This window comes from Pavona decussata, unplaced genomic scaffold (genome assembly GCF_977016875.1).
Source record: "Pavona decussata unplaced genomic scaffold, jaPavDecu1.1 SCAFFOLD_25, whole genome shotgun sequence".
In the NCBI taxonomy this organism is placed as follows: Eukaryota; Metazoa; Cnidaria; class Anthozoa; order Scleractinia; family Agariciidae; genus Pavona; species Pavona decussata.
The window spans coordinates 2,961,810-3,071,731 of NW_028145448.1; the positions used below are offsets into that span (position 1 = coordinate 2,961,810).

Here is a 109,922-nt window from a genome sequence, read left to right on the forward strand (position 1 = left end):
TATGGGACCAGTGTCAGAGCAGCACAGCACATGAGCAACATTACTAAACTGATGGCGACAAAGAACAGACAATATTAAGTAAACAGTCTGTAGAATTAATTGATGTTTAATCCAATTGTGTTTTTATCAAATATTTTAAATCATTGCTAAATCAACCCCAGATGATCAATCCTTGAGAGTACAAGGAGCAGGGAAAGTCTTAACATATATTTTATAGCAGAGAACTTTATCTTGGGAGGACAAGGCTTTTCAGTATCTTTTTATTCTTGGAGAAATAATTTGACATGATCTTTTATCTTGTGTTATTGAAGTTGCCATGACAACCAAATTTTGATCATCAGATCCGATCAAATGACCAAATTTTTTGCACAAACCTTTTCATTGGTATTTTTTACTTTTCTAGTCTATAATTTTTTTAATAAGCGATCATTTACAATGCAATTTCAATTAAGTTTGGTTAAATAAATAATTATTGCTTGTTCCAGAAAATAAAAAAAAATCCAAGATGGAGGATCCAATATGGTAGCTAACAGAAAGGAATTTCATTAAATGACTGGCATTCAAATTAGCAAACTGAGATACATAGAGGCAGCTGTGGGCAACAGAATATATAACCATTATGAGGCAAAAACTGGCAGGGCACATCCATGCAAGATTTGAAGAAAGTTTTTTATTTCGCACATTGGAACATGTAGTGTCAGAGTGCCGCTCGGTTTTCCCAACCCTGATCTGACCCTGTATTTTCTGACACCCTTTTTAAGACCTGGCCTCAAAAATTTGTATTCCATTTTCAAACCTGGTTTCTGGAATCCATACCCATTTCTGTAAAATCCATTTCCAATTTCAGACTTTCTGGCCAAAAATGGTTAAAATCTATACCCCATTTCAGACCAAAATTACTCAAAAACCATACCCTTTGGAGTTGCACATACCTAATGTAGGCAAGTACCCTCCCCCAGGCAGAGTACATTCAAAGAGAACCAACAAAAGTTGAGCAGGGGTTGCATTGTAGTGACCAGGGCCCGATTGTTCGAAAGCTGATTGACGCTAATCCCCGATTAACATTTGATTGAGGTCTTCATCTTGCTCCTCAAAAATGCCTTTTTAAGCTAATGGTATTGGAAAGCCCAAGTGAAAACTGAGAGACAAAAATCTTTTGGAAGCATTCTTACTGATTAGCAATTAAACTCCAATCAAAGTTCACGTTAACCCAGCTTAATCGGGCTTTGAACAACCCAGCCCAGAGGAGCAAATTAGAAAGGGGTAATGACATAGTACTACAAGACAAATAATGCTGTTTTCTAACAGAACTGAAGGCATTTATACTTACATAGACCACATTGAAGAAGTCGTTGTCTCCAAAAGTGTCAATGAGATTCTGTGCAGATAATTTTGCTATCCTCATGGGCACACCATGCATGCTTCCACTTGCATCAATAAGGATAATGATGTTCTTCGGGGAAGTTGCTCCTTGAATATACCACGGTCTTCTTCTTGCATCAAATAAATCTACTTGACTTGGGTTATCATCCCAGCGTTTAGCTGAGAAGGAAATAAATCTAGGTTACAATAATTGCATTTAACCTTATAATGTTAAGAACCCACCTACGGCTTTAGAAGTAATTCAAATCTGCCAAATCTCCACTGTGCATCTCCTGGTCTCCCATACAGGTCTTCAAATCTTCCAGATAAAAGTGACTTTTGATCTTTTACTTGACTAAAATCAACTAACTGATTTTTAGCACTAAATTTTCCCAAAATCCAACAAAAATTAATGTATTTATTCATTTTTTCCTTGGTGTGTTTCCAGGCATCTTAAACCACCCCATCTGTAACAACATTTACAGAAACCACAAGGAAGGGGTCAATTTTGCTGGAAAGTTTGGGGGGATGCAATTTCTCTTTGGGGGGTAAGAGTAAATAGGTTTGGACAGTTTGAGAGTTGATTTTCATTTTAAACCAAATGCAAGGGAGAAGTTAGTTGGTCGGGGGAGGGGGGGGGAGGTACAAAAGGTAAATCATCTCAAGAGGTTGGCATCTCTGGGCAACCAAACGCAAATGAAGGAACCGGTCATAACAAGTGTGTTCAAAAAGGACCCTGACCTTGTCCCCACTTTGCACAGGCATATAAATGGGTACCGGCAACAAACATTTGATTCAAGTAACCCTGCAATGGACTAGCAATCCCATCCATGGAGAGTTGTAGCAATTATTGATACTCCTGGTTGTTTCACGCTACAGAAACTGGGTTAGGTTTGGCCTGTGAGCCTTGTTGTGGTTTCATTTATACCCTTACCTTAGTGCTGGAGAGCAGTGAACAGATTGTAGCTGTACAGAAACAGTGGCAAAACAATCAAGTAATTAATCATTCCATACCAGGATATGTTCTCATGAATCCTTTATCTGAACCAAAATACTGCCAGGACAAAGAGGGGTCATCATGCCTGTTCTTGTCAAATATATCATCTAGCGCTGAAGTCCAACTGATTCCATTTACAATCTCTGCAGCTATAGATGAAATTTAAACTCCTTTCAGTTGTAAACATTAATCTTGGGCAAGTACTGATTTAATTGATGTAATATTATTGAGACCAATACTGCCGTTACTAACAACTAACTATAAGTGACCATTGACTGCCATTACGATCGATATCTCGGTCGTTGTATCCACTGTGTATCGGTCGATTGTCAGTCGAGTAGCGGGCGAGCATCGGTCGAGCATCGACTGCTATATAGGCGACATATCGACCAATCATTGGATCACCTTCGGTCGAGAGATCGACCAGCAGTCGGTCGCGATAGCATCGGCAGTATGTTGGCAATATATCGGTGAACCATTGGTCAAGTATCGGTAAAGTATTGGTCGATGCATCGGCTGATACTCGGTTGACATGAAAAAGGAACGAGGATTTTGCTTTGTTCCAAACCGGTTAAACCAGGACACTACAGTGTATTTACGCTGGCATATTTTTGTGCGTTCTGTTGACCTAATATGGTTAAATGATGCAATAGTGGAAGAATAAAATGAGATAACGACAGACTGTCGACCGACTATCGGTCGTTATTATATTGGCCATCAACTGATCTGATGACCGATATAGCGGTGCGCTATGTACACGAATGTCGATCGAGATAAGAACGAAGTGTCGAAAAAACATATCAATAGAATATTGACCGATATATCGGCCGATACTATCAGCCGGTAAGCGGTGAAATATCGATTAAGTATCGGTGTATTGCTATCTATATCGGCCGACAGCGACCTCGGTCGATACAATGACCGCCATAGCGGTACAACATTGACCGAGTGTCAACCGAGTAGCGCCAAAGGCTTGACTGAGATATTGACCGTTAGCCGACCATGAGTCGGCCAACATATCGACTGTTACCATCGATCGAGGCCCCCTATAAGACACAAGATCCAAAAAATTTAGGTGCCCAGAGCATTTTTGCTGTTGCCACCTTGATACAATAGGCAATTATCACAAATAGATTGATCAAAGATTAAAGAAGAAATTGGTACAATGTATGCTAAGGCATTAAGTAGCAAGGAATGACAGATAATTTCTTTCTCTTCATGTGACTCTATACAAAACTGCATGCATGACACTGTGCTTAATAATAAGATCAGGGACAAAGCTTAGGAAGATTTAACAGTTGAATAAATCAGCTATCATAACATTTGTACCATGTACCCTTCCCAGGTTGTCTGTGGACAAAAGAGTATGATTTATGATATACATATTAAACTTTAATACCTCCATCATACACATCAGTTGGGACATGTATCACACTCCTATTAAAGCTGATTTCACTTTGAAAGGTGGAATTGTATTTCAGTGACAGGCCAGTCTTGTTTAAATACTCATCCAAATGTTTTGCATTTGGATAGTCTATGTCACTGAGCTGCAATTTAAAAATAGAATAGGTTAAAAGGTTTTTATGGTGCTGCACTAATCTGCCAGCAGCTGATGATCAAAGAAACATGTAGTAATGTATTTAGTATTATAGTTAACATTGAAAGGAAAAAGGCCAGTGAAGAATTCCAAGGGGATCTCTCCTAATCTTCTTAAGTTCACCATTTATTTTGTTTGGTCAGGAAGCCAGCTTTGTCAGCCTTTTACCTGAGACCCCTCCCTTATCTGGAACACTGAGTACTACAAGACTTAGCACCCCTCCCCCCATGAAAGGAATATTAAATACAATAAAATCTGCAATTCCACAGCGACAAACCGATGAGTGGTGCCAGACCACTTGTTGACCTGGATCAGGAAATAATTTCAAAGACAAAATACTGACGGCAGACTGATCCCAACACCGTAGGTGACGAGCTAGATAGAATAAACGACAAAGGCTAGAATAACTTATTAAATAAATTTGTTTTTTTAAAACAAATATATTTCAGTTATTCTAGCCTTTGTCGTTTATTCTATCAAGCTTGTCACCTATGGCGTTTGAATCAGTCTGCTGTCAGTATTTTGTAAAGGAATATTAGGCTGTCTTAGAGCTACCCCACCCTTTTCCCCCGTCCCTTTTTGTTTGGTCAGAAAGCCAGCTTTGTCAGGCTTTTGACCTGAGACCCCTCCCTTATGTGAAACACTGAGTTAACTGCAAGACTTAGTACCCCTCTCCTCTCATTAAAGGAATATTAAGCTGTTTTAGAGCTCCCCCACCCCTTTCCTGGTATTTTGTCTCACTTAACAGATACCCAGTATATTTTCTTCAAGTGGGTGGCAAGATTTATCAATGCAAAAGCTTAGAATCTCTTCAGTTACATGATCAATCACCACCACCCTGAAATTGGAATTGCAGTCAGGGAGGAAAGAAGAGGACAAAGAGAAAAACCCTTGAAACAAGGATGAAAACAATGATCTTCACCCACTTAAATTAGTGTGAGATGATCTCTAGCCCAGATACACACATTGGCTTGAGCCAACTTAAGGACGGTGCCAGACTTTTGCTACTGCGCTAAACCTCTGCACATCTCGCGATGGTCTGAGAAAGTCGGGTTTCTTAACTGTGGGGCCTGATATTTTTGCGGGGTTGATAACTTTGCAGGAAAAGCAGATCTTGGCAAGGGTTATTGAAATCCGAAAAGAAAATTAAGGGTAACCATGCATTTTTCAGAGATAATTTAAAGCTTCAATTTGGGAAAAAATTCCACACATTGTTTTGTATTTTGGCGCTTTTAGAATTATTGTTGCTTAATAATCTCTAAAAAGTGCATGGTTACATCTAAATTTTCTTTTTGGATTCCAATAGCCCTTGCTAAGATCTCCTTTTCCTGCGTAGTCATAAACCGAGCAAAAATACTTCAGTATTAGTAGGCACCGTCCTTAATTGCTCACATAAGGACTGTTAGCTAGGTAGTTTTAGCATAATTTTGTATCCAGGGATCATGCTGAAATACATACAAAGATAGGTTGAAAATTACTGGCTTCAGAAACCCCGTTTTGCAAGTTTGCAAACTATCCTGTTTACCATTATACAATCTTACCTTTAAATTTTTGTTATACTTGTACTTGCAGTAGGCATCCTCTGCCTGATCCACTAATTTCTACAAAAAAATGGAGACAGCTTCATGAAAACATTGCGACTGTGAGACAATTCAAAAGCTTCTTAAAACAAGATCACAAGACCTGTGAAATTTTGCTCAAACCGATTTTTTTGTAACTGACTATTGGCTTTCCCTGTATCTGTATTTAATGTACCTATCAACCTTACGTTGGCCTGGGCAAGGAGGCCATGACAGTGATCATCTGCCCATAAGAAGGACTCTTGACTGTGTAGGTGGACTTTCTAACAAATTTTCAAAGAAGTTTTAAGTATCTTTTCCGACCATTCCCAAATGCTTTGCAGCAGGGCATTTGATAAAAAATCTCAGCTCAGTTCAACTTCATCTCCCCCGCTCCCCCACCCCCCACTGAAAGGTACTGAAGGGATCTAGGTACTAATGGTGTAAGCCTGACAATAATATTGTGTCACAAGCTAATTTCAGCAAAACCTACTCAGTGCAGAGTAAAAAAACATTAAAAAATTATTAGTGTCTTTCACATCAGACTAATTGGTTAACGACATTGAAAAATAATCTAATCATTTTATTGTGGTGAATGGCATACCACATCAAAACTTAAATCACTTTTTTCTTCTTTTTTTTGGCAAAATTAAAATTTTGTTTGAAATTTGATAATATAAATCTTCTGGATTACAGATCATTGACAAAATAATGCAAGATAAAAACATGGCAGCCTTGACACCTTTATTACTTCGGGAAAATTTCATTTTTGGCCATTAAACACTTACTAGTTCCATTACACGTAAGCTACTCCCACTGAAAACAACATTAAAATGAATAATATTTTGGAATAATATAGATATCATTCAATATTTTTTCCGTTCTGTAATATAGGAAGGTTATTTTTAAAAATGTCTGCCTAAAGGTTAGATTGAAACCGAAAAAGGAAAATTAAAAAAATAATGACAACAAAATAAACGAAAATCAAGTGAACACCGGAAGAGAAAGAGGGAAAAATTCCGTTTCCACTTAAACTGCTTCGTGGAAAGAACTTTTAAAATCTACGAAATTTTAAGATAAAATCATTTTTAATTCCTCGCATTAATTAAAGTATTATAAGTTGGATAGTTCTGAATGCAACCTATTTGAAGATGAAACTGTGATAAAAAAGGATCGACTGTATTTTGCTTCCAAAATCATCACGGCCGGGCCGACTCAAAAACATTTCAGCTGTCGTGAATAATTAACTCCGCGGAACCTTCATACGGTTTCTCCAGGAAAATAGAAACTAAAATTTATGGCTTATAAATATTGCACAAAGAAGGAATCACAGCGTAAGTTATGGAAATTAAAAGCGTTTACAAATGACAGAAAAAAATTGTCAAAACCTACGCGTACTTTTCAACCAACGAGCACGAAAAATCCACGAAGCATAATTTTCTGAATTGACGGCCTCAGGCTGCTGTCAACCAAGTTGTAAGCATTATACGCCGGATTTGATTCCAAATGGCTCTTTCCTAATTTTTCGTATGAGCTATTTCAAGATTTCACCTTCCATACCTTTAGTGACGACGCCTTGCTGCTGAAGAAAACCTTCATTTCTGTCGTCATTCTCTTGAGAACTTCACTCCAGTCGACGTCCTCTGTCGAAAACGTCAAATTTTCCGGATTTTCGTACGCCTGCAAGTTCAATAAACTTTGTGAATAATACTAATAGCCCATCATCTAGGAAAACAGGGAAATATAAAACGATAAAAGACAAATTTATCCCATACCTGCGTTAATTCTTTGGTGCCAGTTAAATTTTCTGTCAATTCAGAGGCCTCTGTTCCGATGCGATCTGCCCACTGTCGTACCCTAGCATGTCAAAGTTTGAAGAAATTATTTGCCGCAAGTTGAGGTGTACTAAACCACAGGAGTGCAACAAAAAAAAAATACGAACCCGAAAAGAAAGATAATTGACTTACATCTCACTGGTAATATTTATTCCGCTAATGCTACTGCTGGAGAGAAGGATAAGACCACAAACGGAACAAAAATTGACGACAAATTTGACCGCCATCTTTCGCTTCCCTTTGACCGCTAAAATGTCAACACCGAAGGCTCAACTTCGAGCCCAAGGCAATATTTTCTCGGTAATTAGATGTAGTGCCGAATATGTTTAGCCAAATATGATTTTTTTTTTCTTCCTATAGCATTCAGTTTTTGTTAATCGTTTTCACTTTCAACCTATTTTATATCCAAAGAAAGCAATGAATAATGTTTTCAATCGATTCTGACCAGCCGACCCAGTTAAATCTAACAGTGGTACGAGCAGGAAAACATTGTTTTGACAGACAAAAGGTTTTGTTCCTGCTAACAATGCTTAACCTCAAGGGTGTCAAGAAATGAATTCAGTTGATCAAAAACAATCGTCGTAGCTTTTAGGATAACCCGAAAATGCCTAATTTTGCTTTGTCGACGGTATTTTCAAAAGTAAACAACAGTGAAAAAATGCCCCCACTAGGCTAATATCTCTAACGATTGTTTTTCCGATGATTCCAACCAGCAAATTATTTAAAATTCAGCTGAGCGGTCCAGTAAGGGGTTCAAAGGCCTAAACAAAACAGACAGCTACCACTGATTTATTCATTCAAGAACCAAATTTCAGCTGAACAACAGTGTGAGCGCAGCTTCAGAAAGCAGTAGGCATAATTTCCTCCTTTTTACAGTCAACCTTCAATTTTTCTGACAGCGCGAGATCCCATCAGTGACAAGTTATGCAGTAGTCTAGTCATGCATAATTGATATCTGTTATCCAAATATCGGCGGACACGAAACATTATTTATGTTCTTTTCTAACAAATGATACCAGCAGAGCCAAAATAACAAGCCTATTCAAATTTGAGCTGCAGGGTGCATTTTTCAAAGAATAAATTATCAGTGATCAACGGACTCCTGCAACGCGTGTTAAAATTCTCGTTTTTATCTCACTCCGCAACCAAAAGACCCCTCATCTGGAATCACCTGGTGTTACACACAATCATAACTGAAAATTTTAAATGCTAATTCAATTTCAAAGATAGAGAAATTACCAGCTGAGCAAATATGTCACATAACTCTGTAGTCGCACTTTCATTAAACTTGTTTAAATGCATGCCCGTTTACGTGCCAAATTTTGTTTGATTCAGCGTTGATTAATATTGGTAATTGAACTGAGTGGAGTGCAATTTGGTCTGAAATCATACGCGTGATTTCAAAATCAAACGAGCGCGCAGCGCGAGTTTGATTTGAAATCACAAGTATGATTTCAGACCAAAATTGCACGACACGAAGTTCAATTACCACTTAATTACATCCATTTTGAAATCACAGAGTATCATTGTCAATATTAATATTCTATTTGTGTTACTTCATTTCCATTTTGATGGGCTAAAGAAAGGATGCGATTTAGAGCAAAAAATGGTGCAATTTGGGAATAAATTGCACCATTTTGGACCAATCAGATTCCAAGGATCACCAGTGATTTCAAAATGGATGTAATTATGCCCAAAACAGAAGACCTGACCCAAACATTCGAGATTTTGACTATACTCCAAGGCGAAGAAATAAACAGATAATACTACAGTTATCGTCTTAAAAAAAAACATGTGCGACTTGATCAACGAAGGCAACCTGCGATCAGCCGGGAGTCCAGCATATGAAAAAAAAAAAAAAAAAAAAGAACTCCTGATCGCAGTTTACACTGACTCACGCCAGGAGACCAAAAGAGCTGCTTTTCAAAAGCAAATGGGATAATTTCACGGGACATAGTGAAAATATGAGGATAGTGAAGGAGTCAATGGACTTTCTCAGTGCTGCCTGTAGTAAAACGTCGAGCAGAATTTTATTTCAGTAGCTTACCTTAATTTTTTCAACGACACTACTCAACAGGGAACGACACCGAACGAGATTTACTTAAGGAAAGTGGAGTGTTTCAGATGTCGCTTTCTTTTGTGTACACTAGCACTGTTTGATCCATGTTTGGATTCTTAACCCGGTACGAGGAGGGGAGGGGGGGGGGGAAATCTCAAATGAAAGGGGCGGGGATGCTCGTCGTCTCACTCAGGGGTGTAAATTTCCGATTTTGGTCTCACTTAGGGTGTTCTGGGTAAAACGCCATCATCTATGGCCGTGAAGGAGTCGTTTAGGGCTGCACGCAAAGAAGATAAAAAATATATATTTGTCTGTGTTTTATAATGGTCTCTTTTAGGGGTCAAAATAGCTTTGACCACGCCCAGATTGGTCTCCCTTAGGGGTTTAATTCTAAATTTCCGACGAGCATCCCCACCCCTTTCATATGAGAGTCCGCCCCCTACCCCCCCCCCCCCCCTCGGGGATTCTGGCTTAACTGAATTTTTAAGCCGAAGAACGTCTTTGGGAACAGAACCTCATCCCACGTTAAGTTGAAAATAGCGTCAGTGCTTCAATTGTTCCCACGAAATGACATGAATTCATTCAGCTTCCGTGTTACGAAAGTTCTAGATGACACTACATCAAAGAAAATGCTGTTTTTTTTTCTCTCATAATTCAACCCGAGTCAGGCCATGTAGACCCTCCGAAAAGTTTGTTACCCATCGAAGTGAATCAACATGCCCAGTGTGAAGAGAAAATGAGCCAATATACATATGCTTTCTTTCCAACTTACCCTAATCCACCTTTTATTGTTTTCGTCTTCATTTTACTATTTTACTAAGGCCCGAAGGGGGGGGGGGGGGAAGGGAACTACAGTGGAACCTCTCTAAAACGGACACCTCTATAATTCGGTCACCTCTCTATTATGGACAGTTCACTTGGTCCCTGAGAGACCGAAATCCATATAAAGCCTACCTCTCTAAAACGGACACCTCTATAATTTGGTCACTTATTCCTGTCCCCTTGGCGTCCGTAATAAAGAGGTTCGATTGTATACTATACGGGGGGAGGGGGGAGGGAGGGTACTCCGCCCAAAACGGGTACCTTTTTCAGGATAGAGGTATATAAAAGGGAAGGATTTCAAGAGCCGAAGAATAGAAAGGAGTAGGGAAAACTGTCATTTGGGTATTCTGAAAACAGCCTTTCAAAATATCTCGAACAGACCCAACAAAAAAAGAAGATAGAATGTTTCTACTGTAGGTCAGTGTGAAAGGGGTACCATTTCCTGTAAAAGGTATATGAAAGGGTTACCTTTCCTGTCAAAAATGGTTTATAGAAGGGAAAGGGTTTGAACTTCAAGGCAGAGCCTCCCCGTGAAAACCTTTCTTGAATTAAACACGGTAGCGGGAAAAACGCCCGTATAAAAGCACATTCGTATACACCATCCTTTTCGTTAATCAATGGAGTCGTTTCTTTTGAGTTCACTTGTCGCCTTTTTTTTTTCATTCGTTTCTTTCAATCAACCCTAATCATACCTGTCATTCCATAAGTTTCCTTTGTAAAGGTTGGCGAATTATTACTAATCATTAGACAAACTTTGTTCACACTAATTGTTCCACGTAACAGTGTCAAAAAAAGGCAAATATTTTGCCTTATATATTGCACTGCATGGCGTGTCGGAATGCACTAAACATGAAGTTTTTAGCATATTACAAATTAAAATTTAGCAGTATTCGAGTTTGAAAAGTTATTCATTCAGATTGACGGTTAACTCAGATCTTAGTTTATTAACGAAAGTGAGTGCTGTTCGATTCGCAAAGTTGAAAGTCACCAGTGAATCCAGCGCGTTCACCGGCCTTCCGTGATTCAATGTATCAAAGAAAGTTAAGTATTTGTTGTTGCTGTTGTTGTTATCCAGCTTTACAGGTTTAATCTTGAGTATGTTTCAACGTACATTGCAGGCTGACGGTCTTGGTTTTCTTGAATTTCGCTTGGTGTCACTTGCAAGCCGTCCTTATTCTTGACCAGGCAGGCACTTCGGTAGACGTAAATGACACTCTGCGTCAAAAGATTTAAACCGCAGAATCTGTGGTGGAATTACATGATTCGCGTCCTACGTTAACAGCCAACTCTGCGGGAGTCAGTAGCGATATCGGGAGTCAGTTGTGATGTTTGCTGCGAACTCGATAGACTGCAAGCAGTCCCTTTCTGGATAGTCGAGAGGTCGCGCGAAATAGCCAAGCGCGACAAAACTGGAGCTGCGCTGTGAGCGCATCATCTCGACTGACCAGAAAGGGACTGCTTGCAGTCTACGAACTCGATCAACGCAGCACAAGACATGGTTTTCGGCTGGATGATCAGTTCCAAAGAGAAGAACGATTCTCTAAATAATAAAACGTACTGGAAACGTGCAGCCCGTGGGCTGCATCAGGTCTCTTCGTTTGTCTACAGGAATCGCCAGCACTTCTCATGTGACTGAGCCTCGAGCGTGATGCACAACAGCAGGTTTTCCCTTAAGAGTTTCTATAAAATAAAAAAAGTGTGTTTTTGTTCCATCTTGCATGTGCTGATTCAGGTGCAAGGCCAAATTTTTGTTGATAGTTTGAATTGGATGTTCTTTGCTCGTGTGAACAGTGACTAAGTTTTCCTTGTGGCATCCAAAAACGACAACAAAACAGACAAAACAATATAACAGAGCTAAAACATGCTGTTGTGCATCACGTTGAAAAGAACGAATATACTATGGAGTCGTACAGAAAAGAATGGCAAACTAGCGTGTGCTTTCCATTTGTCCGAACTGGCTGGCTAAAGAATGGTTATTCCACTGAATAAAAGCACCATTTTCATGAACTGGCTCTGGTGCTAGACCTTCAAGCTCCTTCAAAACGGGGGCAAACCATTTCCTGATTCTGAATTATGAAGAATCTTTAGAGCTAACTCTTCAAAATTTCTCGTTCTATTTTCAAACTGATTGGCCAAGCTGGTCAGTTCTGGCAAATGGAAAGCACTCTAGTATACAAGGAAAAATCAGCGCTTTAATAACAATAAAAAATATTGGGAAGAAAGAGTACTCGGAGATATTAGTGACGGGGAGCCGCGAAGACCTTCATGGGAGTTTGAAATTGGCGATAAGGAATTAACTATTTTGGTGTTAGAAATTTTCTGGCGAACTATTTTTTGGAAAAAACATTTTGGTAGGGACCTCTATCTAGGGCTTTTTGGAGAAAATTATGAACCCTTTTCCGTTAAGTACTGGGAAGTTCGACGTTTTGGGGATTCACTTTTAGTACGTTTGCAACAAGCCACCCGTCACTAGTATACCTGAGTACCTACTCAAGAGCAGCCAAAATTGCTCCATGGTGATCCATACTGGTAATTGTCGACCCTACAATATGGGTACCCATGGACTAATATTGGCCACCATAAAAAAGCTTGAACCAATATTGGCATATATGGGTACGCATGGACCAATATTGGCCAATAAGGGTACGCATGAACTAGTATTGGTCAATATAGGCACCCATGCAAAAGTATTGGCCAATATGAGTAGCCATACAGCAATATTGGCCAATATGGGTAGCCAAGCACCAACAATGGCCAATATAGGTACCCAAGGACCACTATTGGCCAATGTAGGTAGTCATACACCAATATTGGCCAATATAGGTACCCAAAGACCCATATAGGCCAATGTAGGTACCCAGGGATCGATATTGGCCAATATTGGTACTCATAGTCCAATATTGGCCAATATTGGTACCCAGCGACCGATAATGGCCAATATTGGTACCCATGGTCCAATATTGGTCAATATAGGTACCTAGCGACACATATTGGCCAATGTGGGTCCCTGGCTACCCATATTGGCCAATATAAGTACCCATGAACCAATATTGGTCGCTGTGTACCTCTCTTGGCCAATATTGGTCCCTGGGTACCTATATTAGCCAATATGGGTCGCCAGGGACCCCCATTACCCAACATTGGTCTCTGGGTACCCATATAGGCCAATATGGGTCGCTGGGTACCCATATTGGCCACTATTGATCCTAATCTATATGGGTACCTGTATGGGTAGCCAAAGACCCACATTAGACAATATGGGTCGCTGGGTACCTATATTGGCCAATATTGGGCCATGGGTACCCATATAGGTGCCCAGCGACCCATATTGACCAATATGGGTACCCAGGGACAAATATTGATCAATATAGGTACCCTGCGAGCCATATTGACCAATACGGGTACCCAGGGACCAATATTGGCCAAGAGAGGTACACAGCGACCTATATTGGTCTCTGGGTACCTATATTGGCCAATATTGGTAGCCAGGAACCAACATTGGCTAATATGGGTACCCATGGACCAATATTGACCAATAGAGGTGGCCAAAAGCAAATATTGGCCAAAACGGGTTCCAAGGGACCAATATTGGCCAATATAGCTACCCATGGACCATTATTGGCCAACATAGGTAGCCTGGTACTCATATTGGCCAATGTGGGTTCCTGGCTACCAATATTGGCCACTATAGGTACCCAGGGACCAATATTGGTCGTTGTGTACCTCTCTTGGCCAATATTGGTCCCTGGGTACCTACATTAGCCAATAAAGGTCGTCAGGGACCCCCATTGCCCAATGTTGGTCTCTGGGTACCCATATTGGCCAATATGGGTCGCTGGGTACCCATATTGGCCACTATTGATCCCTGGGTACCCATATGGCCCAGTATGGGTCCCTGCGTACCTATATCGGCCAATATGGTTGCCCAGAAACCAATATTGGCCAATGGGGTTCCCTGGCTACCCATATTGGCTAATCTAGGTACACAGCGACCAATATTGGTCCTTGAGTACCTATATGGGCACCAATATGGGTAGCCAAAGATCCACATTGGACAATATGGGTCGCTGGGTACCTTTATTGGCCAATATGGGTACCCAGCGACCCATATTGACCAATACGGGTACCCAGGGACACATATTGGTCAATATAGATACCCAGCGACCCATATTGACCAATATGGGTACCCAGGGACCAATATTGGCCAAGAGAGGTACACAGCGACCAATATTGGTCCCTGGGTAGCTATATTGGCCAATACTGGTAGCCAGGAACCCACATTGGCCAATATGGGTTCCAGGGTACCTATGTTGGCCAATATGGGTTCCAGGGTACCTATATTGGCCAATATTTGTCCCTGTGTACCCCTTATTAGCCAATATTGGTCCCTTGGTACCCGTATTGGCCAATATTGGTCTTTGGGTACCTCTATTGGCCAATATTGGTCCATGGGTACCCGTATTGGCCAATATTGGTCGCTGGGTAGCAATATTCGCCAACATCGGTCCCTGGGTACCCATATTGTTCTCTATGGGTCTTTGGGTACCTATATTGGCCAATATTGGTGTATGGTACTTATATTGGGCTATATTTTCCCTGGGTACTTATATTGGCCAATATTGGTGCTTGGCTACCGATATTGGCCAATATTGCCTTATATTGGCCTATACTTTTCTATGGGTGCCTATATTATAGTTCATGTGTACCATATTGGCTAATATTGGTCTATGCATACCCATATATGCCAATATTGGTCCAAACATGCCTATGTTGGCCAATATTGGTCCATGGCGGCTACCCATATTGTAGGGTCGACAATTACCAGTATGGATCACCATGGAGCAATTTTGGCTGCTCTTGAGTAGGTACTCAGGTATATTAGTGACGGGTGGCTTGTTGCAAACGTACTAAAAGTGAATCCCCAAAACGTCGAACTTCCCAGTACTTAACGGAAAAGGGTTCATAATTTTCTCCAAAAAGCCCTAGATAGAGGTCCCTACCAAAATGTTTTTTCCAAAAAATAGTTCGCCAGAAAATTTCTAACACCAAAATAGTTAATTCCTTATCGCCAATTTCAAACTCCCATGAAGGTCTTCGCGGCTCCCCGTCACTAATATCTCCGAGTACTCTTTCTTCCCAATATTTTTTATTGTTATTAAAGCGCTGATTTTTCCTTGTATACTAGAGTGCTTTCCATTTGCCAGAACTGACCAGCTTGGCCAATCAGTTTGAAAATAGAACGAGAAATTTTGAAGAGTTAGCTCTAAAGATTCTTCATAATTCAGAATCAGGAAATGGTTTGCCCCCGTTTTGAAGGAGCTTGAAGGTCTAGCACCGGAGCCAGTTCGTGAAAATGGTGCTTTTATTCAGTGGAATAACCATTCTTTAGCCAGCCAGTTCGGACAAATGGAAAGCACACGCTAGTTTGCCATTCTTTCCTGTACGTACTCCATAGTATATTCGTTCTTTTCAACGTGATGCACAACAGCATGTTTTAGCTCTGTTTTATTGTTTTGTCTGTTTTGTTGTCGTTTTTGGATGCCACAAGGAAAACTTAGTCACTGTTCACACGAGCAAAGAACATCCAATTCAAACTATCAACAAAAATTTGGCCTTGCACCTGAATCAGCACATGCAAGATGGAACAAAAACACACTTTTTTTATTTTATAGAAACTCTTAAGGGAAAACCTGCTGTTGTGCATCACGCTCGAGGCTCAGTCACACGAGAAGTGCTGGCGATTCCTGTAGACAAACAAAGAGACCTGAGGCAGCCCACGCGGGCTGCACGTTTCCAGTACGTTTTATTATTTAGAGAATCGTTCTTCTCTTTGGAACTGATGATCCAACCGAAAACCACGTCATGTGCTGCGTTGATCGAGTTCGCAGCAAACATCACAACTGACTCCCGACATCGCAACTGACTCCCGCAGAGTTGGCTGTTAACGTAGGACGCGAATCATGTAATTCCACCACAGATTCCGCGGTTTAAATCTTTTGACGCAGAGTGTCATTTACGTCTACCGAAGTGCCTGCCTGGTCAAGAATAAGGACGGCTTGCAAGTGACACCAAGCGAAATTCAAGAAAACCAAGACCGTCAGTCTACAATGTACGTTGAAACATACTCAAGATTAAACCTGTAAAGCTGGATAACAACAACAGCAACAACAAATACTTAACTTTCTTTGATACATTGAATCACGGAAGGCCGGTGAACGCGCTGGATTCACTGGTGACTTTCAACTTTGCGAATCGAACAGCACTCACTTTCGTTAATAAACTAAGATCTGAGTTAACCGTCAATCTGAATGAATAACTTTTCAAACTCGAATACTGCTAAATTTTAATTTGTAATATGCTAAAAACTTCATGTTTAGTGCATTCCGACACGCCATGCAGTGCAATATATAAGGCAAAATATTTGCCTTTTTTTGACACTGTTACGTGGAACAATTAGTGTGAACAAAGTTTGTCTAATGATTAGTAATAATGCGCTAACCTTTACAAAGGAAACGTATGGAATGACAGGTATGATTAGGGTTGATTGAAAGAAACGAATAAAAACAAAAGGCGACAAGTGAACACAAAAGAAACGACTCCATTGATAACGAAAAGGATGGAGTAATACGAATTTGCTATTATAATGCGGGCTTTTTCCCGCCACTCGTTTTTAAAGTGGCGCTCAATCGTTTCGAGAGCTCTTTCCTGGCTCTGTCTTGTGAGCGATTTTGTGTGATGAGATTCCCTGACATAAGATTTTTTACTGGCACTGTAATATGCGAATCGTACAGCATTCACTTTCGTTCAAATCAACACGGTTCACATCGGTTCATTTCCACTGTATGGTAGAGAGCGTTATTTTTGTTGGTAGATTTAATATAACGCGCGTTCGTGACAGAATCTTTCAATATTCCCAAACAGCGTCTGCAGATTGAGAAATAAAACGTTCTCAGTAAAATTGGTCGTTCATCGAGGATTTCAGAAGGTTTCATTTCATGATTTCAGGGTTTTTTTCCGTTTTCGGCTACCCTGGGTCCAGAGACTTTTCATGCTTGGTTTCCGGTTTCGGTCAAGTCTTTGCTTCGCCGCTCGTGGGTTCGACCTTCGGCCGAAAAAGCGTTCTCGCTGCGCGCGAGAAAGAACCTCTGATACCCAGGGTAGCTTTGGGCGCGAAAACGCTTTAATTTAAGGACGGTGCTTACTAATACCAAAGTATTTTTGTGCGGTTTATGACTATGCGGGAAAAGCAGATCTTTGCAAGGGCTATTGGAATCCAAAAAGGAAATTGGGGGTAACCACGCATTTTTCAGAGATAATTAAACATTAATATCTCAAAATATAAAGCAATGTATGGGATTTTTTTCCTAAATTGAAGCTTAATTATCCCTAAAAAATTCATGGCTACCCCCAATTTTCTTTTGAGATACCAAAAGCATTTGCTAAGTTCTGCTTTCTCCGTATAGTTTTAAACCGCGCAAAAATATTCCTGTATTAGTAGGCACCACCCATAGGAAACCCGAGTATCTCGAGATGCGCAGAACGCATGCACAGTAACAAAAGTAGGCACCGTCCTTAATTATCCGGACCAATGTGGACGGTGGGGCGCGGGGCCTTCATTTACAGAGCTGATTTTTTCCATTAGACCGTCGCCGCTCGTCGTTGCTCTTAAGTTCCCTACAAGTAAAAGGAGAGCGGTGTTGTTGCATGGGGGTGGGAGTGAGGGAGTATTCGAGAAACTAGACTGTTCACAGTCCCCCTATTTTTCCGTGGGATTCTCGAGACCGGTATGCTTCGATGGAGCTGCCGCCATCTTGGTTTGTAAAAGCGAACGCGATCTGGGGAGAGTGTCTAAACTACCGAGTCTGCAGCCTAGCCTGTCATGCAGGCTAGGCTAAAGTGAAGGTCGGTTTACCACAGGCGGCCCAAGCTCAAGCTTGTGGTGATCATCTTGCGTAATAACCGTCACGGCGCAAATTTAAGAGTTTGTATGGGAATATTTACGATCGGGTTTAGGAGGTAAAAATTCCGAAAATTTCTCAATAAAAATGACATACCTTGTGTATATGGTGTACTGTTTGTTGTTTCTCTGTCTCCTTTTGCTGATTTGAGGTCATTTTAGCGAGTTATCGTTTCCCGGGTTTCACACTCCTTTTGTTTCCTCGTGGCTAATTAGAAAAATCTTGGAAAGTAAAATCTAGTAAAGTGCTTCGAATAATTTTGAAGAAGCGATTGAGGTTGGAGGCTAAGTTAACCATCCGATTTTCTAGTTGGCCTCCATATTACGTAATAATGTTTTGAAATTAATGACAGGCGAGGAACTGAAAATGAAGAAACTTAAAATAAAAAGGAACTGAGGGAATGAGTTACAAGAACCTGATACACAGTGTAAAAGAAAAATATTTTATTTGTTGTTACGAGTGTAGGATAAAGGTCAGCTATTTTGTGAATTGCTCGGACAAGTTGACTCGTAAGGTTATACAAAATCTTACAGAGGAACGAAGTCTAACGCCGTATAGTTACAAATACGATAAATTTAGGCATTGCTCCGACGGTAGATAACGTTAAGGGAAGTGGCCAAAACTACTATATTTGAACAGGACCCACCAAACCACACAATAGATGGTGGCCTCTGCCTACACCCCCTTCCTCAACCTCAAAAGATGGTGTCTTTATTACATAGCCATCCCTCTATCCAGCAGTAAAAAAAAGTCAGTAAGATTCAAACCTTACTTTTCTTGTTTCTCTAGCCATGTTGATTTTTGCTAGCTGAATATTTCTGTGTCAACTCAAATTTTAAAGCCAATAAAATTTTGTCGGTAGTGTTCTTGAGACAGGTGGTGTCTTCGATAACCCAGCTAGCCCACCCCAGACAAGGTGGGACTTGTTATGACCAGTTCTCTAATGGGCAGATACTCTCAAAGAAACCGCCGGCCGACAAATCGTGGAATGTACTGAAACCGGGTTTGAGCCAATTCTAAAAGATACCAGAAATGGTAATAACTCATGACACTTTAAACGCTGAAAACTACCCCCGTTCGCGTCAGGGCAAAATATGGGAGACCTCCTTCCCGAACAGAATTGATTCAACAACACGCTGCAGAAGCCCAAACAAAATGATTCAATGGCTAAATAGTAAGCACTGAAATTTATTGAAGGTCGTTCTTCCTTATCAAGTTACAGAGACTGCTCTTTCAAGCATTTTAAATATTTTATTAGCATGCACCAAACTAGTGGATAGTGTTTCTCGGTGGTATTTGCTAAACGGCACCTCCCGGCATTGTCCTGGATTTCGCTTGCAAATTATTTCGCCAGTTTATCAGAAATAATGCGACTAATTTGGGATGGCTATCCGCTGGTTAGGTACTACTCTTTTTGTAAGAACGTCTAATTTTCGGGCTGAACGTTCTTTTTTGCTTGGCAATTTGCGGAGCCTTTAATTTTCTTAAATCACCTGATACAGTGGTCAGTATTTCTATGCGGATGTGACCAAGTTACCTATCAAAGAGCGATATGTACCGTAATGTGGTGTCAAGTTTGACGGTATAGATTGAAGTTTTACATCTATTATTTTAAGATGAAAATGTTCTTAAGTGACAGTTAATCTCAGCCTCGACGTTCTTATAAAAAAAGGTTCTTATAAAAAAAAACAAACAACAACAACAACAACAACAAAAAAAGTGTAAAACAATACACTGTAACTGTACACCAGTGTCGATGACTAGTGGCAGATATTTACTTCACTGCTTTGTGACTCGGTAAACTACCATTATCCACCTCGACTTCGGTGAATAATATTGTAATTTCTCCATGCCACTCCATACCATCTGAACACTTGGAACAGGGTAGAAGATGCTTCAAAAATTATACTTATTGGAGAGGATGTGCACAGAGAAATGTCAGGTAACTGAATATTGGCGACTTTGGTATGATGACAGTCAGTGAAATGAACTTTAAACATATTTGTCCTTGGTGATGACATCAATATCTGCAGGTGAAAACTCTTCCATCATTTCATGCTCAACATTCTCTAATGACCAGTCGTGTGTTACAATCTCCAGGGCCTCCCACTCCGCCTACAAACAAGGTACATGATGGCTTAATAACTTTGATCCGTAAGGCAGGTGCTTAAAAGGGAGAGGGCAGATGGGAATCGGATGTGTGTGTGTGTGTGTGTGTGAAGTGAGGGGAGCGTGGAGGAGAGGAAAAGGCACTATCCTTCTCCCTTCGGTGCTTTGGCATCTGTGCTTATTTACTAACAAACATTTAACAATTATCCCACAAGCGCGCATTGGATATGAGATGATAGGTAGTGTACCTCATTGGCTATAATCATCTCGTATCCAACAAGCGTGAGTGGGAGTGGAATAATTGTTTTATCAAAAACACTCAAGGAATATAGCTAGATCTTGCTGATTTTGCTTTGCAAGAACAACCAGAAGACAATTTAGTGGTCTCTATTTCTCGGCCATGGTATAATGGCTCACGATATACAATGGCCGCTAAGCCAGTCAAATCCCTGGAATTGCATTATACAACAAAATAAAATAAAATATACACCTTTTACGCCTTGCTAGGATTTTAACAGAATCTACAGTATTGCTACCTCTCTAAGCCACAAATGATGCTATAAACTGTCAACAAGAATTGATCACTTCACTGTGGAATTAGTTGTGTTTGTCATTATCATCATCATCATCATCATCATCATCATCATCATCATCATCATTGTTAACAGAATAAAATGTTCACATACCTTGAAAGCCTTGCTAGGATCTTGAGGCATCTGCATCTGCATTTGCATCTGTTCCTGCATAACACGAGTCTGATCCGCCGCTAACAATAAGATAAAAATAAATAATTACAAGGAATATTCTTAAATGGGAGCCACTGTAAGGTGGACACTTGTCTAAAATGACCAATAGGTTGGGTGGCTCTGGCTGAATGGAACTGTCTCTAACTTGTAAACGTTCTTAATGGCAGACATCTCTAAGGCGGCCAGAAAGAGCCAGCCCAGAGGGTACCTTCTCTAGAGAACGTGGATGATAGAGCCCTAAAGTGTGACATCACAAATATTTGAATTTTTGAAATTATGGGATTTATTAATATAAGATGTTTGAAAATAGCATCATGGAAAAGCCTACTTGCCAAAATTCAGCATCATTTTGCAATTTGGGGGGTGAAATATTAGCACTGTCATGCTCTGATGACTCCATACAAATCCTTCTAATTTTGTCTCAGTTCCAAACATTTGGAACTGAGACAAAATTAGAAGGATTTGTATGGAGTCATCAGAGCATGACAGTGCTAATATTTCACCCCCAAATTGCTGTAAGATGCTGAATTTTTGGCAGATATGTTGTTCATAATGCTCTTTCAGAATATCTCTGAGTAAATAAATCCCATAATTTCATAAATTTAGTTTTTGTGACATCAGTTAAAAATGTAATGAATCAGTGAAGTATCACAATGCTGGTCTATCTAGTTTGGGTTGAAACTGAGATTTGAGAACAAAAGTCAACAATGACAACTCACAACACTCCTTACTGTTTGAGAGATTTCAATCATGATACAGCCTTTTTTCCTACAAAGGCGCGACACCAAACAGACTACCAAAATTACCCCTACACTGTGTCATTATAATCGTAACCTCGTGAGGGCAACATGAAGGAACGAAGGAAGAAAGGAAGGCCAAATTTACAGACGCTAACACTCAATAATAAACATGTAAGTACAAAATTTGTTGCTGGATTCGACGAAGTGTTTTTTAATGGTTAGGTAAATAATTTTATGATCATCCAGGTGAGTGTATAGTCCTGACAAGGACTGCATGTTGTGACAATGACTGAAATTTCGACAAACCGAGTGGAACTCATTATCACACGGTTATTTGACTAACAAGATAGATTGCAACATACCAATCACTTTTTACAGCCAATAACATTGTGGCTTAACTGGAAGATGACCAATAACATTGTGACTTCATTGACCAATGAGGTTAATAACCAGAGACATTTATAGTACCTACAAATGTTCCACAATTTACTTGACTGTGATGAGATCCGCTTAGGTTGTCAAAATGTCAGTCATTGTCACCACAAACAGTCCCTCTCAAGATATACTCACCAGGATGATCATATTTTTTTTTATGGTATGACCACTGGCTTTAAGCTATTTATTTGTACTGTCTTATTAAGGTATTTTTTTGTCTTGAACAAGAAAGCACAAACTAAAAAGAAAAATCTCTTTAAAACCAGAAATAACACTTTTATAATATTGTTATGAAAATCTCCTGGCAACCAATTAGATAGGGCTGTAAAGGTTAACAAAATGGGATAGGCAAAATATTTAACACAAACCATTGTCTTGACCCAATACAAGTGCATACATGCTCCTGAGGCCAAATACGTTGATGAAATACCATGACACGGAACTAACCCTGAAACAAAAACCACAGCTATAACAACTGGAATTTATTATATTTTTAAGTCTTATCCACCTACATGTGTAATCAGTCAAGGGAACAAAGATTCCAAAACCAGATAACCCTTTAAGCCCCAAGGGTAATGCCAATTTTTTCTAAATCAGTAACTATGAACCAGGAGACCATGTGTAATATACCATTTGAAAGAGTTTTTTTGGGGTATGCTAGAAATCATACCAAAAGAAATGGAGGAGGTCACAGATTGAATTGACAAGTGCCCAAAATGAAAAAATAAAAACGTTTAAAATTTTCCAGTTCCTTGTACAGATTGGGTATGTCCCTAAACTATAGCTTAATTTGCAGCTCTCAGTGCATTGGTTGTTGTGAGATATTTACTTAGCGTAAAAAGTTCAAAGATAAAAAGTTCCAAAAGTTGCAGGGGTGGTAAATCAAGTCTTGTATAGGAGGGGGGCATGATATTATGCCTTCCATGTGCAGATCTTTCCAAGATCTTTTAGTTGTGCAAATTCCAAGCAAATTGACTGAATATTGAACATGTAATTGCATCTTGTGCCATATGGCACTATCGGGGCTTAAAGGGATAAACAACTATAAGCCCCAAATAGAGGATTCTGAGTAAACATAGACCCTATCAGTATGCACAAACTGGCTGCATTAAATTTTATTTGCATTAAGTTAGCCCTACTAACCTTGTCCTTGAGTTCAAAAATCAAAGGAATATTTTACCTCGAACAAGGCCAGTAGGACTACTTTGAATGCAGGCAATAGAATATTAAAATGTCTGCCGATTTTGCGATAAGGTCTACACAGTGATGTCTTCCATCTAGTGTTGACATGTTACGTAAAACTTTAGTTACGTAGAATTCAAGGACTTTCCAAAGCTCCTGCACTGCATCAATTTAAAGGCCTTTAGGATTGTGTGGTGACCATACTGTCTGCTTGTCTGTGTGGGGACTGGGTAGTACAAGAAAAATAGTTTTTTTTTTCATCAACATGATCAGAAACCATTGTTACATATTGAGTACGTCGAAAAGTTTTCTGTCAGCTGAAGCAAATAGAAGATTCTGAATGCAGGCTGTAAAGAGCTGACGAGACAATAATTATTTATTGGGTTTTTTTTTTGGAATGCATGGATCAATTTTCTGATTGGAAAAGAGTCACTGTTTCATTATATTGATATTAAAGCGGATGAATCAGAAGATTGGAAGTGTTACCTAAGTCAACATAAAGAATGTACATGCACAGAGTATATGAAAGTTTTTGAGCTTTGATAACAAATAAAATGATTTTGTATGTAACATACCATGAAGCATCTAAAGTCGTGAGATCAATTCCACGCTGTAGCATAGCTTTGAACCGCAAAGTTAATGGGAATGGAACTTTAGCTGAAAATTGAAAGAAAGAATCAAGGGTTAATTCAAAATGGTTTTAATTAAACAACAAATGACAAGCAACTTTTATTAATTTTGTTAAACACTAATGTTACCAATGAAACACTTCTGAAACACTGTCAGCAAAGTGATGATACTCAACAGGTAGATGATCACTGGCCAAGCATTAGTTGCTGAATGTTTTATTAGGGCCTGGGCAAAGAACTGTAGCTGTTTCTGTGAAAACTTTAACCCCTAATATCAACGAAAAAATTCTCCTATCTTATCCCCATACTTTTCTTATAAAAGAACTGGGGAGAAGTTATGAAAATATCTAGAAAATTCACCTTGGGTGATCATAGCATTAATTCTCATGACCTCAGGGGTTGAAGAAGCATTGATATTACAAGGAAAAATTTGATGCTGATCACCATCAGGGCTTAAAGGGTTAACTGTGACATGTTGCAATACATACAAGTTTTACAAGCTTATTTGCACTGTCAGGTTTTATGGATTACTTTTTGCCCATCGAAAAGAAGGGTATCTTTATGTAGGATTGAGTGAACTTTTTGTGTACCTGCTATGAGAACTTACATTAGCTACAATATTACTATTTTTACTTATTTTCCAAGTGCTTTGGGATTTTTTACAGAATGATTTAACAGTGAATTTCTCACATTTTTTTGTGTGTTTTTACTCCTTTGCTCCATAATTTACTTAGTTCATTTATGGATCATTTGTTCCAGCCTTTGTTTTAATAGCCACAATTACCGCATAATAAGCTATTATACGTATTTTTGTATATCAATGCAAAACAATTTGACATTTTTAATGGGAATTTTTGCAAGCATTTTTGTACAAACTAATAAAGGCAGTGATAGATATTTTACTTGTGATAAAGCCAGAGTAATGCCAGTTGATCCAACCACCAATCAGAATCATTGGCAAAACATTCGTGATGTTTCCTTTGGCCATGTCAACCATCATTGTTGGATCTACAAAAAAAACAATTAAAAAAGAAAGAATGAATCAAAACTTACAGTGAAAAATACCTATTACCTCTCTTGTTACTTGTGACTAGATCTTCTAACTGTCTATAAAACTTTTCCTTTTTACCTTAGAGGAGGAGCAGTTTGGGGTTCTGGGTTACAATATCTTTTTTACATCAGTTTTTCAGGTTGTTTTCACTCAAAATTTGCAATGTTTCGCTGCTAGCATTGATTGTGATTTTCAGGGTTTTTTTCTTTTCAAATTTTTTGGTTCTTTCTTTTAGAAAAAAGAAAAGCAGTTCTTGGATCTGTTTATTTGTGCTTCTGAATTTCGTTTTGTTTCCCAGGCATTTTACTCAGTTTCACTCTTTTGCTGTTTCGGGATTTATTTACCTCCTCATAACTTCTTACATGCCCACAAATTTCCTCTTAGAGTCAAACCACATTAAGTTTTTGATCCCTGTACAAAATCCTGAAGTGATTGACATGTAAATAGAAGCTAAGAACAGCTGAATAGATTTTTAATTTGTTTTTAATTGGCATCTTTGAGAGTTATTTGGATTTGATGGTACTGAACCTAACCAAAGAAATAATATTACTTCAAGGCTTTACTTTCAAACCTGATATAGGATTCTTGACTGGTCCCTTTCGATCCTGTGTTTTAAAATATCCCTCTTCTTCATCATTGAAGAAATGCCTCCGTGCCTCAAAAGACTGGATTGGAAAACAAAGTAAACTTGTCAAAATCAGTTAGATTTATTTTTTTATTTATTTATAAACTTCGCCAGAGGAGAAAAAAAACAAAATGAAAAATCTCTGACAGGAGAGAACTCACAGAACGATATGTTCCAATAACGAGACCCCTTGTATAAAGGGTTATTGAGATCACAACTCCTGGCTGGAGATTTCTCTATTCAGTATTGTATTAACCTCTCTCCTATTGTTAATAAATATTGACAACATGATAATCACGAGGAAGTAAATTGCTGAAGTGGTTTGACAATGGGGCTAAAATGGCAAATATCCTGAATGAAATGACAGGCCAAATGTATTGGTATAGTCTGGATTTTACCAAACCCCTTTAAATTGGACACACAAAAAAAAAAATGCATAAAGCATTTGCCAGCAGATTATTTCCAATGAGTAACTAAGAAATTCCAACTGATTCCCACTAATGTCAGCATGCACAATGGGGCTTAAAATTATTTCAAGACAGGATACAGGGTACATGATGCAAACGTATGTGTATGACTTATAAGGGGGAAATATTGGATAAATGTAATTTCTGGCGATTGAGTTGCTTTGAATTAGCCTGAAATTAAATATTTTTGCGGCACGGGAGCAGCAGGCCGGGGGCCTGGGTCCTTTTAGTGTAGTTGCATCATGGGTTATGGTGTGTGAGTATTTAAGCTTGGGATTGCACTTGGGCAATCATTCAGGCCGACACCACTCACTATAATTTCATTTTTTGTTAATCGCCTCGTAGGATGGGCTGCAGAGCTTGGATCTGGTTCCTACCCAGATTTCCTGTAATATTATTTTTCCCTACAGGTTTTTTTTCGGCAGCTTTTTTCTGGCCCCTGTCTAACCACTGTGTCTTGTTAGTGGTTGCCCAGCTCTCGTTATTTTCCTAGCTGTTATTGGAGGGATTTAGTGTTAGTTTTCCATGGTCTTTTGTATTAGATTACTTATTGTACTCTGGTGCTCGGCCAAAACACGCAAAATAAACCTATTGGTTCATTACATGCTCTGTCTGTTGCGTAGTGCAGCTGAAATCAATAAGGGCTGAGTGTTAAACCATCTTATGTTCAATTTTTGGTTGATTTTTCTTTTTGCTGAAAACTGCCTATGGCCTTCAATTCAGTCAGAGAACATTGCTGGTTTTTCCACTGGTTTAGTCGCTTAGTTTTCGAGAAAGCAAGGCCAAACTATTGAGTTATTGAAAGAAAAGCAAAGAAAAAAGCGGAAAACATGCTTTGGAGTGAAAACAATGCGATGCGCTTTGTACCCTGATAAAAAAAAAATCAGGCAAGGGCAAAACTAAGGCCTAGGGCAAACGTTGAATCTAAGTCGCGTCGAATTTATTAAAAATAGGTTCGACAAAGAGTCGACTTAATTCCAGTGTGGTAGCAAACGTCGAACCTGCGTCGACCCTAATTCTCAAGTTGCACTTCGTGAAACACGGGAATAAGCACGTGTCCCCGTGCTATTAGGGACCTTACGAAAACACGCCACAACACAAAAAGATTAATGAGCAAAAACAATCGCTCTGCACGTGCGTTTTAAATTTTGGTACATTTCTTTGTCGTCCTCTGCAAAACAACATGGGAAATGACCACATTCGAGGTTTTATAGAGAACGTGAACCCACGGGAGTGAATTTTTCATTCTCTTCCTTAACTTGAACGGTACTCCTACCAATTTGGTTCCTGGCTAGTTTGTCGTTTGTGTATACAAGTTGAATGAGTTAAAACAATCGCGAAGTAGCACAAATGAAATAAAGTTATACTTTCAAATGACGTTTGCGTTGGTGTCACCGTCTTGCATTCGTAAGGTCCCTATTCACTCGATGTGCGGCTAGTTATTGCTAGGACTTGCTAGCGAAATGCCGAAATACAGTGCTCGTCGGGCTCTTCTTTGGCAAATAATTGCGAAAAATAGAAAGAAAACACTCAAACACTGAGCATTTATTGCACATAGGCAATTCGCATTTCAATCATTTATATTTAGTGTTCATGAAACACGAAAAACACATTTCCATCCGCTGTGCGATGTCAGCAATGACTCTCGATAGCTCGCCATTTCTGGTCGCGAAATTGTCTTTGACAGCGCATGCTCGTCAGGGGGGGGAAATAGCGTTTGGCAGATGGGGGAGTCGGTATTTTTGTGACTTTTGCGCAGTCCATCACATTTGAATCAATTATTTTGTAATTTGCATGATTTATGAATTGAGTTCAGCGCGTGTTTAGAACGGCGTTTGCTGTAACGCCGAACCACTGTCGCATTATCCGACTTGGCAAGTCAAACTTATGCTGGAGTCGAACCAATTAATTTGAGTCGAACTTAATTGCGGCAAACGTCGCACCATTCATGCGCCTATTTCAAAATTAATAGGTTCGACGAATTAAGTTCGACTAAGATTCGACGTTTGCCCTAGGCCTAAAACACAATTGCAAATTAAAGTGAATCAGTAACATGGAACTTTTGGAACTTCAATACACTGTAATTTAACTTTTTATGATCACTATAAACAGTCTAATCACCTCATTGGGGATATATTTTCCATTTTCTCTTAGATTTCTGCTTCTCATTAAAGCTTGACTGGAAGTGAAAGAAAAAAAAATAGAATTTATTAATACTTTAATTTAGTCCTGCTTCTTTTCAAATTTCGCATAAAAGCTTACCTATCCGACACCTGCAAAAGATCCAATTCCTTCTTTGACTGTAGAAGCATAGAGAGATAATGCCTGATAATTCCAACGAGAAATGTGATGATTACAATGGGCAGAATAACCCACAAACGGATAGCTGGATCAAGCAAAAGCTCCGCCATGTTGGTAAAAACCCGTCCTTCTGGGGCTTCTGGGTAGTAGCTGTATACTTCGTGTACTACCACCTGCACTGTCCTGGGCTACTTAGTCAAGTTTTCCCCTCGAAAAATTCCCAGCGAACGGAATAACGCTGAAGTCCTTGAACGGAAGCTGTACTGTGAAGGAACGTTATAATTTAAGACGTTGTGACGGGAATGAACATTCCTATTTTCATTAAAAGAGCAATCTTATTGATCATTGGACGGACGAGCAGCACTTGTGCGATATTTGATAGTGAAAGACGCGCGCGCTAATCTGATAGTCATCCAAAGTCTAGAAGCCTAAGGACGTCGACAATCTGCGTTTGTTGGATTGTATTTCCTTAGTTTCCCATGGAAGCCATATCCACAGGAGAGGTAGGTTTTGTTTGATGTTTTTAAATCAAGAAACAAGCTTTTTAAAGCTTATATTATTTGTTTGTCAGCATGAAATTAAAGAAGCGGTTATTAGTTGTACAGTAAGTTATTATAAATGAGCTTATAAAGCTTGCAGATTATAAAGTTTCGATGAAGATTCCTCAGGTTCCTCAAGGACAAGGAATCTCCGACTCGACGTCTGTCTTAAATTTTCCCAATTTAATTCTCATTGTGTAGGTGTAAAAAAATATGTGAAACAAACAAAATATGCTTAAATCTGTTACAGTGTATATCACTGATGATGTCTATTGAATAGTTATCAACTAAGGTCTTGCATATGGGTCAAGTTTACTTTTTCTTCCTGTGGTAAGCTAACATTTGAATGGGCGCAGTTTCAATTCATCTGCATTGTTTCGTGACCATGAAACCAAATCGGCAGTACACATGTATAAATTGAAGGATTTTATACAAGACTATTAGTATTGTTGAGACTTTTTTCCCTTGAAATCAAAATTGCTCCGGTCCAGATGAGCTCTTTTTTGTTTTGGTACAGAAACTGGTTATCGTGTAAGAAATTTATTTGCGTATTTTCTTTTGAGCAAATGCAAAAATTATGAATAAGAATTAGCTTTTATTAGTTATTACCCCCTACTGTTCTTTATGTGCACGATAGAGTAACCGATGCTTGACTGATTTCTTTTGTGTATTAAACTGAAATCACTCAAGCAAAGCATTCTTGGTCATAAAGTAAAACAAAAGAAATCTTGGAATGATGTATTATTCAGCAGAGACACAGGCAAACTCAGGAAAGAAATTCTGAGTGCTAGTTTGGATGCTATACCACTGAGCTACAGGAGACTCGTGGGAGCTTAGGCTATTATTAACTAGGTTCATGGGACAAACATCCTGCATACTGCTAGGATTGGAATGTCAATGAGTGGCACATTCGCAATGAAAGGAAATGTGATGGAATATCTGATTTCATTGCAACAAAAATTCACATGCGATAGTCTATCTATTACATGATTAGAAACTATCCTCCTTTAACATCCATATTAATGCCTGTACTTTTTGAGACAAATTATTATTTATTAATCAGACCATTATTTAATAGTTAATTAATTTTATAATTTTCTTTATTGTATATAGATTATTATTATAATATTATTCTTGTTTATGTGCGGTTTTGGGGCCTTTAATTTGCAATAAATAAAATGATGTATGTATTTCATATCTCTTTGAAGACCCTGCAGCTCAATGGCTATGACAAGTTATATCTCTTGATGTCAAAATGGAAGCTCCTTCGACTGTTCAACCCTTTGTGCTATGCTGGTAATGTGACAAGTATCGAAGATCTGGAGAGCCGTGTAAACACAAACTTGGAGGATTTGAGGAGAAAATTACCAGGCTGGACAATCTCATCAGCATTCAATGATGATGTAAAAATCATAGAAAAGATGATTGAGGATTCTAAGACAGTGAAATTTGAGGACTTGCCATTTCTCCTTGTAAGTAAATTGCATATTATGGTTGAGTTGTGGACAGTGCCTACTTTTGTTACTGTGCGTACATTCTGCGCATCTCGGGATACGCGGGTTTCCTATGGGTGGTGCCTACCAATACAGGGATGTTTTGCACGGTTTAAAACTTTGCGGAGAAAGCAGAACTTACATGTAGCAAGTGCTCTTGGTATGCAAAAAGAAAATTAAAGTAACTGGGTGCATTTTTCAGAGATAATAAAGGTTCAATTTGGAAAAAAACTGCCATACATTGCTTTGCCTTTACTGCTTTTTAGAATAATATTGTTGCTTAATTATCTCTAAAAAAATGTGCGCCACGCTACCCCAGTTTTCTTTCTGGGTTCCAGTAGCCCACACTATTAAACTGTGTAAAAATACTTCTGTATTAGTAGACACCATCCTTAACTGGCATGATTCATGTGTGCAAAATTGAAGCAAGCTGTTAAGCTAACAGCATTGCCTTTTTTTTAAATACTGATTTTTATGGGTTAACGCCTATGTCGCAAATGGAGGTTGGGTGCCCAAGAGCCAGGGGCTGGTACCGCCAACCCAAACCCAGGTAAAAGAAAAGCCCATGAAAACGCGCCACGCCACGAAAAACGCTGAGTAGAGTAAATTTCCGAGCACGTGTAAAGGAGGACCCCTAAACTGCAAGAGAAAACCGCTGGCCACGCAACTGCCTGCAGTTCTGAACCAGGCCCCAACAGTAATGTAACAACAAACGCCCAAACGCTAATGTGCCACCCGTGCTCAAACTATACGCCAATAAACGCTTACGCCTCGCTACGCCACGCCACCAAGAAGCAAACTCGCTCCAAGTCGTTAACTAAGTTAAATTACATTTAACCCTATTTAAAAAATTGCTACTCTTCAGGATATCCAGAAAAATAACTACAAAGAACAGTTGGAAGCTGCTAAAGTAAAGATTATACCAAAGGATCATGTTTCATTGCAAAATAAAATTGCTCTTGGTCGTCCCTATTCTGGTGATGTGTATAATGCCCAGTGGAGTCAACAGAACAATAAGGTAGCTAGTTAAACAAAATTTAATTTATACATGTTGTATAACTGTACTATTTTTAAATCTAGTTTATTATTTTCATAGTCACCAGTTTTTCTTACCTTATTACACCCATTTTGAAATCACTGGTGATCCTTGCAATCTGATGGTTCTGAACAGTGCGATTTATTCACAAGTCGCACCATTTTTCCCTCTAAATCGCATCCTTTTTTTAGCCCTTGAAAATGAACGTGAAATAATAACAACCAATCAAATTTCATGGCTTACCTGCTATAGCTAATCAGATTGCAGAAAATAAAGGGCAAAAGAAGTCATTTGGGGGGAGATTTTGCAATTTCTGTTCCCCAAATTTCCCCTTTTCAAAAAATTTATTAATATTGACCAAAAAAAACCAGTATGATTTCAAAATGGGTGTAATAAATTGGTAATTGAACTTTGTGTCATGCAATTTTGGTCTGAAATCATACTTGTGATTTCAAATTGAACGAGCGCGCAGAAATCACGCGTATGATTTCAGACCAAATTGCACTCCACTCAGTTCGATTACCATTATTAGCTGTTTAGTGATGAGAATATATTTTCTCCTTACAATGCCACCAATTGATCAAACATGTAAGTCATGAGAATAAAGCACATGATCACCAAGATGAAATGCACTGATGTTTAAACAAATTCTCCCAACTAGTACAAAGGAATTAGGAGAGCAGTGAGGAGAGAATATGCATGTTGATACATGGGCTTATAAATAAAGGGTTCATTAGTTAGAGTATCTGACCGCCTAGTGGACAGTCCAGGTTGGTTTCACTTCTGTGAGAAATTTAGGGGTGCTTACCATTTACATGGAAAACCCGGAAATTCCAGTTGGGAAATCAAATGGTACGCATCATTCCATTTGGAGTACTTCTGAAATTATGGGCTTCTGGTCAATGTGATTCATTTTAATTACTCTTTTTGGGATTTACAGCTAATAATACATTTTGCATGTTATCCATCTTCGGTTAAGACAAGCTAAATCATTTCGTATTTATGGCGAAAATTTCCATCCGGTTGGTTTGCGTAAATGGTAAGCAACCCAGGTTTTCTTTCCTTGTAGTCTCATGTTATGGCATACATTACTTACAAAAAATTTCAGATGATTTTAATTTCGGACAAAAATAGTGTCCGAAAATAAAACCGTCCGAAACTTTTAAGTCTCCGAAATTTCAAGCGTCCGAAATTTTTACAGTATAGTATAAAACTTTAAAAGTAGTTTCTGGGCGACGGCATCACATATTCAAAGCCAATATACATGATATGGCTAGAATTCGGATTAGGCGGCTTTGCTCAGTCATTCTGTTTATCTCTGGAAAGGAAAATATTTGTTTCTTTTATGAAAGACAAAAACATAGATAAATTCCATTATTTTCTCGTTGGTGTATCTGGCTGTAAAACCTTGAAGGTACAGTAAAACTATCATTTTCACAGATTTTATTTCATTCTAATTCATTTTTTTAGTCGTAAATTTACTTTAGGCGCGTTTCAGCGCAGTGTCCGAAATTTTTGTCCGAAAATTGTCTGAAATGAGGGGAAAAGTGTCCGAAAATTAAACGTCCGAAATAAAACGTCTGAAATTTTAACGTACAAAATTTTTTGCAAGTAATGTACTCAATACTCAGTTTACCTTACTGCGGCACTGGGATTTTATTTATGGTATTGTTCAAGCAGGAAACTATGCAATTATTAAGGCCTGTTGAACCTGTTGAAGTTTGGATTGGCTAACAGATGCCCTTGGTTTGAAAAGAGTCAGCGGATTCTGGATAGTAATGATATTGTATTAGGCCCTATGCAAAAATATTCTTTTGTTTGCATTCAAATTAGCCCTACTAACCTTGTTCTTGTGTTCAAAAATCAAAAGAATATTATTTTTACCTTGAACAAAGCTAGTAAATTAAGGCTAATTTGAATACAGACAAAAGAATATTAAAATGTCAGCCATTTTTGCATAAGGCCGATTACCCTTTCTTTGTTTGAGCTAAACTATTAATAGTAGTTAAGTACTGTATTAGAACTCAGCATACATGTGCTTTACATGTAAGTTGTAACTCATCTCTTTATTATAATTTGCTTATGTTTCTTCAGACTGATGTAGTTGTACGATATGACTTTGGCCCAGATCAGCGAGACTTGTTTATAAGAGAAGCCAAGATAATGCAAGGTCTCCGTCATGAATACATAATGAAGTTTTATGGAGCAGTCATACTTGGTCCCTATGCACATTCTGTAGCACTGGTATGTGACTTGTTTGCTCTTAGATTGAAATCAATCCATATACACTAAAACAAATCACTGTGAGGGACAACCTACAGCTGTCTTAATGATGATGCCTCCTTTTAGTACTGCGCATACATTGTGTGCATCGTGGAATGGTCCAAGAAACTCTAATTTCTTGAGGAAAGGTGCCTACGTATGTACTAATTCAAAGTAGTTTGCGTCGCTTATTGCTATGTGGGAAAAGAAGACCTTAGTAAGGGCTATTGATAATCACACATTGTTTACCCCCAATTTTCTGCATAGTCATAAGTTGTTCAAAAAAATTTAGCGTTAGGAGACTGAATTTCATTTTAGTCAAATGAAAGTATTTCAGACCTCTTGCGAGCAGCCACGTTTGCTATACATGTGACCAATGACAATTTTTCCTCAGCTGGTAGTTTTTGGGTGGCCATACAAGAGAGGTTGGACATTTCATAGTGTCTGCAAAATTAAGGTTTTTAGTGTTGAAATTATCATAATTATTATTTAGCAAATAAAAATAGGAGGCTGCATCTCTTTATAAAAGTTGATTTAACACCACATCTTCAAACTTAAAGAATTGAAGCATGACTCAATTTTCATGATAATCTTAATTACCAATTGTAAAATGCTAAAATCACACACTAAGTTAATTAAGGAACCAACAATGCTAAGTTAAGAAGAGTAGTTGACTTATTAAACAGATAATAATTCAGCTAGTAAGCTAGTTATTCAGTCAGTGAGTCACCGAGACAGAGAGAGTCACCCAGTCAATCAGTCCACTCCATCAGGTGTTCAGATAGTCACTGATATTAAGGCAGTTAGTTTCTAAAAAAAAACCTGTGGTGCTGCATTGGTGGGGAATTGAAACTGAATGCCTGTTGATAACACCAAACATTTGTTCAGATAGTCAGTCAGTTAGTTTGATTCAGATTCAGTAAATTTGTACAGCATTAATTAAGGTAGTCAGTCAGTCAATCAAAGTCCACAGTCAGGCACATTCATTCAGTCATTCAGTAAGAGTGTCAGAGTTGAAGTCAGTCAGTTAGTCCATCGCTCAGACTAAGTCAGGCAATCAGCCAATCGAACCGTCAAAATGAATGTTGTGCTACAGTGCTAACTCTAATGATAGTAGAGACAAATGCTGGATCAGAGAATTAACTCTGCAGTGTATATTAAAGTGCTTAAAGTGAACCCATGAATTTCATAGTGAGTGTTAGCCCTAGTAAGGAAATAGGAGAACACACAAGGCAAAGAAAAACAATTTTTGACCTGGAGGGAATCAATCCCAGGACCTCTGGATTTGATCAACTGTTGCTCCTCTGACTAAGCTACAATATGAGGCAAGACGGAGCAAGTCATAGGTGATAATCTGTGGTCATGGTAATTATTGCCATAGCAGTTAATTCTCTGATCCATCATTTGAATCAAAGAGTCATTCAGGGCTACTTGGCTGCATAGTCAATCAGTATAATGCAGTGAGAGTTGTCCAATCAGTCATCACTAGTCAGAGTTAGTCAAACAGTTAGTCAGCTTATCCTTGTCTCTGCTACTAATTCTCTGTCAGGTGGTTGAAGTGTTCAGCAAGGGAAACCTAGAGGAGTTCCAAGTCCCATCACTGTTTCATGCCTGGCTTTATGCATCACAACTCTCCTCGGCACTGGAATACCTAGAAGCAAAGAACCTTGTACATACCTCAGTGGTGGAGCCCTTTGTATACATTTCTTCCCTTGAAAAGGTTTGTGAAGTTGGCAGTAAACCATGTACTGTAACATGTCATTGTACATACTTGCATGATTGTAAAATTTTAGCTGCCAGTATCACAGAATTATTCTCTAACTGGCGGAATTGCTTACAGTCAGCTTTTCATGGTACTTGGCTGCTAAGTCGTGACTTAGCATAAAATTATTCATGTTCATTATTATTTTTTTAAATTTATTTAAAACATATTTAAATAGCTAGTTTACCCTTAAAATTTCCTTGAGAGCTCCATGAGCTCATCTGGGGGGCTTACGCATTGGGGCTTGCATGTTTGTTCTTGGAACAATTTATTTTATTTATTTATTTATTTATTATTTGTAGATCTGCCTTGGTGGATTTATGTGTTGTTATGATAAGGAAGAAACTGACAAAGCAAAAGAGTAAGTCAGATTCACCGAGGGCAATATTTTATTTGTTGTGATTGTGTGGTAATTTTATATTCTCCACTTCAGAAGCTCTTGGGAGACTGGTTTAAGTGACAGTTTTAGGGATTGTTTAACAAGGTGTAGGACAAGGGCCCGGTTGTTCGAAAGCTGATTAATACTAATCCATGATTAAAAGTTAACCAAGGTTTTCAGCTTGCTTGTTAAAAATGTTTTTAAAATCTAATTTTAAGCCAATGGTAAGGAAAAGTCATCTTTTTGAAAAATCTTTATTGTTTAGGAATTAAACTTGAATCAAAATTCTCGTTAATCCAGGATATGCTTAATCAGGTTTTGAGCAACTGGGCCCTGGTTGTTTGAAAGCCGATCCATGATTTTGTTTAAAAGTTAACCAAGGTTTTCATCCCACTCGTTAAAAATGTTTATAAGGCTAATTGTTATTGATTTATTTAGTAATTAAACTGGAATCAAAATTCATGTTAACCCAGGATTATGTCTTTTAATAGGACAAAAGTCAAAGACAAGCATTTTAGTTTTTTCAATGCTATTTTTTGCGAATGTTCTGCCAGAATTGTAGACAAGTCACCTGGGAAAAAATTCATACAAAAGCAGTTTTCGTTTGAACATTGCTTTGAAAGTGCTATGTACTACACGATATTTGATGTGAAATCAATATCATTAACAGTCATGAACCAACGAGGAAGCTCCTTTTCATGGCAGACAAGCTTAGTCACATTGGTTTCAATTTTCTTGATAGATCAGGATATCACAGGGACTTACTGCTGTCGGCCATAACAGGACATCAAGGGCGTCGTTTGGATGATCTGTCAGGCAGGGGAGTGGTGGCCATGTTTGCTCGCCTGGTTATTTCAATGTTCAGATATCTGGATTCTCACCGTTCCAGGGAACTGTTGGAACTCTTTCCAGTAAGTGAACACTTTCTGTTACTGCATCAAGGAAAAAAAAAAAAAAAGTCGGAACATGTTGCTTCAATGCTACATATCTTTTTTATATTTTTATTAGCATAATGTAACACTACTAATACAACACTAAACACTGCTAACACTGATTTACACTAATAGCGATAATTATTACAGTACTGACTGTACTTAAGCATACTATACTATACTATGGTACTAACAAAAACACTATTTACAATAATAACACTGTATCTTCACTACCAACTTTTTTTTTAGACAATATTATAACTGACATTATTTACATTACAGTGCAAAAGCCACTTACATTGCACTACTAAAAAGGTATCTAGATAACAACCCGCAATGTTACATATTATGATACTTTTGACAGTTTAAAATGAGAAATTTGTAATAATTGGGATTTCTTGAAACATTATTAAATTTTTTATGTGCCTGTGAGTAAAATTCACTTAAGTTCTTGATCCTACAATATTGTGTCTTTAGTTGTAACTGGTATGGCAAGTTGTATGGACTGATCCATCATTCAAATAGAGGCATAACAGGCTGTAGTGCAAATAATTTATTATTTTGGTTATGAGCTAAATCAAATGTCAAATTAATATATGGAGTTTTTTTATGAAATTATTTCTATTAAACTCTATTTACTGTGTTCACTTGTCTGTAACTTTGAATAATTATTATTCTTCTCTTTAGGGTGACAAGAAGTGGCCTTTGGTTTGTCCTAGTGAGATTGCTTCTCTTATGGAGCGATGCTTGGATGCAGCTGTTCAAAACAGACCCGCGTTCCGAGAAATTGTTGAAATTCTTGCCAAGGTATATACATGTATGATCATAATGATTTAATGACACATTTTAAGTGGCTGTATATGTCGTGAGATGCAAGTTGCTCAGCTAGAAGAGTATCTGGACATTTTCAAAGACCGTATTTGAATAAATTATTGGAAAAGTCAACCATGATTATTTTACAATTTTTATGGGAGAAGGTACTTACAAACTGTGTAGGATTACGATTGTCATTTGAAGGGCTTGGTGGGGAAAAAGGCATGCATATCAATAAAGCCGATTCCTCAAAATAAAAGTTGACATGGAATACATTTTTTCAAACTTTCACTGATTGTTGACTAGCAAAAAGTATACCCTGCACAAGAGTGATACTAACAGTTCACTTACTTTTAAAGTTACTCCATAATATCAAATTTCAAATCAATATGGGTCTGTTTGATAACATTTCTTTCTATCAATCACATGGATAAAACAGAACTTCAGATAATGTAAGATACATACATGTTGTGAGATGCACAAGCACAAGAAACAATGAAATAAATGATAAAATTAATTTCCATATATCTCATGTTTTCTTATCTTTTTCCAGGAAAAGCCAGTAAAATTTTGTTTCACCACAAGTAATTCTTCTTCTGAAGCCTGTGAGCTTTCTTTCCAAAAGGGAGAGAAGGTCTGGGTTATATCCCAAGATACATCAAGGTATGTTAACTTTATTTTTCAGTGTTTCATCCCACACCAGGTAACGCAATTGAACTTTTAAGTTTGAAGTGCTGAAACTTGCTGTTTCTTTGCTATGCTCTTTTACTAGGTATCACGGCATGTGGTTTGGGCAGAAAGAGAGTGGAATCACTGGATTTTTTGAAAGTGGAAAAGCTGTGAAAATTGATGATGATGATCAAGGTAGGTGGTCCAACAGGAAGCAGAATGATTGTCTGTTTCTTACAGTCAGTGTAGAGTAACAAATGTCTGGTTTGTGAACTGATCTAGAGTTGATCACTTAAGGTAAATTGGCCACCATCAAGAGATTCGAGTGCCGACATTTTGAGCATTAGCCTGACGAAGGGTTAATGCTTGCATTACGTCAGCACTCAAATCTCTTGACGGTCACCAATTTGCCTTTAGTTATCAAAGTCTCTATTGATAAACAAAACATTTGTTTCAGACTCAGCACCACCCTCTTATCCATAGAGTGTTTTAGTACTGTTGGGCTGTATTATGTAAAAGAAAATGCGATGTCACATCACATACCAGTAGTCCACACATCGACAGTCAAATAAGTGCAGTATGCAGAATGTTTGTCACATGAACCTAGTTCAATGGCCTTAGCTCTCACGAGTCTCAGTGGTGTAGCTCAGTGGTAGAGCATCTGAACTAGTAATCAGAAGGTCTTAGGTTTGACTTCTGTTAGAATAACTTGGATCTTCTTTTTCTGAATATTCCTGTGTCATTGACTGAAGAAAATACATCTATCACCGGTGATAAGTTTTATGTTGGTCACTGTGGGGAGTTAAAGAAGTTAACCTAGTCCCACATAGCCTTCTTTGATCTGATGTTCTAGTGTTTGATGGTGTTCCAGCCTGTATTACTGAGCATTCTTAATTTACACCAATATAAACCTATTGTCCAGTGACTGGTTGCAGTGTGAGTGTTAATTAATTTTTTTTATCTTGTCTTTCTCTTATAGTTCCTCTTGAAATCAGAGCACGTGGTATTGAAGCAGAATTGGCTTACAAAGAAGCTCTGTTGGAAGGGAAGGTGAAAGTATGCCGTGCCAGACTGCTGATCATTGGCCAGGACAGAGCGGGAAAGACAAGCCTCAAGAAATCATTGATTGGTCTTCCCTTCAACCCTAATGAACCCAGCACAGAGGTTGTGGAGGTGAACCCATCTAAATTTGAAGTCACTGTCGAGCAAGTCGTGGAGTGGAAAGCTGTTAATGATGACGATGATGAGCAGGTCAGACCAGAGAATCGCAGCGTTGCTAGACTGGTGGCTGAGCACATGCTGAAAAAGACGAAGAAGACTGAGGAAAGCCAAATGTCACCAGAAGAAGAGAAAAAGATAAATGAGGAGGAAGCACCTCCTGAATTAGCACAAGTATGTTGTCTTTGTTAGGAGCGCCATGCTGGAAATTCCAAAATGGGGTGGGGGGAGGGGGATGATGTGGTCTCAAAAACAAAGTTTTTCGAGGACAGTGCCTCCTTTGCTACTGCGCATACATTCTGCCCATTTTGGAATGGTTGGACAAACTCTGATTTTTCTTAACTATGGTCAGCCTACTAAATCAAAGAGTGTTTTTGCACGGTTTATTACTATGCTGGAAAAGAAGATCTTGTCAAAGCCCATAGAAATCCAAAATGACAATATTGGGGGAACCACACATTTTTCAGAGATAACTACACTTTGATTTGGAAAAACAGTCCACACATTGTTATGTACTATAAAGCTTTTTAGATTTATAGTCCCAATGGATGAGACTCTGTTGATTTCCATCACTGCCATATATCTAAGAAATATTAATTTATTATATATTTATTAAATATTTATTTTATTATATACTTATTAAATATTAATTTAATATATAAATCTATCGTTTATCTTATTTAACAACTGATGACATTAAATTATAAATACAATTTACAAGACAATACACCTGGCACTACTAGTAAAATAACCAGTGTTGTTTTTTTTTTCTCTTTTAAGCTGAACGGAACATCCCAGCCTCTCATTCACAGTTTGTCGTCATCCACCTCAACTCAAGACTCCAGTCCTGTCCCTGGAGACTTGGTTGATGGTTTTCAAGAACTCCCTGCCCAGAAACCTAATGTTATGATGCCAAAGGAGCTAACCCCACTTGTTACAGAGTGCCTTAGAAACCCAGGTATTCCAAGTGATGAGAACAGTGTCAATGAAACAGTTCTTGACATCTGGGACTTTGCTGGTCAACACCTGTACTATGCTACTCATCCAATATTCTTCTCACACAGAGCAGTGTATCTGCTAGTTCACAACATGAGCAAAAACCTGCATGATCTTGCAGAGCCATTGTTTCAGCATGGAGAACATGCAGTGCCACTGAAGAACGTTAAAGATGAGACAAACCTGGATATGCTGCTATCCTGGTTGGTGTCTGTTCATAGCATCCGCCAGTGCCCAGTGAATCAAACGTTTGTGGATGTTTGTAAGTCAAACCTGCGTTGCCTTCCCCCTCCTGTACTTGTAGTCGGGACACATGCTGACAAGGTTTCATCATGCAAAATGGAAGAGATTGAGTCTGAAATCATATCAAACTTGAAAGGCAAAACTTACCAAGAACATGTGTTGGACTTTTATAAGGTGGACAACACACAGTCATCAGACTCATCTGACGTCAAAGCCATACAAACAAAAGTGCAAGAGATCCTATCATCAGGCTTAAACTCATGTACAGACCTGCCTGTTAAATGGTTTAACTTTGAAAACGCCATTAAGATTTCAGCAGCTGAAAAGTTTTACTTGTCGTTGGATGAAGTCCGTAATGTGGCACAACAGGAGTGCTTCATTGAAGATGACAAGCAGCTTGATGCCATGTTGAATTATTATCATGATTTAGGTGTTATTGTAAGATTCAAAGATACAGTTGTCATTGATACTCAGTGGCTGATCAATCTCTTCAAGAAGCTGATCACAGTCTGCCCTTATCTAGACCAGGTTTGTTATTAAAAAAACAATACTAAATGACTTTATTTAAGTGTCTAAGCGTGGCCCTAGATTTGAAAATGGGGCTACCATGAAACAAATCTAGGTGGTCCGGGTCAGAGCGGGACTTGAATCCGGGACCTCCAGATGACAAGTCCATCGCCCTAACCACTAGGCCACGCCACCTCCGCATCCCCACCTCGTCCCTTTAAATGAATACGACTTCAAGGCATGTATAAAATAGTTTGTTATTTTTTCTTGAGCAAAATTAAAAGCTTCCTAGAAAAATTGTGGCTATTTTCGACGCTTAAGTGAGAGAACAAGAGCTAAAACTTGAGCCAAGAAGATGTGATGTAATTTGCAACCACTCTCATGGAATGAATAATTAGCACCTGGAAACAAAGCATTGTCGATTTCTTTGTGTACGCAAGCAAAAACGCAGTTTTTTGCATACTTTATTTCTCGCATACGAAACACAAATCGGCGAAAAAAAATACTGGACAATGTTTTTCAAAAATTCGGACAAATCTGAGCAAAATCGAAAAATGGCCTAAAATTTGACATAGGTCGGTTATGCTCTCAGCCCTGTAATAGATTGGTTTTCAACATTATTGAGTGATGTAGTGTTGTGTTTTAGTGCTTCACCGGTTTTGCCTTTATTTACTAAATCATCTCATTTAAATTTTAAAGTTGCTCCACTATTGCAGTCAAATATAAGAAGTAAAACCCAAACTACATGTAATGTGACTTGATTGCAGTTGTTTTTCCATGCTTGATACTGTTTGCTTGTATTTGCTTCAAGATTTGATTGATTCAAATGTTGCACAGTGCATTGTGTCAATCTGTTAGGGAGGGGTTTAGCTTTTAACATTAAACTTCGCTATTAACTGAACAGGTGTGTTTTGGATCACAATATTGATTGTTACACACCATAACGTCCTTTCTTGGCATTCAGTACCCACAAACAGTGGGAGGATGAGAGACCAACAATCCAGTGAACTAAAATTGCTTTGAATTATGAATTATGAAGCAAAGTGTAAAAATGTAAGTTTGCTAAAATTTGAAGCTACATAGGATGCAAAGGCCAATGTGGCTATTATTGGGCTATTGCAGGGGAGCGCAAACTTTTGAGACTCTCCATAGAGAGGCAAGGTAAGCATTGCTGTAAGAAGCATACAGCTGCTCAGGGTTCAGCCGACCAAAGGTTCCTTTGTCCAACTTGCAGTAGAATGTGATTGAAAATGCTAGCTGGCCTATTTCATATTTGCCCCTTCTTATTAAATGAAAGGGATTACTTTCCTGCTGCAGTTACAAAATTTTGAGAGGATAAAATTGTACATGTGCTGAAGAAACTGCAGATTTTCTTTGTGGCTAAATCCAAATTCTAAGGTGAATAAGGCCATCCAAACAGACATCTCCAAAATGAGCAATGGGTGGCCCTGTGCCCTGTTTAAATTTAGTTTTCGTTACATAAAAAAAAGAAACAGAAACAGTAATCAGAGGGTTAAAATAAGATGGGAGCAAAGGGGTTGAAAGGTCATAGTTCACTTGAAACATCTACATATGAATTATTTTCTTCTTTTTTTTTTGCAGGATCCTGTTGATAGGAAGCATTGGGAGGAGCTAGAAACCACTGGTATTCTGCACACACAGCTAATTAACAAAGTTTTTGAAAATAATTTACATGGGGATGGAAGCAAGTCATTGCAGCAAAATGTTCTGGACATGATGGAGACGTATGGCTTTCTAGCAAGGTTTGGCCCCCACAAAGAATCCGATGCACGATCCAATGATACCTGCAACAGCAACTTCAAATACTTTGTTCCAGCACAACTGAACATTGCAGTGGGAGACCTGTGGGCTCTCAAACCACAGGAGTACAACCCATGTCCTTTGGTGTTCACATTCTGTGATGGGTTTGTTCCCCATGGCTTGTTTTCACAGCTTGTTTCCCGTCTGATTGCTCGAGCTCATGAGCTGGAGTGCGTCAAAGTTCCCAAATTGTACTGCAATGGTGTCCACATCTTTGTGGGAAAGAAGAGTGAATTTGATCTTATCCTGCTTTGTAGCAAGCGTGGCATTAAGCTGGCATTGATGTGCTATGAACCTGTTTTACCCAACACCCAACAAGCTGCTGAAAACTCTCTCCCCATCAAAGTGAGAACTTTAATTGAAGAAGAACTAGAGAACTTGTGCAGCCAGTGGCACTGGCTTGGTAATGTGCGGTATGAAGTTTGCGTTGCTTGCTCGGCATGTGAACGTTCCAGTGTTGAATGTCAGCGTCACAAGTCAGCCTCCTGTTGTGATCAGGACTGTCAGCACTTGTTACCTGTCCCCTGTGACATTGAACCCAACACACTGATGGCATGCACCAAACAGATTGGGGATCATTCCAGATTCACGCTGACTGGCTTGCACAAGTGGTATTCCAGCACACCACCCGAGGTAACTTTTCATCTCTAGTGACTATTTACCAATGTTCTAGTGAATAGGTAATTCTGATTCAATACCTGCATGTTCCTTTAGTTTGCAACTTTGGGGAGATGGGTGGCTAACAGCTGACAGCTAGGACAGTGCACTTAGAAATTGTGTTTTGTAAACCAGCATTGCCACACGTTTGATCGCCCGAGAAGAGACTGACCAGCTTTATGCAAATTTTCTTTGACTATTTGTCTCAGAATATTTTTGGAGGATAGGAGATCTTTGCACATTTCAAGTTGCTCATATACTTTTATCATCTTAGAGTGCATCTACCAGTCTAGTTCTTTGTTGAGTATTATGAATCATATTTGGGATCATTCTGAGCATGTAATGGTACTTTTCTTTTGCTCAAAATGTCACAGTGGATTATGACAATTACATGACTGTAGGTTATACATGTTCGCTAATCTTCTTCGCAGCCGTCGTCGCTTACACTGACACTCAACTTTATATTGGCGCAAAACTCTCGCGAGAAAGTCAAGCCTTAGTAAATGTACTTACATTTTTTTCACCCTCTCGCGAGACGAGACTCGAGACGAGAATTGCGTCTCGCGAGAGGGTGGTAACTTACTTTTGAGCAGTACTGTACAAATTTTATTTTTAAAATCCTTGCTGCCAAAATAATTTTTAAATTGCCTACTACCAGTGATGGAGCCTAAAAAATATATTAATTAAAAGTTTCATTCTGCAGCCATTTTTACATAATGCTACTGTGAGCCTCATGTAGCAATTGCACATGCTTCATTTTGAATGCTGACAGCGGGAAATACACTGTAAATGATCAAAGGTCATAACTGTGCCCCTTAGAGGCTGGGGCTAACATTGGATTAGTGTTGTGTTACTTTGTTTTAAAACACCAACTCCTGTATTTCCTTTACAACCAGGAAAAAGCTCCAGAAACTGACCGCACACTTGCAAGGATATCAGACATTGATTTTGTAAATTTAGCAGATGAGATAACATGCCCCAAATGGAAGGTGATTGGACGGCTCTTGGGCCTTAAAGACACCCTTCTGGATCAAATCGAAATGAACAACTCACACAATGTGTATGAACAATGCTATGAGATGCTGAGTGCGTGGAAGAGGAGGCAAGAGCCAGATGCAACTTGTGAAAAGTTAAGAAAGGCTTTGAGTCACAAACTTATCATGAAGAATGATCTGGTTCAGAGTTATTGTTATTTGGAGAAGTAATAGTTAATTACTGATTCATTATTACAATAGATAATTAGTCAATGCGACCAGCCCTGGTAAAAAGCTATACAGTAAATGCCCACATTTAAGAACCTACTTTTTTCAAGTTCAGCCTGAACAAGTCTTTGTATAGGTATTTATTGTAAGCATCTTATATAACAGGTGGCTAAAATGATGAATTTCGGCCTGGAGGTTCTTAATCCACTTGTTCTTTTGTGCCGGTGTTTACTGTAGTGCACAGTCTGCATGTCAATTCTCTCTATGAACATAAATGGCAGTAATCCTATATACGGTCTTACTCACAAGCCTATAGAGTGATTTCATTCACATGACTACTGGCCATATTGGTTTACTGACACAAGAAAGTATTTGCATAAAAATAGAGTTCAATTCCCAAGAGTTTGGGACACCAACATGGCCGCTATTTCTTTGTTTTGGGACACCAACATGGCCGTTGTGATGTCATGTGAAAATACTCTATAACTTCCAGGATTTTTCTAGAGTCCCGCAAAGTCTATGAGCACTTGGGGTATTCAAAATAATTAAACTCGTCAACAATAGATGAGCTTGGGAGTTGGTGCCTTAAAGGTTGGTGGAGCTGGGCAGCAATCAGGCATAGGGGAGGAGGTATCCATGGCAACCCTGCGAGCAGCCACCACCAACGGCACCGTCACACTGAACCCAAGCTGTGGAGTACTTACTAGACCCAGCACTTACCAAAGGGAGGACAGAGAGGGAAAAAAAGGCTTGAAAATAAAGCAAGCAAAATGACCTTTGTCACAGGCCAGCAAGCAAGCAAATGCAAAGCTAACCATGAGGTGCCCCCCACAGAGAGCTCAAGGGGGTCGCCCCAGAGCTGTAACAGGAGGTTGCCGCTGACTGACACTGTGTTGACTTTAACCTTGCCTAAATTACATTTAGCCACATATTTAGCAAAATTTTAACCCAAAACGGTATAATCCCCATGACACTGACCTGCAAGCTTGGTTGTACCTTTGAAACAAGGTTGTTAATGGAAGTTTAAAGGTACTGTATAGTTAAGCAGGCAACTATTTACAGCATTTCATCAGTAATTGAACGGTTTTGTGCAAGTGGTGTGCATCACTTTTTTTAGCCAAAGTCGGAAAATATGCTCCAAACTTAATTTTTTTTTGCTCTTTTTTAGGCTGTACTGTGGAATTTTTATGCTAAACCCTAAAAGTTATTATATTTGTAGTGCACTGGCTAATAATTAATTAATTATGAGAGGCAAACTTCCTAGTTAATTATTAACTAGGAAGTTTGCCTCTCATAATTTAATGTAGTGACAGTTTCATTTGACCAAATCCTTCAAAATTCAACCTTTTGGCAAAAAGCAAAAAATTATTGTGGATCCACATTTAAAACAAAATCTCAAGTGCATACTAAAACAGGGCAAGTTTTGAGCATTATTGATTTTTTTTTTTTTGACTGAAAAAGTGAAATATGCCCCCTTTGCACAAAACCATTCAATAAATTAAAATAATTATTGATAGGAACAAACTATTACAGTTGAACCTCTGCTAACAGACACCTCCCATAGGCAGACACCTCTCATAAGCAGACATTTGAGTCATGCTCTCAGCTACATACAAACACTACATTTTTAACCTCCTATAAGTAGACACCTCTCTTAAGCAGGCACTTTTTCTGGTTCCAAGGGTGTCCACTTACGGAAGGTTTGACTGTACACACTGTTAGTTATGTGTGGGTGTCTTAAGTTATTGTAAGTATTGAATAGATATATGTGTTGGTTGCTTAGTAATAATGTATTCAATAAGTAGATATCATTTATTATTATTTGAACATGAGCATAGTAAAGAAGTAAGATCATAGGAAGAGGTCCAATAATTCTTCAGTTCCTTGTTATTTGTGTAGAAATGTACATGTATTCAGGGTGATTACTATATTTCATAAATAAAATATATATTTGAATGTGAATAATAAACAAGACAATATTTTTTTAAGTGTGGTATCTTTAAAGTATGTTTGTTTAAAAATGAGATGAATAAAATATTATCCTTTACACCATACAAGCTGAATCATAGGCTCGGCTGCATTTTATGTAGGTTAGTACGTTGATCTTTGGGGTGGGTTTCCAAATCGCTTGGCATACTGGTGCATGATCATTGGTGTAAAGCAGTGTACATGTAAGATGGAAGTAACATCTGGCTTTAGATTACCTCATTGGGCATAATGGCGAAAAATGACTTACGATTCTGAAAACTTCCACTGTTCAAACAAACTGTTTTTGTCCAAAAATAAGCAGAATTCTCTCCCAGTTTAGGAATTAGAGTCAATGTGTGGTCTGCATAACATTTTCCTGGCATATGCGCTTCGGTGGCTGCTTGGTGTGGAACTTCACAAAATCTTGGTGTATCTTTTGCGCAGGATAAACACGGAATGCACCCTGGATCATAGGTGGTTTCAGGTTACAAAGCTCAGTACTGTTTCCTTTTGGTTTCATTTTCTTTGGTCAGCCACAATTATTTTTATGGCATGATGTCCTTACCCAAACTAGTGCATGTTCGGTAACACAGACACTGCTATTGATGCCTAAAAAAGCTAGACAATGCCCCCTAGCCGTTATCATGGATAAGTGGTCACCTTGCAGCAGGTGGTTACACAACTAGGTTCAACCGCATTTATTTATGTGGCAGACATTCTGTAAACTGCTCCCTAGCTCCTTGACAGAGCATCACCTCGCATGCAGAATGAGGGACTCTAAAAGATGGTAAATCAGAAATGCAGTAACTCTGAAATGGCGTATTGCTGTAGTATGCAACATGGCAGTATTAGGCAGCCACATGCGACAATGATCAAAATCCAAGTGCCTAACGAGTATCAAACATGACTTTTGCATGTTGGTTAGATGCATTGAGCTACAAGGGACTTGCGGCAAGCTATGTCCTTTACTATGTTCATACTGCATACTACTAGGATCAGCTTTGCCAAAAGCAACTAAACTTGCCATAGGTCACCTGTAGCCAAGTGGTTGGAGCAGCTGAGAAGTGTGCAGAGGTTGAGGGTCTGATTCCCATCTGGTGCGCTGACATTTGCTTTGTCCCACAGCGGTGACATGTTTCCTTACTAGCACTGTTTTTCTATATTGACTTTAATGCCTTTCTCAGCATTGCACAAAGGAGGCCTAAATTTTTCTTCTTTAGCACATAACTCAGACTTGCCCCATGCACCAATTCTCATTCAAACACATGTAATAATATTTTAAGTAGCCACAAAAATATTAACTTCGAATTTCCAGATTGAAACCATTGATGGGTTGGCCGCGGAATCTTACCCAATATAGTGAACGGCGTAAGTCTCATTTTCCATACAACTTGAATTTATTGTTACTTGAGTGTTGTCTGACTAAAGTTTGTGTTGTGTTCAGAATGCGATCATGTTACAGCCAAAATTATCTGTCAAGTGGTCACTTACAAGAGGTTGAAAAAAGGAAAGATAATTCCAAACTTTCTGCTCTAAAAGTGGTTGCTTACGAGAGGTTCCAGCTATAGTGATATGACTTGGTCCAAACTTTTGGTATTTAGGAAAACTGGTCGCCTTGAGACAGGTGGTTGCAAAGGGAGGTTCGACTGTGTTTAAATCTACTCCGAGCAAATAAATTTGAACAGATTTATTATGAACACACATTGGCTTACTGAAATTTATTTAGTCAGATCCATTACAAGAGACATTAATTTTGATCTCTGTACAGCATTTCAAACTACATGCAGCGACTCACAGTGACTGTTGGTAAACACAAACCAAAACATTTTGCAAAAGAGCTCAAAATTGACATGTTCTCTAGCACGTTCATGTCCCGTCTGTGTAAATCATGAAAACATCAGTCACTTAGTAATTCAGCAGCTACAAACACATCAGTCCACAAATTTATTCATCCTTGAATCTGAAGCTAATATACAGCTCCTTGAACTTGTCAAATCCAGCGAGCACACCAGCACCAGCCATACCACGGAGAATGTTAGCTCCAGCTCCCTTCATCAGCGACATGAAGCCTTCATTCTTGACGATCTGGAGAGTACAGTCGATGGAGCCCTTGTACTTGACCGCTTCTCCAGATGTCATCATCATACGTCGACGGATGGTGTCGATTGGGTAGGAGGCCAAACCTGCCGAGACTGTTACACCATAGCCCAGGATGAATGAGATGATCAGGCCAGCATCTTCACCCAACAGGAGAGGTTTGAGGGTATCGTAAAGACCAAAGTAGAAGCCTCGGTACACAATGATACCAACACAAGAGATGACAAAACCTCTGTAGAGACCCTGAATGCCATCTGACTTGATGGTTTTGCGGTAAACATCAACGATACCATTGAACTGCCTCTCTCCACCTTTGGAGCCAGCCTTTGCATCGTTGGCCAACCGTGTTCGGCAGTAATCCAAAGAATACACAAACATCAGGGACATGGCTCCCGCAGCACCACCAGATGCGATATTCTTGCTAAACTTCAATCCATAGCTGTCAGTTTTCTTGGGTTTGAAAATTGCCTTGATCTGATCCTTGAAAGCAAAGTTCAAGGCCTGTGTTGGGAAGTACCGGATGCAGTTTGCAAGGTTACCTGAAAGACAGTGACAAAACATGCAATTAAAGCGTGAGTACACAAAGGGAATAAAAATGAGAGTGAAACCTGGTTTACTTTATGCCCTAATGCATTTGGAGATCCATATCACCAGTCAAGATAATGCCCTGCCCCCCCCCCCCCCCCCCACCCCGCAACCAAAAGAAAAGCACTATAAGATGCAACTGCTTTGGTTGCCATGACAAGCAAAAAAACAATGATGGCAACTGGCAATGCCAATTTAGCAAGTGTTCTAGCATTGATCTGGTGTAGTGAAAAGCTTTCAAAATATTCAAATTATAGATCCAAACAAAATGCAAAAGCTTGAAAATACACCAACAAAAATTACTATCATGGAAAATGAAGGACTGCCTCAGTATATCATTTTTTCAGTTCAAAATTCTGTCTTAGTTTACTTTATTAAATACTCACAATGTGAAACAATAGTAATAATAAGAAATATTTTTTCCAATATTGGCAACCAAGACAGGACTTTGAAAAATGTAAGTTTGAATCTCTGTACGGTAAAATTAATTACCACAGCTGAAATATGGCCTTCCCTACTCACCTCTCCAGAAAGCCAAAAAGCCTTCTGCTCTGTACGTCCTCATCGTACAGTCAACAACCCCCTTATATGGAGTATCCAGACGTCCTGTCTTCAACATCTCATCTTGATTCTGAACAAGAAGCTTCACTCGCTCAATTGGCGCTGCAGCAGTTTTTGAGATGATAGCGGCTGCACCGCTAAGGGCAAAATTTTCGACAAAATGGAGCTTTTTCTCGCTGGTAGCTACCTTTGCCATCTGAAAGAGAACCAGATAAGTTTGATTCAATTTCTCAAAATAATTGATCTTGAAATCACACTATATTCTCCCCCACATGTTAGCACCTTAAATTGGGATATTCCAAAAATTTAACGACCCCCTCCCCCTATGGAGGGTGGTATCTGTCATAGGGGCTGTTGGAATATTTTCTAGATGTCAACAAAATTTTGGCCCCCTCAGATGCAATCTTTAAAGATGACGACAGCAAAAAATCTCACATTCCACGGTGAAACTATTGGGAGAAAATTGACGCTGTTCACTGTTACAACTCACCGCTACAGCTCTAACAAAACCCAAAACTCGAAGACTTGAAAGAAAGATTGAGATCAGTTCCAAAAAAATAAAAATTCCAAGGTCGTTTGCATCAAACCACATATACAGTATGCAGGAAGCAAAGATCCAATGTGATGTTTGGAAGCATGCCATTTCATAAAGCCTCTACTAAATTAAGTTCTGTGTTCAAATACTTGTTACACATTAGTTAACTTTAGTTGCATGGATAATTGAGAGTAGTGGGTTGAATTTGTTGATGGTTCTCATCCTTATTCCAAGAGATTTTTCTCCAGATACTCCGGTTTTCCCCTCTCCTCAATTTTTTACCAGAAAATGGGAAGATATTAAATCTTATGGAACAGACTAGATCAATTTCAGCAAGAGTTCAATGTTATGTTTGTTTGACCTGGGACATGTCACGTCATGACTATAATTTTAAACAAAACATTTTCTTTCAAGTTGCTTTAATGGCCAGTTCCACACGTAATAATTTGTTTAGATCATGAAGACAATATCCAGTTGGGGATTTTGTATTTTCTGTCACTGACAAGATGCATGGTAAAGTTGCAATATTGTACAGAAACATTTTATGATGGTTCACTCCAAAAAAGAAACTTTCTCTTTCCTTTCTTGTAAGTAATTGGCAAGTTTTTTTAGTTCCTGGAGCGAGTGCAAACCAAATTACAGGCCTAAACTCGTATCTTTGCAAGCTTAGGAGAAGCAGAATGCAATTAATGATATGGAAATCCCGCTAGTGGCGGCGTCTGAAGTTCTAGAGTATGAAATTAACAATATACTCTAAGCGATGAAAATGGCATCCAAACGAGAAACCACTTTCAAAATGGCGGTTACTAAGACATCTCAGAAGAAAGTACATAGCACAGTCTAACAGTAGTTAACAGGAACCAAAGATATTCAAGCCATCAACCGAGGCACGTTACAACCAAACTCAAGCTAAAATATATATCAAGCCACGTGACCATTCACGTTTTACGTTTTAGCCGGTCGAAGACAGTAATCCAACGGAAACATTTAAAAACTTGCGATCGACTAAATAATTAAATGTTGTTCTAAAGTGAAATGTCTTCGACATACACCGTGGATCACTTACAAAAGAAATTGCGGGGGACGCCGCGCAAATCGACTTCAAATTCTAATATCGAAGTAACCTTACAGAAAACTCCATTTTTATCATTGTTACTTGTCCCATCGCTAAATAAACATTGATCAGAAAGTATGAAAGAGATCAAAAAGTGATACTGCTACTTACTTTGAATATCCTAAGTAAACGATTCAACCAAAAGTGAAAAACACACAGCTATAACACTGGACCCGACCGGCGAAATCCTTGAAGCTTGTGAAAGAACGATCAGAGGTCGAAGAACGCATGCTAGCCACGCACATCTGACCTGATTGGTCAGATTTAGTCACGTGGTCTCGAGTCCGGGGAATCGACGGATGGAACGCCTGACTGATATTGAACAGAAGAGTGTTGCGGAAAAAGGATTTTTCTCTGTCTGCTGGGGATTGTTGTGGAAATCAAACGAAGTCTCAGCTGAGATGTAAGGTAAGCAACCAAGATTAAAGTCGTATTACACTGGGAAAGGTTTGGATTTTTCTAAAAAAACGTCAAGTATATCGTTGATTAATTTTAAAAATATCGGCTTTCTGTCCTTTTGCTTGCGTGTACTACAAGTACCTCAGCTTATAGTGAATTGGGTTTTTAGATATACTGCTCCTGTGTGTTTGGCTACGTAGTTGAAAATTTGGCGAAGCAATATAAAAGATCGCAGTAAAGGTTGTCTATTGGATGCTGTAAATATTTTAACTGCAAACTGGACATTTTACTCTACAACTCCGCTATTTCCAGAATAAACAAGCCCCACCCCCGATATAAGGGGCAGCCTGAAGGCTTTCTGTAATCCACAGATTAGATTAAAAAAAATAGAGAGTAATGTCGAAGCTCTCCTTGAACACAAAAGCTCAGCAGCATGTAGTGTAAAATGGGCATGTGTTGTGTGTAGTTCAATGAATTCAAATGTACAGGGTTTTCATGGCATGTATTGGAGCATACTCTAACTCTATTAACTATGATTGGAGGTACAAAACAGTAAAATGATTTTCCTTTGGAAAATAATTATATTCTATACAGATATTTTTCATTGTCCTGTATCTCCAACATGGGTGTCTTAAAAACCCTCTATAGGAGCATGTGGTGAATGGTAAATGCGAGTCTTTGCAAGACGGTGAGACAAGCCAATTTTTTTTGTAAGCATATCACCCAAATTTATGAGCAACTGTTGGCCTTAAGGTTTTCTCAGCCTTGCAAAAGATGAAACCATGAGATGGCTTCTTGCAAATAAATGGAGATAGCAAGACCCATGAAATCTGTTGAAAATCTAGGGACTGAGATGCATAGTTTTTATAATTATGTGCTGAAACAGTTGCATACTGTTCGAAAGCTTACAGCCATGACAACTTCACGTCGATTTAAGTGTATCCCACGTTTCGGGGGTCTTTAAGTATTCATATATTCGTGCTATTGTTTAGACTCATTGCTGATGCATCAGCGTTCATGGATGTCACTCGGGAATGTAAAACCGCTATAGAAATCGGAAGGCCGTTTGAGGAAATGTGTGACAAGTTCCTTTTGTTTATCATCTAAGAACAAACAAAAGCTTTAATTTGGAAAGCACATTAATGTAAAGTTGGTTCACGGTTGCCGTTCTCAGCTCGCTTGTTGTATAGTCCCACAATAATTTTAACCATGCATCTCAGTTTCCTCTATTTAAAATAATTATGCTGAAATGTGAGTACAATATTAAGGCTTGTTATCTGTAATCTACTAATATGCTAGACAAATAATCTTATTGTAAAATGAAAATAGAGCTGCTCTCTAAATTAATAATGAAGGCTCAGATGTGTTTTTAATTTGAAATACCTCAAACATTGAGTGTTTTTTCTTTTAATTGCAAAATCACATTACTTACTGACATTACTTATAGTACGGGCTAAATATATCACTAGACAATACTGTATTCTACTTGTAATACAATGCTTACTGGTTACTTACACTAATGAACAATACAGGAGTGTTTTAAAAACAATGCACGCAAGACCCCGAGTGCACGCTTGCTCTGACCAGGGCATAGAATGACTGCATGTGCCAATCGCATCGGACAGCACCCACCTCACACCATCTTAATTATTGCAATTGTTCCCAAAGGCATATACTTGTAATGCATCTCAGGTTGATTCATAAAGTGTTTTCAAAGCTAAAATTTCATTTTAGCATATGATCATGCACGCGCTTATTGGGATGATCTCGAATTTCTTTCGTAAACACAGGTGTCAACAAAAACAGTATTTCTTCTAGCTTATCTAATTTTCTTCGATTTAACGGAAACAAACAGTGACAATATTTAAAATGATATTAATGAAAAGATGAGATTTTTCATATAACTTTCAATATTGAAACCATTTATTTCCATTTTTACTTAGCTATTTGCAGTCCCCGAAGAAGGTTAGTTTTGTATAACTGAAATATTGGGCAATAAAATTACGGAATAACCCTTTTTAGCTGTCTGATCAGCCTTGCATTTGGTTTTACTATAAAGTATGATTAATTGGATAATGTATAAATATAAGCTAAAAGTAGGTGACTGCTTTTTAGCTTGAAATTTTTCTAACTATTACATTCAATATACAGGCTTCTGAGGATTAGAGATTTTACAGTCAAATTATGATGAATTTTTTCAAGCAAATTCCTTTACCCAAGCTATCCAAGTCAGGACATAATCCAGACAGAAGTGTAAGTATTGATCAATATATACTTAGTTAGCTATTAACAGACTGAAGAAACACAAGGCATTCATTGCAGATACATTCCTGATATGAACACACTTGCACCCTTAGTTAGCTTTCCTGTGGATTGCTGAATACAGATCAGAATGTATATTTTGCCAACCCCATGTAGAATCATTGCTAAGCTTATATAAACCTTTGTAACATAGTTGAGCCTAATTTCTGCAAAATAACCCTCCCAGTCATTTGTCAATGTCAATTTATAATCACGATATGCCAGCCCAACAGAATCCAAGCGCAAAATAGACTGATCTTTGATAAAATGTTCTCATGCAGGCTGGTTCGTATCTTCAAGTGGATGATCTGACTGAGCTGGACAAGATCTATCTTCTTCTAGCAGAGAATAATCTCAAGGACGCTTTCAATGTGCTGTGTTATGACTTGCAAGTGCGCACAATTGCTGATTGGCTTGAACTTGATGATAAAGCATTGAAAAGATTCAGACTTTTGCCAAACTTTGCAAAAGAGCAACTGAAGCTTCTCCCACAAAAGGCAGAACAAACTGATTTTGTAAATTTGGCACTGGTAGGTCTATTTTTGTAACCCTTTAAAATATTTAAATTTTAAACATTGCACCCCTGTTGTATACAGTCTCTACCAGGTGGCAAAAGTGATCCCTTTTGAACAGTGCCTTCCTGTATGGCGCACCTTATGAAGAACCCCCCTCCCCCTCCCCACCTCCACCTTCTACAACTTGTCCGATCTGACGCTGGTCATTAATACAGAGTGTAACAGTTAATAGTGCTGGAGAGATAAGTAAGGCTTTATGGTCATGCTATGGGAGTCGTCTGTCATGCCGATCGTGGAGCGGATCATACTTTCCCAGCAACCAAGGAGAAAATAATTATGCCATTTGAGGAGTGACCAACTATATGTATATCTGTTGTAGGTTAAAATGATTTCAACCTAGGTTGATTTGTATCTACCTTTGTTAAGGTTGGGTAATTTACATCTGAAACAAAGGAAAATACAAATCAACCTAGGCTGAAATCATTTTAACCTACAACAGATCCCTGTTCTTCCCCCCTCCCCCCTTTTCCCATTTTTCCAGCCCACTGCCCCACTCCACCATTAGAGGAAGTGCTGTAGATTTGCCAAAATGAAATTTTCAATGTTTAAATACTGTTTTACAGAAACATGGGAAACTCCCTTACAAAGCCCAATTAGAATCCAGTCGAGTGCCATTTATATCTGTGGATAATATTCAAGTTCTGAAAAAAACAGCAAGTGGTCCAATCTCAGGATCTGTTTATGAAGCAATTTGGACAAAACCTGATGGAGAAGAGGTAGGATGTGTAATTTGCACCGTCAAAGAATTGTACTTTTGAAGGGGAAGTATCATGAAAATTTTATGTCATTTCAAAACCCAAAAATGTTTGTCTGACAACAGAAACAAAAAATAATTGTCTAGTTCTGTTATAAATTATCGCCCCATTGTAATAAAACTGTCGATTAGTGCCCCTGGCCAGAGAAAGAGTAGGTCGGAATGGATTAAAACTTGAAAAATATTAGGCTAATGTTTTTCAAGTTTTCGCATTTTTGTTTCAAAACTGCGCTAAAACAGAGTACGAGTTGTTTCTGTCAAGAATTGGGTTGATTTCTCTACTCTCGTTGTTCTAGAACTATTTTGTAGCAAAGTGAAGGTCTTACTTCACCTTTTTGAACAAAAGAGGTCAAAAACCTCATGATACTTCCCCTTTAAGTTGTACCTCATTGGTAATTTAATTTTGCGGGTACGTAATTTCGTGATTTTGGCGAGACAGTATCTTGCGTGGTTTTATTTTCGCAATTTCAATAGGTACCCATGAAAAAGGGCATTAAATTTCTCAATTCAAGTGTTCTCAACTTCATTTTATTTTTCAAAAAGTCTGCACTTTTTTTTTAAAATTTCAGTGTCTACCGGTATACTCCATGTGTGAAATCTTTGCAAATTAACATTATTTCACAACAGAAGATACAAAATGGAACTTACCAATAAAACCAGTTACTAATTGCGTATTTGTTGATACGTATCCTGTATATGTTGTTGTTATTACATGTTAATCATTTTTTTCTGTGATTTGAATTTTCTATATAGATATTAAATTTCGTGAGTATTTTTATTAGCAGGTCTTTAATTTCGCCATTTCTTAAAGACCCGCAAAATTAGTACTAATACGGTAATAAAAATATTTAAATACTAGGATTCTAGAAAATAACATGGAGATATTTTCCTGAATGTAATAAAACAAGAATTGAAATGGTACATGGTGATTTATTGTTATTATTAGCCCAATAGTAAATGAGGCCTGTGGAGAGGAATTACTTGCTGTTTTTTCACTCCAAGTTTTCACAAATGTTTAACTTAGTTATTGTTCGGTAATAAATAGTCAGATTCGTGTTACAGAAAAAAATTATAATCAAGACAGGATTGGAAAGTATGGATAATCAAGGTTTCAATAGACGAGTATATATATTGGAATTTCACACCTTGGAGGAGATCTTATTCCTTGGAGTTGTTGGTGTTGGTGTACGCACTGGTTCTCCAAACCCTGACCCTATCTCAGACATAAACTATGACATAAACCGCCCCTCTCCCCTGATTCAACTCTCGCCTTGTGGACACCTGGCTGTTATGGACAGCAGCTAAATCCCCAGTAAAAATAGATTACAGACATTTGACTGAAATAAATTCCTGCGATAATGGACTCTTGCTATTATGGACACTAACTTGCTGTCCCCAGGGTGTCTGCAATAAGGGGAGTTGACTGTAATTATTTAAAAACTCAAAAGTGCCCTTTGTCTAAGAAAATAATTTTCTAATGTTTACTCATCTTCTTCTTTAACGTACTTTTTGTCCCAGGTCCGAGTGTGTTTAAGATATGACAGATCCCTGAGTCAGAGGAAGCACTTCCTTCATGAAGCTGAGATATCAGCACCTTTGAATCACGAAAATATCCTTCCTCTTCATGGTGTCGTTTTACCAGGACTGTACGCTGATTCTGTGGCTTTGGTGAGTAAGTTTCCTGGGTCTTTTAGAAAACTATGAACCATTAAACAGCCAACAAGAAATAACTCTGGCTTCACCCTGCCCAAATGAAACCATGGAAAGAAACAGTCTGAAATATACTAAGGGGGGGATTTCAACTAAATTTGAATGAAATTTGAAGAGGTTTTAAGAAGTGATAGAAGAACGAAAATGATTTTGGAACACCAACAGACAGTTGATACCTATGCAAAAGCACCCCAGGTTGCTAGTGGACTAACTTGGTGTCCGTCTATTAATTATTAACTACAAAATAATTCTAATTTTAAAACTTCACTAAATCTTCAATATTCTTTATTTCTCTTAATTTTACCAATCTTTCTAGAAAAACTACTCCTCCCAAATATACCCAAAAATCACCCAAAAATTCACAAAATACCCCACAGCACAGATTCCGGGATGGTGGTAGGGTTTTTGGATTGTTTGAAACATGAACGAGATATTTCCATTAAAGCCATGTCAAGTGGCGGGAAAATGGTGTTTAGGTGAAGCCCCCCCTTAAGCCTCCCTCTCTAATTATATTTATTAAGCCCCTTATTTGGATGTCAATTTTTTTATTAAAGCCAGAAAATAAATAAGGACCCCAGGGGCCTACTACTAATAGGTCAGCACACTCACGCATTTGTGTATCAAATGGCTCACCCAGTCCCCAGACAGAAGGTGTTGATGTTTGGTTCAAATTTTTTTTTGGTGTAAATATTTTCAAACCAGTTTTAATTAATTTTGTCTCAGATTATGGTAATGAATACTACACAAAGGAAAATAAAAATTGAACTGGTTTGAAAAATTTTAAACCACCCAAAAACTTAAACCACAACATTGATACATTAAGCTGCATTGGTTGCTCACCACACCTACCAGCACTATCTTTTCAAGGAAGGAATGATATATAGACTCCCCTGAGGTATCTTTTGGGAAACTTGCATTTTACAGTTAGCTCAAACGCTGAATGTGTTTTTTAAAAAAACATACTGTAGTGGTGTTATATATGCCATGTGCGTAAAAATACAGCTATTACAATCACAAATCCCTGATGTTACTTTCGTAATATTTCATTGAACAAGCACTTTATTGAAATACTCAAAGAAAAAGTTCATTTCTCTTACTAATTCTTTGTGGTTGTAGTTTCTCCTTATTTCTGGTGAACTTCTATGAATTGGCCACCTAATGTTTAAGTGTCCAGTTTGTGTCCATTCCACAGGGAGGCTGCTTTGTGGAGGTTTAAATGTAGAGACATGTCTTTCAACCAATTGACAGAGTTCTTGTTTACCAAAAGGTTGTTTTTAAAGCATATGCAACTTTGTTGTGTGGTATAAATTATCGTAATGGCTTTCCACAGGTGCTAGATTATGCCGAGTGTGGGAATATTCATGAGTCTATGTCACAGCAGTCAGTGTTCAGCTTAATTCAGATGCTCACTCAGCTTGCCTCTGCCATGGAATATCTGGAACGTAAAAATCTCATTCACTTGAGGATTGCTGCTGCATCCATATTTGTGGTGAAACCAGGCAAGGTATAAGTCAACTGTCTTATTTTGATGAATTGATTATGAATTTATTGGTCTTTAATTTCTAGTGCAAGAGTTCTTTCTTGTATTTTCAGTGAACATTATCAATCAGCTGTTAAATTTTATAAGGAAGACTTTTAGTTAGTTTAAGTGCATTACACAGTCATGTATGTTGGAATATTATCCATGGCAGAAGCATGCCAATATTATTGGCCAAAATTGATTAATGGTCTGTTAATCTGTTCTTTTTTAATTATGGTCAGCACCATTCAATTCATATTCCATGCACAACTTGCTCTGTTACTATATCTCAGTTTTGGTCATGCTATTTCATTTTATGGCAAGTTATGTCATAGAACTTCTTAAAAAATACATGTAGTATTTTAATTTGCAACTTCTATTAGTTTGTTTAGTATCACTTGTCACATTCACATGTATGTTGCATACCAATTTGCTAAAATTCTAATATCTAGATAGAATGTTCTTTTTTTTTTAAATTTTAAATTAACCCACTTCTTCCACTACCACTATGCTGTTTCATGACAGACTAAATATCTAAACCTTAGTGGCTTTTACTCGAGTAATCACTGAGTAACGTAATTTCCTCCATTACTTTAAATGGTTGCTGACCTCAGGATCCTAACTTTGCAATTTGACAAGTTAGTAAATCACAGCAGCTGTAAAATAATAGATGATACTCGTATTCTTGGAATTGAACTGATCAAGCTTGCAATGTGAAAGGATTTCCCTGCTTAAGCCTCCTGTGCAAGCTAGTTCCAGTTCAATGTATACTGTGAATACAAATTAATACTGTCTTTTAAGGCTGATTTAGATGGTACAACTTTTGCTTACCACTGTTGTATGTGATTTCTAGAGCGCACGCTTCTCGCGTCATGCAAACAGTTGCACACAACTCTTGTCATTCAACATTGCCTATACCTACGATTGTCGTAGGATTTGGAACATGTTTTAAAATCCTACAACATTTTTTGTGACGTACACGACAGGCATAAGCAAGTTGTAGGTTTGATTTACACAAAACAATTTGTGTCGTAGGCCTGTCGTAAGCTTGTCGCATGCGACAAAGTCATACCATGTAAATCGCCCTTTAGAAATAGTTTGACCCTCATTGAAACTAAATTTTTAACTTGACTTGCAGCTCAAACTGGGAGGATTTTGGGGATGTTATCATAAAGACGAGATGAAAGACAATACAGGGACGTAAGTTACCTTAGTTTCTTTCTTGCACAAGGCCCTTCAATATTGATTTTTTAGGTTATCTTTATCCCAGTGAGCAGAAATGAGAAGTTACACTACAGACTGAGATACCAACTCTTTCGGATTGTCTGTTATTCAAGATGCAGATATTACAGGACTATGAAATTAAAAGAAGAAGGTATCTTGAAAAGGAAGATACAGACTGTACTTGAGGTTAACCCTATGATCGTTGGTCAAACATTTGCTGGTACAATTTCAGCTTAGATTTAGAGGTTTAGAGTCTCATCTGGGGTGAGTTGCATAAAATTTAACGTCAGGCGTAACTGCTAATGCCAGACCTTCATCCCAGTCACATTCAATTTTTTAATGTCTGACGATAGCATTTAGGTCCGCTGTTAAGTTGTATGCAACTCGTCCTTCGTCTCATGAACAGGTCACCAAATCACCTGCGGTGGATAAAAGCCACTTTTGATCTTTTCTCGCTCAACAACAATTTTAACGCTCAATACCAGAAAGCGCTGTTCTCTAATGCGTTTACAAGTGTCCTACAAGTAACGACATTCTTCAAACTATTTTACTGTGTACTAACGGACAAACAGAAGCAGCTAAAATAATGCCACTAGTTACCAACCAAAATTTGTTAATATCTTGTAATAAAATGTTTTGCACTTAAATACATGTAGGGGTCAACCATTGCCTAACACCACAAGTGAAATGGTTTTCTGGTTTGGGCAAATTGCCAAAGAGCTGTTTCGTCTCCTGGAATATAGTCAGAAGAATTTTGCTTTCTCCACACATGAGAAGGTATTAAGTTAAACGAAGGAATCACTGAGTTATCCTGTAGAATACTTTTATTCCCTTAACAAGGATAACTGAGGTGCAAAACTTAATTGGAGTTATATTATTTATTAGTATAAATCTACTAGCGTTCTATTACGAATGCCGTTCTCTGATTGGCTACGCTAGTACCCGCTATCTATTCTGTGATAGATAGTGAGTAGCAGTTGTCAACAAAATTCAGCCCGCCTCTTCGCATTTTCGAAGTGTCTGTGAGGAGGATTTGGATAATTTACTTGTTAAGTTTTGAACGACTAGTAGATTTATACTAAAACAATTAGATTATTCGCTCTCGATTTCTATCGCGTGATAGCTTATTCGGGCTGTGCCCTCATCAGCTATCACGCGATAGAAATCTCAAGCTCGTAATCTAATTGTTAAATATTGTGAAACGTATTTATAATCACTAATTTTAACACAAAAAGTCGTGTTTATGTATACGTAGCTGATGTTAATAGTAACCAATAATGTGCACACATAATTAATTTAATTTTTTTTATTTACATTTACCTCTAGGTCTCACCTTTTTTACTATAACTGTAGTTTTGAATTAATAATTAGTCATTTAATAATAATCATTGCCTTTCTGTTGTATGTAATTTACCTAATTTAATTGAGTTCCATAGGCTTGTCAGCCTTATGGCTTTCCCTGAGTAAAACATGCGTATACAGTTGAACCTGTATTAAGCGGCCCTGTATTTAGCGGTCACCCTCTATTAAGTGGTCAGTTGTCAAAGTCCCGAAAATTTCTTCCCTTAATTACTGTAATTTTGACCTCTATTAAGCGGTCGCGGTCACCCTTTGCTAAGTCCCGAAGAGCTGTTTCTATTGTCTTGACCTGTATTAAACGGCCACTTTGGAAAAGAAAACCATTCAAATACTACAGTAGTTCAAACAAGTACAAATAGCACACCAGGTAATTGATTTCCTTGTTTATTTTCACAAATCATTAAACGCCGAATACATTACTCGAACATTACTGTTTCTGCCTTGAGGTCAAAGTCTTGCCATCATTGCGGATCAAAATCTTCTTTCATTAATTTCTGTTTGAGCCAAGTGCACGAGAAGTCATCCCCTTGAAAATGATATTCACATGGCACTTCTAGACCATAGCCACCTCATCTGTTTACGCGCTTACCTTTAATGATGGCCTTTCCTGAATTCGATGGTCTCTTTCTGTTTTGTTACATTACTCCCTTTCTATGTTCTATTTTTCTCAAACCATGTTATTGTTGCAGTTACTTTTAACCGAGTAAGTGATTTTTTTGGAGCGCTTTTATGCATAAGCTGTACACTAGCTATGTCATTAACTGTAATATAAAATAGCATTTTTGCCGTGTTCTGACCTGTATTTTGTACAACCTGTATTAAGCGGTCAACCTGCATTAAGCGATCACTTAGCCATTCCCCGAGGGTGACCGCTTAATACAGGTTTGACTGTAGTTTCTTTTATTATTATTTAGTTCATTCTTTATTGATTTAATTTTTGTTTGTTATTCTTTTAAAAGCTTGTGAAAAATGTTCTGTGCCCTGAGTCCCTGAAGGAGGTATTTGATCAATGCTGTGCAAAGGTGCAAAAGAAGAGACCCAAATTGTCTCATCTTACTAAAACTCTTTCGGTGAGTATGAAACTTGTATGATGACAGAGACTACTAAGAGGGTGTTTACATGTTAAAACTCGCCCTAGTGCGAGTTTGATACAGGTATGACATTGTGATTTCATACCGTGTTTACATGAATGGACACTTCATTTTGACCAATGTGATTGTGACGCCAAGGTGACACCGTGTTGAATTGGATGTCAAAGACTGTGCATGCACTACCCATTCTAGACTCCCAGGAGAGTGATTTCATGCTGGGGCGAACAGCTGTACCGCATTTACATGACATTGGAAAGAGTTTTGATTCGTACCAGAATGAAAATCTTGTCCTGGTACAGTTACCGGGGTGAACTCGCGCACCGGTATGACTCGCTCCAGCATGAGATTTTGTGCTGACACGAATACAGAGCCACAAGAGGGAACTGGAGTGAACTCGTACCAGAATGAAAGTCGCGCCGGTATCATGTAAACACCCCCTTAGTTTCCAATTAATAATTGTGTGTTTTGTTATTCAATGAAACCTTCATCCATGGAACATTGAACAAGAATCTTAAAATTGATGTATACTGTGTAATCTGTATTATTTTATACTTGTGATTTTTCTCATGATGTTCAGAAGGAATTTATATCATTATTCAACAGAAAAATCTTTCAGTCAAGTGCTTGTGTGTGATAGGAATACATGAAAGTGAAGGTTCTAGCCTGAAAACTGAAAATAAAGCACTACTTATTTCTGTGCATTGGAAATGTTTGTGTTGTTTTCAGGATAGAATATTGTTGATCTTATTATTATTATTATTTGAAAAATAGAGGATATTACATGGCCGCGCGGAGATACGAAATTTCTCTTCGAGTGTTGCGCTCACTTGTGAAATATTTTTCAACACGAGAAGAGAAATTTCGTATCTCCAAGCGGCCATGTAATATTCTATTTATTATATAAACACCAATGAAATACCAAACCATTTCAATTTCGCTGCGAAAGGCGCGATTTATTATGTAACCATAGTAACGGTGTTATTTTCACGTGTGAAAATAACGTGTTATCTTCACGTGTGAAGATATCAAGTTTTTGCATGAAAGCTCACCTGGTATTTCACTGTTTTTTATATAATAAATATCATTTATCCTTTTATTACACCCATTTTGAAATCACTGGTGATCCTTGCAATCTGATTGGCTCTCAACAGTGCGATTTATTCTCAAATTGCACCATTTTTTCCTTTAAATGGCATCCTTTCTTCAGCCCTTAAAAATGGAAATGAAGTAACAAAAATTTAATATTAATATTGACAATGATACTCTGTGATTTCAAAGGAGGTGTAATAAAGTGGTAATTTGTGTTGTACAATTTTGGTCTGAAATCATACTTGTGATTTCAAATCAAACTCGCGCTGCGCGCTCGTTCGATTTTGAAATCACGCGTATTATTTCAGACCAAATTGCACTCCACTCAGTTCAATTACCATTATTAACCAATGGCCAAATTTCTATGGATTCTCCCACAGCAAACAGCCAATGGTGTGATAAGTGCAAAATTATAATGATTACCTGGCACATGCACAAACTGTACAGAATACAAGTTTTTTTGTCTCGACAGGCATTTTCCCTTCCCAAACTTGTTGTTACTTCAGAGTTCAAAGGTCAAGCATCGCATGAACTTACATGTAAAGAGGGCGAAGTCATCTTGTTGATCTCCAAGACAATTCCAGGGTAAGTATTAATGTGGCTTTTATTTCATTATTTATTTTATTTCAGTTTTGGTGAATCAGTCTGAACTTTATTTATTTCATCATTAATTGTACATTCGATGAAAAACGATTTAGAGAAACATTTCAACAAGAAAATTAACGATAGTAAAACAGCATGACGTTTATAAATACATTAAATTTATAGATACAGAGAAACGCAACTTCTTTAACTAAATACACTGGACCGCGGGTAGCGAAAGCTAATCGAATCGGGCAGAGTAAGACAAGAAGAAGATATACAATATATTAAAGGGACACTAAAAGAAATAAGGGAGTAGAATATACTAAGAGAATGACATGATTACTTTATGAAATACATACATACATACATTTATTAAAAACTGGATCATTGTATAATGCAATTCTAGGGATTTGATTGGCTTAGCGGCCATGGTATATGAGCCATTATACCATGGCCGAGAAATAGCAACCATTAAATTGTCTGCTGGTTGCTCTTGCAAAGCAAAATCAGTAAGATCTAGCAACATTTCTCGATTGTTTTTTATAAAACAATTATTCCACTCACGCTTGTTGGATATGAGATGGTTATAGCCAACTCGGCGCTACGCGCCTCGTTGGCTATCTATCATCTCACATCCAACACGCGCTCGTGGAGTAATTGTTAAATATATCTATATGATATAGACTGGCGCTTTATTTTCTTAAAGTTATGTTTGGATACTTTCCGAATATCAGTTTATAAGAGAAATTACATTTACCTTCAGGGATTATTGTTACCCGGCCCATACCCAACCCACTAACATGCCCGAGAAATAGCGGCCATCAAATTGTTTTCCAGTTGTTCTTGCAGAACAATCAGCAAGATCATGCAATATTTCTTGTTTGTTTTTAATAAAACAATTATTTCACTCACGCTTGTTGGATATGAGATGATTATAGCCAACTCGTTGGCTATCTATCATCTCATATCCAACGCCTGCTCGTGGAATAATAATTATTGTTAAATATAATACTTATATAGATCAATTTCCATGTAAATTTTCAATAAATTGTACTTCACAGATGTTCAAAAAATGATATCAAATTATTTATAATATAGAATTATTATATAAAATTTAGTGGTATACCGAGTGGTAGCAAATCGATAAAAACGCTATCCCGCCAGTGACGATATCATTTTTATCCACACATGTGTGATATCATTTTTGACCAATCAGCTCACAGTATTTTCGCGCGCTGTCAAGCACTTGTGGTTTTCCGAAGGGTTTTCCGCCGCTTGGCTGTCGTTTGGTCTTTTGGGAGTTTTTGAGTTGGTCTTTCCGCGAGTCGAAGTCAAGTTTATTCTAAAATGGAGACAAGTTCAAGCAGATTTGTCGAGATCACAGATAAGAAACTGATCGAATTCGTAGAAGGACAAGAAAATCCGAATACAAAGAGGAAAACTGCGTACGACGTCGAGTTGTGTGAGGGTAGTTGAAAGCAGCGATGTAAGCTAGGACGGTATTTTCGGATTTACTTGTTACTGTAAGCCAAATTTCTAACCATATGCCATTGGTTTATACCAGGGACCTACCTGTTTATCCGTTTTCTATTTATATAGATTTTATTTGTGGCCTTTTCGCTTAGTCTTACTTTGTATTGACATAACTCGGCCTGGTTTACGACTGATACAAATAAACAACTGACTGTAAGCTTATGTACTCAATTTCAAACCTTAGTTTTTGAAATAAAGAACAAAGCATATTTTGCTGTATTGTGAGGATTTTATATAATAAAAAGAAAATTACATGGTCGCTTGGAGATACGAAATTTCTCTTCTCATGTTGAAAAATATTTCACTCGTTCGCTGCGCTCACTCGTGAAATATTTTTCAACACTCGAAGAGAAATTTCGTATCTCCGCGCGGCCATGTAATATCCTCTATTTATTGTTAAAACATGGCATAGATCTGTGAAAGATCTATTGTCCAGCGATAGGGTGATCCACACCCTTGGGAGTAAGGGGCACCATAAAAGCGACACCACTGAGGGTCTTGAAGGATTTGACAGTAGAGGAGCAAAGTACAGTAGGAGTTGTGAGAAGACTATTTCGCGCCCTACAGTGTAAGCCCGTTTGAGAGTTAATTAATCTCTCAAGACAAAATATATATTTAAAAGGAGAAACCCACACGGTTTACAAAACCATGTGGTCTGCAAAACCAAGTGAAAGAAGAAGTCAAGAAGTTCATGAACTCAGTCGATGGAAAGGATAAACTAAAACGGACCTTTACGCTAATTATTGCATTTTCCCTTGTTTGACTTTTGTAGAACTTTCAAAGAAAATTTGATTTCATTTATTTTTATTTGATTTATTTATTATTATTTCCAACAAATACAACGACAATTTACACAACCCGCGCATAGCCTTAGCTAATCTTGGTGGGTATAGACAAATATTAATTTATTAATATTATACAAATATTAACTATTAATTATACAAATATTAATATTAAGTAGACAAATATTAAGACTACAATATTGGCACTACAATGTTAGACTGTGATATGCAGTTGTAAACGGAACACATAGCTATAAGGTACAATAATTAGCAATAAACCACAGAAAAAGTTGGGAACAAGAATTAAAATCCTCAGATTTCCGATGAGTTGGGTGCTTTGTGGTGAACCTCGTACAAGTCCAAAACAAAGACCATAACAAGGAGGTTACTTTGCAGATCAATGTGGGAAAACTACGTATATTTAGTGGGGTCCTCATTACAAGCTCTGCTTCCTTTGGACTCCAGTCACTTCTCACCCTTTAAAAGTTAGGAATCTGTTAAAAATGAAAATTAAAAATTGATTGATTGATGTCCAATGTCTGTTTAATCATAAGATGTTTTTGTACTGGAAAGTCAATCATACTGAATTCTGTTTCTCAGAGAGTTAAAAGGGAGCAATAGATCTTGGCTGGGTGAAAAGAAAAATGGTACCATTGGTATTTTTGATCCCTCCAACACAAAAACATTTGATGGTAAGTGATTGTAATCTGCTTGATTGTAATACTTGTAAGCACACTGAAATTCAGGTCTTGAAAATAAAAAGCTCTTACAAGGACACTCATGCACGTCCTATAAGAGAAAACTTCCTGCCTAAGAGGACTCGTTCTTTGGAGGGACATGGCTTGTATGGGGACACTTTCAGTTGAGGATTCTTTAGGAATATATCTTTCCCAAGAACAACAACCCTATAAGGCGTTGGAATACCTGTTTAAGCCTGTTGGCAGACAGTCGGCCAACAGTCGGGCAACTGTCGAGCAACTGTCGGCCAACAGTCGGGCAACTATCGGCCGGATGTCGGCTGACTGTTGGTCGTGGTGAGCTCTTCACGTTTACCACCAATTCTTCTGCCACTCAGTCTGGTTGCTTACTGTTTGTAGCTTATTGGACTTGTGTTTGCCCTTTAAGGTGCTGAAGATGTCGCTTGGGATGCACCCAGCAGAGAAAGCGAAGAAAAATCAGCTTGTACACCTGCAGTGGCAGAACAAGAGAAGGATTCGTCAGGTGGGATTTGAGTTAAATGCCATGTTTTTGTTAAACTTATTATCTCTGAGAAAGTGAGCACTCCAAAAATGCAATAGGCCCTTCTCCAAAATGGCGGCAAAGATTTGAATGAGTTAAAATTGAACTGAATGAAAAACTGATACCAGCACTGGAAAGAGCACCTTCACTTTAGTAACCCTGCAAAGTTTTAGCATATTAGGTGTTATATCAGCTTTGGAAATGAAATATGAAATTTGACAAATTTACAGACGTTTGTATGACTGGGGGTATACGTCATACCCCCAGTACAAAAGTCTGAAAATTTTTCATTTTTCAACTTACATTTTCTCAGCTGATATAACACCTGATATGCTGAAACTTTACAGGGTTGCTAAAGTAAAAGTGCTCTTTCTAGTGCTGGTATACGTTTTTAATTTTGACTTATTTAAACTGTTTTCGGCCGCCATTTTGGAGAAGGGTCTATTATTTGATTTGTAGTGCACGGCGTTGTAACTCTTAAGAATATTTGGTGATATTTACAATGTTGCTTAAGAGGAATTTGAGGTGAGGGAACTAAAGAATGTTAGGAAAATAAGAAAATTAACTAAAATTTCAATCGCTTTTCTGGAAAGTTTGAAGGTCATAATAAATCAGTGGACGAAACAAGACGGTTAACGTCCAAACTTGGTATGTGTACACATAAAGATTTTTAATAAATGTCTCCATTCATATGTTTTAAACAGACGTTAAAAGTTACAAGGTAAAATATATGAACATAGATAGAACAAGAATTAAAAGCTGTTCAAAAATTTAAATGATCGTAGTTAACATCTTAAAATAAACTCAGAAATCGTAGGGACATCTTTTAATAAAACATTTCTTAAACCTTTCTGTATTTACACGTGGGATCTCGTGGGGATGTGACCACGGCTCCTTCATTAAGGGAGAAGGTCATATAGTGGATACAAAGAAGTGCCCATAATACCGTTCCATAACTTCACATCCCATTTCGTTATTATTGGTAAAGCATGTTGAATGTATCAAAATCAGAATGTATCCATGTTGAATGTATCCAAATCCGAGAGCTCATAACAATTTACCATTTTTATTTCTTTGTCAAGTTACACCTCCATTCTTTAAAATTAAACTTTAATTCCCAGTTAAGTGAATCTTGAATCTCGAGTATTCGGTGTAAAGGTTATATTTTAGTCATATTCTTTGCAAACATTTGTCACACTGCTAGTTCATAGACTTACTATAATTTGCCTGACAGGAATTTGGATAATTTCTTTTGTAAGAACTCAGACATTCAGAAAGTTAAAAACTTGGTTTCTTGTTAACTTTCCTCCCTTAGTTCCACCTGAAATCCAAGCTCGTGGTATCGAGGCTGAGCGTGCTTTTCAACGAGCACTCAAAAAAGGCAAAGTTCGGGTGTATCGCGGGCGCGTCATGTTGATTGGCTAGAATAGAGCAGGAAAAACAAGTTTAAAGAAGTCACTCTTGGGAATTACCTTTGACCCCGGGGAACCAAGCACAGATGGAATAGAAATCGACCCATCGCGGTTTGAGGTGGATGTAGACAGAGTCATGAACTGGCAGCTGGTCAAGAACGAGAAGTTTACCTCTGAGTTTGCCGATGATATCGCCAGGCTTGTTGTGGGAGAGTTGACGAAGAAAGAGGACGAAGAAGAAAAGCCGGCTACAGGAATGGCAACCGAGAATGTGCAATGTGACGTCACTCAAGGTGCTTCGGTTGCTGCACAGGACGCCCAGGTAGTGTGGGATGCCTGAGCACTGGACTCTGTACCTGAGAGATTTTACAGTGCATGGAACCTCAATTTAACGAAGTGTAAAGAGACTAGGGAAATTCGTTCGTGGTATTGAGGTTCTGATCTATACATTTTAAGACACCAGGCTGGAGAATATCATTCGTTATACCAAGGCCTTAGCCTCCCACGCAGTCGTTTTTAGGGACTCGTATTACCTCCTCCCCAAGGTTCACTGTGATTGGCTGAGCGGCGGAAAGGAATGTGGCGCTTGAGTAAGCAGGCGTTTGTGGGGAGGAGGTAATACAAGTCCCCTTAAAACGACTGCGTGGGAGGCTAACCAAGGCCTCCGTTAACTTGAGGTTCCACTGTACCGAGCTCAAACATTTTCTTCGTTCTTCTTCGTCCAATTCCCCATCCCCACCCCACCCCGCAAGAGTTTAATTCCATTCAAAGTTCATCCCTCGGTAGCAATTAGTACAGCTAACATCCCTTTATTTTAGTTTCCATTTCCACTTGCTACTTCAGGTGGTTTGTGTTCCCCTGCCAATCGAAGACCCAGCTGACACCTCCTCTGCAGATGGTCTGCCTGACGACATCCCTGGTATGCTCCCAGATCCAGAGTTCCACATAGAAATTGACACGTCAGGAGGTGTGCCAGAAGACGTGAAGGCCCTTGTAGCAAAATACCTACAGAGACAACAGAGTGTACAGGAGACCTGCGACCGAGAGACCGTGGTAACGATATGGGACTTTGCAGGTCAGCATCTGTACTACGCCTCTCACCCCGTGTTTTTGTCACCTCGGGCAGTTTACTTACTGGTTTACAACATGAGCAAGGAGCTGAGTGCTAAAATGGAGCCATGTGTTCGTCAGGGTGTGCACGATTTTATTCCTCACTCAAGCGGGGACGAAACGAACTTGGACAGTATTTTATCATGGCTTGTTTCGGTGCATAATCTTAGTGCCGAGGTAAAGACCAAAGAAGAGGAACGCGACGAGGAGCGGCCATATTTGAGGCCCCCGGTGATCATCGTAGGCACCCATTCAGACGCACCGTTTGAGGACCCTAAGCGTATGGAGACCCAGCTAAAAAAGAGCCTTTCTGGGAAGACTTATGAGCAGCACGTTCGACGGCCGTTTTTCCGCGTGGATAACACGCGTGGTGGAGGGGATGACGGTGTTGTGAAAGTTCGCCAGGAAATAAGAGAGGTAAATACGTGGATCTTATTTACCCTAATAAGTTCTGATACAGATAGTGAGTCTTTCTTCACACTCTCAGAAAAAGACAACTTCGTAACGTTGTAAAATGTGATATTTGGTGTCTCATGTCATCAGACTAGGGATAACGCTAAGTAGGAATTTCATGAATGTTTGGTTTATCAACAGAGTTGATAACTAAAGGTAAATTGACCACCGTAAAGAGATTCGAGTGCTGACGTTTCGAGCGTTAGCTCTTCGTCAGAGCGAATCGAAGCGAATCTTTACTGTCTTTACAATGTACGTTCATTATCAGAAATTCGATTTTCTTATGTTATAATCTTGAGAGCTAGACGTTGAAACCTTTGTAAGATTTAGAAACATGTTGGGCTGGTTTGCACGAAAAACTACAACTAGTCTTTAGAAACACTTCTCAGGTGCCGAAAACTGTCCGTGGGTTTTGATAAACGAGCACCGGGATACAAACGGTTAATAACCACTTCATTTCTGTCTCAGGTATTGCGTTTGGAGCCGTACATGGGAGAGGATGTTCCAGTTCGTTGGTTCAACTTTGAGAAAGTTGTAGAGGCTCTGGTTCAACAGAAGACATTTTACCTCAAGGTAGCCCAGCTCTACAACATCGTGCGTAAGACGTGTTACATTGAAGACGAGAACGAGATGGTCGCCATGTTGGATTTCTATCATGACCTTGGTGTTATCATCTGGCATGGTGATACTGTGGTTCTTCGAACGCAGTGGTTGATTCATTTATTTAAGAAGCTCATTACCATACGGCCATTCGATGAACAGGTATAGTGATATTCTTTTGTATCGTAAATTAACTGTGGCTTATTCGTGTCTGGTAAAACCAAGCCTAAAGTAATCACACTTGGCCAATCAGCACGTACAACCATTGCCAAGCGTGCAAAAACATGTAACTTATACCAAGCCCGGGAAAACATGCAACCGGTGCCAAGCGCGGGAAAACGTGTAACCTATTTCTAAGCGCGGGAAAACATGTATGAAATCGGTGCCAAGCGCGGGAAAACATGTCACCGGTGTCATGGGCGGGAATCATAAAAACGGTGGCAAGCGCGGGAATGCTTGACCCGATGCCAAGCACAGGAAATTGTGTAGCCAAGAGAAAGCGGTGTAAGTAGCCAAGAGAAAGCTTACTGCGAGTAAGCATGCAATTTGAGTTTGAGAAATAACATTTTTGTTCTGATTGCTTTAGATTTCTTGGCACTTCGATAACAGCCTGGCCTGATCCGTATTTTGCGGAGCACTGACGCCATTGTAACCGTGGTTGCAATGACAGCCACTCACGCAGTCGCTTTTAGGGGATAAGGGAGTTAGTTTCTAAGAAACTGTGGGGCTGCGTCCGTGGGGAGTTGAAACGAGTGTTTGGTTTTATCTGAGTTGATAAGCGGAAAATCTAGAAAACAAAGTTCGATAGGAAATCATCTCCTCTCCCCTGGTAGTAAACTGAGCCAAGACTTTTTCAAGTGTTTCAGGCAAAGATCTCTTCATTGTTGTGATCATCATAATGATTTGTTCGTTTGTTAATTTTTTTTTGGTCAAGAATCCACGCCATGCAGCAGCTTGGAACGAGTTGGAGCAAACTGGCCTTCTGAGCATGCGCCTGGTAGAACACGTGTTTGCCGAGTTCCTGTGCGATGGCCAATCGCAGACTGATATTCTCTGCATGATGGAAATGTATGGTTTGATCGCAAAATTTACGCCTGAAAAGACCGACAAGTCTTCGTCATCATCTGTGAAGTACTTTGTGCCAGCACAGCTTTGCTCGTGTCCTGAGACTGATCTTGATACAGCTCCCACTGGTATCTGCCCGCTCTACATCAACTTCTCTGACGGCTTCCTCCCTCACGGGCTGTTCCCACAGCTTGTGTCGCGGTTCATCTCAGCCTGCCCCGCGCTCGGCTGCAGGGATGAGCCGAACTTGTTTCAGAACCTGGTCAGGTTTATTTTGGGCGGGAATGACCTGTTTCTTATTTGCAAGCAGTCGTTTGTCAAGGTTATACTCCAGGAAAAAGAAACTGACCCATCCAAAGTAGACGCTGAAGACATTGGCCTGGCCACACGGGTTCGAGAGTGCCTGGAGTCGATTCTTCGCAGCTTGTCACGTGACTTTGCTTGCTTGCGTAACATGTGTTACGAGTTTTGCGTGGCTTGCCCGTCTTGTTCGGATCCAAGCAGGAAACACAGGATGCAACCCTGCCCTCAAAGCGACTGCATCCACTTCCTTCCGATTTCAAACGAAGGTAAATTGATTTGCACGAAGACGTTCGGTGCGCGTTCGCGAGTGGAAGTTCCTGGTTTAGAGGAATGGCGTGGTTCTTCAAAAAAGGTAACCTAACAACGACACAATCCCCTATCTCTCGCCAAATTTCTAGCTATGATTTACCGGCCGATTCGTTTCCAAGCACGGAACTGAAGTTAAAGGAATGAAAATGCTTTTTTGGGAACTGAAAATTGATATATGTAGTAATACACTAATTAATTTAGACCTGCTAACTAAATATAAGGTTACAGCATCTAGTCGATGAATCTTTATTTAGATGCTTAGCCTCATTTGCGTTCATAAGCATAAGCGACAAAACTAGCTGCCAATAAATGGTCTCCATAAATTGAAAAAGCTTGAAAAGCTCAGTATTTTCTGAGAATTTGAGAGTGGTGTAGTAAATATTTTTTGAGAAACAAGTGTTTAAAGTGTCAAGATTTTACAAAGAATGTATAGCTGGGTGGCAACTCCTTCGCCATACATTCTTTGTAAATTCACAGTCTTTGAAAGTTAATTTCCCTGAGAATATTCAACATATCATACTAATATTTACACTGATAACCAAGAGTGACGTGCTCTTATAGTTCATGATGTCCATATGTTTGATTTATGCTAATGAGGCAAAATGTAAACAATGACGTCGAGAAAGATTCTCCTGTTGTATTTGCTACTTTAGTTTGTATGTAAATCATGGTTGAAAAATCCGGGTCTGAAAAAGACGGCTGTCGGCTGACAATGCTACTGTGTGTTTCCTTTCAAGTTGTTTTGCTTTTGCCTCAGTTTTTCCTTTTGATTGAATTTGACGTACAAAAAGTATTTACTTTTCACTTAAGAAACTAGGGCGTCACTAACAGCGAAAGTCTCTTTCTTTCTAGACAAACGATCTTGATGCGCTGGACACACCTCGATATGAAAAGAGTGGAGGTTAGTATCACGTTTGTGTCAACCTCGGTAGACATGGCGCAGAGTAAGGTCGCATTTTTTTGGTACTAGCCTGCAGGCGCATGAAAAAGATAGGGCGCGCGTGGGACGCGCGAGGGAGGGAGACACGCAAGGGGAATTCTGTTCAGTTCGGAATGAACAGAATTGTATTCCGTTCATTCTGCTCCTGACAGCAGAATGAACGGAATGAATGGCTGGTTCCTCGCGAGCGAGGACCAAAGGAAGGAAATAGGCATCTTGCAAGCTCGCTGTTGGGTAAGCAGTCTAACGCCTGAGGTACAGATCCTTCCGACAGGTGAAGGCTGTCACTGGGAGATACGTGTAGCTGCCTTTTCTTTCCGTTGCCTGCGTTTTTTCCTGTGCAGCTCTGCTCCTTTCATTTTCGAACTTGAGGCTTGCTTTCCTAATTAGTGAGCGCCATCCACCCCGCTCGGAAGCTTTCAGATGCCATAAACATTTGGTATGAACGGAATGAAACGCAATACAGTTTAATCAAAATAAGAGGAATTGCGTTCATTTGGGAAGGTTTACAGTTAGAGGGAATTATGGCAACCTAGTAGGGAAGTAATATATGAAACACGAGGAAGAGTGTTTCCTCCAATTTCCAAACACCGAGAACTAGGTTGGAAAAACGAGGCGCAGCCGATTTTTTTTTTTTTTTTTTACCAACTTCGAGTGTTTGATATAGCTTCTCAAACTATTGATAATTCTTGGAGAGATTCGAAGCAAAAGTTCACAATTTTTTATGATAATTAAGATCACATTTCTAAACCTCCTTCACGGTAGTGATTTGCTTTGTTTTGGCTTGATGAACTATTAATGAGTTTGAGAAGAGAGGATAAAAAGCCTTGTACATCTCTTTTTTCTACCACAGAAAAGATGAATATCCCTGTAGAGCCCTCAGTCCGTCCAGCGGTGTTTATCTCGTACCAGTGGGATCACCAGGAAACGGTTAAGCTTCTGAAGATCCAGCTCGAGGAAGCTGGGTTCCAGTGTTGGATGGATATCGGTCGGATGGGGGGAGGAGACGCCATGTATGCCGAGATTGACGCGGGAATCAGAGCTGCAAAGGTAACTGGACTTAATATATCTCCATATGTAATCTTATCTGTGGTAAAAAGGGGGTGTTTGTTTCTGTTTGTGGTCGCAACTTTGGAACTGTTAAGCGTGAAATGCCAATGATGCTGCTAATCTAGCAATAGGTGGATAAAGCTAAATAATTAACAGGTGGGTATACACATAGATCACACGTACATCGAAATTAGAAGACCTGGCCTGGCGCTGCAAAGGAAGCAAACTACATTACTCTAAAAGCTCCCTAATGAAAAGAAGACAGGGATATCTTTTTTAACTACAGAGAATTCCGTATAGGGATGGTGCTAATACGAAAGAGGAGTTCGTAACCGGACGACGACGATAACGAGAACATCAGAAAACAATAGTTCTAATTTGCAAAATACTCAGGCTCTGCACGTGTATTATAGACTTAAGTACATTTCTTTGCCATCCTCTGCAAAACAACAACGTGAAATGACCACATTCAAGGTTTTATGGAAAACGTGTACGCATGATGATTGATTTTCCTTTCTCTTTTGAACTTTAAAGCCGCCTCTACGACGTTAGCTCCAAGATAGTTGGGCTACATTACACAAAGTGAATGAGTAGAAATTATCGCCAATTTATTTTGAAACCTGAATGTAATTTTAAAGTTCCGTTTTCTTTGTCGTCGTTGTCGTCTTCAGTTGCTTAAGGTCCCTTAGGTGTGAAGTTAAACTCGTGATTAACCCACAATGGTAGAGCAAAGCTTCAGTGAAGGAAAGGACACGTACCATTCCTCTCTGAATCATGTGAAACATCGCCGGCCAGATCACACGCAGTAAGCAGCGCTAGATGAAAAGGCTTGGAAAACGTATGATACGTGAAAGAGTATCAGTTAAAGCATTCTTCTTCCACCTGCTCGCCAGGTTGAACAGGACATTTTCACTATGGCGTCATTTGACTACAACTACCAGAATCCTTCTGGTTTTTCTTTTCTCATGCTAATTAGAGATATTGTTCTTTGCTCTCCACTGGGATTACAAAATTTGCATTTGAAAAGGAAAACGAAATGAATTCTGGTAGTTGTAGTAAAATGACGCCATCATGGAAATGGCCTATTCTTGATGGCCAGTTTGTGATTCATTCGTTGTTATTACTGTGCCCCCGTTTGGGATGGATTGAGTTATTATCTGTGTGAGAAACTACAAAAATTGCAAAACCGAGTAGCTAGGGTTATTCTGCAAGCCAACTGCGAGGTAAACTCAAGCCTGCTTCTTGAAACATTGAAGTGGGATCAGCCATCTTTAAGAAGAAGAAAGCAAAAAGCTATGATGATGTTTAAGTCCCTCAACGGGCTAGCCCCAGTGTACTTGCATGAATTATTCAGTGAGCGACACACAGACTATGACTTGCGTGATTCTTTCCGTAAGTGCAACTTACCCAAACCGCACACTAACTATTTGAAACGTAGCTTTAGCTATAGAGGTGCCTTACTGTGGAATTCTCTTCCTGAAAGTATTACGGCGATCAGATCAATTGGGCAGTTTAAGAACGAAATCAACCGCGCACTTGAAACATTCGATTCCCACTGGGCAATCTTGTAAATCAGTTTTTTATAGTTCTTTTATTTTTTGCAAATGATTGTAATTAAAATACTATTGTCATTACTGAAGATTTTTAACCGAGTTTAAATAAAGAACTACTTCTACTATTATTACTGATAACCATTTCATATTTTTTTTTATTCCTGCAGGTCGTCCTATGTTGCGTAACAGATCGCTACTGCAAATCCGAAATGTGCCAACGAGAGGTAACTCTGGCCGACAACTTAAGAAAGCCCATCATTCCCTTGTTGTTTGAGTTCATCGACTGGCCGCCCGCCGGACAACTCGCTTTGATATTCACCAAGCTGCTCTACATTGACATGTCTCTGAAGCCCGGAACGTTTCCTGAGGATAAGTTAAAAGAACTTTTTCTGAAAATCAGAGGACACGTTGAACGAGCCTAAGCCCTTTGGATCCCACAGGAGTGGCAAAGGACAAATTAGACATTTTCTAATTTGCAGTCGGGAAACTGAAAAAATAGCAACACCACGGTAAAGTTACTGCTCGGTAGCTTTCATTTGTATTCGGCCATACTTTTGGACTGCATGTACAGAGAGCACCACAGGAATGCACTGCTCAGTAGCTTTCTTGTGAATTGTCAAACTTGAGGATTTTTTAGGCCTGGGACAATGAAGAAATCCGTAGGGTCTCGCGAAGAAGTTGAAACTATAAATTGCACAAACACAGACTTTCTCAGTTTGATGAACTTTTAAGGAATTTTTTTTACAATTCTGGACTCGATAGGTTTGCTAATTTGTCTATGTAGGTAGTATATCATGATACATATTGAAGAAAATGCTATTGGGTTTCAAATACGCACAGTCCTTGGCTGTTTCTGACTCTGCCTTCTCGCGTTGGCGTCATTGAATATACGCTACCATCGCAGGCTTTGCGTGGACAACGATGCAAGAGAGAGCGGGTTAAATACGCAATTAACATTGAGTGGACTATGAGGCCGAGTTTTTAATGATGGATCAGTGAACGAGCTGTAGGCGATTGTTCTTCATGGAAAACACGGACGAATAGTCTAGTACTAGACAACTAACTGGTCGCAATCGGAAAACGATGTATTTTGGGTTTTATTAATAAATCCTTTCGCTTCTGCCGCAGATGTCCTTTCTTAGCTAATTGAATGGTGTTACATGAAAAACAAACTTAAGTAAGTTTTGGCTTTCCTGGAATTAATATATCAAACACGAGACACAGTGTTTCATCACATATCAAACACCGAGAAGAGAGTTGAAAATACGACGCGTAGCGGAGTATTTTTGACGAACTTCGAGGTTTTTGATATTGTGATGAAACACTGTGACGAGTGTTTGGTATAACTTCTCAAACAAACTGATTTTGAAGGACAAATTAAGAATGAAAAAACAAGGAGTTTTTCATCAGATTTCCAAACACGTCACGGTGCATGATTTCCTTTGTCTTTGGCTTTTGAATTATTAATGAGTTTGAGAAATGTGTTTCCCAAACTCATTAAAAATTCATCAAGAGAAAACAAGGAAAATCACTACTGTGGCCGTGCCGGTTTGGATATGTGTTCCTAATTACCATAAAATTTTGCCAACTTTAGCCTTGAATTTCTCCAAGAATTATTGATCATTTGAGAAGCCATATCAAACACTCGAAAGTGTGTTCCATCAGATATCCAAACACCTCGAAGTCGTTTAAGAATCCTACTTCTCAATGTTTGGATATGTGATGAAACACTCCTTCTCGTGTTTGAAAAAAGAAAGAAATGCTATCTGGTTATATAATGGTTAATCTTATACTCGTGAACTATAGCTCATTATGAAGTCTTCGGTGCAGTGTAATGTAACGGATGTGTTTGAGAACACCAGTCAACCACACCGTATGTCGGTGGGGGGAGGGGTGGACTCATAATTTGTATGCTTTAGAATAAAGATCTTCAAGACCATCTTGGTTGCCAAACTCACAAAAATCCACTAAATATTGACCAAGCTATGGCATGGCGCCACCAGGTGTATAAGGGTTAAAAAAAAAATTAAAAGTATTTAGTTTTCAAGGACAGTTAACCCACAAACTCTTCGGAATTTTGTTTTGGGACAATGCGTTACTGCGTTTTCAATGTGATGCTTATTCGAGACATATAATTGGGAGAAACAATACATTTGGCAAGGATTTCGACAGCTCAATAGTGTGAAACAAATCGATATAGTGCTCAGAGAAGTACAGAGATCGGACTTATGTTACGAACACATGTCATTCGGCTTAGAAGCGCGAGTCTCTGACCCTTTTGCCACGCTGTGCCCATGATGTAGAGAGAATTAGTGAAATTGGCGCTTGAATATTCTGCAAACAGCTCTCCGGCGTGGTGCAGTCGTAGACATCAAACTATCATGGATCAGTACTGCACAATCTGTAGTTGTAAAATCGCATATACCACATTGACATTTTGATACGTCCCTTCACTACGCTTTTTATAGGCCATAATGAAAAGTAATGAAATTGGAAAGTGAAATGATGCAGGAATTAGTGTGGGAAAGAACAGTAAATTTGAGACTGACAGGTCCGACTGATCAAATTGGCCTACCTCTAGATTCTTTGTTCATTGCTCGTTGTCACGCGCCATGACGTTGATAAACCGATCTGTCAGTTAGTACTATCCGGAGTCATAACCATGTGAATTTAGTAGACATGACAACTGACCTTCGCGTTGGTTCACCACTCTACTTTCAACTGCTACACCTTATGAAGCAATCATTGATTAAAGGCCAGAATTTTTTATAAAATTCAATTGGAATTCCATCGTTTCCTGGAGATTTGTTAGTTTGAAAGGTATCAAGAAGACGAAAACATTCCTCTGAAGTGATTTTACCTTCACAGGAGATTTTCTGTTCTTCAGAGAGTTTGGGTATATTTAAATTATTTAAAAAGGAATCGATTTCATTTTCAATATCCGGACGATTGTTTTTACTATTGTACAAGTCACAGTAAAATTGTTCTACCTCATTTAGTATGCAGAGTGGATTTGTTTTAATTTCGTCGTTTACATACAATTTACGTATGTGCTTCTTGACGTGATTTCTCTTTTCTAAATTTAAGAAGTACTTTGTACTCTTCTCGCCGTATTCGTGCCATCTAGCACGTGCGCGTACAATGATTCCTTTGGTTTTTTCTTCATAAAAATATTCTAGTTCTTTCTGAGCAACATCAAACAAAGTAGCATTAGAATCACTAGGGTTGCTTTCGAAAGCTTGCTTTGTTACGTTTAGTTCATTTTGGAGTTTTGTTTCCGTTTCCTTTCTTTGCTTTGCCTTTCTACTGGAGTGACGGATAGCATGAGCTCGTATATTATATTTAACCCAGTCCCACACACACCGATCGTCGGAAAGTTCTTCCCGTCCTTCTGCAATCCACACTGGAATCATTTCGGTTGTACTGTTAATATATTCTTCATCGTCTAGTAAAGAGCAATTCAACTTCCAGTAACTTGGTCCTCTACCCACATGATCAAGATTTCCGCCAATCTCTAAAAAGATCGCATCATGATCTGTTCTAATTGCTGGAATTATATCCGTCAGTTGTACCGAATCGGTTAAGTTATTCGAAATTAACCAATAGTCGAGACGACAAAAGATTCGAGGAGATTTTTTACTCCATGTGAAGCTCTTAATATCTGGGTTTTTAATTCTCCAAATATCTACTAAATCAACTTCACTTTTCAAGCAATCGATACAGGATGTCACGGATTTTCGTTCAATGAGAATGCCACCTTTCTTATCAGTAGCAGGATTTAGGGGGCAGTTAAAATCGCCTCCAATAATGATGTTACTTTCACAATCTAGATCCTCATTTTGTGCTGTAATAAGTAGTTTGTTGAGGAAGGCAACAATATCTTTATCCTTGTTTGGCGCGTATACATTTATGAGCACATACATCTTATCTTTGATTTCAGCTTTTAGAACAATATAGCGTCCCAAAGGGTCAAAAATTTTTTGGTGTATAGTACAATCAACATCTTTCTTAATTAGAATTGCAACACCACAGGAATTTGAACTGCCATGACAAGTAATGAGCTCTGCACCCCATTCGTTTTTCCACTGATTTTCTGCTGTTGCTGTAGAATGGGTTTCTTGCAGAAAAGAAATGTCTGCGCGTTTGCGGCACCAAGTAAAAATTGTTCTTCTTTTTTTAAAGTTACTTATGCCCCTTACATTTAGCGATAGTAATTTGAGCGCCTCAGTCATTTTATAATCCCAAAGGTGTCACTAATGAGACTGCAGAAGAAGGAAAAAAAGGGAAAAGTGCTAATGAAGTATTCGAAGTGGTAAATGTAAATGCAAATCCAAAAACATAGAACAGGGGACGTTGAAAGATCAAAAACAAATCAGATACGAAAAAAAATGCCTCACAGATGGCAACTAAACCCGAACACTTGATAGAACAGACTCCACCTAAAAATAAGTACAACTAACAAAAGCGAGAATGGTACGACACTAATTAAACGAACTGAGTAAACTACGAATACAAAAAAAAGTAGACACAGATACAGAAATCAAACATCTGGCGCGCATTTAGTCACTACAGCTCTCCATCTGCGTGAGCACTGCTCATTATTTCACCGTAGTAGGGAAGATTTTCTGTTTCCTTTCCTCTGTAAACTTGACCATTTATTAATTTCTCTTGTGAACGTTGATGCAAAAATATTGTCTAAGGTAATTGCATCGAGATTAAAAAATGTTTTGCCTTATATCATTCATCATAATCAAACAGGGTATATTAAAGATCGTTTCATAGGTGAAACCATCCGTTCCATCTATGACATTATGGATTGGACTGCCAACGAAAACATTCCCGGCTTAATGATCTTCATTGATTTCCAAAAGGCATTTGATAGCATTGAATGGGATTTCCTTTTTAAATGTATTGAAGCCTTCAATTTTGGTTCTGATTTTCTTCGCTGGGTAAAACTGTTCTACAACAACGTACAAAGCTGTATTATGAACAACGGCATAATTTCAAAATCCTTTCAACTTGAGCGAGGTGTCAGACAGGGTGATCCTCTTTCTCCCTATCTTTTCATTGTAGCGGTGGAAACGCTAGCTATTGCCATTCGTCAAAATCCAGCTATAAAGGGTATTACCATTGGGAAAGAAGAGACAAAATTGTTACAATACGCAGATGACACAACAGCAGTACTCGCTGACACCAACTCAGCCACGGTACTTTTTCAACTGCTGGATTTATTCAAAAATATCTCAGGACTCAAGATCAATAGCACAAAAACCGAGGGTTTGTGGATTGGCTCTTCTAAAGGAAATAAAGCAAAACCGTTAGGCATTAAATGGCCAAATGAGCCGATAAAAGCCCTGGGGGTGTATTTCACGTATGATCCAAAATTACTGAAAGAAAAGAATTTTATTGAGCGATTAGATAGCATTAAAAAACTTATTAATATTTGGTCCTCAAGAGGTTTATCTGTCTATGGTAAGGTGACAATAATCAAATCCTTCCTTGTTCCAAAGTTTGTTTATGTGTGCTCGGTACTACCTACACCTAACGAATTAGTGAAACAATTGAATCAACTGTTATTTAAATTCCTTTGGAATGGCACGGATAAGGTAACACGCGTTTCGGTAATAAATGAATACGAGGAAGGTGGATTAAAAATGATCAATTTAGATTGCATGATAAAGTCCTTAAGGGTGGCATGGTTAAAGCGTATTTTTGAAGGTCAGAATGGAACGTGGAAAACCTACCTACAGCACTTGCTAGAACCGATGGGAGGTTTTTTCTTCTTAAATTGTAACTATGATATTAAGGATTACAAAATCTCTTCTAAGTTTTATTGTGAACTACTTTCTTGGTGGTCAGATTTTCGTGACTCTTTTGCCTCTCAGAGAGACTGGCAAAATGTTATTTGGAATAATAAAGAAATTCGCATTGACAAGAGACCAGTTTTCTACAAAAATTATTTCATGGCAGGATTGATCTTTACTCAAGATCTACTTTTCAGTTTAAATATAGAAGACTCTTTTTGCCACTGGTCGCATAAGATTTCCAAAACTAACTTTTTGCAATGGGCTAGCCTTCGACATTCAATACCTTCTTCTTTAAAAATTACTTCTCCCTGTCCATCTACAGCCTCTCCATTATTTTCAATTGATGACAACATCTTTGATGTCACAAAAAAGAAATCAAAGGACTATTACTCATTACTTGCACGCAAAAAAGCACAGCCTCCTAATATCGTTCGTAAATTGCAGAATGATTTTAATTTTTCGTTTGATCAGCTGAGAGAAATCTTCACTCTGCCACATTCTGTTGTGCTTGAATCATATGTAAAAGGTTTCAGTTCAAAGTGATCAACTCTATTTTATACACAAATTCTAAATTATATAAAATAGGCTTCAAAACGGATGATCTGTGCTCGTTTTGCAAGGCAGAATCTGAAACCTTACACCACCTTTTGTATCAGTGTCCCTTTGTTAGACAGTTTTGGAATGATTTTCAAGATTACTGGCACCAACTCTCAAATCAGCAAATTCGTCTTACTCTTCAAGATGTTTTATTTGGAATTATAACTAAACCATGCCCTTTACTTAACCTACTGAATTATTTTATAATAATTGGGAAACTGTTTCTATGGGACTGCAGAAGAACCCAGATTCGACCCAAAATCCAAGGATTTCAAAGTAAAATAGTCATAAAATATGAAACCGAAAGAAAGATCAATAACACAAAATTCTTTAAGAAAAAGTGGGTACTATCCCCAGTTTAATGTGAAGAATTAAATTACACATAAACTTTTGTGTGGTATTTTCATTCATAAGTGCAACTGTAACCTATTGTAAGTCTCTTTTTTTTTTCTTACTTCGTTAGTAACAACTTTTAATTTAATTTTAATATTGCAACTATTGTGTAACTGTATATTGTAAGTGTTAGTAGAAGTATTTAAGTATTGTTTCTATTATGATAGTATTAGTAGTAAATTTGAGTGAATTGTAATTCGTTGTAAGTCTAAAAAATAGTCATACCTTGTCAGTAGAAGAATTTAATTTAATATTGTAACTATTATTATTATTATTATAATTATTATTATTATTATTATTATTATTATTATTACTTTTTTGTAATTTAGGTTAGTATCTTAAGTTGGTATGGTTAGTATTGTAAGTAAAGTTTAGTATTCTATAGTTAATAATAAAAAAAAAAATAATAATAAAAAAAAAATAAAAAAAACCTGCTACACCATACTGACGAGGAGCCAACCAGCTGGAAACAGCTGCCCATTTTGATAGGCCTTATCACGGTTTTCGACACCATTTTGACGAGTAGGCAAACAGGCTTGAAATAACAGTGTTTGTATGGAAATCCGATGTCAAATAATTTCCATAAAACATCGCTTCTGAGAAAATCGTGAATTGGAAACTTTTGGCAATTGGAGGGATGTAGCTGTACCAGAAAGCGTCCTGTCGTGTTTTGAACTTTCCATACATTTCCCTGTATTTTTTCTCCGCGAACTATTTTTAGTAGCAATTCACTTGTCAATGATCTCTTTACGTTGGAAAAACATGAAAACCAGGGAAGGACATCGTTAAGCTTCGTTGGATGGTGTTCCTGTGCACATCATTGCTTGTGTTATCACTCGACCCAGCTTTTCCTCGGGCAGTTCTTCCCGAGGCATGCGGAGCGCCTTCTTCAGATTGCATCAGCTGAAGTTCTTTCCAGTAATCTTCAGGTATCCAAGGTGTTTCTCTGTCTCCTTTCCCAAAATGGTGCTGGATCTAGACTTGTACAGGACTGATAAAGGGGGTAACCCCGAAAAAATTCGCGAAAACCAGAGCAAACGCTACAAGGACACAGCCCTTGTGGACGAAATTGTCGATGCGGACACGAAATGGAGGAAATGTAAGGATCGTAAAACTTTCGAAGGAATTGTTTCCGTGTCAGAGATGTTAATTAATGTGTTCTTAATTTTGGCAATTTTGCTTTTCATCAGTACGGTTCTCGGCGGATAACTGGAATAAACTGAAGAATTTATGTAGCAAGCAGATCGGCGAAAAGATGAAGGTAAGCAGCAAGATATTTCCACACGTAGAATTTTGGTTCCACGTGTGATGCGTATTTAACGCCGGTTCCCCGAATATTAATCATTCTAGCGATAACAATTGAAATTTCCATTGAAGACTTTACTTCTTTTGAAGTTTAAATTTTGTCACTCGTGGCTATGCTTTTTTTCAACTTAACTACATGTACTGTACTGTACTGTACTGTACTGTACTGTACTACCAAGAATTCCATTGTTATTTTGGAATGCCTAGCTCTTTGGAATATCAGCTAGACTGTCAGACTAGAGAGCAATTTCCAAGTAGTTTCGTAGAGTTCTTCAGAAAATGACAGTTGCCCGTCAAATTTTTAATATAAACTAGGTAAACTTGATTGAGACAATTTTCTGTTTTATCTCGTGTCTGTTTTTCCTCTATTGTTTAATTTGACACTCAATTCCCAAGAGAAATCAAGCTTCACTATTGGTGACCCAGACTGGTGACTTGTGCAAACATTAGCACTATGTTTTATAATCAAGTGACTTGGAAACTTTATATGAAGTTCAATATCCAGCAAACAGCTTTGTGTAAGACTTGTTAATCAGAATTTATCTTGGATATTATCAAAGCTTCAACCCATAATAACATTTTGTTATTGCTTGCAGCGTAAAGAGCCTGTTGGTGAGAGCGATGAACTGCCGGAAAATGTAGTCAGTGGTTTAGAAGAACTAACCCCAGAAATATTACAGGTAAACTGTTTGTTACAATATTTCCCTAATATTTGGTTCTTTGTCTTGTAGATTTGACTATTCTTTACATATAATTTAACATTTTGACTCAAAACCGAAAAAGTAACCTAAATAATATTTAATCGTTTTTTATTTTTATCAGGGTCTCACTGTAACCCAGATAAAAAATATAAGAACACTCATTGACGGAAATATTGCCAAGTGTAATGAGGAGGTCATACAGGTGGAGCAACAGCGCAATGAGAAATTATTTGAAGTTGGAAATTTTATACATGAATCAGTTCCTGTCAGTAACGATGAGGTATGTCTTGGAATTGTTAGCTGCAGTTGATCTGTGCTGTCATGGGAAAATTTTATTAAGTCATTCAATTCATCTTCAGCAAATAAACCCTGTCGTGTAACAGTCAAATATCATAATGATTACAAATAGATTCCTCGCAGAAGCACGTGTAGGTAGACACTCCTTCTACACGGACCTACATATCAACACTAAATAATTTAAATTTATTACCAATTAACTGTTTATTCCAGCACCTAGAAATATCCCATTGACTTTCTGGTGTTATTCAGAATTGTGGTTTCATTCGCTCTGAAGCCTTAGAGAGAATCACGCCAAGCTGACCACATGCTAACACAGAGTGTGGTCACAGACAGGGTTCGTTGCATCCTCAGTGGATTTTACATGCCCAAATTGGAGATGAGACCTCCATTTCTATGTGGTCATCAAGCCATGTGAAGATCTAAAGATTTGTAGATGAGAAATTAAAGACAGCACTTTCGCCTCAGTTATTTAAAGACCCTGAGTGTTGGTCCGGCCGGAGTTAGAACCTGCGACCTCCCACTCAGTAGTCTGGTGCTCCATCAACTGAGCTAACCGGGTGGTGGTTATTAAGTTAAAGTTTCCATGCATAGACACTTCAAACACGGCAGTTTCCAGTTTTATATTTAAGTTAATTCTGCTTTGTTGTTTCACTTTGACAGTGGGGTTGATCTTTTTTGTCTCAATCCTTTTTCAGGAGGACAACAGAGTAGAGAGAACCTGGGGTGACAGCTCAGTAAAAAAGAAGTATTCACACGTTGATCTAGCGCACATGGTTGATGGAGTTGATTGTGAACGAGGTGCCATGGTAGCTGGCAGTAGGGGATACTTTCTCAAGGTTAGTTTCGATAGGCCTCTCACAGGTTGATTAGTTACCCGGCCTCATTCGATCTTTGTGCTACATTATTTCACATTTATAAATGGTTTGAAGCCAGGAGTTATCTCATGAGTAGGTAAATTTAGATTGTGATGGTGATTGTAGTCCTAAGAAGGACTGCTTGACGTGATGTTGACCAATGTTTTGACAACCTGAATGGAAGGCATTGTCAGAGTCATGTGAAGTGTGAATTGTCAGTAGATGGTATTAAGTCTCTGGTTATTGACCTGATTGGTCATTTGAGTCCCAATGTTATTGGTTGTTTGTTAGTTAATATGTCACTGGAAGAAAGTCAAAGAAAATGGTGTGTTTGATCAGTCTTTTAGACAAGACTCGCATTGGCCATTGCACCCCTTGGGCAAGTTACCTATATCATGCTAATTTTAAGACAGCATTGTCTGGGGCGACTTACATACATGATGTCCTATGCACCATAGTAATTTGAAGCAACTGGCAAAGGTGCTCCATGCAGGGGGTTTGGTATCAGGACTTACTGTTAAGGACTTACTGGTTAATAGCAGCTGCATTTTGTTATTTATAAGTAGGTGTTAATTATATTCTTTGTTTTCAGGGGCCACTGGTTTTCCTTGAGCAGGCGCTGGTCCAGTTGGCAACTCGCATGTTACACAAGAAGGGTTTTGTTCCTCTGTACACTCCCTTCTTCATGACGAAGGATGCAATGAAGGAAGTGGCTCAACTGAGTCAGTTTGATGAGGAGCTGTATAAGGTATACATCAGCGGTTGGAGCTTTATTGTCAAACTCATTAATAATTCATCAAGAGAAAACAAAGAAAATCACTACCGTGACCGTGGTTTGGATATGTGATCCTAATTACCATAAAATTTTGCCTTGAATTTCTCCAAGAATTATTGATCATTTGAGAAGCCATATCAAACACTCGAAAGTGTGTTTCATCAGATATCCAAACACCTCGAAGTCGTTTAAAAAAACTCGGCTGCGCTCATTTTTTCAACCTACTTCTCAGTGTTTGGATATCTGATGAAACACACCTTCTCGTGTTTGATATATTACTTCAAGAAGAGTGTAACTCTCAGAGAAAGAATTTTGCATGCAGGAATGTTTGATTGCACCTAGCCCATATGCAATGCTGTGTTTGTCAAGTTTTTTACAAAATAATTCTAAAAGAAGTACCCACCATCCCTATAGGTTTTCAACATAATTGATTCCTCTGAATCCATATTTACTGTAAGTCACATGTCACATCAATCCATATACTGATCTCAAGCTGTGCTTAAAACTAGATTTAAATTAAGGCAACTGAGTCATGGTTAAACGTTTTAATTCTTCACTTGAACCTGGTTTTTTTTTGTTTTTTTTCCAAAGCAGTAGCTTCCTGCACAAGTGCACTGATCACTTAGCTTTCAAATGGTGTACAGCACATGATCTTTTAATTGTATTATTCTTAGTAATCTGAAAAGTGAAACAGGTTATTCTCTCTCTCTCAGGTTGTAGGAAAAGGTGCAGGCGAAGCTGGTTACGAAGAGAAATACCTGATTGCAACCAGTGAACAGCCAATTGCGGCATTTCACAGAGGTGAATGGATGGCTGCCAATGAACTTCCCAAGAAGTATGCCGGGTTCTCGTCATGCTTCAGACAGGAGGCAGGTTCCCATGGGCGTGACACACGGGGGATCTTCAGGGTGCATCAGTTTGAAAAGGTCAGTGTCAGTTAACTTATAAGCTTCTTATGGCAGTGTACCAAAAGGTCCTGCACCTCCAACAAGCCAGGGGTTTCAGATTTTGTCACAGTATAGTTTGTTAAAGGAGAAAGTCAGAAGGATTTGATGTCATTTCCAAAACCCAAAAATGTTTTCCTATAAAAATAATTGTCTTGTTTTGTTATGAGTTACCACCACAATGTATTAAAACTACCAATGAATGTCTCCGGCCACAGTGGACTGGGTCGGAATGGGCTGCAACTTGAAACATGTTGGGCAAACATTTTTCAAGTTATTTCAAAATATTTTATGCTAGAATAGTGGCTCCATTCAAGAATTCAGTTGATCTTTTCTCTCAGTCTTCTAGAATTTTTTTATCAGTAAGTGCTGATTTTTTCTGTGGGATTCTCGAGACTGGTCTGTCGCCATCTTGGTTTGTAAAAGCGAGCGCGATCTGGGAAGAGTGTCTAAATGACCGAGGGGAGGGTAGCAGAGTACTCAACTAACCACCACTCCAGCTCCCCTCGGTAGTTTAGAAACTCTCCCCAGATCGCACTCACTTTTACAAACCAAGATGGCGGTGGTTCCATCGAAGCATACCAATCTCGAGAATCCTACGGAAAAATAGGGAGACTGTGAACTGTCTACATTTCACCAAAAAAGGTGACAATCTCCTAGCTGTACTAATACTTGAGTCATCATTCAACATTGCTGATCCATTGAAGTATGAAGTAGGAAATGGTGTGCACTTATGTGTTATTCTGCATCATGGAGTCTTTGTGATATTCACAGTGACCTTTACCCCAAAACCTTTTCCAATGACCGGCCCTTGGTAATAAAGCCCAGATAAACTGAACTGGTCTTCAAAGCAACACTGTGTTAATACAGCAACAGTCCAAGACAAGCTGAAAGCAGTTTTTTCTCTTGTTATTGTCTTTTGTTTTGCTAGGTGGAGCAGTTTGTCATTTGTTCCCCACATGATGGTATTTCATGGCAGCTGTTTCATGAGATGATTGCCAATGCTGAGGAATTCAACCAAGCCCTGGGGCTACCTTATAGAATAGTTAATATTGTCTCAGGTAAGTATTTGTAGCATGAAACATCCACCGATATTACGTAATGTTTAAAACACGAGCAGCAGTGTTTTATCAGGATTTAAAACCACGAGGCGCATCCAAGTGGTTTTAGACCCGATAAAACACTTGCTGCGAGTTTCTTGAACGGCTTCAAAAACATTCCTGGAAAAGCGTGTGTCGAGAGAGTTCATAACAATAATGCTTTTGTGAACGTTGGAAATAAGCATACGAGAAAAACGTTAAACACCGCATGCTAATAAGGAGGAGGTTTTATCGGGTTTTAAAACCACTGCCATGATGTTTTATCAACCATTTGATAGGTCAGGGCTTATGAATTATTAATGAGTTTTTGAAACCCATTTTGTATCTGCTGCAGAGGTTAATTTTTGGAGTTTTTATCAACTCAATTCAATTATACAACGTATGTTGACAACTTTTTTAAAAGAAGAAAATTACAGCAAGAAGAGTAAGAAAACACATCCATTTGATTAGGAAGGTTCTTACAGAACAGTAATGTTCCTTTTTAAAATAAACCCCAAATACATGCAATACATACAAAAAAAGAATTGTCTGTGAATTGTTAGATGCGTTTTAAAGGCAACTATTTTAACAACTTTTAGAAATTTCTTCTTTAATGAGCAACTTATTTTTAATTAGAGACTTTTACAGTTTTAGTAACCAAAGCCAACACGTTTTGGTTTTCAAATTTTCAAAAATAATCGAATTGAAACAAGTTGACCTTTTTAAAATTTTCTTTCATTTTCAAATCAGTGCTTTAATACCATAAATACCTAATAATTAGGTAATTGTAATTATCGTAAGGTCACTCTCATGTTCCGATGAGGATGTACTCTGCTTTGACTGACAGCTGTTGTTGATTGACAGGTGAGCTCAACAATGCGGCAGCTATGAAGTATGATCTGGAGGCGTGGTTTCCTGGAAGTGGTGCATTCCGTGAGTTGGTGTCCTGTTCAAATTGCACAGATTACCAAGCAAGAAGATTGCAAGTTCGGTTTGGACAGACCAAGAAAATGGGAGCACAGGTACACCAAGTACCCCATCTGTAGCTTCTTTGCCATCTCTCGCTTGTGCTTGGACAGTTTAAGGGACTATGTCAGCTGGGGCAAATGCGCTGTAGAGTCCGATTGAGACTAATTTGCATATAACTTGTCGCAGGATTTTTGCTTTTCCGCCATTGCAAAAGCTTTCAAAAATATTGCAACGAGCAGCTTCTGTAGTTACTAAAGAACGTTTGTAAATAAAAAATTCAGCTAACTTTCCGAAGAGGAACGCGATTTCAAACAGATGAAAACAGCTTCCTGAACTCTCAGTCGGGCCAACGATTTCAAAGTGCTGCTCATCAACGCGCGCATGCGCCTGGGGTGACATAGTCCCTTTAATTAAGAATGTATCTTTTAGTTCTGAAGCAAGTACTGTTGCAGTTAAAACCAAGAAAAGATCCACATAAGTTGATGCAAAACATTCATTTACAATGCTGCTTGTTAGGAGATGCAAAGTCCTCACCACATGTGTACCTTCCTTCACTGGACCCTTATAACCTGCAGCTGCATTGTTTTTAGGGCAAGCAAAATTGTTCTCTCGATCAGTGACGTGAGACGTTGCAAACAGTGAAGGTCGCCCTGACCGGAAATTGCGTGACAGTGAGGTTCCACGTAATTATACACGGAAATTTGGACATGTTATTAATGATTCATGTGCATGTGATTGACAGATGTTATCAAAAAGCTTTTATGAGAAACAAATATAGTTCGGTACATTGGGATCGCGAGCAATGTGAAAAAGGTGGAATAGAAGCTATCAATATAACCGGACTTGACTACTTTACGGTGTATTTCTGTCAGTCAGGGGTGTACCCGCACAGTTCGGTACACCCGTTAGATAAGCTCTTCTGTAAGATGACATGTAGTGCCCCCCACAGAAACACGCTTTTTTTATATCCTACCTTGATGGAACACTTGTTTTTCTTTTCAGACGGAGTTTGTTCACATGTTGAACGCCACCATGTGCGCTATTTCGAGAACAATTTGTGCGCTTCTGGAGAGTTACCAGACTGAAGAGGGAATTGCACTTCCTCCCGTCCTGAAACCACTCATGCCCGAAGGGATGGATTTCCTTAAATTCGTTAAACCTGCACCGATTGACGAACAACCAGAGGCCAAGAAGCAGAAGAAGAAGACAAAGAACAAGCCAGGTGCTCAGAGCGAGGGGTGCTTAGAGGCTAAAATGGAAAATTTAGATGTTAACAACGAATGAACGCTGGCTCTCACTCGTCAATGTTTCGCGTCTCTGTAGTCGGAGCTGTCCGATAAGTTATTTAGAAAAAAATTAACATCGCTGTAAACCTGAAGAAGATTGAATTACATGTAGAGAACAACACTCAATAAAATATCATTTTCTCTTTCGAGGGAGAATGGAATGCGTTAGCCGTATGGAATCATCTTCGCGGAAGCTCGATCAGTGCGAACCTTTATTTTTTTTTTTTACTTTCGCTTGTCTTCACAGGCGAAATCAGGGCGAGAGAAAGATTACAAGACTGGCGCTTACCCTGCCTTTGTTGTAAACTTTTGTTTGTCCCGATTTCGCCCTACTCTGCGTGTCAGAGGTTTGTTTCAACGCGAACAGCGAAAGCACGATGGAAGAGGCAATCTATTTTCTCCTTGTCCTTGTGGCGCTCTTCCCGGCCTTGCCGCGAACGGCAAGCAACTTACGAATATAATTGAACAAAACCTCTGGCAGCCAGAGTAATTTCACCTGTGAAATGTTCCTTAAGGAGGCTCGAGGCAGTTTTTTTGGACTTAGGGTGGACGTTTTGAAATTACAATCTCGCATACAAGATAAACTTCGATCTCCTTCATACTACATCATCATTTCAACATATGATCAAAGTTAATTTTCTCATAGGTTTCCAAGCAACAGCTATTACTATAGCAACGGAAGCGCATAGCCTTTCATTTTAGACATTGTCGATTATCTCGAAATCTAGTCAGACACTTTATGACGAAACTTTACGGATTTAAACTACTCAATCTAGACAACTTGTAGGCGAAATTAGAAAAAAATCTGTAAGAGCGTTTCTAAGTAAATAATGAGTCAATTTTTACGGGGTCATTTTGTTTATTCCAGCATTTTTCACCAATATCTCTTGCAAAAAAAACTTGACACTTTGTCTTTTCTGTCAAATGGTCTTTCCTGATAACAAAACATTCTAAACGTATGTTGAGCTTCATGGGTGTCCCCGATTTTAAGAAATTTATGTTTAAAAACAGTGAAAATAAAGCGCAGATGAATGAAAAAGTTCCGACTTTGCATTAATCGAGATATCTTTAAAATACCCCGGCAAATTTTTCTGTTAAATTACAAGCGGTTAGAGTAAGAATTCTTTTCGATATTCACGCAAGTTTTAGGCTCAAGAACCGAAACCGGTGTTGGATAGGACGGTTGAATCTTGGTCAAGTTTCAGTCATTATTCGCTTTCTCCGAACAATAATTTTATTTTGTTTGCCCGGTCTGTCCACTGCTATTCACGTGCTGTGAATATTTATGATAACGAGAGGTCGTGCAAAAGGTAACATTTACATAATTTTATGCTCCTGCTTCTCAAGTCTTCCATTGTAAATTTTACATTTTGCACGACTTTACGTGATGATAAATATTCAAAGCACGTGAATAGCAGTGAAATAGACCGGGACAAACAAAATAAAATTCTTGTTCGGAGAAAGCGAATTACGACTGAAACTTGACCAAGATTCAGCCTTATTATCTAACACCAATTTCGGTCCCTGAGCCTAAAACTTGCGTAGATATCGAAAAGAATTATTACTTTAACCGCTTGTAATTTAACAGAAAAATCTGTGGGGGTATTTTAAAGATATCTCGATTTATGCACAGTAGGAACTTTTTCATTCATCTGCGCTTTATTTTCACTGTTTTTAAACATAAATATCTTAAAATCGGAGACACCCATGGAGCTCAACATACGTTTAGAATGTTTTGCTATCAGGAGAGACCCTTTGACAGAAAAGACAAAGTGTCAAGTTTTTTTTTGCCAGAGATATTGGTGAAAAATGCTGGAATAAACAAAATAACCCCGTAAAAATTGATTCATTATTTACTTAGAAACGCTCTTACAGATTTTTTTCTAATTTCGCCTACAAGTTGTCTAGATTGAGTAGTTTAAATCGCTAAAGTTTCGTCATAAAGGGTCTGACTAGATTTCGAGGTAATCGAGAATGTTTAAAATGAGAGGCTATGCGCTTCCGTTGCTATAGTAATAGCTGTTGCTTGGAAACCGATGAGAAAATTAACTTTGATCATATGTTGAAATGATGATGTAGTATGAAGGAGATCGAAGTTTATCTTGTATGCGAGATTGTAATTTCAAAACGTCCACCCTAAGTCCAAAAAAACTGCCTCGAGCCTCCTTAAGTTCCGCCCCAACCCTCTGCCCCCGGGTTTCGGGAGGATGTGCTTTACTGTCTTCAGTAAAAGAACAATTAGAGAATGGTGTTTACTGTATGATACCATCTTGTATTGCTTTATTGCCGTCTTGTATTCCCTCGGCGTCCTAACTTTTTGAACCTTCCCCACATATATCGCTTTTTCATTGTAGACGAATTTTCTTTGCAACAAAGACCACATGTGCTATGGAAGCCTTGTACGGGTGGACAATAATCTTAATCCAGGACACGCGCCACATACTTCCAAGCGTTACAAGAGCGTTGGGCGAGAATTTTGATTTTGCATTTAGGTGAGCTATAACCTATTTCATAGCTTGGAAAATTCAATGAAAGAACAAGTAAGAAAACACTCGTTGAACGTGCTCTGTGCAATGTAAGCCAGCATGCCGCTTGGTACCAGCCTCCCGTTTTCGCGCGCTTGTTAAGGAGCGCATGACTCCCCGAGGTTAATCGTGTTCTGATTGATTCAAGACGTTTTGTTTACTAATTGAGCAGTCACGGTAGCGTTGGTTTTAGGACTTGGATAGTCGACATTATTTGCCACCCTGCGAGTAGAGCCTCTAGATCTCTCTTGACTCCTCCAAAAAAGGCTCTGCTAGCAGGGTGGATGGGTTCAGACTCCGAAGGTGACACACAAAGATTCTTTTCTAAAGAAATTAACTCTTTGAGTGGAAGACCACCGGGCGGGTACTCCCCTATATGGGCTATACGGGGACGTGCGGCTGGATAGGGTATGGTTTTTGGCCCCTCTGTCCTGAACAGGGTATATAATTTCAAGCGAGTCTGTCCCGGACCCGTCCTAGACAGGGTATGGTTGCAAGACTGTCGTCGAGTATTTGGCAATCCGAAATCAGAGACGTTAGTCTGCATTTATTTTAGTGAACAATGCTTCACGTCAATTGAGTTTCCACTTAAGGTTCACCGCTGTTAATGTGAAATTTTGGGATTTTTCGCCATCACTTCTAGGAAGTGTATTATCTTATCTGTTGTGATTGGTATTCGCGTTTCAATGCGTGGAACATCACGTCCGGTAAGTGACAGTGGGCCTTTAAATGTTATTACTATTACCAATAAACACTTGTGTAACACAAGAGCTAGATGTTGTCCTTTGTCCTAAATAGGGTCTTAAAATTGAGGACATTGTCCTACACAGGGTAGGTATTTAAGGTTATTTACGTCCTAAACAGAGTCAGGGTTTCAAACCCCCAGCCGCACCCCTATACCCAAACATGGGAAGATCACCTTAACTGAGATGAAAAATGAACTACAACATCGATCTGTACGGATGCCAAGGCTTGGGTAGAATGAACAATTACATACATTGAGCGCGTTTTTTAATAAAACAAAATTAAAATAATGAAAAGATTCCACTGTCGTTAAGTGACTTTATGGACTAACACCGTCCATGTACAACAGAAAAGGATACTATTTACTGGCATTTCAGGAACATGTCTTAATATCATGACAATATTTCTGGATACAAACAGAAAACAGAAACACTGCTAAGCGAAACATTTACTATTCGTTATCCATACGAGTTTGAATTTAGCATTTGCGTCTCATTTTAATTAGGTGTCAGATGTTGAACAGTGGCAAAATCACAAGTGTGTTTTTTCCCCCTAGCCTTTTCTATTTTTGATCATTGCCTGATCATTTTGTTTAAATAAACAACGAGATATTTCTCTATTAATCTTGTAATCTAAATCTTAGATTTGTGAGTTGCAGTTTTTCGGACTCACATTTTTAGAATGGTCGGATGGCAAAGAACGATTTTTAACCATCGTATACTGAGGCATTATTATCAACAATCCATCGAAGGAGCTATCGTTTTCGGGAAAATGGCAATAAAAATTGTCTATTAGCGGTACCTCCAAAACTTCGTTATATGTGTTTTAGCACGTACGCATGCTCAAACCTCAAGACGTACCACACGGAAGACACCTGTTCATATTTATATGTGGATGAATCTCAGTTTAAGTCAGCAGATACGAAAGGGATCTGTCTCATATGGTCTAGGGGCCGACTTTTTCCCTCCCTCACTGTCTTGTCGTGAGACAAGTTATCGGATTAAGCAGCAAGATTCATCTCCGGCTGGCATAAGAGATCTGAGCCAACGCTCAGTGTCCAGAGGTTTCTTTTGTCAGCTGTTGTATTATTTCAGAATAGAAAAGTAGCGAGATTAAAACATGACGTTTCGGCGACGACATGTCACCATTATTTTGTTTTAAATGTGCCATGTGAAAGACAGTAACTACAGTTTAGTAACAGGATGATCGCATTGACTTTAGACGGAAAACCTTGTTGGCTTTCGCTGGTGACTGTGTTAGCCCTGAAACGAATTCGTTCAACCACATGACCAAGTGACGAAGACAAAACCGACATTTCGGAGAAGCGAGCAAGTCAAGCGAGCTTATTCGAAGCTTTACTTGTCGGTTTTCTTTTTTGCTTCAAATATTTTTGGCCGTCTGGTGATGGAAGGGCATCATTAAGCCTGGAAATCCACAAATCACTAGCATCCTTCGTAGAAGCGACGCATGTTTTGTTTTTCGACTGATAAATAGTGCTTTTTCAGCGCTCGAGGTGACAGTATAAAGTCGGAGGCAAGCCGAGCCAGACGGAATATTATTACCTCAGTCTTCTCTAAAAGCGGACGGTATCAATCTCAAAATGGTGAGTTGTGCCTCATTTGCCAAAGCGTGCGGTGGTCGAAGTTTGGAAATGAAGAGGTGATTTTAGACTTATAATGTTTTTGAATGAATTTGAGGTATGGCGTTCCCCGCGGAAAATTGTCAAAGCTATCCCATAATGCATTGCGATGTATATTTTTTTTTGAGATCAGGCCGAAACGAAATGCACAGGAAGGAAGGAATTGAAAGACAGCCAGCGAAAAGACGTAGGGTTCTTAACCTGTATAGAAGAAACAGTGTTTCAGTCCAACAACACCATGCGCAGCCTGTTTGAATAATTGTAAGTGTAATTTTTACCACGTGCTTGCGCCGAAGACGAAAAGAACTCACATGTTACTGTGGCTTGCGGTTTGAAGGATTTTTGTTTCAATCCTATTATCAATTTTGCCTCTATAGCTAGTTGTTTTTAAACGGGATCTCTTTGGAATTGGTTCAAGTTCGTTACTGAAAAGGAAAACTTTGAGATACTTTTCAACAAAAATCTGTGAACAACTGTTCCAAAATCAACCCAAGGAGGAAAAATCATGAAAAAAGTTTGGCCGATAAAATAATTGAGAATGTAGTGCCATCTTGTTTTAATGTGACATTTTGGTTTCAGTAGCGTAGGAAAGTCAAAGCTTGTTGGGTCAGTTTTGAGGTTTCATTCGGTTACTTTCCGGCCTACAGCATTTCCTTTCTATGATTTTGTAGCCTTCAGAACAGGCGTTATTGTAATTATTATTATTATTATTATTATTATTATTATTATTATTATTATTATTATTATTATTATTATTATTATTATTATTATTTTGCGTTTTTCAGGCGAGCGGAGGCAAGCTCCACGTTCGCCTCGCGCTTGCCTCCACTCGCCTTCAAAGCGCAAAAAAAATAACGCCTGTTAATGTTCCGCAGTTTACGCTTATAATTTTGGTAAAACATGATTTAGACACTAGATGCTTCTATAACCTTTCAAGACTTTTATCTCCTTATATTCTCTTCCACACATTTAAGCTTGCATTTTAAATTCAAAACTGGAATCTACGCAAGGAGGACGTCGGAAAACGAAGGCCTTCAATAACACCAACATCAACTAGTGTTTTCGTTTTCATGACGGTTCTTCACCCAAAATTATCACGCAACATGGCTGCTACAACTAATTAATCGATGCGCGAACTGGAGTGGTTAAACATAAATACGGACGGTCAGACCCTTACAAATTAGATGCAAAATCCAAAATTCCAATACAGACGCAAAATACAGCACAACTGCAAATTCACTCTACATGTTACAAGCTAAGAAGGAGACTTGTTCAGGAAGAGAATGATAAAGTGCTTTAGAATAATTAAAAAAGCAACGAGCAGATAGTTTTAAAGCATTTACTGTGATACAGTACGTAATTATCTTTAGGTTATGGTTTGTTTTTTTTTCTTTTTAGATATTTGCAGATTGTATGGTGTTTTCGGTTCACCCGAATTTGTTTACGAGTTTTTCAGTGTAGTTTACCATAATGTTGCGATAGCTGGTAAAATGAAACTTACAAAAAGCACTTTGCTTGCCCAACTAATTTCATGGTACGGCTGGTTGAACATGCCAACAAAACTTTGAAGTTTTTAGGTTTGTAAACCAAGAAACGATTGCTCGTGCGGTCGTCGCTGATGGATGTTAAGACCGTCTTGAAGGCTTTTTACAAGTCTTCTTTAACACTTGCCTAAATTTTCTATTTCTTATGGCATAAACAATTGGGTCTATCACTGTCTCTAGAATAAGCGCGTTCACTCGTATAAGGCCGACGACGTGCGAAGTCGGTTGGCCAGTTATGGTGTTGATGATAACAGAAACTACAGTAGGACTCCAGCAAATCCCGAAAATGATAACCATAAGGAACAACGTTATAGCAATCTGAATGTCTTCGCCTCTCGATTCCCGAGGGGCGACGTTGAAACTAGCCCGGAGAGTCGACGTTCGCCGCTCGGTCGATCGCATTCGTCGGTTGTGGGCTCGTATGGTGCAGAAAACCCGAACATAGCAGATTATTATGATCGCTGCAGCAATGATCACACATGCACCTCCAAATGTGATTTGAACAACACTTTCGGAGACTCGCAACGCACACATGTAATCGTCCGCGTTGTTGAGTCCGTACTTTCCGTATCCAACCAATGGGAATATGTTGCTCAACACAGATAAAATCCAAGTTACTGTTATCATAAACGCAGTGCTCCTTTGAGTGAAAATGAATGGGTACTTGACGGCTTTCGCAATCCTAACGTAGCGGTTGATGCTTATTAGCACCATAGTGGCCATGATTTCCATGCTAAGTGTGTAAGCTAAATACGCCTGACATTTGCAAACCGCCAGACTGAAGTTCCAATTTTCGCCGCCAGCCGCGATCACAAAAATCAAATAGGGTACAAGCAACACCGTAAGATGACAGACGCACAAATTTAGAACAAACATGTAAGGTACAGCTCTTAGAAACTTCTCCCTGTAAGCGGCGAACAGTACAAGAACGTTCCCACACACGCCAAAGAGAATCACACACGTGCTGAACCAAAGTTGAACAACTTGTTGAGCTGCCATTTTGAGTTTGTTGTTGCAAAACTTTCCTAACGAACAAACTGGTCGCAAAGCGTCCCCACCATCAGTGATGAACTTTACACGTTCTTTCAACGAGGAACATACTGGAACGCTTAACTAATCACTTTCCGTGACATCGTTAGACGCAGCAAACAACAGTCTTAGCAATAATTAAAACTTGCTCAGCCTAAACAAAATAAATTATCCATATCCACTCTGTTAGTTAATTTATGTTTTCTGCACTGATGCGAAACAAACGCTTCATCAAAAAAACTTCAATTTTTCGTTCGATTTCCTTTCCTATAAATCGTTTTTTTTTCCTTCCCCGCAAAATTAGCCATCCTGACATATTAACTGTTTCTATTGAATTCTCAGTTCAAAGAGGAAATGAATCTTTTTTTTTCAAATACTTGATTTTCTCGCAAATTTGGACAGCTAGTTTTGGGTTTAGGAACGAAAAATAACTCTTATTGTGATATTAAATATCGATGATAGTTCATCATGCTGAGCTGATATGATTTACATATCAGGACTTTCTTAGCAGGGCCATTTATCAGATACCTCTTCGAAATCAAAGCGCTCTTTAAGAGAAATCGTAAATTGAACAGGAGAATGAAACGCATCAAGAAGAGCGGATCAACTTTGATAACAATATGCTTTGTTATACGACCTAAAATTGACCATATAAATAAGGCCTTTTGAAACAATGGCGGCAACAGCTTCTAAATACTCGTGGGATTTTTTGAAATTTCCGATTACCATACAAGCGGGAAATTTAAACGATCGGCAAGACTGAAGGGAAGACAAATTCTTCCCGCGGAGGTGGTACTGGTATAAGTATTTTTTGCGATTAGTTACTGTGGGGTGGCTGGTAGGACGAGAGTTGCAATCAAAAGTAAACGGCTGCCGCGCGTGTAAGTTAGAAGTATGACATTGCCATTGTTTGCTGGCAAAACGTCTATGCCAACCGGTTTATCTAGAGGCGAATGAATGATATTTCGGATAATGCCTAAAGTTATTTGCTTCTTTGAATTTCATACCTAGAGTATACCGGAGCAGCGGTTGTGGCTAATATAGAGATTTAGCATCGCGTTTACGGCAAACGGCAAACGGCAAACGGCAAACGGCGAAAGCCAGGCTGAAATTTTCTCTTTGATGAAATTTAAAACACTGAAGCTTTTTTGGTTTAAGCTTATCTCCACCCAGTCGGCGAGAGCTATCGAGCAAACACGAAAAAGAGAGAAGTGAGTACGAGAAACACAAGTTATGCATTTTAAAACAAACAGCGACTTGACGTTTCCCGTTTGGCGTTAGCCGTAAACGCGAAGCTATTAAAATCTCTCTATTTGTCCCCGCGCCACACGGCCAGTGCGGAGGCGGCTGGGTCTAGGCTGGATGACTCGGTAAAAGACAGCGACGTTTATATCCCTTGCTATGAAATCATTCTTCGGGATAGGGAGATAACGGTAGATTAGGTGGTGGTGTTTGTTTTTATGTTCGAACCAACATTAATTACACGCTACGCTCTGATCTAAACATTCCTGAACTAGAAAACTTATGCGAGTCTTGAAATTCGGAAACCCAGGTCTAGGCCTTTTCTAGTGGCAACATGGTATAGGCCACCCAATTCCTCAACTGAAAATTTCTCTTACTTTGAATCACTCGTCGGCAAACTCGATACAGAAAATGCTGAATTTTACCTAATGGGTGATATGAATTGTAACTTAGCTACGTCTCATTTAGATCATAATGCTAACTTGCTCCGTTACATTACTAATGTTTATGGCCTGCAGCAGCCCATCAATGATCCCACTCATTGTACTGAATTTTGCTCTACTTTAATTGATCTTATTTTCACTATTTGTCCTGAGAAGGTTGTTTGCTCTGGTGTCTCTCAAATTGGTATAAGCGATCACAGTCTTGTTTATATTTTTCGTAAAAATTTTCTGGACTTGCCCTCAGGGGGCCATAAGACAATTACTTATAGAAAATTCAAAAATTTCTGCTCGGCTAGTTTTCGGTATGACATTTGACACCAAAGCTGGCAAAATTTACACGATTATGATTGTCCAAATGCTATGTGTGATGTTTGGAAGAACTTATTTTTAGAATGTGTCGATAAGCATGCCCTTTTACGTACTAAACGTGTTCGCGCGAACAATGGCACCATCATAATAACCCCTCAGTTGAAAAAACGCTTATACGAAAGAGACATTTTCAAGCTAAAAGCGATTCATTTAGGAAATGATGACTTTTGGCGTAAATTCAAGAAAATTCGTAACTCCACAAATAATGAAGTTAAGCTTGCTAAAAAAGTTTACTTTGACAATGGGTTGAAATAGAATCGAGGAGACTTGCGTAACACTTGGCGAATCATAAATGAACTTACATCCAGAAAAATCGAAGAGTACCTTTGTAAACGAAGTTATACTTTATGACGGTAATTCCAATCATGATCCGCTTGAATTGTCCGAAGCTTTTAATGATCAATTTTCTAATATTGGTCCCAGGCTAGCAAATGAGATCCTCGTAAACAACAACTGTCCTTCGAAAGTGGATTATCTGAGAGGGACTTGTGATCGCCATGTGAAGTCCGCTTCGAGAGCTTGTGAAGCTCATCCAATTGGGATTATCAAAATCCCCAGTATCCTCTTTTTTCGGCGGTCGAGTGTTCTTCAGGCTATTTATTTTAATTTCGAACTCCAGAAACGTGTATTTTAATCTCAAGGAGGAAAGAAACTAAACGCGTATTTTAATTTCAAGGAGGAAAGAAACTTAACGAGCCGTGATAATTGCTGAAAGTTTACAAGCCCATCCGGATCGATCGACCAGTGCACGCTCGCTTGGTCGTTCCATCGTTCCAAGTGACATTTTCGTTCATTACGATAACTCGTTCATTGCGCATCACTGAGCAATTCACGAGTTATGGTCTAACGTTAAATCTATTGAACCTGAGAACTATAATATTTCGACAAGTGTTATACTCGGAAAGTTACTTTGGCCAATCACATTCAGCAGACGCAAACAGCGCAATGAGCCAATTGGAATTCAAAGCAAATACAGGTAACCGTCGCTAAGCGCGGAAAAACACGTGCGAGCAAGTCACGATTGGTCACAGTTTTTATTCTGAGAAAGTGGCGCGAGTTTTGCCAGCGACTCACTTGACAAATTTATACGCCTATCGGCGAAAATCGCCGGCTAAATATAGCAGAAAACCAAAGAAAACGCAAATTACTCTCGACTCTCCATTGAAAGCCGCTATAAACGTTAACACCCTATGACAATCATAGACATAGTCAGAGTCGAAATGTGGCAAAGTTTCAAACTATATACTAGTTTTCATATTTTCAGCATGCCCGGGCTCAGCAGCCGGGCCTGCCGCCATTTATTGACTCAACTTTTTGTTCCATCGTACCCTTTTGACTGATGGCTGGTTGGGACTTTCGCAGTCATGCCCAAAAGTGTTGGGATCAAGAATGAAGAAATCATTGAGCACTGTCATTTGAAACATATGTCAACGAGGCTGTAGTTCGCATTTTACGACAGTTAAAAAAATGCATGCTTATCATTTCTCAGTAAGAAAAATCAAAGGCTCCTGTGAGCCTCGAGCAACTCTTACGCTTCTTTCGTGCTCTCCAAACTTCCCGCGTGCATCCATAACTCAATATACGCACGCTAAGCATGAACCAATTCTTTCCGAAAACTAGTTTTATTTATGATTGATTAAACAATTTTCTCAATGCGCAGAATGGAAAGACAAAGTTTCCGTATTGGCTGGTTACAACATACCACAATGTTATCAATGAAAATTTGTTTCTTTGATTACGTTAAAGTCAATAAAAATGTAGACAACTTAAGTTTCCAAGCCCACAGACCCGATGTTAACGTTGTGCACGGTACACGGTTGGGGAAGACTCAATTCCAAGAGAAAAGTCGGGTAGTTGTTCACTATTTTCTTCCATTTCTGGGGAAACTTTGTGAAAACTAAGGGAAGGAAACCCGAGTTTGTCTGATTTGCACACGTCATCGAATGGACGCACGGCCGTGCGTATGTTGAGAAATGTACCATGATGACGCCAATAGGAATTAGATACTCTGATTCCTTTGGATACGCGAAGCAACGCAAAGGTGGAAGTGTACGTTCCTCAGGTGGTTTTGGTTGCCAAACGACAAAATAAACGTCCAGTTATTCTTACAAGAAACTCCGTATTTTGTTAAACTCGCTGTGTGTTCTTGCCCAATGAAACAACAGGTACCCCAAGCTCTAGATGGTGACCGTTGCGTGAGTGTTGAATTTGAGCGTCAGGGCGAAATTATAAGGATTTGTGTGGGGAAAACGATTCCTACTTCAATTTAAAAATGAATAATTTATGATTTTGATTAAATTTCGATTAAATTAATATAAAGTTTACGACTGATCGAGCGAGCGAGTGACAATTTCACATAACGATAACTCGTTCATTGCGCATGCGCACATTCACGAGGAATATTCTCATCTCCAGAGCCGCGTTCATTTTGGCCAGCGCCACCGTGGCGCTGGCCAAAAGGGACGCGGCTGTGAGGACGAGAATGGTAAATACCATATTTCTGGTAGGCCAAGGTAAGGCGCATTCTCCTATAACCAAGGGAAAGAGTGACTTCGAGAAGTTACCTCGGTATATTGTATCGATACTCTGTCCCCTTTGCTTTTCCTGCTTGAAACAAACTACGAGATGCATGCATCAGATGAATATATTTGAAGCCGCGCGAGTAACCCGAGAACCGGAAGTAAACTAACAAGCGCAAGTGAAAAATCGTTTTATTATAAAAGCCAACCGAGAAATATTGCTAGATCTTGCTGATTTAATTTCGCAACAACGATCAGAAGCCGATTTAATAGCCGCTATTTCTCAGGCGTAGTATAGCTGATATAACTGAAAACTCTGGAGTTGCATTATCCAATGATCCCAGTAGTTTTTAGAGCGCTTTTCACATCAGTTTTCAATTTTGTGCGGAGTTATGCACTTATCATTGGCTTTCCCGGGGGTTCACCCTCGCGACACCCCCGGGAAACCCCCGGAAACATGCAGGGAATTGCAGGGAATTGTGCATTTTTGACAATATTTTGGGCCCGCGGGGTGGGGACATTGTTTAGTTTTGGAAACGAACGCTTCAGATCCCAGGGATGCACCCCGGGATTTGGTCATCATTGGTTAGCGGTACATGGTTGACAAAGCTGCGCGACTCCCACTGTGTGTCCGTTGTGTTGATAAAAGCCTTTTCAGTTTTGCTTTTACAAGTATGTCTTTCAGCGATTTTCCTTTTGTATAAGAGATTCTTCGCTAAATCAAAATGTGATGCAACTGCTCTGCTTTATGGTGTTTGTCTTGATCATGAGGGGAAATTCGCAAATATACTGAATGGAGGGTTTCTTACTAATCATTCTGAGCCATAAGGATTAGTTTTTGATATTCCATTGTGTATGCTGGCTCCGGTGGCATTTGTTAAAGCTTGTCGGCTTGGATTGACTGCAAGATTTCAGGTAGCACTAAATAAATGTTATCTGAGAAGATACAGGATCTGTGGATTGCTTAACTCGTGAATTTATGCTTATGCTATTGTATCTCGCTGCGGGAAGATTGCTAGCCTGCCTTAGGGGTTCGTCACGCGTTTCCTTCCCCACGAATGGAAGGAAACGCGTGACGAACCCCTAAGGACGTCTGTGTGGGAGGCTAGAAGATTGCAGGAAGTTTTTAATCACGGATATCAGTGTCTAACAGATCCTCGTCTTTACAAAGCTCGCTTTCGAGAGCTATTGTTGGTTTTCACATGACGTCATAAAAAACGGAAATTCATAACTAAAAACAATTTTGGATTTTTTTCTTCATCACATATAAGAAAATCTAAATTTCCATCGGCTTGCTTGTTTTCAGCACGATAGCATTCTTTGTTTTGAAAATAGAGCAGTTTGAATTTTAGATTTTTGCGCAGTGCGTGACAGAAGGATTGCTCCTCTAAACATGTCACGTATATGAAATCATCGATTCGCCTTGTATTTTTTTTAGGTCTGATCAGCTAACATGTAACTGATAGAAGCGTTAATGTCAATGTGTGAAAGTTCAGCAGAGAGAAGAAAGGCTTTGAAATAGCCAAGGTAAACTCCAGATGTTTTTGCTGGTTTCCGGCCGCCATGTTGGTGCCCATCAGACGGGGCACCAACATGGCGTCCCATGCTAAACTCTGTAATTTTCCGTGGTACATTTTCTCGAATAACTCGATTAGGAGATATCGCACAGCCCTGTGGCTTTCACACGTTGTTTATATATCACTCTTCTACAACATATTAATTTCTTGACTTAATCTATTGAATGGTTGAGGATTTTATTTTTTCACTTGCGTGACGCTGTGTGAGGTGAAAACCACCTATAGTGCTATAGCTTGTTGCGCTGTCTTTTAGTTCTCTGAGTTGCTTTTTATCTAAAAAACAGCTATCGTGTTCTTAGAGCTGACATGTACCTCCATTATTTTGTGGCTTAGCTTGCATGCGCAGCAGATATTTAAAGCTAAGACAGGCAACTGTCTTGTGAGTCTCTAGGATGCTAGCGAAAAATGAAGGTATTCTGGCTCCTAAGCCCCTGGGGAGGGGGATTTGGCGTGACTTTTATGCCCTATTCCCCGGGGATTTAGAAGGTTTTCGTTTGATCGTTAAAACAAATCCCCGGGGGTGTCCCGGGGGTCAGCCCCCGGGAAAACCAATGATAAGTGCATTAATTGCACACATTTCCTTGTCTAACCTCTGTGATTGTTTGTCAAAAAACTCGCGCCACTTTCTCAGCCAGTGAGCCAGTGAGTTTATGCTTATCGGATCTAGGCAGAGGCTAAGTACTCTCACAGAGTCCCCGAAATTTGCAATTAATGATTTTCAAGTTAGCCAGGTCACTACTGCAAAATCGCTTGGAGTGACTGGTCCGGCGGGGTGAAAATCCCAGAGGTTAGCGAGAAAACACGGAATCCAAAATCATTCGTATAAGAATCTTTAATGATTAATATTCGATCCGGAATTGAATCACCAAATACATACGATGATTAAAGACGAAACTAGTTATTATAAAGGAAAGTAAAAATACACACAGTTGCGTAACGGTATAAAACTAAACCTTATAAACGCTCCAAACGCTCCGAATAGCAGCAATACTGAATTGAATCTGATCCGACCTATTGAAATTGCAGACTAATTAGTTACATATTTTGACAGCATTTGCTATGATCAAACGAAAATCAGGTCTCTTATAAAGGTTTTAACAAAAAAGAACTGTGCTGGCCGTTGTCCAGAGGTTATTTTGGCAGTTGGGGACGTACTTTGGTGGCCGTTGCCGTTGTAGAGAGGTGGCCGTTGTAGAGAGGTTTAAACAAGAGCTAATGTATTGACTGTCCGCCGGGACAAAAAAATGTGGCCGTTGTAGAGAGGTGGCCGTTGTGGAGAGGTGCCCCGCGTTAGTGGAGGTTCGACTGTATTTAAAAAGTCACGCAATCATCAAACAGTCACACAAACAGTGACCATCGATGACAGACTTTATTGGAGTGGCCATATCGAGAAAGTAACAAAGAAAGTCGCTTCTGGTATTGGGGCCATAAAACGAATAAGGCACCTTGTCCCTCAGGCGACCTTACAACTAATATATCAAGCTTTAATACAGCCACACTTTAATTATTGCAACATTGTTTGGGGAAACTGTGGGATAACCTTACGGAATAAGGTTCAAAAGCTACAAAACAGAGCAGCCTGTGTTTTGACCTACTCAAGCTATGACGTAGATGCTGGTCACCTTTTCAAACTTCTAGGGTGGAAAAACCTAGCTTGCCAGCAACAATTTCAAAGAGCTACGATGGTTTACAGGTCTCTGCACGGGTTGGCTCCAAACTATCTAAGGCCCTCCACAGACTAGGGATTTAGTTGTCGACAACTATTTGTGATCGACAACTAAAAGTTATCGACAACTAAAAAACGTAGTCTGTGGCGCAAGTTGTCGACAACTAAACCCCAAATTATTAGTTGTCGACAACTAAGCAGTTTCCCTTTTCGAAAAGGGAAACTGCCTAGTTGTCGACAACTAATAATTGTCGACGGCCTCATTTTTTGGCGTTTTCTGGTGTGTGAAAACTTTTGTTTTAGTTGTCGACTACTTTTAGATCTCCGCGCTATTGTGTCAGCGGTTTTCCCTGCCGGCTTAAAACATGGAGGATTGCAGAAGTAAAATACTTGGTAAAGAAAACATTCTTTTTTATCTTCCTTCTCCACATCCCGTTCTTGGAGGTGGAAAGGACACTAACGATGTCATTATTGCGGCAGCTTGTGCCCACTAACAAGCTCTGATGCAGGATATTTTATCCAAAACGATTGAACGGCAAATTTGGCGCAAAGTTCGATCGAAGGACTTTTGGCCAACGTGCCGTAGAAACTGGAATGACGGCGATTTTATCACCAATTTGCGAGTAGACAGGGGTACGTTTCTTCTTATTGTTGAAAGACTGGCCCCGTTGGTGCCCAACCTCCCTGCCTATCGGTTGCTAAATCAGTATTTGAGTGCCAGTGTTTGGAATCCCTTTATCGGACTTATTTAGTTGTCGATAACTTTTAGTTGTCGATCATAAATAGTTGTCGACAACTAAATCCCTAGTCTGTGGAGGGCCTTAGTTCTAAATTTGAAAGACGAGAAGTCGCGTATAACCTAAGGGACTCAATGTTCTATTACCGCGCACAAACTATTACAAAAACAGCTTCAGCAATAGTTGCGCCATTCTCTGGAACAGTCTTCCTTGTAACTTAAGGGAAGCAGAGTCCCTTGGGCCATTTTTAAACGATTACTCAAAGAACTGTAAGGCACGGCATTCGTGGAAAGCAGCTTTTTCTTTTTATTTAAATATTTTTATTACATTAGTATTAGGCATTTTTAAAGCTGACGAATTTTGTACCGTAGATAAATAAAGATTATCATATCATATCATATCATATCATATCATATCATATCATATCATATCATATCATATCATATCATTTGTGACCTGCTTGCATTTCCATTTCCCGCGCTTTTGCGTCTGTTCTGGTTGGTTAGATACGATTTTGGTATTGCTGGTTTTCTTTGATAATTGTTCGGTCGTAAAGTGAAAATGAGTGACATCATTTGATCACGTGATATTTACTATTGAGCTACTCATTTGACACGGCTATCATATATGAAAATAAACTAGAGGAAACAGAGATTTCATAAATATATGGTAGAGTTCGCCCCCCTTTTTGGTAACAAATGGTCATTTTTAGGGTCCTGGCCAATGACTACAAGCGCAGGAAAACGCGTGCGCACGGGTCACGTGTGGTTTTGATTTTTCCTCTCATTAGTTGAGAAAGTGGCACGAGTTTTGCTAACAAATCATAGACCGAAGTAAAGCGAAACGAAAGCTATAAAACCGCTCTAATATATAAAAGGCGGTATGTTTGGTCTTTGCCTGGGGTGTTCTACACATGCCGGATGACGTCATTGTGAAGTGTGACCCGCGCGCGTGATGTTACGCGTGATGAGGGTCCAGAGTGCAAAAATTTTTGCGCCATCTTTCCCCTTTTGCGTATGGAATTTTGCAAAGTATTTTGTTCCGTCACGAACTTTAACAGTCAAAAATAGACATTCTGTGTCACTAAACTAAAAATGCTCGATGAAAAATCCGCCAAAGACCGTTGTAAATGATTTGTTCTCGGTTAACAAAGGTAGATTTTTTGTCGGCAGGGACGGACGGAGAATCCTGGAATGATAGGAATCGATACGGAATGCCTGTGAAACAACCGCACGCGGTTGTTGGATCAGAAAGTTCTTGTTGGAATAAAGTTTTGTTTCAGAAAAATCGTTTGTAAACTTCTCTCGAACGAGTTATGTTTTAATTTGAAGGTTCACGACTTTGTGATAATTGCATAATTTACAAATTTGTTGATCTGTTTTTTTTTTTCACAGTTCTAGCTAGCGCTCAGGGCCCAGTTCTTCAAAGCTTGATTAGTTAATCCTGTATTAACGTGAACTTTGATTCGAGACTTGATTACTTATCAATAAAGATTAATACAAAATATTTTTTGTCCTTCAGCTTTCAGGCTTTGACTTACACTTTTCTTTACCCGTTTAGCTTGAAATTTGCCTTACTAATTTACTATTATTTTTCAATCCTTCGACTGTTTCAATCTACAACAGCTACAACAAAACCGAGGAAAAACCGTTACGAGTCTCCATATCTTGCCATATTGTCGTGAATTGGAGATTTCATGGGGGCGGGCTGCACCGTTGGCAACTAAGTCTCACACTATTGGTCGAGAGAACAAAATAACGACTGAACAGCAGAACAAAGTTCCCAGACACAGAAAACAATATATGGAGCTGCAGGTTATCATCAGGGTCCAGTGAAGAAGTGCCTTTATTTACCATTTTTTTTTTAAATAAGCTATTACATCAAAAGGCAGGAGATCCAGCAAGCTCTGTCAGTGCCGAGCTTTTTAAAAGATCCCATTTAAATAGATATGTAAATCAGTTAATAACAGGGTCCAGTGAAAATCGATCTTAGGACAAGTGCAGGCCGAGTTGATCTTTGTAGGTCGCAATAGCTATCCTAAGTAACGAAGACTGACAAAG

General features: G+C 38.8%; 6 protein-coding genes and 1 pseudogene across 8 annotated transcripts in view; 3 read left to right on the forward strand and 4 right to left on the reverse strand.

The window, feature by feature from the left end:
• LOC146485812 (voltage-dependent calcium channel subunit alpha-2/delta-3-like) overlaps positions 1 to 7,953 on the reverse strand; it is a 42,320-nt gene extending 34,367 nt beyond the window's left edge. The window contains exons 1-8 of one of the 2 annotated variants that reach the window (XM_085103176.1): positions 7,483 to 7,953; positions 7,291 to 7,372; positions 7,076 to 7,195; positions 5,498 to 5,557; positions 3,759 to 3,906; positions 2,377 to 2,508; positions 1,331 to 1,542; positions 1 to 48 (exon numbers count right to left, since the gene is read on the reverse strand). The exon at positions 1 to 48 is cut by the window's left edge and continues 30 nt beyond it. In XM_085103176.1, coding sequence (XP_084959302.1) covers positions 1 to 48; positions 1,331 to 1,542; positions 2,377 to 2,508; positions 3,759 to 3,906; positions 5,498 to 5,557; positions 7,076 to 7,195; positions 7,291 to 7,372; positions 7,483 to 7,577 — 897 coding nt within the window. In that variant the 5' untranslated portion in view covers positions 7,578 to 7,953. The remainder of the gene's footprint in view (positions 49 to 1,330; positions 1,543 to 2,376; positions 2,509 to 3,758; positions 3,907 to 5,497; positions 5,558 to 7,075; positions 7,196 to 7,290; positions 7,373 to 7,482) is intronic. The other variant, XM_085103177.1, reaches the window with a different exon arrangement.
• An 11,404-nt stretch (positions 7,954 to 19,357) lies between these two features.
• On the reverse strand, positions 19,358 to 28,600 carry LOC146485813 (ER membrane protein complex subunit 3-like). The gene is made up of 8 exons (XM_085103164.1): positions 28,436 to 28,600; positions 28,295 to 28,352; positions 25,653 to 25,746; positions 24,934 to 25,038; positions 23,977 to 24,058; positions 22,588 to 22,667; positions 20,985 to 21,064; positions 19,358 to 20,304 (listed from the first exon to the last, which is right to left on the reverse strand). Exons 1-8 carry the CDS (start codon positions 28,582 to 28,584, stop codon positions 20,182 to 20,184), a joined length of 771 nt encoding a protein of 256 aa, XP_084959290.1. The 5' UTR covers positions 28,585 to 28,600; the 3' UTR covers positions 19,358 to 20,181.
• Positions 28,601 to 28,654: 54 nt separating this feature from the next.
• On the forward strand, positions 28,655 to 45,052 carry LOC146485814 (uncharacterized). Its single transcript, XM_085103175.1, has 14 exons — positions 28,655 to 28,977; positions 30,222 to 30,485; positions 31,372 to 31,524; positions 33,637 to 33,786; positions 35,354 to 35,524; positions 35,869 to 35,927; positions 36,688 to 36,856; positions 37,565 to 37,684; positions 38,244 to 38,353; positions 38,463 to 38,554; positions 39,339 to 39,751; positions 40,358 to 41,344; positions 42,926 to 43,777; positions 44,698 to 45,052. The coding sequence occupies exons 1-14, from the start codon at positions 28,954 to 28,956 to the stop codon at positions 45,004 to 45,006; spliced, it is 3,873 nt and encodes a 1,290-aa protein (XP_084959301.1). The 5' UTR covers positions 28,655 to 28,953; the 3' UTR covers positions 45,007 to 45,052.
• A 3,622-nt stretch (positions 45,053 to 48,674) lies between these two features.
• Positions 48,675 to 52,115, reverse strand: LOC146485815 (uncharacterized). Its single transcript, XM_085103186.1, has 3 exons — positions 51,975 to 52,115; positions 50,176 to 50,410; positions 48,675 to 49,607 (listed from the first exon to the last, which is right to left on the reverse strand). Exons 2-3 carry the CDS (start codon positions 50,408 to 50,410, stop codon positions 48,916 to 48,918), a joined length of 927 nt encoding a protein of 308 aa, XP_084959312.1. The 5' UTR covers positions 51,975 to 52,115; the 3' UTR covers positions 48,675 to 48,915.
• A 54-nt stretch (positions 52,116 to 52,169) lies between these two features.
• On the forward strand, positions 52,170 to 77,240 carry LOC146485816 (uncharacterized; annotated as a pseudogene). Its single transcript, XR_014863190.1, has 19 exons — positions 52,170 to 52,271; positions 54,414 to 54,515; positions 54,845 to 55,093; positions 55,702 to 55,854; positions 57,411 to 57,560; positions 58,933 to 59,106; positions 60,260 to 60,321; positions 61,002 to 61,122; positions 62,664 to 62,774; positions 64,357 to 64,469; positions 67,385 to 67,476; positions 67,910 to 68,005; positions 69,339 to 69,757; positions 70,279 to 70,962; positions 71,467 to 71,760; positions 72,533 to 73,318; positions 74,128 to 74,176; positions 75,069 to 75,265; positions 76,986 to 77,240. The product of XR_014863190.1 is annotated as an uncharacterized LOC146485816 (transcript).
• A 7,239-nt stretch (positions 77,241 to 84,479) lies between these two features.
• On the forward strand, positions 84,480 to 91,996 carry LOC146485817 (serine--tRNA ligase, cytoplasmic-like). Its single transcript, XM_085103182.1, has 10 exons — positions 84,480 to 84,714; positions 84,806 to 84,876; positions 85,517 to 85,600; positions 85,743 to 85,901; positions 86,617 to 86,757; positions 87,368 to 87,523; positions 88,264 to 88,476; positions 89,426 to 89,555; positions 90,438 to 90,595; positions 91,545 to 91,996. Exons 1-10 carry the CDS (start codon positions 84,489 to 84,491, stop codon positions 91,824 to 91,826), a joined length of 1,620 nt encoding a protein of 539 aa, XP_084959308.1. The 5' UTR covers positions 84,480 to 84,488; the 3' UTR covers positions 91,827 to 91,996.
• A 6,101-nt stretch (positions 91,997 to 98,097) lies between these two features.
• On the reverse strand, positions 98,098 to 99,452 carry LOC146485818 (rhodopsin, GQ-coupled-like). The gene has a single exon (XM_085102964.1). It carries the CDS (start codon positions 99,277 to 99,279, stop codon positions 98,362 to 98,364), a length of 918 nt encoding a protein of 305 aa, XP_084959090.1. The 5' UTR covers positions 99,280 to 99,452; the 3' UTR covers positions 98,098 to 98,361.
• Between the last annotated feature and the right edge of the window lie 10,470 nt (positions 99,453 to 109,922).

Bases quoted from the DNA above. Each gene is read 5' to 3' on its own strand.
- LOC146485813 (XM_085103164.1), bottom strand. From the start codon at position 28,584: ATGGCGGAGCTTTTGCTTGATCCAGCTATCCGTTTGTGGGTTATTCTG. The intron at 25,039-25,652 runs GTTTGAAAGTAA...TTTTTTTTGTAG, and splicing joins AGTCAAGAATCCTATATCAG to ATCCAACAATGATGGTTGAC. The intron at 22,668-23,976 runs GTATGTTACATA...TTTTTGTTTCAG, and splicing joins ACGACTTTAGATGCTTCATG to GGTTAGTTCCGTGTCATGGT.
- LOC146485815 (XM_085103186.1), bottom strand. From the start codon at position 50,410: ATGGCAAAGGTAGCTACCAGCGAGAAAAAGCTCCATTTTGTCGAAAAT. The intron at 49,608-50,175 runs GTGAGTAGGGAA...ACTGTCTTTCAG, and splicing joins CTTTTTGGCTTTCTGGAGAG to GTAACCTTGCAAACTGCATC.
- LOC146485817 (XM_085103182.1), top strand. From the start codon at position 84,489: ATGCGGAGCGCCTTCTTCAGATTGCATCAGCTGAAGTTCTTTCCAGTA. The intron at 86,758-87,367 runs GTTAGTTTCGAT...CTTTGTTTTCAG, and splicing joins GTAGGGGATACTTTCTCAAG to GGGCCACTGGTTTTCCTTGA. The intron at 89,556-90,437 runs GTAAGTATTTGT...GTTGATTGACAG, and splicing joins AATAGTTAATATTGTCTCAG to GTGAGCTCAACAATGCGGCA.
- LOC146485814 (XM_085103175.1), top strand. From the start codon at position 28,954: ATGGAAGCCATATCCACAGGAGAG. The intron at 41,345-42,925 runs GTTTGTTATTAA...TTTTTTTTGCAG, and splicing joins TCTGCCCTTATCTAGACCAG to GATCCTGTTGATAGGAAGCA. The intron at 43,778-44,697 runs GTAACTTTTCAT...CTTTACAACCAG, and splicing joins ATTCCAGCACACCACCCGAG to GAAAAAGCTCCAGAAACTGA.
- LOC146485818 (XM_085102964.1), bottom strand. From the start codon at position 99,279: ATGGCAGCTCAACAAGTTGTTCAACTTTGGTTCAGCACGTGTGTGATT.